Source organism: Varanus komodoensis, unplaced genomic scaffold (assembly GCF_004798865.1).
Source record: "Varanus komodoensis strain SLA01 unplaced genomic scaffold, ASM479886v1 scaffold13_1, whole genome shotgun sequence".
NCBI lineage: Eukaryota > Metazoa > Chordata > Lepidosauria > Squamata > Varanidae > Varanus > Varanus komodoensis.
Genome location: NW_025335408.1, coordinates 11,744,193 through 11,859,810, shown reverse-complemented (window position 1 = coordinate 11,859,810; position 115,618 = coordinate 11,744,193). Strand labels below are relative to the sequence as shown.

At 38.1% G+C, this 115,618-nt stretch overlaps 1 protein-coding gene across 1 annotated transcript; it reads right to left on the bottom strand.

Moving 5' to 3' along the window:
* Positions 1–8,833: 8,833 nt before the first annotated feature.
* PTPRZ1 (protein tyrosine phosphatase receptor type Z1) lies at positions 8,834–93,807 on the bottom strand. The gene is made up of 30 exons (XM_044422929.1): positions 93,732–93,807; positions 93,559–93,624; positions 74,448–74,627; positions 72,622–72,773; positions 69,780–69,875; positions 69,427–69,493; positions 65,763–65,920; positions 63,839–63,989; positions 59,251–59,435; positions 57,296–57,422; positions 50,163–50,209; positions 45,484–48,979; positions 38,566–38,695; positions 32,211–32,302; positions 28,966–29,051; positions 27,233–27,253; positions 26,996–27,092; positions 25,492–25,574; positions 23,411–23,545; positions 21,822–21,956; positions 20,258–20,421; positions 19,705–19,840; positions 18,126–18,272; positions 17,269–17,362; positions 16,364–16,437; positions 14,760–14,888; positions 14,123–14,269; positions 12,830–12,972; positions 11,651–11,786; positions 8,834–8,974 (listed from the first exon to the last, which is right to left on the bottom strand). The coding sequence occupies exons 1-30, from the start codon at positions 93,805–93,807 to the stop codon at positions 8,834–8,836; spliced, it is 6,891 nt and encodes a 2,296-aa protein (XP_044278864.1).
* Positions 93,808–115,618: the final 21,811 nt, after the last annotated feature.

The window sequence follows — 115,618 nt, the reverse complement described above, 5'->3', positions numbered from 1 at the left end:
GTTGGTGGTAATGGAAGGAGACCAAAAAGGCCTGGTTATTAGTTATTCTGAGCTTTCTTTCCCTCTCTAAAGCACCATTGCCAAATGGGCTAAAAAACCCATGTAAAACTATAGGTGATCAAGAACAGGGAAGCAAAGGTGATCTTTGTTGCTCCCCTTGTCCTACTGGCTTCATCCTGGCTTGCCACAAGGATCTCATAAGCCTCCAGGTGCAGAGACCTCTTAGCAACAAGGGCGCATTCATAAGATTGTGCCCTTAAATATATAAATGATTTCTACGTTTGCATCTGTGTGTGTGTGTGTGTGTTACGATATGCAAACTGTTTTTTCTGTAATATATTTCCTCTTTTGCCAGATCATATACAAGTGGCCATGTTGACAGTTTTATTTTTGCTGATCTGAAAACATTAATTTTATAACTTTTTAAAAGAACTCCAGACTTCCCTAGTCTGGTGCTCTTCAGATGTGCTAGATGACAACTGGCATGAGCATGACCTTTACGTCTGGAAGGTACCAGATTGGGAATAGTTGGTGTACATTTTTTGAAAGAAAGAAAATGGCTACTTATTTTGGGATAGTTCAGAAGCTATTTAAGAAACGTTGTAGGAAATGGGATAATTAGACAAGTTTTCTACCTGTGACAGTTGCTCCCACAGTGAATTGCAATCATAACCCCCTCCAAAACAATTAAGTAAAAACCAAAATGATCACTAAACATTAAATTTTAAACAATATTAAACACCCAGTATTAACTTAATGATGTGAGCAAGAGAGTTCAGATTAAATGCCTTCTGGAAGAGGGAGAGCTGAACTTGGTGTCTAAACATATGCAGTCAAGGAACCAGGTGACTAGCCCAAGTCCTGGTCCATTTCCTGGACCGAGGAGCCATTAGGAAAAAGGGTCTTTCCCTCATAGGCACCAATGGCATCATCATGAACATCAACACCCAGAGAGGAGGTTTGGAAGAGGCTTGGATACTGAGGCTAATTTCCAAGATAGCTTATCATGTGACAACAGCAATCTTGACCCTAGTGAGATTCTGGAGTCCACATCTTTTCATGGAATATTAAACATCTGTTTCTGCAGACAGGTGTTTAATCAGATGCTGTTACCACACTGCTATAACATTTTGATTCAGCTTTAGGTTTTATTGCTGGTATCATTTTAATGTAAAAATAGTCTCTTGACTTTTTAAAGTGAGCCAGTATGGATGAATAATGCTAGAGAGAGAAAATGAAATAATATTTGGTGCTTATAAGTTATAGACCTTCTGGATCCTGACTTATTTGTTGTTAAATTTAATTTTTGAGAGGGTCTTTTCTGTCTCACAGTTTTGGGTTGCAAGCATATTGGATTGTTATAAATGTATCTTGAACCTTTTGTAGAAAACTTAGTCATTTTGGTAAAAAGAAACCTGTGTTATTTCTATTTATGGAGCCTCAGGTTTTCTTTGCCATCACTGCAAGCAATTTTATTTTGTCTCTGAAAGACAAATGGCTTTTGTTTAAATGAGTTGACCCTGGAAATTTCAGGGTCAGGCCAGGATCCAGAGAGCCCATAACTTGTGGGCACCAAATATGATTTCATTTTTCTTTGAACAGTTCTAACTCTTCAGGCAGAAAGACAAGTGACATCTCTCAGTAAGTGTCACTGTAATTTTCCAAAGCATTGTCACAATACATATTGTCATCTACATAAATCAGGTTTGTGTGTTTGAGTTGTGCATATTAAGGTTAAATGTGCTACTGGAGTGCCTTGTTGAGCAGCAAGCAAAATGAAATGCAGTTGACAGATTAATTTTTTGATGAGGGTAGTTTTATTGTTGGAAAGAGGAAAAAAAGAAGGAAATCTGCTTTCAGGAATAGCTGTATCCACAGAGGCAGTCGTGAGATGGAATCTCAAGGTTCATAGGCAATTGCTCATCATATATAGTAATACTAATTTCAGCCTTCATGCTTATTGCCTCTAGACTGCACCACCCACACATCTCAGTAGATATGCGATTATCCTCATTCAAGCAGGCATTTGATATTTATGCCAGTCTGTTAGGTTGGGAACTGTTTTTCATTGTTATATTTACAATTACATTTTTATATGCTTGCTTTAACTATGTTTTAATTCACATTTAATCTCTTATTGTTAGCTGCCTTGAGTGCCATTTTCTTGGTAGAAAAATGGGGCATCAAATACATAGACACATACATAAATACATACATTTTGATAGCCTATTTGTTGGAGTGACGGGTAGTTACTGCAAAAAAGTTAAATGGTTGAAGGCATGGATATCTAAAGGAGCATCTTCTCCCATATACGACTACCTGGACCTTAGATGACCTATGGAGGTTCTTCTCAGAGCCACCCTTGAAAGAAGTGAAGAGGGTGGCTTCAAGGGAAAGGCCTTCTCAGCTATGGCACCCCGCTTATCAGCTCCCCAGGGAAGTACATCTGGCACTGATGCTCCAGACGTTCCAGTGCTAGATTAATTTTTTTTTATTTTCCTGCCATTTTAATTGTTGACTTTCTAGCATTATATCAGCTTTTAAATTGTCTGGTACATGTGGAATAGTTGTTCTTATTTATTGCACTGTGTAGTAGTTGTCATTTTTGTTGTATAGGTCCACAAAAATTTCATTGTACACAGATGTTTTTATTGCAGGCAAATCTGTTTTTTAAACATTCTGTTAGATTTTGTATTTTAATTATACTGTGTAAACTGTTTTGATTAGCATTATGCTAATCAAATACTATACAAATGCTTTAATAAACAAGCAAGTAAACACATAAAATCAATATAAGAACACCAGTGTTTTAGAAAATGCTTGGCAGAGAAAGCCTGTGCTCCCTAGGAGAGCATCCCAGAGATCATAGGACGTGTAAGGTTCCCTTCCCTGAGGCCTCAGCAAACCTCAGAGAGGCAAAAAGTGGATGAAAAGGTGGACAGTGAGAGGAGAGGGTGGATCTGCAGCAGTCTACTCCTTCTCTGTTGCAACCTGTGCCTGCTGTGGATGAATTGACTAGCTGGCCTGCCAGACTTTTCAAAGGTGGAGGTCTCCAGTCTCTTAACATAACAGCATGCTGTAGTAATCTGTAACACTCTGAACTCAGAGAATTCTGGGCATGTTGTTGAGGCTGGGAGGAACCTGGTGGTGAAGACTTAGAGAGCTGAACTGCAGAAGACTTGGCTGGAAAGATTGGGCTCAGTTTTTGGGAGGAGAGTACCCACCAAGCTACCGCATATTGTGGTGGAACTTCACTTCTCCCTTCCCTGCCCTCCTGCTTGTTCCTCGACAAACAGCCTGGAAAGACCCATGCAAGCTGCAAGGATTGAGGGAGGGTGCTCTGAATTCAAGGTTCCAGCTCTGGAGTCAGAGTGCATTTTTTCAGATGAGAAATTTTCCCATGGCCAGCCAGTCAGCATTGACTGAACATATAAATGTACCCTCACTCACATGACTTTTGCACAGAATTGCATCAAATAGCATCATTAAGTATTTTACAAAAGTGGTGATCTCATAATAGCGTGGACTGGGGAGAGCCAAGTTCCATCCCCTGCTCAGTGGTTGAATTTGTGCCAGTCATTCATTCTTAGCCTAACCCACCTCGCAGGGTTTGTTGCGAGGAAAAATGAAAAGGAGGAAAAGGACTATGTAAACTGCCTCAGGTTTCTTGCAAGAGGTCAAAAGAGAGGGTAGAATGCCATGTAACAAAACCAACGATCCATTGAAATGTATTGAGCAACAGGTCAAGCATACTGATGCAGAATGGATGGCGAAAGGTCAATGGGAGAATCAGTCATCACCACTTATATGTTCCAGGGTGGCAGGCAGGTCCATTACTCCCTGCCTGATTTTTCTTTTATTTTGATTGCCGTGGAAGTGGAAATAAGTATGCCAAGTCTAGAGATTAAGTTGTTTCCTCACTATGTGGGGGGGGGGGTGTTGTGTGAGTGTTATTCATGGGAAGAGAAGGCTTTGGGTTTGTTACATCCAAACACTCTCCAAAAATAACTGTACTGAGCATCACTGATGGTGCATCCATGGAGACAGAGCTTTCTGCCAGGCAAATCTCCACGGAGGATTTCCATCTTTGCTCCCACACAGGGCAAGGTCCACAGTAACCCATGACTCTAAGGTCTTTGGGTTTGCTAAATAAACCCTTTCTCACTGCCTATGTATGGTCCACCCCCTATTTTCGCTTTTAAAAATTGTGCTAGTGGTAATATTTTTGCCTATTTGAGGAAGAGAGGATGTTTTTCTCCATGCTGACTAGATAGCCATTGCCAAGTTTCATGATTAATTTTTGTATCCTGAAAAAAGGAACAATCTTAAATTGGCATTGCTAAAACATTATTAGAACACTTGCAGTAAGAATAAAAAATGCACTCTTGACCCAGTTAACAGAAGGAGGCTCTATAGCATTTGAGTCTGTAGCATGGATTACAGTAAAATTAATTAGAATACATCCCTTTTGTCTGTTACTGTTCTCTAGTTCTGCTTCGGAAATGATGCACATTTATTAAAATCCACAAGAAGTTGAAGATTATGAAAGATTTCTTATATTTCTTCATTTTCCTCCCAAATCAAACAGTATGTGTTGGTAAAGAGATTATCCCAAGGATTTATGTTGCCAGCATGCTAAGATGATGATTGTGATTATAGATGTTGATGGAAGGGAGCTTTGAACACAGCAGTTGCTTCCTTGGATTATCATTTTAAAAATGACTGCACAACTAAACTGAAGGACACTTACCTGCCTAGAAGTTATATTCTTTCTAGTGGAAAGTGTCACTGGGAATTAATTGTATGCAATGCTGTTCTAGTCATGTCTCCTCAGAAGTAAACTTCACTGTATTTAATGGAAAATGTTTCCTAGTAACTGCATTATTAATAAGGGTGTTTTCCTAGGTCAAATAAGTGGCACACAAGATCACTGTGTTTTCTTGTATTGATCCTTTGAATTGTTCTGTGTTCCAGCATTATGGGTACAAGAGAAAATACAAGGTAAGAGGATTAAGAAATGGGGTTATGAAAGCAGCCATAAGATCAAAATTAACCCTGTGGCACTTACATCCTAAGGGATATTGTGAAGAAAAATTATTTGAGCTGTTTGTGTTCAGTGCTTGTTTTGGAACAAAAAGCGGGGTGGAGGGGGAGGGGGAGAGAGGGAACTGCCTCACTGATTATCATCTGTCTTTTTAGCCCACATTCCTGGAAGAGTTGCCCATGCATTTGGATTAATGTCTTTTTGAGAAACCTGTGGTAGCAGATCCATGTGTAAATTGCACTGGATTGTCTTTAGAAAAATATTTGTTATATCCCATTTCATCCTTAGGTTTGTTATATGGAGCCTCCACTGCTAATTCCATCCAACACTGATCAGCTCCACATAGCTGCTTAACTACAGATAGGATTCTCTTTGATGACATTGATTTTTGGTATTGCATTTTAAAGTGCAAAATGCTTGGATGTACATACCTGTGGCAGCATGTAAATGATCAAACCTTTGGTAAACCATACTGACAGATGAGTCTTATGTGCCCCTGTACACGACCACTTCATTCATTTATTCACCAGAGTTGACAAACAAACTAGAAAGTCTACAGCCTATTATAGTCAACCCAAGAAACCATGGCTGATCAGCCAGGTTAGGAAGCAAGTTTAAGAACACAGCTTCAGAACTTGGTTTGTTCTGAAGACAGTTCAGCCATAATGAGAAAACATAACTAAGTGGGATACTTGCTGACTCACCTGAAGGGGAAGTGAAGTGGCTGGGGGTGGAGGCAAAAGGTTTGCTTGCATCTTTTTTATTTTAATTAATCTGAGATATTTGGTACATTCAAGAATAGCCACTGTCTTTTGCATCATTTGCTTGTTCCCCTACATTGTTCATATGAAAGGTTGTGGTGAAGAGGTTTTGCATAGTTTCCTAACCAAACAAAATCTGTATCACTCCTTTGCACAATAGAAGCTTACAGCACTCTGTCTGAATGAAGAAATCAGTTCAAGTAATCCAGCCCACCTGCTCCCAGAGAGAAGCTTTGACTGTGGTAACAGTATTATAATGACTGCCTACTACAGCTCAAAGGAAAAACCTATTTCATCCCATTGTACACTTTCCCTATTCCAACACTGAATAAACTTGAGAAGCATGTTATTTTGGGTGTGGTCTGGTGGAATGAACTTAGTGATATTGGTTCAATAGGAAAATTGAAGAAACAGTTTAAGATAAGGTGCTCAATTTTTATTGGGAGTTGAGTTTGGCTAACCTATCTGCTCATGGATAAATCTTACTGAGCTTACTGAGTTTTATTTCAAAGTAAATGTAAATCAGATTGCAGCCTCTATCTTGTTTAAGTAGCTTGTGCGGAAAACTGCTTGGGATAGCAATTTTGGAAGTGTTGGTTTTGGCCACCAAAGTCCATGGCTGGCCCAAAGGCACCCAGTGAGCTCGAGTAAGTGGGGAACTAGAACCCAAATTTCCCGAGTCCCAGCTTAGTAGTCTTAATCATTACACCACAGTGGCTCTCAAGTTGCCATGAGTATAAAAAGCCAAGGTGAAATAAACCTTACATGGATAAGCTTGTATGCCCATAGATCATGCCTGTGTTACAACCAATACAATGTTAGACAAGGGTCTGTACCCTTCATAAATAAAGACTGGATGTGGCAAAAGCAAAATATGTACACAACAGGATGAGGTTAGAAATTCAAAACTGAATGCTACTTGATAGAGCAGGTAGGGTGTGTGTGTGTGTGTGTGTGTGTGTGTGCGTGTGTGTCTTTTTATATAGCAATAGTCCAGTGCTGATCAGCTGTAGGGAGAATGGAATTATGTCTCAATTATTTTCCTTGCATCTCAACAGGTGACTGGAATTGTCAAAGTGGTCAGTGACTTGCGTAATGTACAGTGTATATTGTGCCAATCAGAAAAGAGCATATGAGAAGCAGGGGAAGATCTCGTTTTTCTCTCTACTAGTTACGATGTGGTATTTGTTAAGTAGTACCCATAAACCTGGTAATTTGGAACAGCATATGTTCCAAAAACACAATAGTACTTATTTGTCCTTGATTCTCGAATAGGGAATATGCTGTACATTTTGTTTTCCTTTGTCAATACAGAAATCCTTTTGCTCTCTGCTACTGAAGAAATTAAAGAGTGTCTGTAACAGAAAGTCATCAGGGATTCCCCAGTCCCCCAGGCACCTGGGCAAAATCCCACGCAGAATCTCCCTGGTTCCAGAACCCTGGACCAGCTACTGGATTTGGTACACAACAGACCCAAGCTTGGGTAACCAAACAAGTTTATTAAAAGGATAAAATATAGGGGTAGAGAGACTAAAACACAGTATCTAAAAGGATAAAACCAGCTAAAAACAGGGAAGGGAGAGGGGAAAGAGGAATTGGACAGCAGCAACAAGATGGGCTACAGCCATCCATGAAACCCCAGCTCCCAGGGCCTTGCTGGCCCACTCAGACAGGAAAATAAGAAACTGCTTCTAGCCTAACCTATACATAGCGAATCAACCTTCTACCGGCACAGGATGCCACATTACTCTTTGGCAGGGAGAATCGGCAGCCAATGGAACCTCCCAAGGCTGCTCTGTTCCTTGCACCTTATCCTGCCCTGCAACCTAGGTCAGCTGACCTGGGGGTTGATGGCCCATCTCCCACTCCAGGTCTCTAGAGAAGCATCACTGTTATATGTGGTGTCCTTGAGGCCATAATTCTGATAGTTCTCACCCACACAACACAAAAGGAGGACGATACCTTCCAAAGAACTTGGGGGCCAGACCGCAGCAAGGCTGGCACTGGGTTTTTCCAGCATTTTGTCAGTTCCCTGATTGACTCTTCCCCTGCCCTCTGGAGCCTCAAAAGCTGGTTCACGTTACAGTGCCCTGTGACTGAAACACCGACAAGCCAGTTTTTATTTAATGCACATATACTGAAGAATGTTAGACACAAACTGGAATACTGATATTTATTTTTCCAATCCCTTGGATAAAAACAGCTTAAACAATGAGGAGTACAGATGTTATCTTCATAGAAATTTCTTATTTCAAAACAAGTATATTTATTCATCCCACAAAAGTTAAAACGGCATGCAGATATATGGCTATTCACTTAGGATGCATGATAATGTATCAGAAGATGTTTGTTAAAAATAAAAGAACAGGTACTGAACTACATCATTTTAACAATGCAATTACACAGAACTAGAAAACTGACTTTGTAGTAAAATATAAAAATCTACAATTATAAATATAAATTTGGTCCATGGAATCCACTCTAGAAATATTTACAGTAAGTATCAGCTATTCTAAATGCCTACTAAAATCTTAAAATGTTGAATATTACAGATAAAATATATTTACATTCTACCATATTAAAATTTCTAACAAATGTAAGGAATGCTATAAATAACAGCAAGTAAGCTGGATACTAAAACATGACATGTTTGTTGCTGAGAACATTAGCATCTATAGTTATGATAAAATTTTAAGTTAAAATAAATCCAGAGAAATTAGAAACTAATACTGAAAAAGAGACCACAATTTCATTCTTAGAGACACAATAAAATTCAAACAAATTAGTTCAAACATAACAAAATGCATTACAAGAAATCTTTCAAAAGGCACACATTGTTAATGATATAAGTTCAACAATAAAGTTATTTGCAACAAATGTTTATTTGAACAAGTAAAATAAAAAGATTATCTAATAGCTGGACACTTCTTCCCCTGTCCCCAGCCCACATAATTTTTTAAAAAAGGAATACAACAATACTGAAATCGCCAGCTCTGAATAACCACTGTTTGTCATGTGCTGTTTGTAGTCAAACTAAAGACTCCAAGCTTTCAGCTGCATTGCCATCTGGTAAAGCTGAACCATTGCTATCTATGGATACTGAAGGATTTTCTTCTTGCCTTGAGCTAACAAGACTGAGAATAGTTTTGTAGAGAAACTGATAGTGGTCCTAAAGGGATTGTGGGGTGGAGGAGAGAAGAAACAAGGTTAAAAGGATAGAACTCAATAATTAATATCAGTCCCTCTGATAATAAACTCAGCTGAGTACAAACAGAATGGCAGTGAAAATGGGCTGTCTAACAAGAAGAAATATCAGCATATTTGGAGAACCTCAAAGTTTGAAGAAACATCAAAATAACATGCAGGAGAACATCTTAAGGTGAAAAACTTCATCAAAAGCAGCACAATAAAGACTGAGCATGCTCAGTGGCCAACAGAATGCTGAAGATTGGTTGGGTGGGGATAGAAAAAGGGAGATAATCGAATGGACAGTGCGCTTGGCTTGGCAGAGACTTTGTGCAAGAGTATGCAAAACATCATTTTGTTGCAAGTTCCGTGTATTAAATCAGAAAATAGGATGCACATTTTCAAACTCTGAATAGCTTATTTGGCAACTTCCAGCCTGCTTTCCTTGTGTTGGTTTCCCCTTCCTGTCAACCAGAAACCTTCAAGTTTTGGGGTGGCATAGAAATGGAACTGAATGAATGAACAAACGAATGAATAAGAGTGCTGGAGAAAGCTGGATAGGGGTGGACTTGAAAACTCAAGGAACCTGGTTTCCTACTTCTTCAGCCTCCTTGCTGCCACTGCTTCTTTGTCCTCCCTGCTAATTCCATCTCCATCTGCCTCCCTTCCCCATGGGAGGTGAACAGACAGTAGAAGATAGGAAAGTAAGTAAACCAGAAGAGGATTGGAGAGACCCTGTGTGTGATCACTTTCCACCAGATTATATGCTGTGCACAAAATTTCCAGAGAATGGCCACATGGAAATCTGACCCATATGATCTGACAGAAAATTAGGCACCCAGGATGCTTCTGGCACCCAGGCATGTGTCTTCCACTGCCTAGTCTCCCTCCCCATTTTTCTTGGATAAGGATAGACTCCAGGGAAGAGTGGGCAATGGTGCAGCTATGGCTGAATCTCAGGCGAAAATCCAAGGCCTCCAAATGGCCAGAAATTAATGAGTACCATTTGCCAGGGAACTCCCTGTTATATTCAAGGGCATCCCCATGTGAAATACATTCCAGTAAACCAAAATGGATATTACCAGAGCATGAATTGCTATGGCTGGACTATCCCTGTCTAGGAATGGTGGACCAAGTGACATTTCTAGAATTTACTCTAGTTGTAGGAATGGAACTGCTTGTGTATTGCTATTTCTTCTATACAAAATCCATAGAGCTGATCTGGCCTGATACCACTGAAGAATTAAATATAAAATTTTCCTGATGACCAAACAAGGGTCAGTTACTTAGTGTTCTGTCAGAGAGACACAAAGCATAAAATAAACCTCTGTCAAGAAGGTCAGAATTTGTATAGATAAGCCTGGAAGCAAATGTTTTGACACCAGATGTCCTCAAAAAACTTGTAGCTCATGATAACCACAAACAAAAGTAACTGAATGATTCCTGCTATGATGTTTTCTGTTAATAACCACTGCAAAATGCTAATGTACAAATTCACTGTGTATTATGACTGTAGAAGCTGGTCCTGGGCTCACTCTCTATTGTTAGTATGCATCTACAATAAAGAGTCCTTTTTATATAAAATTATGTGCTGGTATTGCCTGTCTCTCTCACAGTCAGAAAACAAAGAAGGAGGTTTGGTTTGTTTTTGGTTCTCAACAAATCTGGTGACCCAGATGAGTTAATGGTATCAAACATCACGGAGCCATCAAATCTCACCCATCCCAAATCTCTCTTGATAAAGATAGGCAGTTTGGGGTGACTGCAGCTGTTTCAGGGTCAACATAGCCTGCAAATGGTTTGCGTTAATGTTTCACCCAAAATAGATTCAATGTGCAGAAGTATGGTGATTGGCTTAAAGCTGTATAAGGAATGTTTCAAAGTAAAGATATCAGGTAGAATTCCAAGTTAGTCCTTTCTAGAGTAGATCCATTAATATAAGTAGGACTGAAGTTAGTAGTGTCTAACTTGCATCCATTCATTTCAATGGATGATCTACTCTAGATCAGACTAACATAAGATGCTACCCTTGAAGTAATTCAAAGAGGAAAAAAATGTTTAAAAAAACCTGATATCTATCTGTCCTAATAGCGACTTCTCAAGGTTGTGTGGGCCTATTTTTAAGGAATTTGCTGGCCATGTGCTTGGTTTAAGCATTCATGAAACACATTCCAGAGATATGCAAAACCTTGCCAGCTCCACCATCCAGAAGGAAGTACCAGGAGGTGAGTATAAATGTCATAGCCAGTGACTCGGAGATGTTTCAGTCTACAGTTAAAATGGGTAAGGAAGGGTTAATTCTCCCATCTGTGGTCCTGATGAAAATTACTTCTCCCTCCCAGCACCTATCATTAAATAAACAAACAAAAATCCATGTCATGCTTACTAATTATCCATTTAGTTTCACATGTACCATGGCCCTGGGTCAATCAGCACTACAGTGATAAGCAGGGCAGGTAAGTTAAAGTGGGGAATAGCTGCTCAAGTAGAAGTGACCTTCACCATCAATGTAGTCAATTCTTCAAATTAGTATTCTGGGATAAAACACTGCAACACTCTACAGTCTGAGCTTTCACCATTTAAAAAAAGAATATTCTGAGTCTTTTGTTGATAGAATTTCATAACACAAAGAAATTGTGCAGGATCCTTGCTTACTTACAATGTCTGTGAAGACTCCAGGCCTCATCAAATTGATCATCTTAGCTACGTGATAAACATCCACACAGTTTTCATTTTCTAGCTGATGCATGAGTGTTGTTAATGCACAGAAGGTACCCGCTGTCACTCCTCCATGCCTTTTTGAAGGTAAAAAAAATACACATGCAGAAATGGGTCATGTCCTACCCTCTGGGAAGATACAGAATATTTCTTAACAGGAATGCCATGTAGGAAGAGCAGCAAAGGTGGGGGATCATATCAAATGTGATTTAATTCTCATCAGTCCACTGGTCCTACACAAGAAGTGACACATTATAAACAATTGAATGGGCAAATCTATCAGTTATTCATGCCAACGGGCACGGTCTCCCTTGCTTAAGAGTACAGGCAACAGCTTGACCTGTGTGGTTAACAGTGCTATACTTATTGTGAAGTATCAAAAAGAAACCACATTAAATGCTCTTATATTGCTCTGTTTCTTTGCTTTTCACTCTTGAATATATTCAGTGAGACTTTAAACTCCACCAAGAGTCTTGCCCCCTGCCCCACAACCTCTTTGCCCTGCTTCTGAAGCAGTTCTCTTTCTTCATAGCTATTGTATAACATCAGTCCTCAGCATATTTTTCTTGGGTATTTTTTTAAAATCCTGTTCAGTTCAAGTAGAGGAATATTTCTGTGCTGTTTATTATCTATTAAGTGGCTTCTTGTGTATATGGTAAATTTAATGTGCTAATATACTACCCATGAACATAGCAATCATATCTAAACAGTGGAGAAAAGCTTGTTGAAATTGTACCTGAAATTCAAATTAGTTGTCCAACTGATTGATTTGTTTTAGACACAAAAGTTCTTTTACATGGTCTTATCCTTAGAATGCTTTCCGTATTAATTTCAACCCTTGCTCATCCTTTTGTGCATGCAATTTAAGCTGTTTTCCTCTATGAACAAGAGTCTACGGATGTGAAAGATCTATGTGTACACTGGAACATTGGGCGAGTGTGGATATGAGCCAGGAGGGTATAGTTAAAAGCATGATGCTTATATGTAGTTTTATGTCTAGGACAAATTTGGGATGCTGCTCTGTATCTGCTTCCCATAAATATGAATATAGTAAACTTTCAAATGCCTTGTGAAACACACACAGTTACTATGATTCAACAGCCAACACATTCATACTTACTCATCGTGCACAGTCATGGGCCCATCTCTGTTGGAAGTTTCTTCTTTGATGACATTTATAAGTTCAAATGTTTTACTTATAGGGCTATCAGGATTTGGCCATTTTGGACACTGAAAATGTCTCACTTCAAGAACATAATCATCCTAAAAATAGAAAAAAACCAGAATTATTATCCTCAACTAACTCTTATTCTTCAACAAAGAGATTGTTCTTATTTCTGTCTTGTTGCAGGCTCTTGATTTTACACACATGCACACACCCCTTTTATTAGTTTTAGAAAATAGGTGCCAAGGGCTACTTTATTTAAACTTGTATTTGATACTCCAGTAATTCAAATCAAGAAGTAGTAGTAGTAAAAATCTTTATTGGCATAGTTATAAATATTGCATGCAACATAAAACCTTAGTCCAAAACATAGAGGCTTCCCTGAAGAACAGGGACAGCAGAACTCTCTTCTCGGAACTTCACAATCCAGCTCAAATAAGTTGCTACTCTCTCCAGAACCTTGGACATCTCAGCAGATAAGATAGACCATTTTGTATCCATATTCAACTAGCCACACATCTTTCAAGAACTGGGCCTAGGCATTTCTTATGAAGGTCTCTCTGAAGGGGGCAGTAGAACAGCACACGAGTGAGTGTATCAATGCTGCCCATCTCACAGGAGCATCACCTTTTATCATAGGGCATGACATAAAACACACCAAGGGCATGACATTGCATCTAGCACAAAGTGAAAATGCTTTGTGCTCCTGCGGACATTTTATGTTATAAAAGAAGGTGCTCAATTGGTTGGATTTAATAGAAACATGCAAGCGTAGTGTGAGTATGTTTCCTTAGCTGCATTCCAAAGTTCCTGCCATTCTACGTCCAAAATACTAAGTCTTAAATCAATATGTATTTTGATAATGTTGTATTCTTGACACAGTGGCACAATGACCAGTGGTTGCTATGAACGGCCCCTCTGGAGTGGGATAATTCCAAACTAACAGTGTTGAATTGTGTCCATGGCCTCATTCTGTGCCCTAACATGACATAAATGGTAGAAGAACAGAATGCAATGTTAGGAGTATTCTAAGAAAACTGAGATAAAAGCCTACCTGACAGGCTACGACACATCATTTTGTTTGGTATATCCCATGAAAACTAAAAAGAAGCTGGTTTTAATTGATTTGGGGGTGTGGGTAGGGATTCTTGTTTGTTTTAGCTGAATACGAACAGTGTGATTTGATAGGGCAAATGGCTTTTAGAAATAAAAAGCATAGTAGTATCCAAATATAAGTGAGAACAGTACCTGTGTAGCTTCTAAAATGAAATCCTGGATTATTAACTTTTCTTCATTTGATAGACATTTGTGTTCCTCAGAAATCAGGCTGACTTTAAAGATCTCACAATTTATAGGATCTTCTTTGTTTGGCCAGTACACAAATTCATCTTCAGCCTGCTAGAAGGAAAGGAAACACTTGTAAGAAAGATTCCAAATTAGTCATAAAGTAAAGATGGCTGGGCCTTGAATGCCGTGCACGAATAATTGGCCGAAGGGGCTCCCAAGCACCAAGAACAACAAAGGGATATGTTTGGAATGGAGAGGTTTTAAAATATAACAACAGAGAAGTGGTTAAAAAGTGTTTTATCCCTGTCTCAGGGCATACATATGCAGACAGCATGAAGAAGCTTCCCCCATCAACTCCACCACTGGAGTTACTGAAGTAAACAATAAATCATCATCATCATCATCATCCTGACTGATATAATGTACACCAAAGATGTCTCTGTAGGCCAGATCTGTGCATTGAAGCTAGAGTGAACAAGGGACCCTCTACAAGGCGTGTGGAGAATGGGGGACAGTAATCTCTGAATTGAGGGATGCCTTAGCTGCTGGAGGGGCACCGACCCCTAAAATCCACCTATGTTTCTTAGTATAATCTTACCATATTCTGACTATCTGGAAGCATGACAATTATCTGAGCATTATGATCCCATATCATTCTCCAGAAGTCTTTTATAGTATGTAGCAGAGGGTGCTGGGTAACAATGAATTCATTACTTTGATAATAACCCTGCAAAACAAATACATTCATTTGAGAACCAATGCTAGTGATGCGCAATCCTATTAAAATAATAAAGACTCAACCTAGTTCTCACATGCAGCAGATGGGATGGCAAATGTATTTTCACTGTCCTTACTTCAGTCCTACACATTGAAAGTTAGCATGTCAGGCACAGTGTTAGGCTAGAATGTTTCCATTCGCTTATTTATTTAGGAGTAAAATAAGTAAATTCCTGAAGGTAGAAAATTAGATGTGAGACAAACAGGAGCAGTCACTTTTATTTCCTTGATTCAGGAATTGCTGGATCAAATACCTGAACCAAAATGGTCCAGCTGGTTTCACAAATGTTTTCTGAACATTTCGTCTAAAAGCTAGGTACAACTTAAAAGAAAAAAAAAATCTCATTTCAGTTCTATCACCAAGTTCCTAAAGACTGCAAATATTATAGGATAATTAAATGGAACATGGTCCACCAGTATCATCAGTATTTACTTTGTTATTTGTTCCTTGGAATAATAATAGCATTTTTCCTAATATTACGTTCCCATTTTTTTGTCGTATAATCTTATAAATCTGCTTGTTCGTGGCAGATTTTGGAGTAGGGAGTACTAATGTAGCATTGGATGATACATGCATCATAGTGTGGTTATTGTTTCACTCGGTTTGAAGGTGTTGTTTCTAATGTGATAAATATTGATTTGCAAATAATGATAGCTCTTGATAAATACACCTGCCTATACATTGCCTGTTCTGCAACATCATTTTTCTGATATGGAGCTCTGGGTTTGAAGCTTTGGTAAGCTTAGAACAGTTCCAAGATAAAACTGATATCAGGAAGAAAAGTTGTTCAAGGAGTAGTGCAAACTTTATTGAAAATTTATTGTTTTTGTCAATTTCACGTCATTTTACATTGAAATGGTCAGGCGGAAAGTCAGATGAATTTCATTTTAAAACATTTCAATATTTAAATCTGTACTGCCTACTCTTTCCTGCAGTGTCCTTGCCTATGCATGGCTGTTTGGAAAAGAGAACTCAGAATGGTTTTCTTATTTGGAGTAACAGTGACAAAAGCAAAAAAACAAAAACAAAAAACAGCCAGTTTCTATTCAAGGATCTGGCTAGTACAGTGCTCCTACCCACATCCATAAGGCACAGTACATCAGAACTAGATAGATGGGTAGTACTGAACACTGCTAGACCTAATTTTACCTTCTCTTCAAAGCATGCGTGGAATGGATCCAGACTTAGTAATACTTAGAGATGGAGCAAATTAGTCATGTCTATCATGTATCATTTATTTCAGCAGGTCTATTTTAAGCATGACTAGGTCTAGAACCTTGTGTGTACACACACACACACACACACCACACACATGTACTTGTGTGCAAACAAAGAGTTGATGCATGTGTGATACACAAACAATTTCTCCAGGAAGCTATCAAAAATATTGAGAATAATTCAGACTGCAATGTGAGAAAACTTACCATAATATAGGAGGCATTGATGTAATCTGTACCTTCACCAGACAATGATGAAATGCCAACTCGAGATCTTTCCACTGTAAAAGAAAGATGGGAGGCTTTGGGGAGGTTGGTCCAGCAAACATTGTTGCCTACTCCAGAGTTTATGTTTTCTTCAAATCAAGAAAATTAGCCTTGCTGTTACTGTAGTGCCATAGGAACCACATTTTTTGCAACTTTAGCCAGCAAATCTGTTGTTTCATTTGATGAACTGGTATTATGTGGGTAGGGAAAATTGCCTGGGCCTTCCCTCCCACCCAGGCAATAACAAAATGCAAGGAACACATGAAATTAAATCCATGAAGCTGTGGAAGAGTGACCACTACACCACGCCAGTAATATACTAAGGAAGCCTCCATTTCAGGGGAAAGGTCTGTTTCTGCCTGTAAGGTCTGCCTGCCTGCCTGTCCAAACATGCCAAACCCCATGCCAAGCCATTCTTGTGGAATTCCTTTCTAATATAGTTGGTTCTCTCCCCACCCAATTACACAATCAGAATTAGATGTCAGAAACAGAGGCTTTTCAAGTGAATTACATTGCTTTTACTATGGGGGGGAGCCTGTTTTCACAAGCAGGTGGCCACATAGACTTGCATCAACTCAAATTCTTTTTAATCAACCACAAACACATTCATGACATGTTGAATTGATTATATGTGACTTTAAATTCATGGACATTAATGTGAGCCACCAAGCTACACGGATTTTGGTATGCCAACCATCTAACTTCAGAAATGATCATAGATTATTAAAAGGTGGATATTCCTAATAACTGGATTATTCTTCTGACCTTCCCTTGTCAGTCCTGTGCATCTAGTCATAATTCTGTAGCCCTACTTAACGAATTTAAGATTTTCGCAAGGAACCTACCAGGAATTATGGATGAAGTTCTGTTTTTTTCTCTGTTACACTGTTTTAGTGCAGTAGAATAATCACATTGCTGTATATTAGACTGGTTCAGAAGCTGAAGACAAAAGAAATAAAAAGAACAGAGTTTGTTTTGTGTGTGACAAATGCAAAGCAAACATGGAAGTGTGGTTCAGGCCTAATCACCCCAACTCTCCTAACAGTGTGTTAAATTAATCAGACTATAGGTGGAGAAAAGGCTGAAAGAACTTGGTAAGTGCAAGATGAGATCTGAACTGGGGAAGTTTCATTTACAGCTGAGTTTATCAGTTACAGCATTTTGTATTATTCCATTCTTTAAAAGGCGGTGCTTGGATGATAATGTGCTCTAACCTCTGTAACCTGATATTCTGTTCCACTTTTAGAGGAATATCTTAGTGGACCAGATAATGACCTAGTTCAGCCTTCCCTGAAAGCTGGAGCCTGGTGTCTTCCAACTTGCAGCACTGATGCTGCTGGCTGATAGGTGTTGGAGGCCATGTCAACTGGACTGCATCTATTGGGCTTGTATTCTGATCATTTCCCAGTATGACCATAACAAATTGTGGCCCTCATTAAATGTGAGCTCCAATGCTTCTGTGTAATGTGTATGAATGGGTACACATGTATAGCCATATCTAAGGCTGCTTGCAGTAACCTATAGATTTTCAAGTTTCAAGAGATGAATATTTCTACATCATTAAATCTGTTGGAACATAAGCCTCTTATTTTACTGCATGTTCTACCATGAGAAATTTGGATGAGGCCCAATTTTCTATGCAGTAACTATTTAGACAATAACCATGCATGATGTATGGTTTTTGAAGTCCAAGAGAACTTACCTTGAATTGTTTCTCTAATCTTGTCTTTCCCATTGGACCAGGTATTAAGAGTGAATTAACATAGGCATGAATGTGACTTTCAGGTACTTCTGTTTCTTTGCTAAGTATGGCCTCTACAAGGGCATCGTGAATAAAGACATATTGCTCCTGATAGAAAGAAAGAAAGAAAGAAAGAAAGAAAGAAAGAAAGAAAGAAAGAAAGAAAGAAAGAAAGCGGGAGTGAGGGAGAAAATGTTTTGGCTTCAGTGTTAGTTTTTACTAAAAGCCACTGCTACAAGTTAAACAGCATAAACAGGACAGATCTGGCTAATGATTTATAAATAATATCCAGAAGCAAGAATATTTTGTCCAATATTAATATTATTACAATTATACACATTACTAAAATATTTTCCAGCAAGTATTAATAGGTATACGGCTTGATTACTATTTGCTTGGAAGATGCTGGTCGTTTGAACCAATTCTAGAATGGATCTGCATGGCAGCTTTTTACACCTCATTTCTACCATTTTAGCACCATCTGTAGGAAGTCTGTAGGAAGTTCCTTTGAAAAGAAATATGATGTGACACAAGAACACAACAATGGCAACACAGCACTTTCATTTTTGCAGAGAGAGCCGTCTGAACTGTCTCTCACATTGCCACCATGTCCTGTGCAAATACATCCATTTTCCATGATGCACAGTGACTTCCCATTACAGAGAACAGGGCAAAAGACAAGTGCTGGTAGCTTCTAAACACTGTTTAAGAGAGCCTAAACAGGTAATTGTAGAGGGCCTTTATCTTTGGTGAGTTCCACATGTGCATAGCAGGGCCTGCAAGGCCCCTCTTTCTAAGGGAAATCTCAATGGCACCCAGCATGCCAATGGCACCCAGCATGCCAATTGGATTTTCTTCAAAGGCAGCCTCAGATGTGGTACATGGAGCCAGGGCTGATGTTCCCATTAGGCAAAAGGGACAGCTGTCTCAGACTGCAGATGCTGTGGGACAAGGAGCAGCAATGAGGAAAGGGGAGCTGGAGGACTGAGCTAAATGTCATGCACCCTGCTTGTACATCTAAGCTAGCCTGCTTGAATTCCAGTGTAGTAGAGAACAATGGGCTGCTAGCTCTACAGTAAAATTCAACTACGGGTCAATTGTTCTGCATGGAATGCAAGGGCGGGCACTATCTTGTCCTTTGCCTTAGGCAGCAAAATATCTTGGACCAGCCCCACATGGATCTGATCTATGTATTTGTGGTCTGAGGGAAGCAAGAAACCTGGGGCATACACATGCAGATCTACCATCTATCCATGCATCCCTTTGCACAATATCAATCCATGAAGATGTGACATCCCTGTTTACAAACCATAGCTGGGAACCCCTCTAGATTTATACTAACTTTCAAATATATACGTACAACTTCCAAGAGATGTGTAAGATGAAAGTCCTACGTTATTTTTACAGCCAACTTTGTTGTGACTGGGATTTAATGTGTTCCTAGGATCTTTAAGTATTTTTGCTTACGTTGCATGTCTGTCTATTTTTGTGAGCTTTCTGATTAGGGCATGAGAAAGAACGGAAACAAATTATTTCTTACTTCTGTCTGGACCAAGTAGTTCCTTTGTGTTCGTATGTGCTTCAGGAATCCAAATACGTTGACTGTCCCTTCAAGCTGAATTTGCTGTAGCATGCTGTCTAATACTATGTATGTACCTGTCCTTCCAACACCGGCACTGTTAGACATGGAAACAAGGGAATATATTTGAATCTGTGAAACATCAAAAGTGTAGCAGTCCAGACCTATACCTTCATGGAAATGCACTCACCCATAAAAGGAATTTTGACTTTACAGAGGTGCATGTGAGTTTCATACTAGAAAGCAGATCTAACACTATGACTCAAAGAATGAGCTGCTTAAAGTGGCAAGAAAAGAGCACTTGACTCTTGGGAAAGCAATCTTACGTGGTTAATAAATGTGTGCCATGGCATTCACATGAAGCTTTGGATTTGAGACACTGATAGCAGTCATTGGGACATTATGACAGTAGTCATTCTGATACCTTAAATATATGTGGAAGTGTTCATTATATTTTGCAAATAATGTAGAGAGAGTACAATGTTGTAGAATTTCAGTAAGGACAACAACAGACCTGCAATGAACCACAACTGGTCCCACGGCATGTCGTTTGGCATAGGATGCCTTTCGAACAAATGTGAGCACTGGCAAAGTGTATTCAGGAACACCCATATCAGGCCACTGGGTATAGTGATACTGAGAAACTACACGGCCACAGGGCCTTCCTTTTTGGGAACCCTGAAACAGAGAAAAATAGTTAACAATGCAGAGAAAGAACAGAAATATGCTTATTCTTGCTGTCTAACTAGATAAGCTACAAATTTCAAATTCTGTGTTGGAGAAAAACTGAAAACAGTTCATATATTTTAAATTATGTCTGATATGTGAGTACCAGCTTGTATAAACTTCATCATGACAACCGAGTGATTAAACAAAAAAATGAGGGAAATTTGCTCATTGAGATGCAACAGCTTCTTTTAGCACATTTTTATAGCATTAATCTATTTTTATATTTACCTCATTTTTCATGAGATACCTTCTCTGATGATACCCTGATTACATGAACAGACCACTAATATGAATATATTTTCTTTTAGACACCCAAAAGAAATCAGATTTGTATTGATCCAAAATGCAAGTACAGCTTTAGTGGATTAATTCACTAATTACAATAAGGTTCTGGGTTTAGATACAAAGTGACCCTTTGGCAAACAGAAAACATATTTTCAAAATGGGGCTGAGATTCAGTGGAGGTTCCTACCAAAGGAAAGAGTAAGGAGAGATCTTTGCCAGTTTTTCTATCCACCTGCAGTACCTCTAAACAAACTTCTAACACTTTTGAATGCTCCCGAACCCTTCCAGGTAAGCTTTACCAGACCACAGAACCTCTAGGAGGATAGAGGAATTGGCTCATGGGAATTCTGGATCCAAGCCCCTAATATTTAATAAAAATTACATTTCAAGTTGAGGAAAACTGGAAACACCCAAAAATCTACAGAAAAGTTTAAAGCTGTGATTTATCCATTTCACATGTGAAATTGAGAAAATGTGTTATTTGACTTTTCTTTCATTTGTGTGAGCAGCTGTAGTATATAATACTTACTGCAGTTTTATAAGAATTACTGCAGTTGGGTATTGTATGTATTTACAAACCCATGTAATTTACTGTAATGACTACAATCGTCCCTATACTAACATACTTCACTGAGTACTTGGATTCCTGGTTTTCAAGGATAAACATGTTGACATAGCATAACTGCTTCTTCCTTGGACATTACTAAATGATTAGCATTTTATGATTTTCAAAACTCATAGCTCAGTAGATGATTTTACTTTATTTATGAGTTTATTAGTCCACAATTGCAGTTATGTGTGAATTGGCTCTAAATCAGCTCTGAAGCAAGCTGTCAACTGAATACAGCAGTGGTAATTTCCCCGTAAGGGCCATCATAACCAAAATGTAAAGTATGCTCTTCCTTTCACAAATTATTCTCACAGGCCAACAAGTTTTTACTGTTGAGAGGACTGCTTTGGAATAAGAAAGACAAAGATGCTGCACAATTGTATATACATCTTTTTGATTTTTGGTTTTTTTTTTTTTTACTGTACCAAGACTATGCATTTAGATAATCACCTACCTTTTTAACTTTGGTGTTCCTAATAGTAAAATTCCTCACAGTGTAATAGGCAAGCACATGAATACTTTTTTGAGTGACTAAAAAGTTTCCATATTCTTCACTTCCATCAGCAGGCCAGTACTGATCACATTTTCTCTGACAGCAAAAGGAAAATATTGTGTTAAAATAATATTTTATAATTTCCTTTGTATAGTAACTAGCAGCCTTCCTTCCTGTTATGTATCTGGCAAATGTGATTTTAATTGAAGAGACTTAATTTCCTTTTATGAAATATCTGTGCAAATTGGTTATTTTCAGGCATTTCAGTATAGTTCATTTAATTTCCTTCCAAAAAAATAAACAAAGGCATATACTCCTGGAGGGCTGGGCAATATACTACATGTTTAAATAAAAGAACATTTAGCAAGATTACTTGCTACCAAGGACTAAACAATGGGCAAAATTTCATAAAATCATAGTAGAGTTGGAAGGGGCCAAGAAGGCCATCGGATCCAAACAACTGCTGTTGCAGGTCATCAATTTTCACCATCCCACTCAGATCACTGTCCAATTCCCTTTGAGATTTACCTATTCTTTTCATTAGTTTTGTGAAAATGAGATGATGAATATTAGAGACAAAAAGAATTAGGTCAGCACCCAAAGTATCCATTATACTTCTTTACTGGTGCAACCCCATGGTCTCCCAACATCACCTGTGAGCCCACAGAACTTTTCAGAGTCCAAGGTTGGAGGGCCTCCAACCTTGGAACTGGGATTCTGAAGGTCAAGCTCCTACCCCAACCCCTTACTGTCTATGTAGAAAAAAAAACTATGTCAGCTTCCCTTTCCCAAGGTCACATCTAGGCCTTGCAAGGAGGAAAAGGGGGTGTACTGAGGGAGGGAGACAGCTGGGCTTGCATAGTTGCACTAATTTGAACCAGCACCTCAGTATTTTCCCTCCCCTTTATTGCTTGTATCATATTTAATTCCATCAAAGCTTGCTTTGTATAGTTCCCTAACATTCAGGAGTGGCTTTGTGAAAGGAGAGTGCAAATTTCCAGCACCTTTAGAGAACACAATATGAGGCCATTTGGATCCTGATTGCTGGAAAAAAGGTGCTCCCACAGAAAAAGTGGTTCTTTTTAAGCTCTTTTCTATGGTCAGAAATGTTAGAGGTTATATTGAAAGAAATGTACAAGGATACACACTGAAGATTCTAAAGGCCAAAATAGATATCTGCTTCCTACTGAGAGGTTGTCCTTGAAATGTAACTACCAGCTTGAAACAGGTGTTATTTGTCCCAACAGCTGGAATTTCCCTTCTTATCCACCAACTTTGGTCCTGACTCTTACTCATGACTGCTCTTTATAAGATCCAAAAAGTGAACTGTAATGGCATGCTGCATCTACTTTGACCCTTAGTCTCACTATACGTACATTGTCTTAAATAGAGTCTTGCAGTACAGTTCTACGTTTATTCATTTAGAACGAAGTGTCACTCTGTTCAATGAGTGTTATTTTCAGGAAAATGTGCATAATTTGTAACCCTGTGCTGTTACTTTTTAGATAAAGAAATGTAATATATAAAAAGAAAATAATTTCAACACATACCCTTCCTTTTTCAACAAGGTTAGTTATCATTACAATGACTTCCACATTATGTTCCCAAATCATTCGCCAGAAATCTTCTGCTGTTGATTTTAAAGGCCCTTGCGCTGCAATATAAGCTTTTGGTCTGTTGTAGCCCTACATTAAAAGAGTGAGGGTGGGGGGACAAATAACAAAGGAAAAGTGACAATTAATACATGAAAAAAGGAAAGAGTCACGAAATATGGTTCATCTGTACTCACTGAGATCCTCAAAATACTTCTTTAGCAAAAATACATTCATTTTTGAGGGGATAATTCTAGTGAAGCCATTTTCAGGAGGCAATAGCCTCAACAACAAAAGGGTCTGAATAAAATAAAATCTAGTGTTCCACATATTCTGTAAACAGGTACAATTATAGAACCTTCCACTGTAAAAATGTATGACATGTGTCCAGGCTCTATAGAAGCGTATGTTTCGCAGTTTTCCTGGGAACAGGAATGGGAGAGGAACCACTTGCCTGAAAGGTCATGTAATGTTTTCCTCTTCCTTTCCCATTACATTTCCCCTTATATGTCATATCATTTTAGATTGCAAGCCTACAAGTATAGAATGTCATTTTTATTGAAATACCTGACAAAATAAAAATACTATAAATAAGTAAATAAAGAAATATATACAGAATATTTTTATGGTGAGTTCCATGAGGTATTTTTTGAAAAGCAAACAGATATATTTAGCACGTAGAAAACATCCCCAAGAAGGAGCTGGTGGCAATGAGAAGATATTTAAGCTCAAACTTGTCACTATTAGTGCTCTGTGAATCATTTTTCAAGGTGTAAAATAGTTCCCTTCAATTCTTGGATCCAGTTTGAAACATTTTTAGACTGGATTTAGTCATCCTCTCAGAGTCAAAAGAGGGCAGAAATCCATGATTGAATGTTGTGGACCAGAACCACAGCATTATTTCTTTCCCCTGAATAATTTTTCCAGGAAAAATGTCTCTCAGCCAAGCTTCTGTTTGCCCACTTAGGGAAATCTTACAAATACACTTTGCTTTCCCTAACGGGACAGATAGCTGTTGTGTGCATGTGCACAACGATTTTTATTGGGAAATATGGAGGGAAAGGGTTCAACCTTCCCTCCCTCTCCATTTCCATGGTCCTGAAACCAATTGGGTCCTTTACCATTGGTTTTTGCAAAAGCTGGAAGATATTACCATCGGCCTCTTTTTTTGAATTGATCCTTAAGAGAGCTTTAAGAAGAACTCCTAAACTATGTTATACACAGATGTTAAAGAAATTTGATCTGTTGATCCAGACATAAAATCTATATTTACTATTAAACAGAACTGGTATTCCGATGCCTTATGAAACATTTCAATGATGCATATTGTATCAAGGGTTCTCTCCTCAAACAAGTTTAGAAAGGCTACACTTAACCTACTTCAAAGTTGTTTTGAAGATAAAATGAGATAACTTCATAAAGTTTTAGTTCAAAAGGCACAGCAGGGTTAAGTCACAGTGAACCAAGGTGCCTGCAAGCACCATTTATCCAAACTTCACTTGGGAGTTGTGCATGTGAACTCAGCAATCATGGTTTATGAGAGGGTTAAACAATTGCATTACCCATGCTCATCAGGACTGCAGGATGCAACAACCCCACTCCCTTGTAGGATTTTGATATGCAAATAGAAGCTGCACACACCACAGCCTCGCCATAGGTTACATAAGCCACAGTAGGTTGTTGTGTTGTGTGAACTGGTCCATTACCTTTCTGTGCTTCTTGAGGGATGTGTGTACAACAAATAGGTAATAAGAAGCCTAAAGCAGCCTCTTAATAAATACACATCAGATTCTAGAACTATTCTGTTCTTAATCCATTCCACCTAGCCTAATTTCTCAGACCCTGACTGCCTTTTCTTTCCTCCTATCCGCACAAGCTGGCATTGCTCTCTTCAGTGAATCACAATTTGCAGGTTGAGAAATCTAACTCTACTGCTCCTGCTGAAACAAAACTCCTGCTCTAGAGACTAATGCCAACCTTAGCATGTACTGATAGATAAAAGAATGCAGAAAAAGAGTGCAATAGGAAAGTGCACTTACATCAACATAGTTGGCATTAATGTAGTCAGTAAGTTTCCCATCCTTGTCTGAAAGTTGTGCAAGTTTAACCCTGCTGTGATCATCTAGATTGGGGGGAGATTACAATAAACACAACATTTTAGCAACAATCTTGACTTTTAATTCTTTGAAAGTCAAAGTTCAAAATTAAACATTAGATCAATATATGAAATTAAATGCTCTATTCTGTCCCTGAACTGTGTATTTAGACCTATTCAGATGCAAATGTACATCTTGCTACATATTGGCAGCATAATGGTTACCTGGGCTCCATTGAACCTGTTGGCACAAATGGAGCTGTGCAACCTTACTTAGTTATTCTACATAAATAGTTGTCCATAACTTCAGCTTTATTGGACCATTACCTTTTCCATATAGTGCTAAGTACATTACGCAATGAATCCCATTTATGCAGTGGACTAGCTATTGCCTGCTATTTGAGGCCTCTGCGTAGGTCCAACTAGTCCACTTCTTATTTATTGATTTGACTGGATTTCTACCCTGCCTTCCTGCCAAAAAAGGCACTCAAAGAAGCTTACAGACAAAATTAAAATCAAGTAAAACAACAACATAGATTAAAATACAATAAAATTTAACAATTAGAAAATTAAAACAGCACTACTCCCCAGAGTCATGCATGCAGATACACTTGATCTGAGCACAAGAAATCAGGGCATTTGTGCAGGTGGAAAGGTGGAGCCACTTGATACAAGAGTGGGATGGGATGGATTGTTGCATACAGTGACAGCCAGTACACTGCAGTGCACCCATGTGACTTTTAATTTTGGTGCAGCTCTTCAGCTTTTGTACCTTTTCACCTGGCTCTTAAAGCATGGTGTCTGCAGAAAATTAACCTGGAAAAATCAAGGTCCTGTCACTTTTACCATAGACTGCCCCTGTCTCTGCTTCTGTGATTCAGCTGCACTTTTCCTTTAAAAAAAAGCATTAAAACCTATTATTTTTCTTTGTGGTTTCACATTGTTCTTGTTAAAAATCATAAAGTTAATCATAAAGTGTTTCAGCTGAACACTGTATTGCTATAGTCATCCCCATGTATTTTATTCCTGTGATTTCTGTCTACATTGAAGCTTTAGAAAGGACCTCACATCTGCATCCTGACTGAACCTTGGAGAGTCTGTTCTAGGCATATAAAAAGATACCTGAAACTGTATAATTCTCTGTGCATCTGAATAAATATGCTATAGTCCATGAAATCTTGTAACAGAATTCATATGCTAGGCCACAAGACTCTGCTCTTTTTCCTGCAATATACCAACAACATGACTATCTTCTGGAAATGCTTATAGTTGTCTCTTCTATAGAAATGAACCGGAAAACCTTCGCAGAAGGAGTTCCATGGATACTTCTTCATGGATATACTGGGGTCTACAAGAAATCAGTTTCACTGGAGTGCCCAAATGGGTCTTCTCAGGGTGATTATGTACATGCCTAACATACATGTCAACATATCTATATGATTACTCACAGGCAACAATGTTTATATATCTATTCTTATTCTTGTTGTCTGGATGGTTAGAACTGTCAGATGTAATACCTAGGTCTACTGTGCAGTTCTGGATTTCCTGAAAAAATAAAATAAGCACACACTTATATGAATATATTTTATATTTGCATAGATTACCCTCCCCCACCCTACAAAATCTCTATGATAGCTTGCTACTATTTCTTTACTAAAATAAGATATGTTGAAATAATTCCTTACCTTGTAAAACTCTTTCAGTGTCTAATGAAGGAATGAATGCAAAAAAGTAAAAATAAATCAAATTCCACAGCACACAACAAATGAGTAAATGTTTATATATTACAGATACAATGGAAAGCTATTATGGTTATGAGATAAATATACACATATATACACACTGATAAGAGAATAGCTGTGTATTTCTAATCTAGGACATGCAAGTAAAATAAATTCAGTTTGAATTATAATTTTGGTGATGGGAAGTGTAATTCTATTTCCAGTGAAGTCAATGTCAAGACACCCATTGATTATAATGAATCAGAATGGCTGATTCAATGAACAAGCCAACAACTATCTGTTGATTTCAACAGTATTCTAGTCCAGAGAAAGTGGTTTGTGGATACAAACAACTTATGCTTTACAAATAAAAATATTAATAATGATAAAATCTCCCATGAAAAACATGCACATATCCAATCATGCACAGAAAAGCTAAAATACATGAATTGCAAATGAAGTTAAATTTTATTTCAGTGGTACAAGACAGAGAAATTAGGTGTTTAATGAGATTTTTAAAAATGTTTTCAACATCTTTTATCAATACTATGCATTTATCACTTTAATTATATGAGTTATTAAATGTCATTATTTTTTGTGCCCATGATATTGTCAAAGAACTAAAAACATAACTGAGGCCTTACAAAAATCAGTGTTGAAAGTTTTTCATCTGCTATTCTAAATTCGGCAAATTATACTGCAATGCTTCAAAGATTGTTTAGCAGAAGTCCTGTATGCTTGTGTAAGGTCAGATTATACACTGAATTTTAATCCACTGTATTTTTTTTTCCTCAGGGGTGGAGAGAAAAAAAGGATTGACTTACATTTTCAACTTTCATAGTTTCTGTATAGCATGTAAAGCTGGAACTCAGGGACTGGATTAAAGCAACATAATAATGCACACTGAGGGAATGAATATGGGTTGTTGTTGAAATGTGGGTTGTCGTGTTTTCTGAACCCAGCAGCAATTATCAAGCCATCGTTTGTTAAACACAAGCAACCCATGAAGAAAAGGCATGGTTTCTTACTAGTTTGTGGATTATGGGTTGTTCCTGGTTAACAAACTATGGTTTGATAACTCAGTTGCATTCAGGAAACATGACAACTCACAATTCAACAACCTACACTCAACCCATACTCAGTCATTGAATATATATTATCATGTTGCATGAATTTAACCAATATCTTCTTTAGTGAAATGCATACACTTAGGATGCATACAATGGAGCCTTTAAATCTCACTGTACAGAGCGTCAGTTCAAATAAAGTGCAAAAAGGAATCACATTCATGTTTCTTTCACTTTCCTTAGTTCTTCTGTGATTCTGAAGATATCAAATATATAGATTCTCCACAGTCAGCTATGCAAATAGAAAGTGCTGTTTATACCCATTGCAAGTCTGGATCTTTCACTTTTATAGTCAGATATGGGAAACTCATGGTCCTCAAGATCACAGACTCCTCTCATATTGAATGGATCACATTGTGCTGTTGATACATTTTATGATTATAAAAATATGACTGGGGGAATGATAAATTTTCTATACATGTTTGTATATGGATATTTTCCCTACAAATCACATGCAACTCATATTAGTTTAGTCACATGAACTTCTAGGATTTTAAAACCTAAGAATGTTTTACCAGTCCTTTCAAAATGTGTTCCAGTCTTTCATGTTCATGGGACAATATTCCATACCTCAAATTCTTCAGCAAACCCATTACTGGCATGCAAATCTGCAACATGTTTCGGAAAATGCTTTGCTGGGATTGCACCAACATCATCTTGAAGGTCAATTTTTATTGAGAGAAAGAGAGGGAGACAGAAAGGGAGGGAGGAAATAACGTTTATTTTTAAATAATATTAACAATTACCATCCTTGACATTATGATACCAAGGTAGCAAATAAAACATAAAAACCTAATACAACTTACAGGAAAACAGGAAATAAATAATTAACGCACTATACTAAAAGCAGGAAATGCAGTTTCTTCCCACAGCTAGTTTTACATGAACGAGTTAAAATGACTCAGCAAATAGATTTTGACTTGCTACTGAAATGAACATGTTTATGCCAATCATAGCGCCAAAAATGTTCTGCATTTAGAGTATCACAACAAAAAGATCATTCCTGTTTCATGTAACATACCACCTCCACCTGTACTCAAAGAGCTACTTCTCCTAACAATTTTAAAGGATATGTAATATGTACAATATATTTTGTTACCATCCCAGGTATGCTATGACAGAATAAAATACGCATTATGTTCACTTCCAGTGTTTTTACAGCACAAGTCAGGAATATATCTTAAAATCACAGTTTCCTAAAACCAAAACTTAATCCTATTAGACCAATTGGAATAAATCTGCCAATCCCAAATTCCCCTGAAATCAATAGGATTTCTAAGCAATGCACTTTTCTCTTGCTGTAATAGAACTTAAAAATGAATTGTAATTCGTTAGAAACTTCACTGAGTGGGTTCACACAACATGACAATCCATCATGGGTTGCTGTGAACCCAAACCAAAAAGGAGGAAATGGGAAAAAGCTGAAAGTGGCGTGCTATTGTGGCAGAGATCAAGAAGACAAATCAGTTCTGTCATGGTGTCCCTTGGCTATCTATGGGAGGGAGGAGAGAGAAGGAGGGCAGGAAGACAGTGAACAACCTATGGTGAGCACCATTATCTTCTAGTTTCACCATGGATTGTTTGCTAGAACAACCAACCCATCATGGCTTATTGTCAGGTTGGGTTGGTGTGATGTGCTCAGTTCATTTTTTATCCAAGTTTTTAGTATGTCCCTTATATTTCAGTATATAATAATTTTAGGTACACAAAACATTAATTAAGCAAGACATTCCCACTACACAGATCCTGAACATTCCTCTCAAAATTGTTTAACAAAGTTAATGTTTGGTGTTATTAACTGGTTAAAAGTTAATGAGCTTTGCCTGTAAAGGGCAAGACATTTCTTCATGAAATGTTTAAAGGATGCAGTTGATACCCAGTTTGGGGGTTCTCCAGAGTCATCTGGCTTGTAGTCATTATTTGAAATAGGATGCGGGACCAAATGGACCTCCCATATGATCCAGCAAGCCTCTGCTTATTTTCTTTTTACTATTTCACATTGGGCAATTTTAAAAGTGCTTCATAATGTTTAGGAAACATCAAACAAGCAGCATAAGGAATTGCTGTTTACATCAACAAATGTTCCATCCTTTAAGACAATTTTTCAGCTTCAGTTATTAATAATTTGTTGATGTGTATTGCGATCCATCTGTTCTACTTTTATACTTGAATGGATTTGAATAAACAGATTGAATTAGTTTTCTAAGCCTCCAGAAAATTGCACAAATGTGTCATGCTACCTTCACACTTTGCTGTACAAACTTGGCACACAATGTGTTTGAGAATCAAATAGGGTTACAATATTTTGCATACATTTGTATGAATAAGCCCCATTGTGTGGCACAGAATTTGTTTGCACAGCAAGAGATGGAGAAGCAAGTTCTACATTAGGAAAACTTGTACAAGCTTGCATAATGGATTCAATGAAACCAGTACATTGATGATAGATTTAATCCATGAACATGATCTAGGACCAACATGACTATTTCAAATCCTGCTGAAAAATGAATAGAAAGATCAAGTAAAGAGGTGCAAAGATGAATTTAAGATTGACAGGCTTCCTATCCAAATTGATTAAGGAAATTTCACTTGAACGAGTATAAAAACATACCTCTTGTAATTTATTAAAATCCATGCTCTTTCAATTTGAGAAAAAACAGCATGGAAAGGGTTCTGCAGCAAAAGAATGTGGGAATGAATGGATTTATAGATATATTAAGGAAAGTACTAAGTTTTAGTCTCCAGGGTACACACTGATTGACTGTCCTGAGCTATAGGATAGCTTGGTGGAATGTCAGAAACCAACTGTTCATAAATTCTCCACAAAACCTGTTGAAGTGGATTCTTCTAATTTATTCTGCTTGTCATGCCAGATCCCCTTTGCTGGGTGATAATCCATCCTAGAAATAAAGTAAAGCCTTCCTACTTCTATTTATTTGCAAACTTCAGAGATGTAACTATCTCAAAAGTGAACTTTCAGATTTTTGGAAGTAGCAAGTTTTGGTTACCCCTCCCCTGCAAAACCTTGACAGAATTTAAAAGCTGACACAATGTGAAAATTCTTTTTGATTTAAAGCATTCGTTCCTTTGCTCGTCTATGTAGCTGTTTGGGTAGCCTTAATAAAATAGCAAACTTATCTCACTGAGTTGCTGATGGAATAGGACCTGAAAAGTGCTATAGAAATAATTAGATGTTTGTTTCCATTTTAATTAAGTGTAACTAAAATTGTTCAAATGTTAGCTATTTCAGTTTCAGTAAGTTATAACTCTAAATGTCTGAATATTGTAGACCATTTTAACCTGATAGAGTTTAACTGAAGTATTGAAGCAAAGCTGTTAAGTCTCACTGAAATAGCAATAAATTAACCTCCAAGTTCTTATTCTATCCCATTTCAAGTTTACTGTTAACTACTTCTGTGTTGTGTCCTTGTATATATACTGTACAAAATGACCAGGGCTATGACCAACAGTAATGGTAGGAGAAATTGCTTTTGAAGAAGTATACATAAAATGGAAATGAATGATGTACCATTCTGCAGAAAGGCATTTCAGAGGACAGCTCATCAGCTCAAAGGGACATGAAAACAACAAGCATCTGAGTACAGAAGCTTGGTGGTTTATACAGATGGTTGGCTCAGAGCACTGTCTGTCTACATCCAGCCAGGTAAATCCAGCTTTCCTCTGAATTTAAGTTAGGTTCTATTTCTTCATTTAAGTGGATGATCCCATGTTAATTACAGAAACAATAATTAATTTACCATTATCAAGAAAAGAAAAAGGAAACACCCCCCCCCAATTTCATAAATTAAAACTACCTGACACAGGAAAGACTGGTGCTGGAGGGGTAGATATAACTCGAGGTGAAGTGTTATCTTCTAAATAGAAGTGTGCAGTTTGGAAGCATTTCCTAAAAGGAAGAAATAATATTTCACATGAAGGCATATTGACCATTCTGAAACATCTTCTGATAACAATTTAATTTAAAACAAAGAAAATAATTTTATAATTAGGACATTTAAAAAATTCCCTACACAACTTTCTAAGCCAGATGTAAATAATCATTTTCAACATTACTACTTTCAAAATAAAGACACGTGAGGAATGCTACAGCCAAACTAAACCTCATTGATTGCAATGGGTGAGAAGTTTCCCACATGCTTAAATTAATTAACTCCAGTGAGCCCTAAAACTGAACTCAGTCACCCCATGCCCTTAGAATTCATGGCATTGTATTACTAGATGCTAAATAATTGCTATATTGAATGCTTAGATTTATTTTACCTGAAGAAGAAACAGAAGATATAGCAGATATCTGTCATAGTGAAAATTTAAGGACACCAGTATGAACCAGATAGTACTGGATTTTTTGTTCTTTATTTCAGTGGTACTGAAATGATCACTCTGATGAGATTTCAGCTGTTAGCTACTTAACATTTTCCACATTCCAGTTACCCTACTCCTGGACTTGTGTTTCAAACCACCTTTTTATACCACAATGATAGACCTCTTTCCCCAGAGACATTGAAGAAGAATGAAAAGGCAATTCATTATGAAGATAATCCAGAAGCTCACAGTATAACAGTTAAAATTTAAGAGGAAAGGTTGATGAATCACCAAGCTATCACACCAGGACCAATATCATTCAATGAAGATGTTTCGATACAAAGAAGGTAGCGCATAATTTTGGTCAATGCTGGAAGTTAGGGTTTGGAATCAAAACATTTAATGTGTTGCACAAAGATATTGGATCTTATTTTATACACCAGATGTGAAGATAATAGGAATGACATCTGGTAAAGACCACTGTAAGTAAATCAAAAGACTGTAATAATAAACTGCAGCTTTAAACAATGTAGCATTTCCTTAATTAAAAAAACCAATCTTCAGATAATTAAGCCGCTTGGTAACACTTCATATGGGTCATTTACTTTGTTTGAAGCAATATTCACAATTGTTTCAGTTTAAAATGAGGTAGTTGCATCAGAAAAAACCCACTAGTGTAATTTAAATGTATCAAATTCTACATCAACAATGCCTACATTTTCTTTTTCCTTCTTCTGTAATTCTGTGGAACTTTCTGGATGATCCACAAATGAATTAAGCCAAAATACTTTGGTTTTAAATTCTACCATACTATCATTATTTGCATAGCTTTTGTTCTCGCTTTCACAATTTGGATCAGATGGAAAATTATATCTTAGTTATTTGACTTTCTTTCAATAGAGTTTACTTTAATACAGGCTATGCCAGGGCATAAAGAAAATAATATGATAAAATTACTGGCCTCGTTATAAGAGAAAGAAAGCAATAAAGGTTAAACCAACTGCCTGTATAGCTCATGTTGTGTCAGCTTTGCAAATTATATGTGGGTCAGATGGGTGAGCAGATCTAGAAGTGGACTGGGGATTAGACTTGATAGCCCTTTCAGTTCTACTACCCTTCTATTCACTTTTTCATACATAGGAGCTGAAATGGCTTGTAACTATCATTCAATAATCAAGGAAGGTGTCTGAAAACTTCCAGCCTAATGTTTTAGCCAACATGTTTGACTATATAATAAACCCTGAGTTATTCCAAGAAAGGTAAGCGGAACTGGTCATTTCTTCTTTGCTAGCTATCCAAATATCCAGTTTGGCCTTACTGAAGACCTACACAACTGGGTTCTCACCAAGCAAAACACAGCTTACTAGTCATGCCAAATGCTTGATACGTGTTGTTTTTACAAACAGGGAGGTTTGTAATTACCATAGCAGTCTTGTGGTCCCAGATTGTGAAGGTCTGTTTTAAGGGACTCATGGTGATATTGTCCTCAATGGCTGTGGTAGAAGCAGCTCTGAGCAATCCAGAAGTATGGATGCTGCTTTACTGCCAATGAATGCTGTGCTAATTCATTGGCAGTAAAATTCATGTGTGTTATAATTTTTAAAATAAGCAAAACTCAAAGGATGGTAATTAGCATTCTGGCTATGAGCTGCATGCTGAGTTCTACAAAGATTCTATGTTTTGTTTTTTATTTTTCCATTGCCTAGGATCCAAAGTGCATACATGTTTCTCAGCTTACACATGGGGTTTTATTATTTTCTCCATCAGAGATAACTTTCAAAAGCCCTACAATACAGAAACAGCTTGTGGGATAGTTGCAGTTAAAAGGGAGAAATATTTACAGAAGCCTCAGTGTATCGTATTGTAGCATATCGTAGCATATCCTATCCTATCCTATCCTCCAGTGTATACTTACTCAAACACACACACACACACACCTCTTCTTAGCACACTTTCTGCATCTTATCCTGATTTTATGCCTGCTACAATACACTGTTTTAGTGCAAATGTTGGCAGGGATCTCTTTCTTCCATGTTACAGTTATAGTTATTGTTTTGTCTTCCTACTAGAATCTTTTGTATGACTGTTGCTATATATTTTATACATCTGTTGCATTTTAAAATTTTGTGGCATTCTAGCAATGAAGGTTAGAAGAACTTCAGCCTCCCCAATTTTTTTCCACTTAAGCTTAATTTATAAATTCAATTTACTGGTAAGTTAAGAATACATTCAATGCATGAATGTTAGGAATGAAGCTAACTGGGATATAAGTAGAGAATTCCCTCTGGCTATGCTAGCTGGAGCTGGAAGTTTGACAATATCTGGAAGATCAACACATGTCTACACTGACTTGTGGCAATTCTCCAGGGTTCCATCCAGGAATCTTTCCTAGTTCTAACCACAGATGCTGGAACTGAACCTGAGAGCTTTTACATACAAAACATGTGTTTTATCACTTATGGTCATGACTGTAGGCAACCCACACTCCATCAGTCTCAGTCTGAAGCACTCTGGGCATCTGAATAAGCTAGGCAATTATTAAGTGACAAGTGACATTTCCCCAGGATATGATCAACAGGAATCATACTAGGAAAGGGCAAAACCTCCTCCAAATAGAAGTGCACGAATTTATATGAATAACCTTGGGATTCTTTTCATCTCAAAAATGGTGGCATGATTGCAGTCCTGACTTGGTTGTAAAGGCAGCATTTAAAAGTGTTATGTACCAACGCTATTAGGTCCGTGTTTCATTAAACTAATATAATATTCTTGCCATATTTCATAAAGTTCATTTTAAAAGGCAGGATTAGTGAACATCCTGGAATGCCTGGGAACATGGAGTATTTTGTATGGGTTCTGGTATGGGTTTTCCTTTTCATATATTATATGCATCAAGGGAAAGGCTGGATCAAAAGGCTTTTTCTCGTTTTACAGAATATTATTGAAGCCCAGTGTTTCTTAAATAGACATTAGTCCAGCTTATTTCAATGGAGCATCTTCCCAAGGAAGACTGCAATCCTGTACCCACTGAGTTGGCAATGAGTTCCATTGAAGTCAATGGGCCTTACTTCTGAGTAGGCATGTTAGAGGATTGAACTTTTTGTGAGACTTTGCAATTTCACCCACTTATAATTAGTGCAATAAATATATCTGAGAGATAATATAACACTATATGTTGGTTTTGGGAAGATGAAAAGACAGAAGATGAATACAAAACATATTATGGAAATGTAACTGTACATGAAATATATGGAATACATTTCATAGTCTTGTATGAAAGATCTAGTATGTGAACCTGCTCAGAGGACTACAAAAAAAATATGGAAGTTAAAAAACAGAGAACAAATTTATCATAAGACTTAGTTCACTGTATTTTACATTCCATAAATTTGTATACAAAACTTCCAGAGACATGGACTAATGACACATTATTTTATAAAGGGCCTAAAGTCCTCAAATATAAATTTCACTTGGGTACAACTTATTGAAAACTTAAGCAATTTCCTGGAACTATATTCTATTGTTATAGTACAGAAATATAACAAAAAATATTAGTGACCTCTTGTGGTCAATACAATTTTTCTTTCAGATTAACAAAAAGAGAGCTAAAAATTCTATTTTGTAGTACACTGAAAATGCATGAGGGATTAAATGTAACATCTAAGAAATATTACCATTAATTGGATATTTGTTTTGTTTTGAATAATCAGGGCTAGCAAACCTTATACATATATTTTTCAGGAAAACAATACAAAATGAACACAATGTCATCTGAAAAGAACAAGGATAAAACATGTAGGATTACTAACATCACCATGCAATCCTGGTATATGGCAGCATTTTCTTTGTAAACAGGAAAAGATTTCAAAAACCATTTAGTCTTAAAGATAAAACCCTTGGAAGATGAATATGAACAGTCATGTAGAATATCGCAAAGCTACAGAGAATCTTGTCAACAAAATTGTGGTTAGCTATAAATCCCCACAGTAAATATATAGCCAAACATATAGCAAATGCAAACTAAAAATAAGATGTGAAGCTCTTGGAATGCTTCTCTTTCATGGACTGCTTTACACACACAGATATTTGCACAGTTTCATTAGTCAAATCAATGTGTGAAATGACTAATGAAAATAGCAAATTTGAATGAAATCAGATTATATGTAAGCTCAGGCTGTGGTGCTAAATCTGTAATAGATCATCCATACATACATTGTATGTATGGCATTGAATTGAATACTTGACCACTGAATATTGCAACAGTAAAATGAAGAACATGTGTGTGAAATGGCCACAACCCATTATTCTGACATGTCACACTTCTGTAGTATGTAGTACAACCTAATTATTTCCAAAGCTGGTAGGAACTAAAAACTATGGCAGAGAATACACATTATTCAATACAAGTGCTCATGCTATAGGACACTACATTAGCAAGCAAGAGGTGAAAAAGGTTATGGTGACTGTGGGAAGCAACGCCACTATCTTAATTAATTGATTGTTACATTTATATTTTTGTTCCAAGGAACCCATAGTAGCTTGCTTAATTTTCCTTTCTAGCGTATTCTCACAACAATCCTTTACTCATTGGTCACAGATTGCTTATTTGCTTAGTCTGGGAAGCCATATTTATTTAATTTCTATACTGCCCAACAGTTGGAGCTCTCTGGGTGGTTAAACCATACACAGATTAAATATCCCTGGAGCAGGTTGCATTTAGTAACTGTTAAGTATGGCAGTAGCTTCCCAGATCCAGCAGCTGCCTTTGGTTAGAAGAATGGAAAAGGAAGGAGAGACTGGAATCAGAGCCTTTGAAACCTACCAGGGAGCTTGAGCACTGGCAGCTGCCCAAGGGTGTTAGGAGCTGGCACTGTCTCTAATAACTTAAGTTACTGCACCAGAATACAATGGCACTTCCTTATTTGTAATTGTTACTATAGCCACATACGTACATCTATGCAGAATGATGCAGAAATGAGCAACTGATTCAAATGCATTTTAATTTCTATGAATCAGATTCTGCAACAAGATTGGCTTTTTCTGAGTTGCACAGATTTTAAAGACTTACGAACTGGCTTAGAAGAAAACTTCCTGGGGGTACTTGCACTCATTGCATTGGCATGGATGTGCACTGGCATTAATGGGCACTTACACTGATGCACGTCTGTGCAAGTGGAAGATAATTCTCATACATTCTTGCAATTATGCTGATGAATGGATGATGCAATGAAAGGCACATGAAAACCATGGAATGCAAACGGAATAGTTTTAACAAAATGTGCACACCCCTACATATGGATTTTTGTACGTGTATTGGTCAAATGTCCCCTAATCCAGATATTTGCTAGTCAAGGATATAAAATGTGCACATTTTGATTCTCTATGTGCACGCCCTGTGGACTCTTACGTTAAACAATGGGATGTGGTAGAGATAGGACTGGGAATTGTCACCAAAATGAATTGCAGCTGCCACAGAGTCACCTCAACTGGCGTCAAAATAGAAACCTGATGTATGGAGCAAAGGAAGGCAGCACAAGCAACTCAGTACAAAGTCTTGCCCACTTATCTTCTAGAGTGTGCAGCTTTAAAAACAACAGCACAAACCTTGTGTGTTCTGTTGGAGAACTCTGTGATATTTCAGTGCCCCTTAACAGTGGCTTCACATTGTTCTTTATTTGAAGCTGCCTTGACAGATGGCACTGAATGCCATCTCTTTTTTAGGGGTTTATAAATCGGTGAGATGACACAATGAAACAGAATTATGAGAAAACAGAATGCTATATCAAGAAATCAGCCACTGAGGACAGCGTGTAATAATAAGTAATCAAGATAAAGGTATCATCTTACCTCCAATATATGAGAATACCAACAAGAATCACTAGACAGGTGAAAGTCAGGGCTGATACGACCACAAGAGGTATAACTGTCTTCGGTTCAGGGAGACCAATACGCGACTGAAGGCTACTATTACTGGCCTCTGCAGTCAGAGAAAATTGAAACCTATATTTAAACTTTGGTAAAATGCACAGCATAATTGGCCATGATTTTAGTGCCGTATGTCACTTACCGTTCTAATTTTTGTATGAATACTTCAAGGGATATATATTTGCAAACCAGTTTAAAGAAATTAAGCAGGCAGATGGCAAAGCAGAGAACCACAGCTTAAGCAATTCAAGCACCCTACCAGTGCAGAAATTCATTTTGCAGTGGCTTCCAATGAAAAATGAATAAAACAAAGGAATTATTTGTTTGTGTTTTGTATTAGTAAATAACAAAATGATCCAAGATATTGAAATTGTGTATAGTGAAGTATATAAATACCGTCTCAATATTAACTTAGGAATTCTATTAGCTACAAATGCAAATACATTCAAAAGAGAATAAATGCACTTTATAATTGGAATTTCCACCAATATGTCAATATCATAAGATGTGATAAAGTTACAAGTTCCCTATCTGTCTCATGTTCACATAAAGCTAAACTATACAATTCACTTTCTAGTCATGACATATTATTAAGTGTCTTTAATATGAACTTCACTGAGAATGAACATTTATATTAAAATGTTCTTCTAATAAAATCTGTGTCAAGGAGAAGGATTCAGAACCTTTTATTAAGATTGGAGCTTAAGCTTTAACTTAACAGTACTTGGTAGACATTCTAGACTATTTGTGTTAAAATGCCTGTTTTTCTTCATTAAAGTATTGAAATAAAATGGAAGGTCTATGGAGTCTGTATTCTTACAAATGTAACCGAGAACACATTAATTATTATTCCATATATTCTCCTTAGCTTTCCAAGAAAATAGGAGTTGGAAAATGAAATAACTACTGGGCTAAGTTCAAAGACAATAATGAGTATTGGCCCAGTCCAAACCATATACTATATATAACAATATACTTTTGGATATAAGTTTCCCAAAAAGTGAAAAAAGTGCAGGGAAATGCACAAGCAGAATCCATACATGAAATTCCCCCTTAACTGAATCCAAAGAGAAAGCAGTTTTGGCTGCAGTCTCCATTTGGCTTCTCAAAGCCTTTTGCTCTAAGTACATGACTAAAATACTGTGCAACTGAATATAGAGTGCATTGCAGCCAAAGTTTTAATTCCTACTTTAGTTAAACCCAATTGCGTGGAAAAGACTATAGGAATAAGTCCTACTGAAAAGAATGAATACAGAATTTGATGAACAAACCTGTTATAAGCAATCATCGTTTTCAATGCTACAACACAAAATCTGTTAATTTTCAATGCAGCAACACAAATTATTATTGTTATACATTACATTTCTATGCCGCCTGTAGCTGAAACTAAGTCACTCATCCAGATTTCAATCAGGCCTGATCTTGCTTAGTTTCAAAGATTAGGCAGGATCAGGCACTTCACATGTACAAAGATATTAGCTATAAGTGCCTCAAATGTTTGCATTTTAAAATTTCACAGAATAACGGAGCCTGCATATTTAATAAATAAGCAGCTGATTACATATCCAATATGCACAGCTAAAAACCTAGGTCCTTTTTAAATGATATGTGTAATTCTAGGTGGCACACTTCATGCTCAAAATGTGATATGATTGACTGAAGCCACTGCTTTATTGTTGGCAGGATCAACACAGATATTCCTTCCCCGTTAAATGACAGTTCAAAATGCACAAATGATAGGCATAATGAGTTTTCTCTGCCCAAACAGTAGTATTTATACAGAGCAGTTCATGGTTAACATACAATGTTTAAGGATTCCATTTTTCTTCATAAAATGTATGAATGCTCGTATGGCCACTGTGGCTTTTAGACTGGAGATGATAAACAACCTATACAATTCTTTACTCTGCAAGTGGTTACTGAGGATAGAAAAAGTTTCACCCACTTAATTTTTTTGTTAGGCTCCTTTTAAAGATTATTAATCACAGCAACCAGGAGTGAGTTATTTGGCTAGTATGCTATGTATAAACTAGCCTGGAATAACAATGTTCCTTTTTCTAAGTCAAGCAATCTTTATGCAAGTTGACTTCCAAATAATACCAAATAATTTTGATCTTTGCTTTATTGTAAACTGAAGAAGAAAATCAAGAAAAATCTGGGTATACCTCAGCTATCTTTTGTCACTAACCATAGTTAAAACTGCAGTTAACTTTTGAACCCATTAGTTCAGAATCAGAAATATATATTTTGAACCCATTAGTTCAGAATCAGAAATATATGTTAAGTGCTGGATTCTCTCTTGTGCATTTGAAGAGCACTCCAAAAGCATTTATTCCACTTGAGGCTTCCTCAAGCCTCCTACTTTCTGTACTTTGCTTTTAACCTGATCTTCTCTTCCTCAGCTTATGCACATGAAAACATGAACATGGCTGAATGCCTTCAAGGCGTGTGGTGGGGGTGGGGTCACCAGCAAGGCATTCCTGCATCAGAACAGAAATATAGACTACAATTCATGCAAAAAGTTTATATGTACATTTCAGCATGATTACATGATTTGGGAAGCTGATACATTTACAAACTTTCCCAAATATATTTTTCCTTCAAGAATTATCAGAAATAATGTGCATGAACTAAAACATTCTTACTGCACACATCCACTGAATGGAAAGAAAAAAAATAGTTTAGGATTAAGTTTAGCCAAAGTATAAATTAACAAATATCAACACAATAAAATGTTTAATTCCTGCCCTTATAATAGATTTTTAAATTTTTGCATATAAACTTCAATTCAACTTTTATTGCTGTGATTTAAAGATTGCATATGCATCTTTGATTGATTAGCAAAATCCTTCTGATGGTAAGCATTAATTTTTAATTGCTTTTATGTTAATATCAAATTAAGACACAGGTCAAAAGGAAATCATTCTAAAAAAAGCACACTAATGAGAATCTAAGAGGTGAAATTGCTAGCGAGTGCTATTCCCAACCAATACGATATACAACTCTTTAAAGTATTCTTTTAAATCTGATTGCAGATGGAGCATTTTACTATTAATAACATTGAACTAGAAATTAAGTTTTTCATATAATTAACAATTTGAACATTTTTTTAAAACACAGACCACCATTTTCCACACTCTATAACCAAGGCACAAAGTTTCATTAAAGTATATAATCAAACAAATGATTTGGTATTGAAAGCAGATCAGTATGTCACATTGATATGCCTATCACTTCAGTGACGCAAACAATCAAACAAAGCAGCAATAGCAGGAAATGAATCCTTTGGTCGCGTACCTACTGTACTCCTAAAATCGCTCAAATTAATCAATATAAGACAGAACCAAAGGAATCTGCATACTTTCCAGGTACCAATTATTTCCTGAATGTGGACAATAAAAATATTTAGCTTGATCATACTGCCCTCTACAGGCAATGTAAACATGTTTTTAAAATAGTATCAGGGTCAAGTTTATATTGGATTTGGCATATTTAATTTTGAACTCACACAAATATAATGGTAATATTATCAACTGATGTCACAGTTGTCAATGCAATTTGTGGTTTAATCAGCAGATGTCTGTTTTAAATTAGGGAATATCTATAATCTAATTATAGATTCCAGAAGGTGGTGCTGGGGGACTTTGTCTCTGTGCCATGGCAACTCTGCCATGGAGTACTGCAAGGCTCCATTTTGTCCCCCTTGCTATTCAACATCTACATGAAAGCGCTGGGAGAGGTCATCAGGAGGTTTGGGCTGTGGAGTCATCAGCATGCTGATGACACCCAGCTCTAACTTTCTTTTTCAAATAATCCAGGTGAGGCAGTGGCTGTCCTGAACCGGTGCCTGCCTGAGGTAATGGGCTGGATGAGGGCTAATAAACTGAAGCTCAATCCAGATAAGATAGAGGTCCTGTTGGTTGGTGATTTGAGCTTCTGGGTAAGTGACTTGGGCCCTGCCCTGCATGGGGTTGCACTCCCTCTAAAGGACAGGGTCTCCAACTTAGGAGTGCTCAACCTGGAGCTGTCCTTGGAAACCCAGGTGACAGCGGTGGCAAGGAGCGCTTTCCTACAGCTTCGGCTAATATATCAGCTGTGTCCTTACCTGGAGGAAAACTGCCTAGCAACAGTGACACACGCATTGGTTATTTTCCATTTGGATTACTGTAATGTGCTCTACGTGGGGCTGCCCTTGAAGACAGTCCAGATACTTCAGATGGTTCAAAATAGAGCTGCCAGGATGCTGTCGGGGACTGGTTGTTATTCTCATATAACCCCAGTCCTCTATCAGCTCCATTGGCTTCCCATTGAAGTTCAGACTCAATTCAAGGTGCTGGTTATTACCTATAAAGCCCTAAATAGCTTGGGACAGGAATGCCTAAAGGAATGCCTTTTTCCCTATATGCCCTCCTGCTCCTTAAGATTGGCAGCATAGACCCTCCTCTGGGAACCCTCTTTGAAAGAGGTCAGGAGACAGAGTACTTGGAGGAGGGCCTTCTCTGCAGTGGCACCCCGACTATGGAATGCACACCCTAGAGAGGTCTGCCTGGAGCCGTCATTATATGTTTTTCAGCACGTTTTTATTTGGCCAATATTTGAACACATAGTAATTTTAATTGTGAAATGACTTATTTATTTTAAATGATGTTCAGTGTGGAATAGTTAATTTATCTTATTTTATTGAAGTCTGAAATAATGCTGTAAGCCATCCAGAGATGACAGTAATGGATGGCCTACAAATTTTTAAATAAATAAAAAAAGTAAAAAACATGAATTTATTATAATAGCAGGCTTATTATACCAATTTTTTTATCTACCTGGCTGCATCAGAGGCGAGGATAGGCAGCAAAATTCATTCTACAAGCACAGCTGGGACCAACTATGAATTCGGCATCCTCTGCAGAACTGTTTCCTGAATGGCAATTGCAAAGGGTCTCTACAACATCAACTTTGTAACTTTAAGAATTGGTACTAGGATGTGCTCGCTTTCCTTTTCCTTCCTCATTTCCTTCCTCCTATCTATTAGAATTAGATTGTGAGCCTGCAGCCTTGCTTTTTAATCTTCAGTCATTGTTGTTGTTGTTGTCGTCGTCGTTGTCATCATCATCATCATCTTGCTTAATGACCTTTTCTCAAGAGAATCCTGGGATCTAGTTCTATGCAGGAGTTAAGGCTTAGCAAGACATTTTACAAATTATCATTCTGGGGTTCTTCTAAACCGGTATACCACAGTTATGCAAGATATACCATTAGATTTCCTTAGAAAAACTTTCAAGTGGGGTTTTTAATTCTTGAAAACTCACTTTCACTTTTTAGCATCTGACAGCACAAATAAAACTTTTGTTTTCTGCAGGACAGCTCATGCAATAAGGTGAGTTGACCTGGTAGAACTTGGAAAATTCATGAACTGTTGCATGTTGTATCAAATGAGTATTTTGCGAGCTGAGTTTGACCAAGTATTATGATGAAATGTTTTTCATCATATTACCTTACTTGGTATCACTTTAAAAATATCCATCAGAACATAATTAAAAACCATGATAAGTCATAACTAAACCATGCCTTCAAGCCATACATAACTTCTAATTCTTACAGTAAGTGCAAATATTATTAGGTATTAACAATAAAAAACGGCCTGTAAATGAATACCTATCCATACTGCGGGTTTAGCTGTCATGGGGGTTCTGAAAAGGAAGTCACACAGACTTAATGGAATAAATGAATCTGTAAATTTCAAGGTTCTCATAGTTCCTAATTTTTCTAATTTTAAGTCTGATTCAGTCAAACTTTTGAATTTTTTTTTCAAGGTTAAGATTGGTGTGTTCCAAAGTTTTTTTTAAAGGTTTGCATTAACATTTGTATGAATTTTTGCACATTTTCCATAATACATGGATTTTGTATGCAAGTTGATACACTTTTTTTGCAAACATATCTTTGAACATTATTCTCACGAATATACACATTTTAGGTATGCATTTCTGCTTAGAGAATATTATTGTGAAATTTAGAGAAATGTGAATGTCAGATCAGTTTGCACATTGATTTGAAAGAGGAATATTGTGCAAGTTTACATTAAAAGTTAGTTAACTTAGCAAAATAAATATATGCAGGCCTAATTATGATTGACAGTCACTTCCCTTAGAAAAGAGAGTTCCAAATCAAAGTACCTTGAAAAAAATTATTCAGGTGCAATGCCTGAACTGGATACACTAATACACATAAAAGGAACAAGACTGTAACCTTGTGGCTTAATATATGCTAACCCAGTCCTCTAAGTACCAAACTTCACAATGTTGAGTGGGGATGCCTCCTGGGAGCTTCTTCTCATGTTTGCTTGTATGTGAGTAAATGCCTCAATGAAATCAGGGACCCTGTTTCATCAGCGTTTTTGATCATATAAAGGGCTCTATCTGCATTCAGGCAAACACAAGAGGACCTGAGGACCTCCTGGCCCAACCTGGCAAATCTGGAGACTTAAGAGAACAGGGTTGGCATGTGTAAAGATGTTGCGGCATGACCTGCATCTCTTATGCATATTATTATGCCTTATTTAGATATAACAATTTAATATGGCTTAATTTATGACATAAACATATCCTTACATTGGGACATTGTCCATTCATTGTTTCATACTTGTTAAAACTAGTTGTCAGATTTGAATACATTGCCACATATAAAAGAGACTTACTTCAGACCCCTTCTTACATCATGACTGTTACTGAAATGCACATGCTAATTCCTACAATACATAGATGCTTATGCTGAGATTTTCCATTCACAGCCAATGGCCAATGAATGCTACAGCTATGCAAGTTATGCAATAGACCGGCCATAACTAACCTGCCTCAGAAACGTTGAATACTGATGAGTGACCACTAGGTATTGATGCTACTGATGACTGTTGTGATCCAGATGTTATTTCTGAGTTATCTTTTCCAACTACTCCCTCAGAGTCATGGTCATTAACATCAGAAAAACTGAAATCTGTTGAAGTCTCATTTTCATTAATACTATCTGAAGTACCTTGACCAGAACCACTCTCTTCATCACTTGTAAAAACTACCCATGATTTAGGTTCTGTTGCCTTTGGACCACTAACAGTCTGTATGTGGTTATCCAAAATAGGTGGATCACTGTGCTTCTTGTTCTTCATGTTTGAAGCCACTGCTTGGACTGGTCTATATTTCAGTTGGTCCATCTCATGAGTTATCATATGGTCTGATAAAGCAGTTTTAGTTTTCTTCTCCTCTTTTTCTTCAGAAGTCTCAGTATGTGAATGTGTAATTAGATTGTGCTGTTCATTCACACTGTTTACCTGTGTATCTGGCTCATCTACCTCCTCCTGAGTTTCTTTATGGGAGATGCATGTATGACAACCATTTATAGACAAGACATTATCATATTCATAATATTCATCATCGACAACAGAGGACCACAAATCAGTATCAGAACTGGCTGTGGTGGATAAATCAGTGGTTACTTTACGAGGAACTAATAAAGTGTTTAAAGTTTTAGCGCCTTCAGTGGAGGAATAATGAGCTGTAACAGTAGCATGCACATCTGGTACAACTGTAAAACTGGGCTGAATTGAATCAGAAATGATTTCAGGTACAGAAACTGTGACATCAGCAATATTAGTACTGGACGAAAAAGTAAGGAACTCATCCTTTTTAGAAACACTTGAAAGCCTATGGCTGTGAGCAGATGTAGTTGTATTTGGTAACATATCAGTTGGCAAGATAGGGATAGTCAATGCGCTCCCTGCTTTCAGAGAAACGGCACCTTTATTTTCTAAACTGTTGGACTGATCATTACTGTACAGTGAAGGATCAACCTGGGATATGTCTTCTTTGTTAAGCAACCTGGGTGAAACGTATTCAGCACTCATATATGGAACAGTTAAACCTTCTGGCAAATCTGTGGGGTTACTGGTAGTGTGTGGAATATTTACAGCAGATAGTGCCGATGTAGAATGCAACATTGTTTTATTTGCAGCAGAATCTACTGCCATTTGGTGCAATATTTGGTCAAATATAGAACTACCATTATCTGCCTGTTTGCCTTGTTCAATCAATACTGGATCATTAGGCGCAATTACAGAAGTTCTAAGCAGTGCATCATCATCAGAAGACTGAAAGGACATTTGCAGCAATGCATTATTATTTAAGGTAGCTGAAGCCTCATTAAAAACATGTTGGGTGGAGAGAGACAATATTTTGCTAGAAGCAGGGGTAGAGAAAGCTTGCTGTGAGATTGCACTAAGCACAGGCTTAAGCAAAGTGTCATCAAAGGCTGGAGTTGAAATATGCAAAGCCTGAATAGGAACATGATTTTCTGCAAATTTACTAACATCATAACCAAACACTTTAGTAACAGATACTGGAAGGATTCCCTTTGCGCTAGAAACAGTAATGAGGATATCTTGTAAAGCTGCATCCTGTTTAGTAATCTGCTCATTAGAAACTGTTGTTGAAAGTTCAGTCATTTCACTTTCAGCAGGAGAAGCCATTTCACTGAAAGAAGAAGAAATTTGCAGTTCTTTGACATATCCATATATTACACCATTTTTGTGGGGCATCTCAACATCACCACTAAGCCCAGGTGTGCTGCTTATTAATTCACCTGAAGGATCATGTGAGGAAACTTTAAGTCTGGACAAAATATCTGTGTCAGGCAAAAGGGACTCACTACCAGAATATGCTTCAGACAAATCCATTTCACTAGTAAGAGAGTGTGTAGGCTGCAGTAAAGTGTCAGCTTGCGAGACTGAAGAAGGCGGCTTATGCATGAGCACATTGCTAGAGCTGCTAAATAACGGACCCTGATGAAACGTGCCAACAGACTCATGCAGAAATTCTGAAGCAGCAACAGTTTTGAGAGAGCCCACATTACTAGATAAAGCAAGTTCAGACATTGTAGACAGTGCATGCATATTTAAATCACTGCTGGATGGTTGAACCGGAGACAAGTGAGTTCTATTATGACCAAATATCAATGTCTCTGATGCAGCACGGACCATCTGATGTGATGTCACATCAGAAAATTGAGCAAGGCTTGATTGCATTAATATGCCACCCTCCACCAATGTCAAAGAAGCATGCAGGGACAACTTAGCACTCTCAACAGCTGGAGTAGCTTGTGGAAATGTTTGAGAAACCATATACAGATGGTGAAACATTTTACTACTGGAGGAAGCAGAGGAAAATGGAAGCAAAGGCACATCGTCATAGGAAGACAGGGTGGATTCGAATGATACATCAACACTGGGAAATACAGGTGTAGCATGCAAGGTCACATCACTACTTGATGCAGCAAGGAAAGTGTTGAGCATCTGAGCATCAGACAATAAAGGGGTGACTAGAGGAAACACTTCACTACTGTACGAAGGTTGAAGTGGTATCTCACCATTATACACTGGTTGAGTGGTCTGAGACAGTACCTCACTGGCAGCAGAAGCAAAGCCACGATCTTCAGAATTTGAAGAGACAGAGTAAGACGACAACTCAGTTGGAGAAAAAGCAAAGGTAGAAGAATGTGGCAATTCTATATCCGCAACAGAAGCAGCTTGTGACACCACTTGACCGTTTGGATAAGGTACTGTTGTAGGATTTGGGGAACTTGTGTGCAAAAATGGCTTACTGTGTAAGGGAACAGCAGTAATAGCTGTACCATTATGATACCACACATTATCACTGACTGCAGGTATTTCTTCTGCAGAATCTTCAGCTCTTGGAGGTGCTATATCTTCTGAAAGAATTATGTCTTGAGAGAGATCATCATGCATGCCTATTTCTGGGCTTCCTGAACTAAAGATGTTTTCCTGGGATGTCTCCATGGTAGCTAACCATGTAGCAGAGGTGGTAGGAATGGAAACCCAAGAGTCAGCAGTGTCGGAATCAGGCTTAAAAGCAGACATCTCTATATCATCTTCATTACTATCGGCAGCTGATGCTCTTGTCTCACTGTCAGAAAAAGTATGTGCAAACTCTTCCCCATTACCTTTGGTAGTGCTGCTTTCTGGAGAAACAACTGTGGTAGCTGCTTGAGATTCTATAGAAACATCCTCTTCTTCCTTTGGTACTTCAGTGATAGGCTGAGATGTCGGGAAAAACATTGCTTTGGAATGACCATTTTTTCCATGTGAGTCTTCCTCTCTTGCTAAGTATCTGTGTGTTCTTGCTTCATTGAATTTTGTTCCCATTCTCTCCTGATTGTAGCTAGATGTAGTAAACTGGAACTCTTTTTTCCTTATTTGGTTTGTCACACTATCTGTGGTGGCAATAACAGCTGCTTCTTCACCCACCCCTGCCCTTGCCTGCTCCAATTCATCTTCCTCCTTTAAAGACAATAACACAGAGACATAATCAGTGGCTTCTGAGATAATACCTGAATTTTCAAAAAATACTGCAACCATGAATTGGCCTTTCCATGAATTATGTCAGGAAAACTGAAAGTATTTCAGAATTCTTTATTTTGCAGACTAGATGGATAACAAGTGTAAACTGCCACTATCTTTTGGATGAGTTTGGAAATCATGACAAATCTTATGGAGACGGCTGCAGCCTGGGGTCAGACTACATGGTCTGGGAGGCCCCTTCTGACTTGCTGTTTTTATGTCTCTATGATACTTTAGACAGTTTGAGGGTCCTTTGTGGATCAGCCATACTTTTTTGTTTATAAAGGTGTTTGTTTGTTTGTTTGTTTGTTTATTTGCTTTATAATGGGAGCAAAGACTTACATTGTAAAACAAAATGTGGACTTTTTACTGTACCTCATTTAACTGTCTAGATCCTATTTTTAAACGAAGCAATTTAAAAATGGAAATATTTTTAAAAATTTACTGTAAGACAGGAATTGCTATTGATTTGAAATTTTAAATAGTATATTATATGCCCCTTTATTTAAACCTTGTAAATGATCTAATTCAACTGTTGGCATCAGAACAACAATTGTAGGCATTTAAATACACACACACACACGATTCCAGTTTAGGAACTTTGGCTTATTTCAATGAAAATATGAATTCTCATGGATTTTCAGAATTCCACAAAACTCATCATCATCTAATTCCACACATTTCCTCCCTTCTTCCCTTGGTAATGGCTATAAATAAACCATATGATCTAGCATGATGGCACTTAAGGTTCCTTTGCCCTTGGACATGGCAGCCAATGAAGTAGAGAGGGTGCGGAAACATGGACCCATGGACACATGTAGGCCACTGCTGTTTTTTGAAGCAGATATGTGACCTTTGTAATGTTTAGCTCATTACATAAATATGAATGCTACTGTGATAGATAGGAGGCTATATTTGCTTAAATGTTGTTTTTAAAGCCTCACTGTAATCTGATTTTTTAAAAAGATTACTGCAGGCTAAGCTGACCCCTTGGCATCTAGAAAAAGAAAAAAAATAATGTAATATTTCAATTTAAAACTCAGTATGTTCACATGGAATAATTGATTGGATTCAATAATGTTTGCCAGCAATGGAGCAAGTGAAATATATGGTGATACAATACCTCATAATCGTCAGTTTCAGTCAATTCAGGAGGAAACAAGTCGATTTCTATAAAACAAAAAATGCACTATATATAGTAATATTTTAATTTTAATTTCACAGATATATCATTATTATAAGAATTACTATAATACCTTCTGAGATTGTTAAATAGATTATATGCCAAGCATTTGAAAAACAAACAAAGACATATCATTAGATTAAAAGTATTTTTTACAGGTTGTAATGGATTTAATAAATGATGTTCTTCTGCCCTTGTTTCAGGCACAATTAGTTCTGAGATACTAATTTTGAGGCTTTGGAAAGGCATTTGGTAGGAAAATAGTGAATAAAACAGTGTTGGTAAAGCAATTATTGATGGAACAGAAGGAACTCATTTAATGGCAAGGATTTTCTAGTGTTTTTGAATCCTTTCCATATAATAGGAAATGGTTCTGCGGATAGATGTTCAAAAGGTGGTTTAGTGTTGACATTGCCATGCTTAAGGATCAAACTGTATGTGATCTTGGAGACCTATGATCAAACTTCCAGACACCATTTTTTTCTTTTCTTGTATGGAGCTCCTAGAGCAATGGTGGCTTAAATTGTGGCCACAGCATTGACAGAAGGAATATTTAACCCTTTCTCCAAGCAGTTTCCTTCATTAATTCCCCAGCCAGCTGTTATTAATGGCTATGGAAGTCAAATGCAATATTGCTACCTCTTTCACCCTAATGCAAAATGGCTCTTTCACCAGTGGAAGCCAAATGCAATATGGCTACCTCTTTCACCCTACTCCCTCATTGTGTCTAATAGTAGACTAACATTTCTTAAGAGAGCCAGCATAGCAGAGTAGTTAGAGTGTTAGACTGAGCCTGGGAAACTCTGGGTTAAAGTCTCCACTGGACCATTAATTTCACTGCATGCCTTCAGGCCTTCCCAGCCTAACCTAGGTTGTGGGATTCTTGTGAGCATTACAGTGGAAAGGGGAAGTATCATTTACTGCCATTGGCTCCATAGAGAAAAGGCAGTATAGAAATTAAGTAATAAGCATGAGGTACAGTATACCCCTGTGAAGTCGCAGTTCAGCATTTGCGACTTCAGTCTTTCACGGGATTTTTCTCTGAGCGAGTCCAAGCCGATCTCCTTGAGAGTAAGCCAGCACCTTGCCATGCGGCAGCTTACTCGCAAGGTCATTATTTCCTGAGTTTAGATTTACTTCAAGAAAATTACCGCATTTTTCACTGTATAAGACACACCTTTTCCCCCCTCAAAAGGGGAAATGTCTGTGCGTCTTATAGAGCGAATGTGTGTGTGCCCGACGCCCAGGACGCTGCCAGCCGCCTGCACCACGTGGCACCACCTGGCCTGCATGCGCTCGGCGTGCCCTGCTCCGCCCCCCCCTCAGGTGCAGGTGAGAGCTGTGCCGCTCAGGGGGAGGCGTGCGGAGGAGCCGCGGCCTTTAACCCGCAGGCCACACGGAGAGCATGAAGAAATGGACTGCTCACCCCCACCGCCCGGGAAGACCTGCAGCCGCCGCCGCACCGCCTGGAAGACCATTGCCGGCACTCTGGCAGCCGCCTGCACCATGTGGCACCACCTGGCTGGCACGCGCTCGGTGCGCCCTGTTCCGCCCTCCCCTCCGGCGCAGGTGAGAGCTGTGCTGCTCAGGGGGAGAGGTGCGGAGGAGGAGGAGCCGTGGCCTTTAACCCGCAGGCCGCACAGAGAGCATGGAGAGATGGACTGCTCACCCCCACCGCTTGGGAAGACCTGCCGCCTCCACCGCCGCGCCGCCCGGAAGACCACCGCCGGCAAGCTGCCGGCCCCACGTGGCACCACCTGGCCAGCACGTGCTCGGCACGCCCTGCTCCGCCCCCTCCTCCAGCGCAGATGAGAGCTGTTAATCACAGGTCGGTGTGTGTTTTCAAATGGCAACCCATCTTTTAATGAAGCCCATGGGGAAGTGATGGGGAATGTGCCTGTGATTATCAGGAAGCTTTCCATGGATCAGTTATCTGTTAGTTGATCAGACACATTTTTTTTAGGATCAGTGCATATTTGAACAGCATTACCTTCGTGTATGAAGTTTATTCTTCAAAGGCTACTTAGACTGCTGGATGTTTGATTTACTGTACAATATCTCATTTTTTGTCAGAAGTTTTTTTCTATTATTTACTAGTAGGGCAGCATGGACATTACTGGCTTTTTCAGATTTGTTACTGAATTGTCTGCAGCAGCTCTTGTATAACTGGTGTAGATTGTGGATTCCTTCAATAATTCCACTACTGACTAAGAAAGTGATGTCAGTGATTGTGAGCAACAGCGCTTCATAAATTCTGACTCTAGTGATGATGAGTTCTATGGGTTCAACGAAAACTAGAAGAGTACTCTAACTTTAAAGTCTCTCTTTTGTTAATGACAGTGATGATGGTTCTTAATGCCACTGTTGACTGCTGTTCACTTTACAAGGTTGAAATACGGTATTACTGTATTCTGTTATAGTTTATTAAATAGTTTAGTAAAGCATTTGATTCAGAATATTTTTTTCTTGTTTTCCTCCTCTAAAAACTAGGTGTGTCTTATGGTCAGGTGCGTCTTATAGAGCGAAAAATATGGTATCTCTGCACACGCTCGCCCCTGCCCCGCCACATGCACGCGCCCGCTCACTCCCTGGCCCAGCCTGCTTCTCCTGTCCGCACTGCCTTGGCAGCCGGCGCCCATTGCTGGCACCAAATTCGTGGTTTTTCACAATTCACAGATAGTTTAGGAACATAACCCCCACGAATTTTGGAGGACTACTGTATAACTATGCCTACATTCTGGATGTTCCTGTTTAGGAAGGATCCTCTCATCTCAAGCCTGTGATGGCCTTTTATCATATTCAGAGATCTTCCATTTCTAGCAGGCAGTTGACCTGCAAAACCAAGTTTAATTCACCCAGTCTCTACCGTGAATCTATTAATGTTAAAAAAAGAAAAGAATACAAAGGTATTCTCTGAATTTTTGTGTTTTATTTATTTATTTTGCTATTGATCTTGTTGCTTGTTTTCAATGCTTCTTGCTAGCTGCCTTGGTTTTTAAAAGGGACAGGCAGGACAGACACCGACACAGACACACACACACACACAGAGAGAGAGAATAGCAAGCAATGATGCAGGGGAATCGGCCATCAAAGAAAAGATGTTGGTAGTTCTGGTCAAGAATCTCCCACACTGCAACCTATTCATATAACTAGAAAAAATACAACTGCATATCTGTGTGTTGTCTCCCACATTGTAGATCACAGACTGGCTAGGAAGGCTGCGGTTTGCAAGCCTTCAGACTCAGTGAAATTTCATCAAAATAATACCACATAGGCCTATTCCAGAACACGTAGTTAAAGGATTAAAGACATGGTGGAAAAACAGGCATAGAATATGCTACATGTTTTCTGACCAGTGATAAAAGGGAAAACTACTGTTTTACAAATCAATTAGACATGTGTAAAGAAACAATTTAGATGTAGAAGTAGCTATACAACATTATTACATGTTAAAAATGTTCTTACCTGTTATCTGATGGTTAGGAGGCTAGAGATAAAATGATGATGATATTCCCTGGCTTCTCATGTGTAATGAAAATTTTAGCTATTCATTGAAAAAACTGACTTACAGCAGGTCTCCAACAGTATTACAATATTTCAGTAGAATATTTTAATTAAAAAGAATCATTGTTGTCATTACTGAAAAATGTAGCTTTGCCTTCAAATTATTTTGTTTTGGATTCTTTCAGTTTCACTCTCTGTTTCACATTCTGTTTTTACAGTGCTTAAATAATTTATTTTTAAACTTCAGACAGTAGAAGCCCTTCATCCAGACTGTTAGAAAAATACAGATAGATTTAAAAACAAACCAACCAAACAAAAAACAATCCTGAGAGATGAAATCTAATGGGATAAAAGCAACAAGCTTCCATTTATATTTAAGAATAAAAAACTTCAAAAATACCATTCATTTAAGAAAAAGTGTTGTCAAGTATTACTTGATTCTACTGCAGTCACAATTAATTGATCTCTAGCTAAATCATCTATCAACTTTTCAAAATATCTGTTAAATAAGTACCACTGGTATTGCCTTTTTCATGTCCACCCGTGCCCTTAATTAAATATAAACCATTCTAAGCTCTTTGTGCACATTGTCACCAGAACTCCCTTGCTGGGTTGGTATCCCATCTGAGCAAACTTTTGTCTCTGCCTGCCCTATTGGACATTAAGGCGCCCCTTCTTTGTCTTTTCTAACTGTTGATCTAGAGCTATGTGATCTACAGCCAACCTTATGGCTCAAGCAAACATTATGGTTGTAGCAAGCAGCTGTCTCTTTTTTCTTTTACTCTATTACAAGAGCAATGCACTTGACCCAGACCAAGATCATAACACAGGGAAGTGGAGGGACTTTAATAATTTCCCCCACTATGGTCTCAATCCAGATGGTCTCTCCCACTGCTGAAATTTGCACTGGACTCAATGGGATTCATTTCTAAATAGACAAAGAGGGTTGCACTGTTAAGGAAGTGATACAGTTTCCATTGCCTGCAAGTCCGTAATCAGAGAAATCACTTTGCAAGTCTGAACGCAATATTGTTATGGGGCCAGTGTCTTGCATGTTGAGAAGAGTGTAGGAAATGAATAGCAGTAATACTGATTAGTATAAGGAATTATGGATGGTGGCTACTATCTGCCCTTCCTTCCTTTCTTCCCTCCTTTCTTCCCTCCCTCCTTCCCTTTCTGAGTTAAAAAAAGAAAAAAGAGAGAGAGAGAGATGAATCCATATTAGGATATATGGATGAACAGGAGGTGGTAAGACCAACTGAAGGACTGACAATTATACAGAAAATTAGGAAAGGGAAAATAAATAGGAGACAGATAATTAACACATGATGCAACTTTATTTGGATTAGATTAAAACATGGAATAATTTCAACTATCATTTACCACAAGTACCATGGAATTGTAAGATTCAATCATGATATGTGAGGCTGGACAAAAAAGGAATGACCAAAGGGTATTGGTTGGCTTCTAATAAGTCCATGTCATAGAATGAGAACACATATGTACATGACATACACATAAAAATATTCCCACAGGAGAAAGTGAGGAAAAATCTTCCTGTGCTATCATTCCTTTGATCGTTCTCTAAGAGTAGAATAGCAGCTTCAAAAACTGTGTGAGAAGCCACAAGCCTGTAACCTATGGTTAAACAGAGGTACTCTTTGGAGTACAGGATATAGTAAAGCTCAGCTAGAGACGACCAAATCTGTTCCCATTCCGTCATAGTAATTTAAGAACCTGGCCCATGTGGTCAGAATCTTTAATCAGCTTCCCACTTGTTTGGTGTAACTATTTTAAAGTAGTAACCAAGCAGTAAAAAGTCATCTTAGATGTGACATGTGTAGCAACAGAGTTGCAAAAGTGGGTAGATAGCTTTAAAAATATCCTCTGTTGTTTATTTTTTATATGTTTTTAAAAAATCCAATATCACATTTTTTTCTGGGATGGAAAGAATTTTTAAAGGTAACCATGCCTGCAAATTTCCTGGATTTCGGTTCATTTTCAAGTAATAACACCTTAAACTATAGTATTTTTTTAGAACTATGTTTATTGTAATACATGGTGACAGCCAGTGGGATGTAGTAGTTAGCACGTTGGACTGGGATGCAGGAGATCTGGGTTCTAGTCTTCAGCCAAGAAGCTCATAGAGTGTCTTTGAATCAGTCATGGACTCTTAGCTTAACCTACCTCAGAGGGGAGGTAAAGGAAAAAAATCAGAGGAAGAAATATATGTAAACTTCCTTGGGTTCCTCAGAAGGTGGAAAAGGGCAGGAAATAAATGTAATGAATAATATACATAAATTACTCCTTCAAGGGTCCCAGTTCAGCGCAAATTAAAGTTCCATTGAAAACTACAGAACTTCAATGATATGTGTTTAACTTACTCTGTTGTTTTCATTCAGTGAAATGCACAGCAGAGATAAGTTGCAATTACTGGGAAAAATTCTTTTCCATCCTGGTTATAAATAAGCACATCTACATACATATTCACATACATTCAAACTCACTTGCGGTATCTCAAGTAGGTATGCATATGATCATATGTTAAGTCATTACTAACTTTAGCTGGACTGGAACCATAGTGTATAACATGGAATGTCAAAATATTCTAGTGTATTTTTCAGCTTATGCTGTTCTTGAGGATGAAAATCTATTGATTTAAATCTAAGGCAGGCTACTGTGACCTTCCACATACTTTAGCCTACGACTCTCATAATCCTTCATAATTCAAAATTACTATGTAATGTACTGTATTATAACTGTATGACTTACAATATAATCCTATGTATGTTTACTCCAATTCAATGGTGCTTACTATCAAGTGAATTTGAATAGGATGGTTTCTGCAAGAAAAATAATGATACCTATACAAGCAAGATTTATATTCCAATTAAGTGTTTTACATGAAAGTAGAAACAATATTAAGAAGTTACAACAGCCATTAACTGCAAAATTAAGCCATTGTTGATTTCAGTAGAAACAGATCAAGCAACTAATAGTATGTCTTTCACAATGAAAAGAGAGCTTAAAATTAAACAAAATATAATGGTTAGTTTGTTTGAATTTTGCAGCCCTACATTAAGAAGCAAGGGAATTCCATCACCACATAAGCATTGAAATCACATGTCAAAGAAGCAACATGCAATGAGATTTCAAAATCAATGGAATCATATTTGCAAATTACTTTGGTGATTACTTGTTCTTAATTAACTGTTCATTCTTTAACAGAAAAACAATTCAATATTTATTCATCTCACAAATACTATATTCAATCCAGCTAGCTTGTGTTTAAACAGGAACAGCTAAGAATTTTAATTCAAGCCTCATTTGTTAAGTTGATAAATGAATGTGGATATAATTTATGAAGCTGCTGAATGGTAAAAGCATAATGAAGATGGTTCACTTGGAGATCCACAATCTAGTGCACACAGTTTTCAAAAGTTGCTGGTAAGTTCCATACTTTCAAATGAAGAACATTGATAATGAAATCCTTTGCACTACATTTTCAACTGGTTTGCAAATAAAAGACTGTTGTGGATTTTCTACCAAAATGCTCTTTTTGGACTTACCTGGATCATCTAAAGGCATGTCAACTATCACTTGATCACTGTACTTCCCATAGAGACCATTAGCACAAACAGCAACTATTTGAAGGACGTAACTTGTGTTAGGTAGCAGATTATTCAGAATGGCACCCTGAGAGAAGAAAAACCAATCAACTGTATTAATATGAGAAATATCATGATGATATTCCATGCGTGCTTAATCAAATATTCCTTTGGCAGCATCAGATTAGGGATGATTCCCTTTTCCTCTTCCAGCAATTTTTTGGGCCCCTTCTCATACTCATCAGGAGGGTCCATGACCTTAAGGGGGGGCACAAGAGGTGGCAGCAACAGATGAAAACTTTCCTTCTGTTAACTTCTTTAAGTTAGCTTAGTTTAGGAGTATTGAAGCCAATATCTTCACCTGAGTACCAGTGACCCTCTAGAAATCTAAGATGCTGGCACAGAATGATGAATGGAGTAAGTGTTTTAAATATTATGCCAATTCCTTAGAAGTATTTAGGACACATCCACAGGACCTTTAACATTTATATTGGACTAAGCAAGGATGCCTGTTTACTTTTCAGGGAACTGTGTAAATCATCTGCTGTTAAATTAGTTTTTGGAATTACTATGTTTAGAGCATAATTTCCCTATTATTAAAAAAGGGAGGTTGTGAATCATTTTTTGCCAGAATGAATACAAGTAACCTCCCTGCTCCTAGGCAAGATGAAAAACAGCAATGTGAATTATTCATCTTCAATACACCTGCTTCTCCCTTTTTTGCCTCTAGGCTCTGCATGTTCAGATTAGCACTATCTTCAGATCTTTGCTTGTGTCAAGTAGCAAAAAGTTTTAGGATGTCATTATACACAAATAACCATCACTGGAAAAAATGCCTCTGACAACACTTGCGATATCACTACTATTTTAAATATGGTCAAGCAATTGCTTGACTAAAAAATTGATATACACAGTCAAACAGCAAAGCCAGCAGTAGCAATGGAAAGGCTTTTAATGGTGCACTGAACATTAATATACCAGCTGTAGTAAAGCCGTAGTACTGCCATGTATTTCTACACAATGTATTTATTATTTTTCAAGACATTCTTATTCCACATCGTTGTCCTATGTCTATGAGAACCATAGCTATGGACATAATTGCTCCTTAACAGCATGAGTACTCTGTGACAGGAATCCCAATTACGGTACTCCAACCAGCATGGTGGGGGACAATCTTCATATGTACAAGACAGGAGATCCTGGACCTTAGAATAACATAATTCTAATATAATATAAGGTACACTTGTTAATAAATAAGCCTGAGACTCAAATGGAGTGGAGCAGTTTTCCTTTAACAGCAAAAGGAGCATGTACAGAGGAAAACTGAATCCTAAACTCTTGCACTCTTACTCCACTGCAGTCAATTTATCCAGTTGTCATCCCCTCCCCGCTGCCCCCCATGGCTTGCTTCCAAAATCAAGGATGGAAACAGAAAAGTGTCCAAAGCAAGCAAGGGTAGAGAAAAATAGCACTGGAAGGAGGGGTTCAGTGCTCCTCTCTTAGGTGTTCCCATTCTTGTGAAAGACTACCCATCACAATGGTGGACACCTGAAAGGTTGTGCTTTCATAACTAGTTTGATCCAAAGTTTGGCACAAGAGCAGTGCACTGTGCCAGTTCTATTACCATGGTTTGCCATAGGCATTAAATGCTCACCATTCTTGCGATCCCTTCATTTTATTACATGGTTATCTTTAGGTCTTGGAAATATGTTGCAAAATACAACTGCAATGATTTCTAATGTTAATAATTACTACTTTAAAAGCACACGTAAATAGTTCAGAGAGAACAATCATAAGTTGCTTGGCAGTGGTCTCAATTTTAAAGCTGACTGAGAAACTTCAGTGCCTGACAAAAAATAGTTGTAAGTGATTTAATATTTCTACTTTTGTAGGAAACCTTTAAAGTGCTCAGTTACCAAGTCCTGATACCCATCTGTTAGAAATTCATGCTTGGTCTGGTCTTCTCCTTCTAATGGTTGGTAAAAAACAGCAAATCTCTCAATCATGGTGTCATATACAATTCGTGGCCTTTCCCAAGTAACTAGAAGGCTGGTATAGTTCTTTGGATCAGCTTGAACGTTTTCTGGTTCTAAGCTGCAAACTTTAAAAAACAAAAACAGTAATAGTAATTATTATTGGTTAAAGAAAATCAAGGTAGCATGAGCCCAACTTTCCTCCTGCCCACATAACTGAAAAGACAGACTACCACTAAAGCATAATCCTGGCTCAGATATCTTGTCCCTCACCCAAAACTTCAGGTTGTTTATTTGCATATTGTATTAATATCTATATGCTTGTCTGTTCCTTTGTTGCCTTGCTGATTAAAATAAAAAGTACATGTTGTTGGTTTATCTGTTCAAAATGTCCCTAAAGGGGAAGAGTTGTGAGGATGTCACACAATGGCAAGCAAAACATCACTGAAGTCAGAGCTCTGCTTCAAATGTGCAGAAACTTTCCCTCACCAGAGTTTGTATCTGGAAAAGTAACTGGCCTCATCTCATTATTTTTCTCCTTTTTAACATTTGTCTTCAGTTGAAGATATTGAATGACAAGCTGTGGGGCAATTCACATATTTCAAGGAACCATGCAGTGAGCATTCCAAATCCAACTGCATTGTTCAGAATGGTACAGCTGCTTGCATGACATTGTTCACCATGCATTTCAGTATATCAGCTCAAAGCAAAAGCAAATGAATATGATTGTTGATGGCATGTTGAAAATCAGTGATTTTCTACAGAGAAAAGGTGCTGCACGTAAGTATATGGAGAGCACTCTGCATGACTGAATTTAGCATATGTATTTATACAAAATATAAATATATAAGTATAACTTAGTCAAGAATTTTAAGCTCTCAACTAGTGTGACAGATTTTCGTGAAAATGATTTCATTACTGGGAGTGGATGTTTCATCTCCATTTCTTAGCATTTGAGAATCTGCCTCATGACCACAAGGGGGCATTCAAGGCTCAATATTGTTTCCAATTTTAAGTCTAGAAGCCTATACATGCTTACCTGGGAGTAGGTCCTTCTGAATTCTGTGGGAGTTACTTCTGAGTAGAATTGCCTAGGACCATATTGTAAACTTGTGCACAATACACAAATAAGGACTTAGTCCTCTGTTATATCACAATGACAGTAGATTTGTCTGAATCTATAACCAAACTGGATTTAGGAGATGTCCAAATTGAATTAAATGTATGAGGAATACAGAAATATAGATTTTCTCCAAAAAATCTTAATTTTTTAAAGACACGAATGGACAGAAGAGGAAGCATAGTTCTGTGATGCTAGCTTCTAAGCACTGTGAATGATTTTACCATTGCTCACTGTTCCCAATGCTCTAGGGGACAGATGTTGAAAATATACACTGTAGCACTGAACAAGTGTTCTTTACTGGTTCTCTTAGCAGCACAAATGTTAAAACATGTTTGGTGGAGTATGTGGAACATGGAAAGGCATACTCAGGTGCTTGCTTAAAGAATGTTGCATATTCAAGTTCTTTCACTTATTCCACAGTACACGCCACATGTATTGCCCAAGCCCAGCCCTACTGTACTTTCTGTGTACAACTTGAGCAACAAATACAGGAAGCTGAAGTTGTGTTTCATTCAGCCTTACTCCCTAGCCCCTGCACTCATCTTTCTGAAATATTGAGTATTTCTTGCTAGGGATTCCTTCATGACATATTCCATTTTCATATAAATAAGCAACCCCTTGAGAGTCAAACAAACAAACAAAAAAAAAAAAAAAAAGGCAAAACAACCCCCCAAAACCCCACAGGATTAACTGCACCCTAAATCCAAAGAGCCCACTTTCACACAAAAGCACTGTATTTATGCTTCTGAAATTTTGCAAGTTTCTTCACTAGACCACCATTATGATACATTTCATTTAGCAATAGGATTGATTATCAATACAATCGTAGACATATTCACTTAGAAAACGTTCTCATTGTGATCAATGGAACTTTCTAGTAAGAACGTTTAGAATTACAACCTGAGTAACATCAGATTATGATGCGGTATGGGCTGGTTTAGCTGTAAACTGAAGCTCAATCCAGACAAGACGGAGGTCCTGTTGGTTGACGGATCGGGCTTCAGTGAGGGTGAACTGAACCTAGTCCTGAATGGGGTTGCACTCCCTCTTAGGGACAAGGTCCACAGCTTGGGAGTGCTCCTCGACCCAGAGCTTTCACTGGAAGCTCAGGTGACAGGGGTGGCGAGGAGCGCTTTCTTTCAGCTTCGGCTGATCCATAAGCTGTGCCCCTACCTGGAGTACGACTGCCTGGCGAGAGTGACACACGCGTTGGTGACTTCCTGCCTTGACTTCTGTAACACGCTCTACGTGGGGCTACCCTTGAAGACGGTCCAGATACTTCAATTGGTTCAAAATAGAGCTGCCAGGCTGCTGACGGGGACTGGGCGTTATGTTCACATGACTCCAGTCCTCCGTCAGCTTCACTGGCTTCCCATTGAAGTCCGGGCCCAATTCAAGGTGTTGGTGATGACCTATAAAGCCCTAAACGGCTTGGGTCCTGGTTACCTGAAGGAATGCTTATGTCCATATATGCCCGCCCGCCCCCTGAGATCAGCGGGAACCCTCCGTGAAGGAAATTAGGAGGGTAAGTACTCGGAGGAGGGCTTTCTCTGTGGTGGCGCCCAATCTATGGAATGTGCTCCCCAGAGAGGTCCGCCTGGCGCCGTCGTTATTTGTTTTTTGGCGCTAGGCGAAGACCTTTTTATTCAAACGTCATTTTAACTGTTAATAGTATTTATTTATTTTATTCTTTGGCCAGGGTGACTTATTTTATATTGTTAACTTGTTTTATATTGTTAATTTATAGTATTTTAATTGATTCATTTGTAAGCCGCCCCGAGGCTTCGGCGAATGGGGCGGCATAGAAATTTTCTAAATAAATAAAACAAATAAATCAAAATATGGTTTTAAAAGTATTTTATGTAATGTTATGATGTTCTTTTTATTCTATATTGTATTTTATCATATTTATTATTGTTGTTTATCACTTAGACAGCTTTGGCTATTGGGCAGTACAAAAATTAAATCCATCCATCCATCAATCCATCCATTTGTGTTTATCCCAGTAATCAATCTACATATGAGGTTCCATGTAACCAGAATTCTCTTGTTGTTGTTATCAGAGAGAGGTCTCTCCATGGCCACAATGGGTGGAAGCTGTGTCTCAGGATGATGATATATGCATATGGAATAGGAAATGAGCATGACTGATACTTTCTATTGCCCTTGATTCTTTGAACTCTGTGAAACAGAATTCAAGGATATGCCATCTGAGCAGAGAGGATGCAAGCAATCCCGTCACTGGGAGAGATGAAAGAATGCCACTTTGGAGATAATAAAGAAGGAGGGTAATGAGAAGAACAAGGCAGACACACAGTAATGAAACACATGTAGTTTGAAGCTGCTCTATGGCATGAAAAAGTAATGGTTTAGTTGAAAGCAAATACTGCAGCTCCTGCATGGAGAAGGTATTTTCATGAACTGAAGCTCATTTCTATAAGCATCATGATCCTAAAGTATGTCAGTGCTCAACTCTGTATGGCTCTCTGTTGGGTGCCAGATGTAAAAAAAAACACATGCTGTGCTGGACAGAAATTCATATTTATTTAGACTTAAACCAGATAGATATGAATCTGCAGGTACTCAAAATTTGTATGCAACTCAAGCCACATTTCTCTATATATATATTTTTAGCTTAATGGATACCACCTGGCAAAGGAGAACAATCTGAACCGCTTCTGAAAGAAAGGCCAGAAACAGTACAGGCAATAACAGCAACCTTAAATAGATATTTACTAACCATGGAACAAAACTAAGAAAGGAAGCCAAACAGCTGTAATGATCATCTTTAGACAAGGTGCTATGCCTGAAGTGATGACAACTTCAGGGAAAAGAAACATGAGATAGCAAGATCTCCAATATAAAAGGTAAGGAAAATGCTACATAATTTTAAAGAAGGTTTTAAAGAACATTTCTTTAATTTTACTTTTTTGGTTCTCGTTGCAAGTAAAAATACGATGCCTGATTGAACCAGGAAGAGTGTCTGTGTGTGTGTGTGTGTGCATGCACGCGCACATGTGCATGCAGAGGCTATTTACATCAGCATTCCTATCTGGATAAATAAACACACACAGGACTTCCGGTTCTTTTCTTGACCAGACTATGTAGTCGTAGTCCCAAATCCAAAAAAAAAAAAAAAGGCTATAAGATTTGCAGAATTTCTCAGGACTGGATTTGGTATGCTACTAAGTATTTCTGTTTTGCCAAACAACTGATTAGCACAGTTATAGATTTTCTGACAGTTCTGCATAGATGTCAGTTGAATTAGAACCAGTGTACCTTTCTTCTGAATACAATGCATTGTGGTTAAAATGTTACTTGATTCAGTCAAACAAGCAATACTAAGAAAGAAAGAAAGAAAGAAAGAAAGAAAGAAAGAAAGAAAGAAAGAAAGAAAGAAAGAAATACCTGCTTCTTGAATTTTTTCCTGTCCAGTATATGAGGAAAATACTTGACCAGAAAATTTATGCTGCTGCTCTCTAAAATTATTTTGCAAGTAGTCCATGAGCATCACATAGCCAGACTGTTGCATGGTGAGGACATCACAAAATACTGTCAGCTGGAAAAAATACAATAAATGCTGTTAAATATATTAACGTTGCTTGCATGGCTCTAACTGCTAACCAGAATGGGAGGAAGGGGTTAATGTCATAGAAAAAAATGAAACTGACCTCTATGTTCTTTCTGCAAGCTAAGGGGCTTTTGCTTGTACCTGGATCTATTAGAATCCACACTGAGAGGTTTTTTCACAAAAATAAAAAGGTGCATTTACTTACAAACCATCCATACATGACTGCATGGAGAGTTGGTTTAATTAATTAATTAATTTCTATACTGCCCAACAGGTGGCGCACTCTGGGCATTTCACAACAGCCGGTTGGTATTTTCATGCAGTGTCTCTTGCTTTACTGTTGGCTTGTTAGCTTAAAGAGGAGAGAGAAACATGCTTCTCCAGTAGAAGGGGAGCAAATAGTCACGTGACCTTTTGTCTATCCAAGGTGAAATGGAAGGAGTGAAGCAACAGGAAACCCCTTAACTAAATCTGCAGTTTAATGCTTATCTTTGCTGAACCTGGGTAAAACCAAATATGCGACAGGTTCCCAAGAAATACAGCCACACAGTAAGTACTATTTAGAAATAAATTCACTAATGAAATTTGCTTTCAGGTTAAAGATGGCATCTGTACTGAATTCAACATATCTCTCTTACTCCATCACAACTTACATGCAACACATGTTAACAAGGTAGACTTTTCCTGCAGCTAGATTCTCCCAACATCATATTCAGCTGAACAGTCATGAGCAGCTTATTCTTTTCTATACCTCTATGCAGTGCTTTTTTTGTAAAAAAAAAAAAAAAAAAGGGTGCCAGAACTCACGTCGCCGCCGGCAGTAAGCACTCAGCGTGTGACCACACACACCAATCCCAAGCTGAGCAGCATCCCAAGCCGGGCAGCGCGGACACAAAAGCAGCCAGTACTATGTTAATGATGTTTGCTGCTGACCTGCTACGCCGACAGGCGATTCAAAATCACTTGGTAAAATCCATTGGAAAAAGAAGGTGCCGGAACGCTGTTCCGGTGCGTTCTATGACAAAAAAAGCCCTGCGTCTATGAAAGAATGCCCAGGATTACCTACCTGTTCTTACACTCATCACTTGAGGGCAATTGCTTTAGAAACACTGTGCGATGTACCTGCCCAGCTCTTCGCCACTGCTTCCCCATCCTACTTTGCTCTTTTAAATATACAAAACTTGGTTGTAAGATGAAATTAAGCCTTAGTTTCCTACTTCAAAGATAATAGGAAATGATTTAAACCACAATGGAAGCACCAAGGCCAGCACACAATGTGAAGAAGAGGCACACGATCATGATGCTCATTCTCAGCTTAGCAGACTGTGGTTTATTAGATCAATAATGTCTGAACCAGTGCACAAAACATTCATACTACGCTCTGGAAAATTACCATGTACCTGAAGAATGGCTGAGGATAAACTACAAAATGATTTTTCTGAGTCAGAGAACATCCTAGCCAGTATCTTGTGTGCGTGTGCAGTAAGAGGTGCAGAACTGTGTGCTTTTCTTGAAGTAATAGTGAATAAAAGCATAATATGACTACCTACTTTTTAAGTATGAGTAATACAGTGCCTCTTTCCTTTCTAATGTACTTCAATATACCATCTGATATTTTATTAATTTGTAATTTAAGCCATTGCCCAAAAACCAGAAAGCTGTGTAGTTCATATACTTAAATATTCTTCACCTCTGCTATGATGAAATGGTTGTACATTGTCTGTCTGTGCAATTAGGAACAATGCATTTCATAGAAATTACCTGGTTTTCTGAAATGTTAACACTGTCTTTGAAAACAATCCATTCAACTGTCTCTGTGCAAGGAGGAGTTGACAAAGATCCATTGTAAGTATAATATTTGTCTGTTGAATTTGGCAAAAGATTCAACAAGATGAAAGGCTCCAGTTCAGTTTTTTTCCCTGCAAAATATAGTTTTTAAGTTGAAGAGATATTTCTAAAACCAGAGTGGATAAAATAAAAGAGCCCAGGTTACAGAATCTGTACGCTGCCTTTTGAGGAAAGACCACCTTAGCTGGATAACAGTAAAAAATTACTGCACAATTCACCATACATATTGATTATATAAAAATAAAAGCACAATCTAAACTAAAAGCATTAAAACAGCAGCAGTTGAAGCTATGTAGAGTATCACACATATTAACTGGAAGCAGCCTGAAAAGACAAGGGCTTCAAGGTTTATTTAAAAGCCAGTAAAACGTAGGACAAATGTACTTCCCCAGAGTGGGAATTTCACAGATATGGGACCACCACTAAAGCCTGCTAATCTGGTAGAACTTGATGACACACCTTTGAGCAGTTCCTGTCCATAAACTGTTGTTTGGAGATAGTAACAATCTGGATGTGGACAAAAAGTATTCAACACTGAATCTGGACACAAAACATACTCTTGACCAGTAGCCTCCTTGTGTTGGATTGGATAGTTCTCAACCTGAAAAGTAGGCTCCTTATCATTTCAGGGTTTCTCTGGACTCAGTTTTGATCTTAAATATCCAGGTTTGCCTGTGGCCAGGAACACCTTTGCCCAGCTGAGGATGTGTGCCTACTACACCCATTTCTGGAGAATGCAGACCTGTCCAGAATAACACATACCTTAGCTATATCATGCTGGATTGTTGCTGTGTGCTTTACACTGGGTTTCCTTTGAAGATTACTGGTCCAGAATACGGTAGCCTATTTGTCAGTAAGGGCTGGGTATGGCTCCCATGTAAAAGAGCTGCATTGAGTTCCTATTTATTTTCGGATATAACTTAAAGAAGGGGACGGCAGAGAATGAGGTGGTTATATGGAGTCACTGAAGCAGTAGGTGTGAGCTTAAGTGGACTCCGGGGGATGGTGGAGGACAGGAAGGCCTGGAGGAATATTGTCCATGGGGTTGCAATGGGCCGGACACAACTTCGCAACTAACAACAACAACAAATAACTTAAAAGTGCTGGTGATTGCCTGTAAAACTCTCAATGGTCTAGAAACAGGTTCTGATGAAGCAGAGCTCTTCCTATGATGGATTTGCATATTTTGTGAAATGAAATTATGAGGTTCTGGCAATGACTATAAAATCATATAGCTCATTGAAACTGCCAAACTGGTTAGGATGTTACTCATCATCCCATCATTAATAACAGTTCATATAACAAAGGGGAAACATCATGTGAACCTTAAATCTGTAATGGTACCAAATTCTTATAAACTCAGGTAGTATGGTCAGAAAATTCACTGTTTCCAGGAAAGAGAACTTGCCCACTGTTCTCTTCAGCAGAACATGACTTCTCCATGCACAGAGAATAAAAACCCAGTCTCTACTTTCCCCTCTTCCCAACTGCTGACAAAAAGTGCTACTGTCAAAGAGAATAACAGCATGAGCAATACTCTTCTTGTTCTCTCTGCCATGGAAATGTGAGGTGGCAGTGCTTTAACATGGAGCATGCAAAGGCTGCAAGGGATCTATCCCTGCTAGGACTGCAAGGCAAGGCAATGGCTTAAAGCAGGTTTCCCTGACATGGTACCATCTAGCTTCTTGGACCTGCTCTCATCAGCCCAAACCAGCATGGCCAGTGGTCAGCACTGCTGGGAACTGTAGCCTAAAGACATCTGGAGAACACCATCATGAGGAAGGCTGGTTTAAAGGGAACTATTCAGCTGGGCTGCCTTTACTGGTGGTTGGAACAGAAGACAATTGCAGGCACAGAAGATATTTATTACAGGTATCCTTTCATTACGATCCAGCCATCTGTTGCATTTCAGAGCTGCACCCCTTCCAAATAAAACTTGTTACCACAGCAATTATTTTAATACATTTTTATTTCTCAATATTCCTATTTATATTCTTTGTGTTGGTGATGTTTGCAATAATTCCACTTGCAAAATGCATTAAGTTAGTGTTATTGACTGCTCAGCTCTTTCCCACAAAATTATAGCAGCTGTGTTTGTTCATCATCGACTTATGAATCGACTTATTAAACCATAAAGCTCACATGTAAGCAAGTAAACAATCCAAAAAGACACAAGTAAGAGTAATTTCCATTATATTCAAACCTTGGACTATGGGTGACTGCTTCCAAAAAGACAGGATTTTCTCAGCTTACTTTAAACCATGGTTTAAAGCTTGATTACAATCCTGGTTTGTTTCCCCACATAGTTCCAGCTTTGGATTTACTAGGCAACTATATTCCCTCCTAGTTTGTTTCCTGCTTGTGACATGGGAAACACAAAGTGGTAGTGAATAATTTATGTTCCTTGTGCACATTATGATTTAATAAGCTAGGTTTCATGGTTTCCCATGCTAGACAAACACAATCAGATTTTTTAAAAGCTCTCTTCAGAATAGCTCCTCTTTTATTCGTACCTGATAAGTGAAAAATGTCTTCTGTTTTGTCATGTTAAACACTTCCAGAGAACTATCAGATTTATACACTAACATGTGCATTCAGACCAATAATGTTCATTTCACAAAAAAGTAATGGCAGTACCTAATATATATAACTGAAAAAACCAAACATATTTTTAAAATTACAGTAGAGCAAAAGAGGGAAAACAAGTACCTAGTTTTACAGTCTAGACTGTAAAGCTGAATGCAGTATTGGTGCCAAGAAATCAGTCTTGCACAATTTTTTCACTCGTTTTCAATGCATAAGCAGATTGGCAATGGAATGAATATAACTTACCTGAATCTTTGTTTTCTAAAAGGGTTCAAAAATTACATTTTGAACTAAAAATACCACGCATCTGATTTTAGAGATGGAAATTTATTGTATAAACTCCTGTGAATCTCCATTAAATTTAGAGGACAATCATTCCTAAATTGTTCCTTCTCTGCAGTGATTAAATAGATAATTACAGGTATACGTAGGTAGCCATTCACTTCAATATTGTAAGGAAATGAATGGATATGCAAAGGAAACTAATGTTTATGCAAACACTCCTTGTGCTGAAGTAAGAGAATTCTTTTGTGGGGCAGTTTGCATTAATGACATGTACATCACCCACTCTCCAAATATTTATGAAACAAAGGCTTGGAGCACATTGTTGTGTTGCGTGTGCTTACTTTTTGAAATGGACACCAAGCCTTCATAAATTAATGTAAAGCAGTAATCCTATTGTGTTGGTGCAGTGGTGGGAGTGGCCACTAGCACAATGGGAGAATTAGTGCATCATGAAGCCAGCAAACCTAATGGACATGCTAGTTTTTGGAATGGAGCAGTTCAGGAAACCTCTCACGAGGGAGGTCCACCTGGAAAGGAGCACTGAGTGTTGCTTTCAAGGCTTGCTTTGGAAATCACTAAATCTTCACTACACAAGCAGTCACTTCCGCTCACAGAACTTAGGTGGATGCTGTCCATAATCACTAGGTTTAATGTTATCAAACTGATAATTATGCAAATAGTATCTCATGTTACACTAGAAACTTACCAAAGCGACTAACACTGGCCACTCCATCAATAATTGAATTGTAATCGATATTATCTTCTGGACCAACCTGTTGAAGAAATATTACATGGTTTATTCTTAGAGTTCAATGTTGTATTCATTTGTTTATTCCCAAATGCTAAAGACATACATTTGTATTAGTACTTTGCACATCCACACAAGTGCCATCATACACCCCCATGCCAAAACACTGAAGTTAATAAAAGATATTGTCAATGTCGAATTAATTAGCCATAATGCATGCACACACACACACATGCTTCACATTTTACCTTTCAGTTAGGAAAAATTATATTGCAAATTAAGATGACTCAGTCTGCATAAACAATAATTACCTCAAATAAAATTGATAAAGCTCTTAATTTCCCATTTCCTTCAATTGCCTTATCTATATCCTCAAACTGATTTGAATCATAACAGTAGATTTGCATCTGTAAATACAATAATAAAGGCGGATTTTACCCTTAAAATATCAACAGTACTGTTTAAAAAGAATTCACCAAATGCATACACAAGTATAGATAAGTACATTTACTTAAGATTTTATTTCTAAAAGCTAAAGCACTACCATGTTCTTAATCTAAATACTGCTTGGAAACATACTGCTTATCTCCCAGACTCAGCAAAGTGGTATTATCAAACTCCACAAATAGGACTGGCAGTCAATGGGGCTTCTTTCATCTAACGGAAATGGTGTTCAGGCACAGCCATGTTGTGTTCAAAGGGCATATAATTCTGCACTACAGCAGAGGCACAATTTATCTTGGTTGTGTTCTGTGTAAGCATCATACACATCTTGTTTAAACTTTGGTGCAAAATGAATCCAACTAAGAAGTAAGACACCCAATAGATTATATGCAATGTTAGTCTGACTAAAGAATCATTCATATAACTGGGTCTATTCCAAATAGGACAAAATCTGGATCTAGCCCAAAGTGTTCTTAATGATGACCAATGAATACTTATCAAAGTTACGGGGTTTGGTTGCAGGAATCATATATGCATATGCCAGTAATGCTGGACTTCAGAGTTATATAAAATACTTACAGAGCCAAGCAAAATGAGCTCCCATTCTCTTTCCCAGCTCAGAGGGGGGAAAGACATTAAGGGCCATTTCTACAGTCCTGGTGGTCTTTGGTGGAGCCCCAAATGTCTCCAAAGTTCAGCATGGTGTCACTGTTAGGTCATTAGTTATAGAGTCAGTTGCAAGTACAAGCTCAGGTTGGCTACAAGGCCAGTGAAAATGTATGCTTCCTTCACTAAATATGGAAATAGTTAATGGAAAAGGAGCACAGTTGCTTCTGTGCTTATTGGGCAAAAACTTGGCAATTTAATATTTTGCACTGTATATTCAAAAACAAAGTATGTCAAATTTTAATTGACCCCTAAATAATTAACGTGAGTAAAAACAGTGGGACAAATGGCATTTGAGGAACTCTTGTTATATGAACGATGCAGCTAGCCAATCTGTTTTCCTCTCCTGGTGAGAATTGATGCTTCTCTTCTCTGGCTTACCATTAGAAGAATTTCCATTTAAAATGTCATGGAAGAAAGGAATATGACTGGACAGAAAGACAGGGCAGGGAAGGATAAATAGTGAAAATTAACTTTGGAAGCACACAGTTGCTTTGAGGGCAAACATTTCTTCTAAAGCATGTTCTATCCTCAGAGGGAGGAAGCAGTGCTGCATCTAGGGTTGGACCTCCAGATTGATATACAAATACAAGTTCTTCTCAGATGATTAACCAGACAGCAGCAGGTGATGCTTGTTCCAGTGGACAACCTCAGCATCAACACACGGCTATGCTGGGGCCACGAAGATGGCCATTGGCTGCATCCTTTAATTATCCTTTCCTATCCAGTAAAGATTCAGGGATGGACAGCCAAGCATGGCTACATGTTATTATTATCATATGTGTACATATGATCTCTTTCTGAAAAAATGATGATGATGATGATGATTATGATGATGATGGGCTTATTCTCAAGTTAGAGTGTTCCGTCTCAAGGCAGCAGAAGCAAACACCATTTTATTTTTGTAGTTGTGATGATGTCATCTAAATTTCAGCATTACTTCTTATCATGTGTGAAACTGGTTCAAATAATACTTTTTTTGTTTAAAATCAGGGGCGGTTCTTTGCTCTTATGTTACCACTGTAGAATTGGTTGGAAAGTGTGGAATGGTGTGTGATGAGGAGAGAAAATAAATGCCAGTTGGGTGTTCACATGGCAGGCTAAAGGGGATCCTCATAAGACCATTTTATCCAAGGTCTAGCTGTACCATTATGATGGAGCCACTTCATGCACCCTCTTGAAAGAATGGAAGTTCCTGTGTGTATTGTTCAACTTCTGCCTACAAGAATTAGGTTTGTGGTTTATTTAAAGACTGAAGTGCATACCACTTTTGCGCTTACTCTACAATAAACAAGACATTGCTGCTAGTTACATCTTTAAAGCAATATGTGCTTTGGCCCTGACATAGGTTTAAGGAGTTTAATGTGACACCCAATAATTTTATTCTTTTGGAATGAGAAATCAATCACAAAACTTTCTTAAATTATATCACACCAAAGTGCTAATCCTGAATTCTAAAAAAATGAAAATCATGAAAATTTCATTTCATTTATTTTAGGAACTGAAAAAATAAAATAAGTAAGCTTGTACACCTAAGAATACACATACAAGCAGTTCCCAGGTTATGAACGAGTTCCATTCCTGAGCAAATGGAAATTCCACTTTAAGTCAAATTTATATGTAAGCACAATCACATATAGTCATTCACATTCAAGAGGGTTGGGGGTGCAGGACCCCCATGAAAGTGGACTGCCAATATCTCTAACCGCTGCCCCCAAACTCACCAGCACCTCTTTTTTGAAGAAAGGAAATGCTGTAGAGATTTCCCTCTCTGGATGGATAGGGCAGGATTGCCCCCTGTACCCTGTCGCTTCCTCTCTCTATAGTGATGATAATTTCCTGCAGCATTTCATGACAGTTTGTTTGGAAGAACAGTTTGTTCATAACTCAGATGTTTGCAACCTGGGTACTGCCTGTATTACAAGTACGAGTAACTTCCATCATGACAGTCTACAGCTATTGCTTGTTTTAATTGCATCTATATCCCTGAATGTGCATAAATATTCTGTTATTTCTGTTTATTGATAGTACTATGTGCATTACCTCAAGAGGATATTTTTGTCCATTTATACTATGTTCAGAGCCATCTTGAGAAATATTGCATTTTCCCCAGTGAAATGTTATCCTGCTTGCTTTAAATACAGTTTCTAAGCCTCCTCCAACTATAAAGAATTCATCTGAGAGCTTGATTTCCACTAAAGAGAAAAATAACTGTTAGCGATCATATTTAAGAAGGACAATCTTGCAATTCAGACACATTAACGTTAAGGTGAAAAAAGCCCAACATTTTAAAATGTTAAGTGTAAATGATTTTTAAACTTTATGGATGGGATCAGACTTTAACTTTGTTCCAATTAAAATCAATGAGACAAGTCATTACTAACTTGTCCTAGTGATTTCAAAGGGATCTGAGTTAAACTGACATGGTCTGGTTCAAACCCAATGAAAATTTCAGGTTACATCTATCATGGACTGGAGTAATTATTGTATCTTTACGAAACAGGCAGAGTACAAAATAAAAACACCTTGTTACAATTACACAATTATTCCGATATTGCTAACTGCTTGATGGTCAGGTAAAGATTTTCAGTGCCCCTAGTACTGAAGGTCAAGGAGTGAGGAATGGTTTTTACCTCCACCCATCTACTCCCTACCAAAAACGGGATCATTCAGGATGCACCATATTGGGATTTCTTCTGTGTACCATGCCAGCACCATTTTGAGCCAGGACTAGCTTTATCAGTCTGAATGCCATCCTACCTTTACTGGCCACAGTCAACATAGTATACTCATCTGTCTATGAAGGATCTCTCCTAAGCTTTACAAAGAATACTAATTAATAACTTTATTATTAACATTTTGCTTTAATAAATAAGAAAAGGAAACTCAAATTGCAACATTTTGTAGTTATATAGCTTCACAACACATGAGATAGATCATTGTTAGGGAAAAAACAATTTGAAAATAAATTGAACTGTTAGGAGCAAAATTAAAGGAAATTGAAGAAATTCTATGGCTAGGATCCAAAGAGATATCTTTTAGCAAACCCAAGAGCATGTTCAGTGGGATTTCTGAATTTTATTTAATCAATAGATCTCAATGCCAAACTCTCTTCAGTTTCCAAAGTGATGTGTTATCACGTAACTCAGCACAGGAAATTACTATCTGAGAAAGAGTTTAAAACCCCCTTGAATATGCAGATCACATTGTACAGTTCTTTGGACTGAGAATTATATGAAATGCCACAGTCTAGAAGACAGGCAGTCTACACTGTCAGGAGGCCAATCAAACTGAAGTAGTATGTATGCCAAGCTCCACGCATATCTCCATTTCTCTGACTTACCATCACCCTTCCATATGTTTATTTGTGGCTGGAAGCAACTGAATAGAGTGAAACCTCCTCTTGAATTCCAGTCCTACATACAAGTGAGGGGTTCTTCTATAACTCTTTCACAGACATAATTGTGGAATGCATTGATAAATTGCTCTTTGGAAACACTAGCTGTGTATTTGTGAAAAAATTAGCATGACTTCATGTCAAATGTAGGTACTATTAATAGTCATAATTATCATAAGGAAAATAGTTAAGCCTTTATTTTCAGTAAGTATGCATTACTGAATTACAGTAATTATGTGATTTCTGGGACTATTTTTGTTAATTTATTTCATTTTGCTTTAAGTCCTCTTGACTTGATGCTTGACTGCTGTTTCCAGCTGCCATCTGACTAATTGCAAAAATCTTAACTGAAGAGGATAAAAAGCAAGAAAATTAAGCGAGAGGTTTTAAATCCATAAGCATTCATTTCTTATGAAAAACAAATTTACTTTTATGAACAAATACATCAAAACATGAGATATTAATCTTGTACCTGTTTTTCCTGTATTGTAGATTAAAGTATCTTCTGATGTTTCTTTTTCCCAGCCTTGAAATTTCAGTTCCTTAAGATTCACATTCACTTGAGCTAGATCTTCATCAATATTAATAGGTGATTGTTTGGCACCATTGCATGCTGCATATTTTTTCCCCCAATTCGTTTGATTTAAGGCTCCTACACACCAAAACAATGCAAGTAAGCAAGCTAAATGAAGCTTAGTAATGTAAATAGATTTAGGTAAATAAATTTAAATAAGCAAAGTTATGCAATTTACTATATAAAAACCTGACTTTTTCCATGAAGATACCTTTGAGTTATCGCCTTTCCCCAAAATATCAACCATGTTGTAAATCTGATAGTTAAAGAAGATTTAACTTAAAAGGTAAATGAAAACTTGTAACTCCAGAAAGTGTCAGTCCAAACAGGATTCACACCTACTCCTGGATCTTCAGATCCTTTAACCAGCAGTAGTTCTATCTTGCCCATTTGATTGCTCATATACAGAGTACTACTGATCTGAGATATTGAGAGGAATATCATCAACGTACTGATGATATTTAAATAGAAATCTTTGGCCAGTCTTCCTCATCAAGCTACATGGAAGATAAGATGGACTTTTTGCAGAATTTCCTAAGCTGTCAGTCATGGAGTGTTCTACAACCATGTTCTGAGACCAGCCATCTAGGAACAAATATGTAGGATATCACATTCTGGAGAGTCATCCCAAAGGATACTGTGCTCAATAGAATCAAAAGCTGATGAGGGTTAGGGTTAGGTAACCCAGAATTAACTGGATTATACTTTCCCCTGACCATCTATCAGGATTGGTTAAGTCACAAAGATAATTTTAGTCATAGAGACAGAGTTGTATCCTATGTTACTCTGATTTAAGTTTCATTCCTTTCAATGGGACCACTCTAAGTATGGCTTTCTTTGAACACAAAACCCAAAGGATTAACTTTGAACTCAAAACTCAAAACCCAAAACCAACAAGAGAAAATGGTATTGCACATTAACTTTTGGGAGGATTACACATCTTAAATTCCATCCACAATGAAATGAATTAACTCAACCAGTTTGCCAGGTGTTGCAGACCAGAGCTAACACAACAGCTTCCTAGAAAATAAAGGACCCTGGAAACTCTCTTTTTCTCCCAATTTATATCAAACGCAAGCAAGCAAGCAAGCAAACACACAGTAGATTTCTGCTGATACAATTAATAGCGAGAGAAGGCCTAACTACTATTAATAAAAGGCATCATGTGACCTTACTTTCACATTCCTAAGAAAAACATTTAGAGTTTCGACATCCTCCAACTGCATAAGCCTTACTTCAAGTTCATCTCCTTTTTAAAAATTCCAGAGGATATATCTACATAATTGTTCACAATGGCAGATAAACAGATATGTGAAAGTACCCAGTTATCATGTCTTTGAGACAGCTCTTCAATAAATTTCAAATTTCCAAATGTGTTCAAGGATTTTATCATCATGACCCAGAACAAAGTCATTAACCTTGAATTCAGTGCTCTGCTTTATGGAATTGTTGTAGTGTGCATATCTTAATTCCATGACATATTCCCTGTTGCAAACTTTATGGTCTAAATCAGAATTTGTTGATACTTCTACCTCTTTGAAAGTCTGTCTTGATAGACAATTGTAAGACTGCAATTCGTATTTTGCTAAAAAGTGGGTAATTAATCTCTGCCTAACAAGACAATTAGAAGGGCTAATTTTGCAACATTTTATTTAATTTTGGTTCAACCCCCGTTTTTCTTTAGTTCTGTTGGGCTTTGTTTTGGGGTCTGAATTTCACAACAAAAATAAATTAAAAAGAACTTGTTTAAGAGCTGAGGCCAGCAGTGATACTTCTTAAACAAAGGTTACCAGTTCAGAGTTCAGTACTTCTTCTACTTCAGGTTTTCAAGCTGTCCAGCTATGGTTTGTATCTATAAAGCAAGTCTTGACAAATTTAACCTTTCCCAAAATCCTCCCCAGTAGGTACCTTGCTCAAAAATAAACTTCTAAGCAGCCCCTCATTCTCCAAAGAATTCTAAAATTTTTTGCATATCTCTCAACTGCCAAAGTTTCCTTAAATCTTGATCAGCTCATTTGAAAGTGTTGGTATTATCAGAATACACAGTCTTACAAAGTCCACATCCAGCAACAATTATTAGAGCTAATGGAAATCTTCCTGTACTTTGGTTTCTCATATATATATGGCTCTCATATATATATATCCGCATATACTTCCTGGATATATGCTGAAAAAATACTCAGTCCTGGGGAAAAATGAAAAAGTTAATGTTTCTCTGGAGGTATGGGTACTGCAATCCAATTGCAGCTTAAATGTTGGCTCTTGCATTCTGTTTTACAGTTTATAAATTAAGGAAAGCAAAGAATTGAAGTTATGTATCTAGAGACTAAGTTTGCTTTTTGCATTGAGATCTTGCTCAAAAGTACAGTGATAGAAGTCACCTGTTTCAAAACCCCAGGGAAAAGTGAGTTATGGATGCTCCTTAATTTAAATAAGTTGCACTATTTTCTGAATATTAGGTTGTTAGAGTTAAATGGGAGATAAATATTTGGGAGAGTGCTGGAATATGTCCAAGGAGATGACCACTTAGTGCCAGCTTTGCAGCTGACCCAACCAATGAAGGAATTCTTCAGAGAAGCAGGGATCTGAATCCCCAGCACCATCCACAGCTGCAGCAACCTGAGGGCTGCTGTGCTACGGATGAGCCAACTGAGATCTTAAAAATCCCTTTAAACCTGTCCCAAGCTCTAGACTTTTTCCCCCTGCCCATGGGTCATCAGATCTTAGACACTAACAAACCATGCGAGATGTTGAGAGTCATTGCTAGGCTGTCAACCTGGCTTCAACCAGACCCTTTCACCCATGAGGAAGGGTCTACTCAGGAGGAAGGGTCTACTCAGGAAAGGGAAGATTTAGCTGTGGTTATGGATGTGGCAGACTCTGCTGATAACTGGTGAATTAGAATTGTCAGCATAGAGGCATTCCTCTCGGTTGTCCTTCGCTCACAGTCTTTCCTTGTTGGGTTAACAAATCCCAAATAGCTATTGTGACTCCATCTCCTTGGGCTGGTCCATGACTGTTCCCATAACAGGGTATTGGGTGGGATAGCTAATACGTTGGAAGACAGCAACAAAATTCAAACTATTCTTGATACGTTGGACTACTGGACTGAAAATAACAGAACAAAATTTAATAGGGACAGATGCCAAGTCCTGCACCCAGGAAAAAGAAACCAAATGCACAGCTAAAAGAGAGCAGAGTGGTGGGGGAGGGGGGCAGAAGCAGATACTTGGCTCAACAATACTACAAGTGAGAAATCTTGGAATTGTTGTAGATCACAAGCTGGATATGAGTCAACAGAGAGCTTTGGCCATGGGGCAGTATAGAAATCCAATCAATCCATCAATGTTATTTAGCTGTCAAAAAAATTAAAAAAATTAAAAGCTATTTTGGGCTCCATTAATAGAAGTATCACTTCCAAATCACATGAAGGACTAGTTCCCCTCTGCTCAGCACTGATTAGGCTTTGTCTTGATTACTGTATCTAGTTCTGGTCACCACAGTTTAAGAAAGATGCAGACAGACTGGAAAAGGGTCAGAGGAGGGCAACAAAGGGACTGGAAACAAAGCCCTATGAGGAGAGAATGGAAGGATTGGGCATGTTTAGACTTAAGAAGAGTGAGTAGAGAAATGACAGTATTCAAAAAGTTGTCATGCAAAGGCGGGTCAGAATCTCTTCTCCATCAACCCAGAGTGTAGGACATGGAATAACAAGCTCACATTACAGGAAGCTACAACAATGGAACCAATTACCTAAGATTCTTCCACACTGGAGGCACTCAGGATACAGCTAGTCAGCCAAGTCCTGCACTGAACAGGGGATTGGACCTGATGGCCTTATTGGCACCTTCCAACTCTACTATTCTATGATTCAATGCCACAACAAGCAGCAAACATGGTTGTTTGTCATGATGCCTGAACTCAGTCATGGTGATCAACCATTATGAGTTATAGTGGTTGTTAACCCTGATAAGATCCGTTCTACGGTTTCTGTCTTTCATGATTGCTCATTGCATCATCTGAACTCAAACATCATGGAAGAAACTCCAGAACAAGACAGCCACAGGGAATGAATGGTAGTTGCTGTTCTTGCCAAATGGCTAGAGAGCACAGCTGACAGCTACCTTGGCTTGGGGCAGCTATCAGAGGTTTCCAGGATCACCCATATCCATTCCCAGGTTATGAGCTTATCAGCTGGGCGGAGGTATCAAAATGGAGCAGCCTTGCCCAGATGATTGCCCTCTACACACAGTTGCATAAGAGAGAAAACCTCATGCATGAAAGGGAGGTGGGAGAATCAGCTAAGAAGTGCCGCGTTGGGAAGAAGGAAGCAAGCATTGTCCACTTCCTTGTACTAGCTTGGGAGAAAGGCTCTCTGGGGGGCACTGGCTTCCCCAAGCTGGTACCCAGAAAAACAGCAAACGAACAATAGAGGGATGGGCTTGCTGCCTTCTTCTCTTCTGCATGCGAGAAAGCCACTAAGCAAGAGTGGGAAAGGAAGAACCTGGGCTATGCAGGGATGTTCTGTTCTTAGCACATCTCAGCCTAGTCCAAGCTTCTCACTCCCATGCCCGCTTGATCAGCTCTATCTCCAGCAGACCTGGGTTAAGTGGGGATGCATTGAGAGGGGAGTAATGACCCTTTCCTTGATCCTGCTCGAAAGAAAGCCTCTGAGGCTTAGGAAACACAAGATCCTTCCTGTGGGTGACTAATGGGAAAGCACAGATTCTTTCAGCTGTCCTGCAGCATAAGAAAAACTGCTGATCTTTGCATGCTGTCGCCAACATCCAGGAAGGATAAAAGAAGAGTTTCAAAAGGTGCTGCTCATGAAAGAGCTAAGACTTCTGGCTATGATGAATTAATCAAATGGTTCATATGCCAGGAAACATTAACAACAATTGGAAAGCTTTCAGGAAGACCCTATTTCTGCTGATCACAACAGTTGGTGGAAATGAGCATCTAGATAAGTAGAGTGCAAGTTACAAGTTGCAAAAACACAAGGAATAAAGGCAGCATATTTATGTACAATAAAGAAGTGAAATGCAAGTCCCTTTGCTGAAATGTAATGCAAACTCTTCCATGAAGTTTACTAATCATAGTAATGAGCAGTATGCAATATGTACATTTGGATAATTAAAAGCAGAAATCAGATACAACTAAGCTGGGTTAAAATATAATGACCTAGATAAAATTACATATAATTGAAGTAAATATACTTAAATACTAGGTACAGGTACCAAATTAAAAAATAAGTTTGAACATATAAATTCAATTTCTATATTACAGCACAAGTCAAACTGATTTTGCTAGGGTTTATGCCCATATAAGTGAAGATGAGTTTGAAGGTTGAATTGCTGTTAGTCACTCTAAGCCCAGGATAATGATGATAGATTCAAAAAGTGCCCAATTACATAAATATTTAGTATGTAAATATTGGTTATATGGTACTTTATAGAAATAATCAAGTACCATTATTTCTGTCAAGTAAAATATGAAGCAGAGAGATTAATAACACAATCCTAACCGTGTTCATATTGAACAGGGGTCTCAAACTGCGGCCCGCGGGCCAATTGCCGGGATGGGGGGGCACAGGGGAGGGGCCCTGCGGCCTTCAAAGTGCTGGCGGCGCCCGGGCCAGCAGCGGGATGAGCGGCCCACCACCACCACGGTGGTGGAATCCTTGATGCAGCCCAGCCTCACCCAGACTCTACTTCCAGCGGCCCCCAGGTAAGTTGAGTTTGAGACCCCTGAAATAGAAGTAAGACCTACTGAGTTAAAGGGATCTTAGTCTTCGATAAGTATGTATAGGATTTCAGCCTAATTGACTAAGAGGTGCTGCATGGACAATTAACCATGACATCATAAAAAGCATTCTGTTACTGTCAAGGGTTTTGCATATGTACCACATGAAATGTCCTTTTAAAGAACAATACCATGACATAAGTGAAAATTACAACTAAAATAGCCCAGGAAAGAGAGATTTTACAAATTATCATTAGTATAGGAGATAATTGGACAAATAATTTCCACAGAGGAATTTAGAAAGGTGAATCAGTGGAGAAATAAAACTGCAAATTCACACTTTAACTTTTGCAGCTGGTGTACAGTGCCTCATATAAACCCAATATGACTGAATGAAAGACTAGTAATCTGCAGCCAAATATGTGTTGGTGAGCTGAAATAAATGTGATATGGTGGTACCTTGGTAACTTAATCCATTCCAGGACTCTGGTCATGACCCAAATTGGTCATTGACCCCCCCCAGCACAACCATGATCGCGCCCATTATCCCTGCTCGTGCCTGTCATCCTGGAGTGCTGGGGCAGGGGGAGAGATGGGCGTGATCGCAGGTGCACTGGGGGAGGGAGAGATGGGTGTGAAAGCGGGTGTGCTGTGGGGGAGACAGGCCCGAATGCGGGCACACTGGGGGGAAGACAAGTGCGATTGTGCTGGGGGGATGAGATGGCTGAGATTGCAGTTGTGCTCCTGCAGGAAAGATGGGCGCAATCATGGGCGCGCTCCTGCAGGAAAGATGGGTGCGATCGGGGCCATCTCCCCACCACCCTCAGCATGATCCTGGCCATCTCCCCCCTCAGGGGTGGGGGGAGATGGCCTTGATGGTGGCCACCACCCAATGCGGACCTCATGACCTAAGTCAAAAATTTTATGAAATTTTTGCTCGCGACCCAATTTGGTCGTGAACTGAGGCGTCCATGAGCTGAGGTACCTGGCATCTCTCTATAACCTTTTGGTCTTCATTGGCCTGGTGGCTAGCTCCCTTACCTAAAGCCCTCAATATCAGTTCAGTTGCCTGAGAAACTAGTACAACTACACTCAAATATGCATTCTGATATGCATTAGCCTGTTATTTTTACCCTCATACAGCCAGCAATAATTTCATTGCTGAAAAGTCATTCAGATGGAATCACACCTAAAGAAGGTTCAGAATAGTGGCCTCTGCTAACAGAATGGCATCCATGGCACTCTGCAATATAACTTCTTCAAATTGTCTAGTCAGTGGTGTCTAGTGACATAGTGAAAGGGGAGGTTCATAAGCTACATGGATTCCTCCAATACATAGAGTTCTTTTGCCTGCTCTTAAGATCCACTGTTAACTTACCTGGAGATAAGCCCTACTGAACCCAATTTCCATGTAAATATGCAAAACAATATATTACATGTTGATTGCATAGTGCATCGCTTGTAGTATCATTTAATATTACAGCTAGAGTTCTGAATAACACATAACTATTAAATATCTATCTAAAGTTGAAAGGAGATATCAGTGGAATTGTCTTACGACAGGATCTGGTAACATGTATCCTTCTAAATGTTCTAAATGTACCTGTCTACAATTCCTACTGCTCTTTGCCATTGGTTATGTGGGTTACGACTGAAAAGAGTTACATGCTAGATATGTGGACTTCAACAAGCAAATAAGATCCATCTTATTCTGATAAAATATTTGAGAATACAGGTGATGATTGACAATTCCTAAGTTAAGAATAAAATACTTGTCTTGAAGTAATTACTTGTTTCTTGAAATACATTATAATTATTTAGGTCATTAAGTTTAACCACAGTAGTATAAGGATTCTTCTTTGCTCTTTGGAACTGTTTGGTATTCTGAATTTCTGGGCATTTGGACTAGCATTGTTAGAGGCAGGCAACTAAACTGGATGAAGGAGAGCTGTGACTACATTTCCAGGTTCAGAAATTGTAATATGCTTTGTTAATCTGACAGTTTCTCTCCTCAGTTTACAATATGTTTAATATAACTTACTGCTACATGTATTGTGCAAACATTCAGCTTCAAAATAGTTTACCAGGCCAAAGAGAGAGAAAGGGGGAAAAAAGCCAGTTTTACAGCAAGATGAAAGATCTTGCTGCACAATAACAGATATTAGTCAATTAAATAGCTTGAAGCCACTGCACAATCAGGGATGATAAAGAATCAAAGCAATATAATCAATACTGCCTGTCAGAATTGTGAGAGAGCAGATGCACTGATACAAAGTTTTCTTCTTGTAAAGCTTAGTGAAACAGTAAAGACCAACGAAACATAAATATATACACTGTGGTTGGAAATCCTTGTTTTCCATGATGAGAACTATCTATCCTACTGAAGAAATACAGGTTAGGGGCTGCCACAATGTCCATCCCCCCCTCCTTTAGCTAAAATGCATCTAACAAACACATGTTTATGCATGTTTGCATATCAGATGAGTGGAGGAAAGCCAAGTCAGTTAACTTTCCTTAGTGTGGGAGAAGAGCGGTAGGTGATGTTGGTAACTAGATAGCATGTCATTTCCTATAAACAATGTTTAACAACAGAGAACAGAGAAAGCTGAAGTTATTATATTACTATGAAAACACATTCTATTCCTCAGTATATCTGAAATTTCATGATGAGGATACAGTCCTTATTATAGGGCCATTATGCTTTCTACATGTAGGCTTTAAATTCAGTCCCAACACAATGCCCTGAGAATTAAAATCTCATTTTCTGTTTTCACTTTTACTCAAAAGACAGATGATACATATGGACCTCATTTTTTCATGTTTTGCAATTTCCATAATAAACAGAAAATTTTTCACATTTTCCATCATAGCGATAATTATATTGATCCCTCAGGATAAAAGATAAAGTAGACAGAGATGTTAGTTTTTATTGGACATCTCCCTCAGCCAGCCACAGCAATCTACATTATCTTGATGTCTACAGAGCATGAAATTAATTCCATTTCTCTGCTTCCTTTTTCTACATAATGAAATCTCAGATTTTAGGTCAAATATAGCATTCCAGCATATAGTGTTATACCAGAATTCCTATCAAGATTCTGTAATGCATGCACAAAAGTGCTTTAAATTAATTGAAAATGCTAATATTCTATACTTCCTATTACAGGAAGCATGTTTCTCTAAAATATTATCTTACACATAAATAAAATTGTATACATATCAATGTATACTTTTCTAGGCAAGAAAATGCATTCAAATTTCTCATGCTAATTCTTTTAGCAGGTTCACTTATTATTGCAAACATGATGCACAGAGACCATGACAAAGAACTACTGTTAATTTTATTCATTTGTACTATGTCCAAATACAGGACAAAATGAAATATGATATAAAAAACTAAAGATATGCTAAGTGAACAATTTCTTTTTGGAACAATGTTAGTTTTTCATATCTACTCTAATACATTTTGTTAAAATAGCTGAGTTGTCATTGAGAACTAGATTGCTAGTAACTGTTCAAAGGCAGTATATAAGATTTATTTAACTGAAACTGTTTTTTTCATATTTCTGTAGTGCTATTATGGAAACATTTTTTCCTCTAGGAGTAACATGACTACAAAAGCTATTCTTTTAATCTTTCACTGTATGGGATTTTACTCTGTTTTGACTTGATAACATAGCTTTTGTTATAGATGCTGCCTTATAAAACCAACATTCTTCAAACTTAATCATTTTGTTTGAAGTTTACTTCCATGAAATATATCAATAAGGGTTTTTCTTTAAACCTTCTTCTGGAATGAGAAATGCTACAGAAATTTCTTCTAGAGTGAGTGGGTAGGTAGACTAGATAATAAATAGATTCTTGCAAGCTCCCAGATTCTTAGATGACATGACTATGCATGAACAATTTTGGTACAATTGGTCTCATTCAGATCACTCCCAAACACATCAGCATGTGAACCAATCATGATTGGATCTGTCTTTTATGGGCTGATGCTTTCTTCATCCACACCTGCATTGCTCATTGGCTTCAGAGGCTATCTGTAAAATAAGTGTTGGTCCAGTAAAATAAAACATTTTACCAATTCAATCTCTTTCATTTTAAATTATTTTTTAAAAAATAACTATTTCTGATCTTCTGTCTGCTTTTTAAAAATAAATGTTCCAGTTTGAACTGGAAACTGGGATTGCTTTGATTCTATAGTAAGGGTGGTCTTATCCATGCACTGGATTATCTTTTAAATACAGTAACCTGGTTGCTAAGGAAATTAAAGGAAAGTCTGAAATAGGCTTATCCTTCTTCTTCTCATCTTGTCAGGAAAAGGGATATTTAAAAATACACTTGAGAATTCTCATGGAAAGGGAGTTTTTCCATTGATTTTTTTCATGAAGGAAAATGAACAGTCATCAAAGCCCTACCACTTTTCAGTATTGTCCCTGCCTGGGGCAAGGTGGCTTGTCTTGTGGTCTGCAGCACAAGCTGTTTGAAAAATACAGTAATGATAGAGGACATCTCCTGCGGCAGACTGTATAAAGCAGCTTCCCATGCTGTTTGGGTGATTTGTTGACTCAATTATATCTAAAGCCAAAAGCAAATGAGGACACTGTCCAGCACTGCCGTTCTGCTTATGCTATTGGCATACCATCAGCATAAGCAACCTCTAACAACACAACCATGGCATAAGCTGGCTCAACAGGATCCCCCTGCAAAAACTCATCATGCCAGCTTACACTCCTGGCATAGAGGCCACTAGCAGTACATCAATAGAGCCACAATGATGGATATTTCTCAAAATTTTGTCAGCACTAGTGTGGATGAATATTCGGAACCAAATTTGAACCAGGATACACCAGGGCTGACATTAGCATTAAAAAAAAATCCCAGGGTTCTGTCCCTGTACCTATGAAGAAGGATATTTACATACTTAACACACGTCCACCAAAATTTCCCTTTGATGTCCACCTTATTGATGCCAAGCACTGCAGAAGTCCTCTTGTTGCTAGGTGGTGTTGGATATTTTTCTTCAGATTCACTTTCTGATTTGCTATCAACTACTATGGAAGACAGAAGCTTGCAATAAGAAAGATGTTTTCTTTCTTTCTTCCCAGATCTGTATACTCTGTCTCATATTCCCTCCCATTTTTCTACCATGAGGACAAGATGCTATGAAGTGATCAAGGAGAACCAGCAGGATCGCCTTCCTCCATCCTTCTCCTGACATGAGCCATTATATAGGACAACCAAGTCTGTTTCAAGGTCAAAACCCCACCCTGCAATGGATACAGATAATTGGTCTCATTAAAAATCATATAGAGATGGCCACCACTCAAGATCTTTGCCCAGGAAAGGTATAGTTGCTGTTAGACTGAAGTTGTTCAGATTTTCTAGGTCTGGGGAGGATTTCTTCAGGAGTGCTTTCAACACACCTCTTTCCGACAGCTCAGGCCATCCCCTTTTACAAAGAGTCAGCAATCATTGCCCTGGTTCAGCAGGCTGTTTCCTTCCTGGACAATTTATATAAACTGAGAGTGGCAAAGATCCAATACAAAAGTGGCTGTATAAACCTGTCCAAGCACCTTGTCAACATCCGTTAGCTTTATCAGTTGAAAACTTTCCAATAAAATTGGCCAAGACTATGTTCTGGCTAGCTCCTCTGATTCACACTGGAGTCTAAGTCCCAGCAGATGCAAAATATTTTATCTTAGAAGTTCCTTAAAAACATATCACAGGAGTTTTCTGATGGATAGCCAGCATGTAATGAGCCCCGAAAAACCCTGAAAAGCTCCACTTCAACAGAATTCAAGAGAAACTACAGAATATTGTTTCTTTGTCTAGGCACACACCAGCATTTGGTTTTATCTGCAAGGAGTCTTTCCTTCTGCACTCAGGCCATCTCCTACGTATTCTGTTTCACCATTCTCATCTGTGAGGTGTACCAGGAATCCATATGAGCTCTACTCTTAAGAGGGCACTCAAAAGCAGTTATGACAACCTTCTAAGTCATTCCACAGATTAGCAAGGGAATCAACAGGAGTGTCAGCCATATCAGCCTGGAAATTCTCCAGAGCTCTCTGGAAACTAATCAAATCCATTTCATTTATTTATTTAAAACTTTACTATACCATTCTGTCAGCACACTGCTCTTGGAACAGTTCACAAATAACCTAACGTTAAAACAGTGTAAGAGGTAAACAAAAAACCTATATAAGAATACAATCCAAGATGAACAAGTATAACTCAGAATAAATAATAACATACTGAACCACTGGAACCAATCATTATAATAAAAAATATAAAATGCATCTCTAATCAACAGTTAAAATAATGGGACAATAAAAAGGTTTTGACATTTCACTGAAATGTATAAAGTTTTGGTCCCAACAGCACCTCCCTAGAAGTTGGTTCCATAAATGGGGCACCACTACTGAAGGCCCTTCCCCTTGTAGCCAACTTCCTTGCTTCCTTTCAAGGCGGCTCTTGGAGAAGGACCTCCATTGGAGATCTTAGAGTTTGGGTAGGTTTATAATGGAAGAGGCATTTTTTTTTTTTTTAAATCTATTTATATCCTGCCTTTTTCCTACAAAGGGCTCAAGGCAGCTTACATCATTGTTCTCCTCCATCTTATCCCCACAACAACAACCCTGTGAGGTAGGTTGGGCTGAGAGGCTGTGACTGGCCCAAAGTCACCCAGTTGGCTCCATGGCTGAGCGGGGACTAGAACCCAGATCGTCTGAGTCCCAGTCCCATGCTCTTAACCACTACACCACACTGGCTCTCCTACTTCTTAACCTATTCAGGTCCTAACCCATTTAGAGCTTTATATGTTAATCTGAGCACTTTGGAGCAGGTCTGGACTTCATTGGTCATTACCTTGCCAGTCTAGAATCTACTTACATTGCATTTAATTCTTACAAAGCTTCTGTTAGAATAACGGGGAGTGACATGTACTTCCTAATTTGTTTCATATTTTAACATTTGTGGACAACCAACAACAAGAAAACATGTTTTGACTGCTATTGCATGGGCATGGGTAGAGGAATCTTCACTAATCTGATATTCACAACACAATCCTATCCATGTGAAAATCCCTCTGTGTTCATTGGGCCTTATTCCCATGTAGATCTGCACAGGGCTGTTCCCATAATTCTATCTAATGAATGTAATAAGATAAAAGATTTACAGAAGCATATATTATTAGCTTTTTTAAAAAAAATCTTATGGCAAAATTTAATATAATATTAGTGAGTGTTTTGCTTTAATACATAGCAGGTGTGGAGATAGAGTGCATGAACTAGATCAGAACCCTAGTATAGGAGAGAAAGCTTTAATCCTTCTGAAACTTTGCAGTTGTATTGTGTAGGGTACTCCTATGCTGTCTCTCCTTTTCAGAACAATGGACCAAAAGGAACATAGGAAGATTGTATATTTATTTTATTTATATCCCACTTTTTTTACTTTCAAGGCAGTTTACATGATTCTCTTCCTGTTCTCAGTCTTAGCTTCACAACAACAGCACTGTGAGGTAGGGCTGAGAGTCTAGGACTGGGCCAAAGTCACCCAGTTATCTCCATGGCTGAGTAGGGACTAGAATCCAGATTGCTTCCTCTTTTGGATATTATTAAACTCTAAAGGCTTCTCTTGCACAAATACACCCTCATCTGAAACATGGCAGCCTTGATCCCCTCAGAAGGTGCAACTGTGTCTGGAAACTTGATCCAATATATTTTTCTGCCAAGCAATTCCCCTTTTCCCTCTTTTAAAAATAGCAAATCTAAGGACAAGTAGAACAAGCATCACTACATATATTTTTCTGATCTTTGGCAGGCATAATCCCCTCTTTAGGATTATTTAATCCACTTGTGATGAATAACAATATGAAAGGATATCGCCATAAAAGAAAGAAAGAAATGAAAATTCATGATTATCCACAGAGGCAGAAAACCTCAGATTTCTGAACCTTGATTCAAATTTTGTACCTGAGTCAATGTGGATGGCCTCCAGGTTAGCCCAAACAGAATCAGACCATTTTCCAAAGTGACAAACAGGGATTTGAATCTTATGTCAGTGCACATCTCTGCTAAAAACCAAGAGTAATTAAAATATAACTCACAGTGAAGTGGGGAAGGGTTAAATTAATACCAAAGTTCAGTGAAAATAAAGTCTTAACAGAAGATTAAAAAAAAAAAAAAACAGGTGAAGAGAGGCAATCCAACTTCTCTAGAGATGGAGCTTATTCATTTAAATATACCTAAAATAGTCATGTGAAAGTTTAAAGTTATAATCTAAATGTCTGACTCAAGAAGCCAGTTGGACTTTGGATGCCAGTGAAAATTGAAGTAAGGCCCCAGATGAAGAATGTACAGAACAGGCAGGCCTTCTTTAAAAATCCTGGTCCCAAACAATTTAAGGCTTTGTAACCAATGCTTTGAATTGTGCTTGGTAATGAACCTCTAGTAAATTGAGATTGAACACAACAAAGATTATATTGTCCAAAAAGCATACCCTGGACAACATGCTGATTGTTGAATTTTGCACCAGCTTAAGTTTCTGAACACTTTTCAGTAGTTACAATCTAACTGAACAGATCTGCTTTTTCCAGGAAAGTGTAAGCACCTTTTCTTGGAAAAGGCAAGTCTCCTTTCCATGGTCAAATGCTGGCTGTTCAGGAGCATAGCCAGGATCTGAAGCATGCCTAGATTGTTAACCTGGTCTTTCAAAGACAATGCAACCCCCTAAATCTCCAGATGACTTTTCTCAGTGGCTTGATGCATATGTTGATGCACAGGTATTATAAAGACATTTAGCCATGAGGGCTTCTGTACACATATAGTTTGTGTCCCTCAGAAATTATTTTCTTTTGGGGGAGACAGCAACAGTGAGAGGCTTGAGGGCTGTGAAAAAGAATGAACCTGGGACTGGTTGTATAGGGACTGGCATCTACTCGTGTCTGTGTTCTTCACTGAATCTATTACAAGGAGCTGTTCCCATGGAACTCCAAAACATGCAAATGCCTGTCTTTCAAGTAACCACTGCAGCCAGACAACCCCTATGGGGACAATTAAATTTGTCAGTTGAGAGCCTTGGTTGGAAACATGACCCAACCCTGAAGCATCTCCTCTCCAAGTTAGATGCATCTGAAACATTTCATAATGCCTTCTGTTCTGTAAATCTCCACCTAAGTGTTTCCCAGATGCAGGGCTTTTGCAATATTCAGTCAGTTAGCTTTAATAAATTGAAGGAGCTGAGAAACTGCTTGGGATATCTATCCAGAATGAAACCATTTTTTCCCACTCTGAGTTTCAGAGCTCTTTGTATTCTTTCTCTTGGAAATCCTGCTCTGGGGTTCAGGCATCCACTGCTTTTTCTTGTGATTTGGGACTCAGCCTGCAACACAGTATCCAGAATCAGTCCTGAGTTCATGTGGTCCTGCATTCTTTATGAAACTTTCCTAGCACTCTCCTTGCTTTATCCAAGATTTCCAGGACCAAAGCCATTCTGTAGCTGTATTTGTCTAGGTTTAATTCCCTTGTCATGTGTATGTCATCTTATACCAATATGCACAATAGTTTCACATAAGCTAGTGGAAGCTTTTTCTCGCTCTGTTTAAGAGCACCCATGGGGATGAAGTTTAGAGGAAAGGTTTAATACCTCTCTCCCAGAATACTGGGTGCTTACACAAAGTAAATAAAATGAAAAAGCTGCACTATGCATGATTAGCCAGACATTTAGTTCGTCCAGCAAACAGCAAAATTCACCTGGGAAACGGGAAAAGTTTCAGCTTGTGCAGATGGGAGTCAAGAGAGATTAAGGTCACATCAAAGACCATGCTGAGGCTATGTAGTTAATGTTGCAAATGCCTAAGCTGGAGGACTTGACAATAGCTACTGGGGTGGGCACAAATCTATGAATTTGTGAAGAAATAATTTAAATACATTGGGGAAAATTGAAGTAGCACTGTACTAAGCATTGTATTAAGTACTGCATTGAGACTGAAGTAGGCCATCCAAAGAGGCTGGCTAGATCAATGTCACAGCTAATCACACATACTACAAGCCAACACAAGTTTTATTTTCTTTCAGGCAATTATAATGATACATAATGAAGCCATATCATACCCATAAGCTATATTATTTGGAAAACTTTGATGCTGAATAAGTCTTTCTCAGTGCCCAGAAATAAGTGGCAAATTGTGCACTCGGCATGGAAAATTTACTTTTTGTTTACTGAATTCTATGACAACAGAATGATTGGCCAGATTGTTCAATGAAATATGAACAAGCAAATAAATGATGTATAAACAACAGGTATGCTCTTTCAGGTCTATGTTAATTGGTTAATTATTGTTCCATCTGCAATATTATCCTTTTCTGGCACTGAGAATGAAGGATTCCTCAAGGTTCAGAAATTCTGGTGTTGATTGATGAGGTCAGACGTATAATGCATTATTATGTAGCTATATTATCCATCAGTAATTTATATTTCTAGAAAAGGTAGATATATTATAAGGTGCCAGTTTGGTATTCTGTAGCAGAGTACAAGATTTCACATCCCTTCTCAGCCATGAAACTTTCTTATTTTCAATTTTTGATTGAACAACAATCCAGTATTGTCCTTCCATCCCCCATGTGTAAATACTTCCCAGAATAGAGAAAAATAAAAAGTTCATATTCCAAACTGTACACAAACTTAGTTTCCAAGCAATTTTTTTCTAACAACTGCACAAAATGTGTCCGCCTGTAATATGAGAATAAACCCTCTGGTCAAAAATAGTATATAAAGTGTCCCACATTTTACAAAAAGGTTTCCAGTGTTCCAAATAAACAAAAAACATGATTTTGAGGCTGCTGGTCAACAATTATCTTCTGGAGTGGAGACTTAGCAGGAACACAGGTCAACTGGATACACTCTTTCTCACTATGACAAAATGTATTAGATTTCTATTTAAATGATGATAATTATTTCTCTACATGCAAATCATTTTGGAGTACCTGTATAGAGTGACAAATGCCTGACCTTCAAGGGGGTCTCTGAAAAGGAATAGGCACTCGAAGCAGATGGGCAGGTGCTACTGAAGCCCTGAGGATACATGGGCTACTACAAAGCATGCCTGCCAGTGCTAGTGACCTAATGAAGGAACTTTGCCTTTTCCAGAAGAAAGGCATGTCTATAAGAACTCTTTATCAGGCTTTCCATCTTCCTTGTCTTTATGGAGGGCAAAGTAAAGGCAGGAAGGCAGAGAAACATACAGGTAATAGATTCTGTATCCTCCCCACCCACCCCATAATATATTTGACCTCAAAACGGCATGAGATTAAATTAATTAATTTAGTTACTTCTTCTGAGGCTAATTTTTAATGACTGTCTCCACAGTAAGCGCTGAAATAAAAGCTTCAGTCTAATGAGATGATGGCTTGAACCATTAATGAAGCACTTATGGAACAATTATAGGTAGTTTGATGATAATTGACTCTCACTGAAGCAACCCTCTGCTTGATTCATACTGATCATGGAGAAATAACAGGGGAAATAAACAGATTAGCTGTTTGGGAAGGCAGTGGAGTGGATTTGAAAGAATACAGTCTGGTGACTGTGTGAAGGAGAAACTTCTCAAAACTAGAACCTTTGGGAATATGTGGTTATTCATTTTAATTTCCTCCACTGGTGACTTAAAGGAGTTTATTCTACACATACTGTGGGCAGCATCTGCCTAGAATAGCAGGGATGCTTTATTTGGCATAATAAAATGTTTTAAAAACAATCTTTGCTTCTATAAACAGCATAGGTAGTCAAACTAATTATTGAGATGGCGTGAAACTTCAGAAGAAATGGTGTGAAATACCAATAATACTTTACTGGGGGAGAGTTTATGTATTTTTCACTCTTCATGAATTCCATTTGAAATGACTCAGTCTATCCCCACCCAAATAGATCTCACAGTTCTTTGTGAACACAGAAACACAGTTCTTAGCATTTTACCCATGCAAAATATTTTTTGGTTAAAAAAACATACATTTTGCTGTTCCAGTTTTGCAAACTCATAAAACTGGAGGGGGGATTACACATGTAAACTATCAATTTTACTATGTATATTGAGAAATACATACACCTTCATGTAAAATTCTTACTATTTGTCATACTAGGCCATAAAAGAAGCACTTCAGAAAATGTTGATTATTTTAGAAAATATGATTAACAAAAGAAAACAGGTTGGAACAATGAATAAACAGGGGCAAAACTGAATGGAAGTGCAAAGAGACAGTTTCATCCAACTATCTGAAATTTAATGTAATTCTTCATATACTTTCAAAGTAGAAACAGGCTTGAAAATTATGGATACAATTTTGAAAATAGTATCCTAACTCTCATTTTTTCATTTTATTATTGTAACATTTTTGAGAAAGTAAACCAATCAATTCAGAAATAGTATGATTTTTCCCTTTCTTTTTTACATTGCCTCTCTTGCAGCTAAGGGCTGACTATGCATGATCATTTTTTCATGGTTATGTAACAACATGAATTGTCTTTGATTACCTGGGAAGTAAATACTACCTACCTCAAACATATAGTACTTAATTCAAATCAGTTCTGCTAGTTTATAAATATTTGTCCTTCCTCATTAGACCTTCAATTTGTCAATGTGTATTGACTTGCAAAGAAATAATCTAATTGGAAATTTCAGTTCTAACTGAAAACTAAAGTTTGTGTATGTTGTGTGTGAATGGCAGTGGGGAGAAAGAGAGAGTTAGTAAATATTTTTTGCTAAGTGTCTCTGGTAGAAAATGAGAATGGCTATGTTGCCTGACCACTTTTTTGCCTGAATGTGAGCTGGGTGAGCTTTTAAAGACCATAATGATGTAAATACTTTTCATAAAGCTGTTCATGAATACTGCAAACTGGGAATTGAGATGGGAAGTAGTCTCAGCTTCATTTCCAATAAAGAAATCTATTTCCAATAATGCAATTATCATTTTACCTTCCTGATAAAGGTAATGGGACATACTCTTCAGGACCTTTTCTTTTTTGAAGTCAGGGTATCTATGAGAGCATCTATCCAACCACAGAATGAAGAGTAATATAGTCTTTGTAATGACTGCATAAATCTATTTATGAATGTTCCCTTCATTCCCTTCCCTTCTTCCTTTTAATATCTAAAATATTTGAGAATGCATTTAAACCAACTGGTTCAATTTGCTTTGCCTAGCAAAAGAAAAATTAATGGCAAATTTATAATAATGGAGCATCACAACATATCAAATGATGCACTTACCTGAGTAGGACCAGTCAACCTCTTCAATATATTTTCGTGGCTGTCTATAGTATCCAGAAACAAGTTCTAAAAAAAAGAAAAGAAAAAGGCTATTAATAGAAATGCAAGCACCTAGTAGTACAGGGGAGTCTAAAAACATTATCCATGTCAGTGTAGTAACTTTATTTCTGTACTTGCAATCTGAAAATTCCTCTCTTTAACATCTTCAGGAACAAGTGTGGGGCTGCAAGGAACAGGTGAACTGGTCATACTATAGGAGAATTAATTAAGTGGGGCACTTAAGAAGATGACACAGAAAAAATGTATTTTGTAGGTGAATATGCTTTACCATGGAGAGTTCTGATTAAAATAGAAAAGCAGTTCAGGTGGAACCCATACAAATTTATTTTATTATTTATTTATTTAGCAGACTTATATGCCGCCCCATTTGCCTAAGCCTCCGGGTGGCTTACAAATAAATAAATATCATTGGTACAATAAAATACAGTTGGAGACATCCTGGCCAAGGTTGTTAAAATCAATAAATAAAATCAACAATCAAAATGACGTTTAAATAAAAAGGTCTTGGCCTGGTGCCAAATGGCTCAGGCTTGTCTAACCCCCTCCTGTAAATGGACTTGTTTGCTTGTTTGTATGTATATCGCACCTTTCTTCCTTTCAAGGAACCCAAAGTGGTTCACAGATTCCTCCTCCTCTCACTTTTATCCTCGCAACAACCCTGTGAGGCAGGTTAGACTGAAAGTTAGTGACTGGTCCAAAGTTACCCAGTGAGCTTTGGAGCCGAGTGGGAACTAGAACCTGGAAACTGGTATATCCATGAAGTTGACATGGGCTGGCACTCATTAAGTGAGTGAAAATGCTAAAACACTGTGGCAGACCATATCAATGTCCGGGATTTGTGCATGCCATGAATCCATCTAAACAAGAAATAAGAGAAAATTATTTCTATTGACCAGTGATTCCTAACTAAAACAAGGCAAAAACTTTACCTGCCAACACATAATATCAAGCTCAGACTCTGTACAGATTTAAGTAGTTCAGTACTCCTGCCATATTTACAGAACAAAAGCATTATCAGGATCAGTTTTACAAAAGTAAGTTTCACGAGACTAGCAGAGGACCAAATCCTAGGTAATTGTATGCTATTAGCAATCACAGTTGACCACTGGCTAAAGCATAAGAAACCATGGCTTAAGAGGCTTCCCTTGTCCTTGCCTTCATTTTATCATTCCTTCTGTGCCAGTTAAGGTATGAAGTTTCTGGTTTGTATTAGGGCAGGGCAGAACAGGGCAGGGCAGGGCAATCAGTATGGATTTGCAGTAAGGATGAGCACTCATCTGTGAAGCTTCTGGCGACAATTCAAACAAGGTTAATCAGTTGTGAAAGGCAAATGTCAGAAAGAGCAGTGAGGTGGGCCTCTAAGCAGATAGAAGGCAGGGCTTAATGCCATGGATAAGGGGGGCATAAGAGAAGCAGATAGAGTCAAGGAAATAACAGTGAACAGAGACCAGTGGACTAAGAACTAAGGAAACATAACAGAGTACACTGAATGGAGGGGATAGGGCAGAGAAAAAACTAGTGGAAGAAAGATCCTTCTGATATGTTATAGCTGGATGGTCTGGAGGGAAATTCCCAAATAATACTTTGCCCACAGCAGGAGTATGCAACTTGTAGCTTTCCAGTTGTTTTGACTTAAAATTCTCATCTGCGCACATCATTGGTCAGGTAGCTAGGACTGATGGGAGCTGTAAGCCAGAACGTCTGGAATATCATAAATTTTCCACCTCTGATCTCTGGGGACAGAGTGGTAGGGACTTAAGGGTCTCCAGATCACCTGCTGTTGGCTGGCATCATTAGGGGAGTTCTGTTTGGCAGCATATCTCAACATATAGATATATAGTTGGTGGGAAGAACTCTAGAGAGATAAAGACTGCTGTGTTTAGAATGAACCTTTCCATGAGTGCTTGTGAGCTTTCACTTGTCTCTAATAAACATGTTTCAACAATGAATATGCTTGGCATCGATTGGCACACACCCCAGTCCTAGAAGTGTGCATAGCTGTGGCTTGTGCTGGCATAATTGCTATGGCATCTTCTGCTTGGCAATTCAGCAGACTCATTCTGCTAAACGCCTGTCAGTTATAATTCCATTACAAACAGCTACTACCAAAGACTCAATTAATTGGGTCATTAATCTAATTAATTAATATCTCCAGGAGAAAGTCAAGAACTCGAAAAGAGCAAATTATCTGTATACCTATGTGATCATTTATGAAATGTGTTTCTTGGGTACTCATGTAAGCCACTGTATTCCATTTGCATGAATACGATGACAAAGGGATTATAAACTGAAATGTTTTGCCCTTAAAGGCACCCTAAACATATGCTAAAAAAAAGAGAAAAGTTTCATATCTTATATTTTGAAGTTGGCTGAAATGTGGCATGTGTGGGTGCATATTTGGTGCTGCCAACAAATAAAAGTGCACATTTTTAAAAATCTCTGTTACACAGCAACTAAGAGAAACTCTGATTTCCCGTGTTTTCCTTGATGCATTGTTCTCCTAATTGTTGACTCATATTAATGCATTAAGCAGTCATGTACAAAACTAAGTTGAGTTTGGGCATGAGTGACTTGCCTCCATCTTAAATACAAGGAGCTCTAATGGACAAGGGATGGTAACTCATTAAAATAACACACTAAAAGTTTGAAGCATTGCACGTCTTCAGCTAATATACATTCTGTACAAAGATTTCCAATTATCAAGCCAAATAAGGTTATTTATTTATAATGTATTAAAGTATTTCTTCCTAGTCCTTATTATGTTAAATAAATCAGTATCAATGGAGGAAAAAAAAGCATGATCTTTGCAGAATGAAAATGAAGAAGCGATACTAAATATATCAACTACAGGGAAGCATAAAGGGTAGCACACATCTGTGGTATTGCCAGAAAAGCTGTCAATTTAGGGGGTGTATTTTTGCCATTTTATTAGGCCAATGGATAATTAGAAGAATATACTGTAATCTTTTAGAGCTCAATCATTTATTAGCATGTGCATGAGACTACACAGTGGGGTGAAGCACTCTCTGAATACTATTTTAGAATCAACAACATGGGAAGAACTGAGATTTGGATCAGATCAAAGGGCTATCTGGTACAGCCTTCTGTTCCCAGCGTACCTGACCCAATGTCCCAACCGGAACCCACAGGCAGAACATGAATACAAACACACTTCTACTTGTGTTCCCCAGCAATTCATATTCACAGGCATCCTGCAGACTGGAAGCAACAAAGAGCCATCATGACAGTCATTTGATAGCCTCCTGCACATAAGATCCACGTACGTATTCTAATTCATTCCCACGGGTATTCAGACTGGTCTTAAATGCAGTAGACAGGTATCAGATTGATTTTAAATTATCGAAGTCAGATGAATAAAACAATGAGAAAATATTCATTCATTTCAGTATAAATTATAATCTATTCTTCAATATAAAAAAGATTCACAAATAATAGAACTCAAATAAAATACTGGTTGATACAAGTCAATAAAATTCAGAAGAATAGAATACTATCTAAAACCACCTAGAAAACATAATTTAGTGAGAGTCAGATAAAGAAGTCATCTTTGTTGGCAATGAAACACTTTTAATATTGGTGCCAAGAAAACTTCTTTAAAGAGGGTGTTCCATGTATGAGATACAGCAATAAAGAAAGAATTCTTCCCAATCATCATTATGTGTGGAATTAGAGAATGGACTCTTATGAAGACCATAAGGTCCATACACAGGTTCATGTAACTTTACAAAGATAACCACCAGCTTGTTTGAATTGCAACCAGAAATGGACTCACAGAAAGTATAATTGTGTAACTATTGGCAAGAGATTTTCTCACTTGCCAGTACCAGTACCTTGTAGCTTTATTTTATATTAGCTGTCATTTCCAAGAAGTCTTCAAAGACAGCACATGTTAATCTAGCTGGACAGAGGTTGTGGGTGTGTGCTTGGTGTAATGAGTTTCTGACTCAGAAGGAACAAGTTTGCTCCTTTGAAGCTAAGGTTGCTGACCTGGAGAAGCTAAGAGAGACAGAAAAAATGGCCAAAGAGCAGTGTCCCAAACCCTGGGTAGCAGTTTCTCTGCTGACATGGAAAATGGGGTCTTGGGGAAGCAAGGAATTATTCTGAGAAAGAACAGAGATGATCCCTTACCAGGAGCCCATTCCTTAGAAGATAAGCAAATATTCTATCTCACTGTGAATGTGCCTCTGCAGGTCTAAATCAATTAATAAGCCCATAAATAGCTGAGTTTGTGATGGCAAGTTGTCTGCATGGGAAACCACCTGTGTGGTGCAAAGGTGATATTATGCACTGCCTAAATATCTTTGTAGATAATGCTGGGCTACAGTCATAGTTGTCCACATTGGTATGAATGGCTTGTATGAAATGTACCTGTAAGATCCTAGAAGCCAAATTTAGACTGCTAGCCTGAAATCCATGTGCAGGGACAAAGGGGAGGTTGGCTTTATGTGTGGATGAAATGGTGTTGCAAGGAGGAGAGGTTCCCATTTGTTAGGCACTGGGGACTGACTCCAAAATGGAACTAGATTGGTAGCACTCAACATAAAAATGGTGAGGGAGCAGCTTTTAAATTGAAGCCTGCAGAAAAGCTGACAAGACCTCAGAAGCATCCAGGTCAAGTTAGATCGTAGAGGGCGGAGATGAACATTTCTCACTGTAAATGTAGAAAGGGAAGAAATAAGCCATGAACACATGGTGAAACATTTCAGACAAAAAGGCCATGAAACAAAGTTGCACACACCTGGGACATCTAGAGAGGCATGTCTTTTAATAATGCAATTGTTGAAAGCCTCTGAGCCAGAACAGGAAAGTTGGAGTGCCTGGTTTTAATGAATGACTTGGTTATAATGGGCATTGTGGAAATGTGGAGAAATGGAGAAAACCAGTGGGATGCATTCCTTCTAGTCAAATGAATTCTTTTAATTGGACTTTTCTGCAGAGGAAAAAGATTCAGAACTGACATTTCCAGAAACAGAGCCTAAAGAAATCATGGTGACAAAAGTGTAATTTTCAGCCTTACTGACAAATGGTAAGTTAATAAATGAGCAGTTCTGGATGAGATGCATAAGAAAAGCCTTGCTGGATCAGACCCAAGGTCCATCTAGTCCAGCATTCCATATACACAGTAGCAAACCAACTGCCCACAGGATCCCTGAAGCAGGATGGGTGCAAGACCTCTTCTTGCCCAAGCACCTCAACAACTAGTGTATGTAGGCATGGCACCTCTGTAAAGGAGGTAGCATATACCCAGTGAGGCTAGTAGCCACTGAGAGCTTCCTGACTCATGAATCTGTCCAATCCCTTTTAAAGCCATCCAGACCGGCAGCCATCACCACTTCCATTGGCAGTGAATTCCACAGTTTATTATACTCTGTCTAAAGAAGTGCTTCCTTTCATCTTTCCTAAATCTCCCACCAATCAGCTTCATAGAATGACCCTGGGTTCAAGTGTTGTGGGAGAGGGACAAAAATGTCTCCCTTTCCACTTTCTCCACACCACACTTCCTCCATTATTTTAAGTACCTCTATACTGTCTCCCACTCGCCTTTTTTCCCCTGAGCTGAACAGCTCCCATTATTATAGCTGATCCTCACAGGGAAGCTGCAGTAGCCTCCTGATCATTTTAAACACTGACAATAGAAATGCAGGCAGAGGTAATCCACAAAACTTTTACTGGGCTTACTCAACACACTAAGCCATGGAGCTTTACATGCTGTCTGAACCTAGCACTCTTTCCTCAGGATGGTCATAATCCTCCCTGGGATGATTTAGAAACCACCTTGACTAGCTGTGGCTTGTAGTAGGGTTTCATAAACTCGTCAAGGTTTATTGTGGTATTCAGATTCAGACAATGAAATAAGCTATTGCTGAATCAAAAAACCAGAAAGCTGCTTGGCAAGAGAGGCAGAAAGATCTTCCCTCTAGCCAAGGTGCTAGCGGCTTTCCTAATCACCCCAAAGTGCCAAAGCAGGTCATACAGACAAGTGAACTTCTACCTCCTCTTTAGCACTGTGTGATGCAAGTGGAGAAGCAAAGAAAGAGGTTGTAGCAGTGATGATGAGGAGAAATTTCATGCTCTGTGGGGGAGCGGGTCTCCAGAAGGTATTCCATCATGCTTCTGCCAAGTAGTGCATCTTTCTTTCCATTCACATTTTAACAAGTTAGTTTCTTTACATAATACTTTACTCATATATGAATTATTTTCAGCGGTCACAGCACAAGTCCTGTTTCAATAGGAATTATATTTAGCTGCATAGCCTTGCTACAACCAATGTTTTCTGCAATTATTCATGAAAAATCTTATATTCATATAATTATCCTAAACACAGTTGTTCTGCCAAAGGCAGGGGTTCTTTTGGATTTGGAGGCAGTGAACACGCCAGTAGGTGAAGGAAAAGCAATGCTTTATTTAAGCAATGATAGTATCTGCAGGCAAACAAAACAGAATTTATACCTTGCAAGAGTATCTTTTCCCCTTCAGTTCCCAGGAGCCCCGGTTGGGCAGCGAGAGAGACCCCAGGCCATCAGTCACATAGCATCCGGTACATGATCTGTGTAGAAGCTCCCCGACTCAAGCTCTCAACCACCTGGTTCTCTAATGGAGTAATTGAGTGTATCTGGATCACAAACCTCCATTCTATGCATGCCCAGCACCTGACCCCTGAGCCAACACTGGGGTAAACAACTCCAGATAGCTAATCTAGGATCCTCCTGAATGCTCTACACCTGGGACACAGCACTCCCTTCTGGCAAGGGGAATGTAAAACAAGATATGAAAAACAAAACACATTCCGTTGTTTAACTGAAGACTTCATCATAAATCAACATACTTGATAAGGGCAATATGAGGGGAAATGAGACATGTCAAACCTAACTCCTCACCATACAATAATCTTCCGCATGTTTCCAATACAACAGTGTCCTTAGTATAACAATTATTTCTCAGTTTTCAACGTCCAAGCATGAATTGCATTGTTTGTAGTCACAACACCACCATCCAGGCACAAGAGGCGGGCAGTGGAAACATTTGCAAAAGTGAAAAAATGTCTAGGGAAAAGCTCGAAACACAGATCTACAGGGATTGCCTGTGTTCAGTTATCACAGAATATTCACAAACTGGTGAGTGGGGAAAAACGGCCAGGTGCCCAATTACAAATACAAGGCTGACGGTGAAATGGAGTATACAGGTGTTGTCATGGCTACCCAGGAGCACTCTATGCCCCAATGTGTTCTTATGAGGCTTCTGTGTAACTACTGATCTCAAATGAAACTAATTTATAAGTATGCAGGTATCATGGGAGGTGGTGTCTGTTATTCCCCCAGGACACAATAAGGATTATTGGTGTGGTGCTTGAGAAACAGTAAATACTACTAGATCAAATAGCAGCTTTTAACCAAATGTATGAAATCCCAGCCATCTTAAGCAGCTGTATCTGTACAAAATGAAAGTTTAAAGGTCTAATCCATCTCATCACAGCAAGTATACTACTGTCATGGGTTCTTTCCATCATGATTTTTCATATGGTACAGCATGTGAAATACTAAATATGAATCTATTCTCTCTTTTTAAAAGTGTGCCTAGACTCATTTTCAAATAGTTATACAAAGCACAGGGATTTGGAACACTTTGCTTCTTTAATCAACACAAAATTTCAAAATGATCATCATAAATAAACAAACATGAAACCATCAGCTATGGAACAGGATGACAGCCTAGGGCCCCAGTACACAACGTTGCAGTCTATTTGTTTTTAATTTTAATAACTAACTCCCAAATACATATGAGAAGCAGATACAGGGCTAGAAGGAAACATATAGACCTTGTAGCTAACCAGAAAACCATGCTATACATCATGAGTAATAAGGATAATATGTTGCTCACTCTTGCTGCAGAATTTGTATCCTTGGCTAGGAGCTAAGTTTATTGGATGGTCATCTTCTGAAGGGAAGAAATGGCAACCTCAGTCCTCACCAATGCTTCGTAACTTAAATGCTGAAGCAGCACTTTGGCTATTTAGCAGTACACAAATGTAATAGATGCTGTCTTGCTGCCATGCCAGTTGCATATTTTTGAGGCCCTTGGGCAAGACACCTTCAATAGACCCCCTTCTTCAGTGAGTCTACCTTCTCATTGTCATCCCCACTAGCTGCTTTTGCTTCTCATCTTCTTTCTTATCATTGCCACCACATGCTTGCTTGACAGAGGACCACTAAGCAAGTGGCCAGTGGCATCTATTGCTTGTCCTTCTCAGCATGCTGTCTGGGCCAGGGGAACAAGAAGGTGAAAATGGGGAAGAGGAGGAACAACTCCAGGGGATTCTTGCCCATGGGCCCCTGCTGGGCTGTGGGCCACGGGCAAGTACCCAAACATGCTTACCCTCAAAGCTGGTCCTGTCCCATTGCTCCAGCACCTGTTGCTTCTACATAACTACTCTACATCTTGCCTCTCCAAAAGGTAGCAGGGACTGCCAAATGCTTGTTCAAACCTTCTACTTCATTGAGGTGATCTTTAGTTCCTTTGGAAAGGGCATATTTTGAGCATGTAAAAGTAGATGGGCTTAGTGTCTGAGTTACTAAATCTGTCTACAAGCCCAGGATGGGTTATAATGCACCCACCCCCAGGAAGCAGAGGGAGTTCAGATGACAAGCTAAGCTATCTCTGCCAGTTGTAAGAACACAGTCTATGATTTCTATTTATGGTTTGTAGTTGGTCACAAACCATAGTTCAGATAAAAGACAGATTTCAGCATTATGTATGAACCAGGCCACTATTAGTATGCATGCTTTAGTAGGGGCCTGAATCTGGCCCTGCTTATTAGTTTATAATTGCTATATTTCCTAATTTATCCAAAACTCATGTTATCACATTACTATTCTCTGCTTGTCATTTTGTCTGAAGTAAAGCCTTCAGAATTATTAAACTCAGTGCATTCTTCACCATTTTCTAGGTCAGCTGGTTTTAAAGAAAGCAATTATTTAGCCTGTAGTAATTGGATATGAACATGAGTCAAGATAAAAGGACTTCTCCCACCATACCCAAACACTGAGCTATGCAAAAATTACAGTAAGATGTGTGTGCTGAAAGCAGTAAAATCCCCTATGACAGGTATCTTGTTCTCATTCATGCAAATATGAAACAATGTGGATGCTCTAGGATATTTAAAGAATGTAATTTTAAAAGCATAAGTGCAGTATTTTAGGAAAAGCATCTGAACAAAGCATTTTAATTTTCAGCAATTCTTTCAACATGTTCATAGTTTATGTCTGAGTTACAACTAGAAAATGTTACTTGTGCATTATATCAACTTTTTAAAAAGGAAAATATGAATCTAGATACCCCAAAAAGATAACAGCTGGGTTGACACAACATGATAAGCCACGGAGGCATATATGCCAGGGTAGATTTCCATGTGGTCTGAACCCATCTGGAGTGGATTGTGCATGGTTCACCATGCTGCTGGGTTCAGACAATAGTGGAAGTGAACCTTTGCGGGCACCGCACATGCTCTTTTCAGCTAAACTGATGTTCAGCCTAGTGGCCCCAAAGGACCAGCCGCAGCAGCAGCTGCTGGGACAGTGGTTAAAAAGATAGGTGTTAGCCTCTGGGCTGGCATGGGTCATGAGACTCATAGAAATTGATGCTGCTTTCATTTTTTTAATTTTTAAGGAATACTTCAGAGGTAAACCTATAGGCAAACCTTTAGACAGATATACCGATTGAGCCTTGAGTAAAATTTGAATCTAATAAATGACACCAATAACAATAATTTATTCCCTAATAAGCTTGGAAGAATGCAATCTAAATCTAAAAAATACTTTAAAAGCCAGAATATACAAATCTTATAGCAAGAACCTTGGTGGAACCCAATTAACACTCCATCAAAACTCAGATCATTCTTCTCCTCTACAAAGGTAAAATTGCAGAAATGGCCATCATAGACATAAAGGTTCACCTTTCCGCACTATCTAACCTTTCAGCTAACACAACTACAGAGATCCTTTTATGACTTCTCTTAACGGTACTAACACAGCATGAACCAGATAATAGATGCCATGACCTTTTTTGAGTTGTCATCTTGTACTCTATTTATCCGCCTGTTTAAATAGAAAGCCCTTCAGCACAGACACTCTTACAGGCTTCAGATTAGCTAACTGTATACAGAAAGGTCAGATCAGGCAATACTAAACTATCAATGTTACATAGCCAAGTGAAAATACTTGTTGGATCTTTACAAGATCTTCAGTAATTGGAAAATGAAACTTTATTATGAAATGTGTGGCTACTTACAAATACATTTTTGTGCATGGCATCTATACAGGTCTGTTGCAAGCTACAGTAAATTCCCATGAAAACACAGGATTTTTTAGGATCAGAATAATATCATGGGTGTTATATAAGCCAGCAGAACTATATGGTTTCTATTTACATATGATACCTCTACAGTAAAGCACTCCACTGAATGGCATTAGTTTTTCACCAGTGCAGTTACAACGCCTGAAGTTGGGCAAAATTTCAGTAGTTTCTACTAGATATGGTCTATGAGACTTTAAACCAATAAGAAACAAATGGAAAATGATGTTTGCATAGTCTTTTTCTAGAAAACTCTCAAATTATTCAGCCTGACAATAGAAAGAAACTTTTCTGTGAGGTTTAAATATTTGTGTTGGTGAAGGTCTGTGGAAATTTTTTCACCGAATGAGCTGGCCACTATTGCCATCTCTTTAAAAGAAATCCTTAGAGAATGTTGCTTAGCTCTGATTAACTCGATTATATGAATGCAAAGCATGTCTTGACTGCTGTCCTTGAAAACAACCAATCCTTTTCATGGGTTAATGCCATTGTAACTTCCTTGACAAACTGAACAGATTGCCATGGACACAAACTCAGAACCCCGCCATTCATATCCAGTCTCTAGAAGTTTGCTTAAGTCTGCAGAGTGAACAGAAGCAATACTACACGAATGCAGCATTTACGGTGTAACTTCTGCAACTTCAGTCTGTGAAGACAATGTTAAAGTATCCATATGATCCTATATGAAAGATATATATTTTTCTCTTTATTTCTAATAAAGCCAGAATATATTTCTAAAATTAAAATGTAAGTTATGAAACTGTATGTCTCCAAATTAGTAGAGATTGTACTTTTAAAAGGCATATGATTAGCTAAAGCTCCATACTTATAACTGAATGGGAATACCCAGGGCTGGTAAACCAAATAAATAAATAAATAAGCAAGCAAGCAAGCAAGCAAAATTATATTTAAAAATTTAATTCAGGTTAAATAATAAATTAGAACCTGTCTGAAGCATAGTTGTTATGGGGAAAGCCAGGATAGACTGCAGTGGATACAAGGACTGCCTGTCAATCATTACATGAGTAAAGATTGGGTTTAGAGTTCATTCTATAGAAGAATATGCACACACTTCCACCTGAAGGTTTGTCTATATGCAGTTCAAGATTTCCTTTAGGTTGCTTTCCATACAACCATGTTATATTGCTTCCAACCTCCTATCTGACTCCTTTCATATGCAAGATTAATCTCACTTCTCCTCTTCAGCAAACAGTTTGTTGGTTTTTTACCTTTCTCACTGCTTGGGACAGCAAGAAACAATATAATGCTATCCCACAGCCACAGAATGCAGAAATGGTACCAGTATGTACATTATCATAAAACAGACATTTTGCATATTCCTTAACAAAGCAATGGGTTTTTTTTTCCACTGAAGTCATTTTACCTTTAACTAAGCTTATAAAAGCATCCTTTTCTCATCTGCAATGTACTTTTGTAGCTTATAAAACTAATTAAGGAGCTAAATGTATTTGCCTTTGATCCCAAAGACTGGAAATTTACTAGGTTCAGGGTTAATAACTACCTTCAGTTGCAAGCTTTAAGAACAAAACAAAAAACAAAAAGCCCTTCATAAGTCAAGGGCAGATCATGTAACAAGTCTAATAGTATATCTCCATAGGTATAGAATTTACTGCACAATACCTCCACCATTAATAAGAGGAGCAAAACAGACTTGAAACACAAATCAAGACATTTATTCAGCAAGCATGTGCCTTTAAAATGGGTTTACTCTTGACATAACACTAGGTCACCCTTGAGTTAGTCCATTTAAATTATGAATCAATTAGAACTTCTTGTCCTTTATTCGTTTTAGCAACTCTACCTTTCTTTTATGGGCCTGAAGGTGGTCTATATCATTCATGCATGACCAGCAAATTTTATCCTGATTATCAGTCAGTCCTGTTAGGCTGGGAGAGACTGATTGGTCCCAGATCATTCAGTCTGTTTTGTGATCACGTGAAGATTTAAACCTGGTTCTCCTTAGTCCTAGTCCTTGGCTCTTGCTCATAAAAATTGTACAGCTATAGTCTTATTCTAAAATATACCAGTTTCACAGACAGCCAGAATAAAATTATTTGTAACAGTTCAGAAGAATGCTTACTTCTGTGTCAGAGGTGCCGCCCAGCCACAGTCTTTCTGGCTGATTTTTCTCCATCATTTACACTTCATACCCCTTCCCAGCAATGCCTTTCTTTAGCTCTTTCCCTTTCTTCTTTCATCTCATTTGCAGCCCACAGAGAATAAGCTCTGCCTGTGAAATTATCTTTCTTGGTTGATTCTTTCTAACTGTGAGTTACCCTTTTTGTAAAAGTCACATGGAGGTAAAGCAGATTCTAAACATGTGCCAGAATTTCAATAAATATTAATCAGAAGTTGTACAGATGCTAAATCTTTTAGGCTAAGGAAAGATGCCAAGCCAATCTTGATTATTGCTTTAACTTCTTTTGTAGCACTTTTGCTAGCAGCCTTTTGTCCCTCATCTCTCTTCTTCACTAATGGAAAAATACCATTTTCCATGCATTAGGAATGCCTTTCTTGTTTAATTTACCTAGATATGGCTGCCCTAGGCCATATGTTCATATATTTGCAAGGTTTAGAATGCTGTTTCTCAAAGTTTCTGATGCCAGGGCCAGAAATCACTAAATTATTTGTCATGGCTATTTACTTATAGTATGGAATTCTATAATTCAGCTTTCCTCAAATTATATATAGAGTTCAGACTTTACCTGTTCTGAAATTTCTTTACCTTCTTCCTAGTTTGTTTGAGCAACTTACTTTTCTGTTAATCTCGCTACTTTTTCTTGAAACTGTCTTGATGACTGTCCAGTTTCACCTTGAATGTTTCTAGACTGGGAAAGCCTACAACCTCTCTTGGTAACTGGCTCCACTGTCAAATTGCTCTGACAGTGAGGAAACTGTTAACTAGCATGAATCTGGGTTGTCACCTCTTGAGTTGATTATTCCACTCTGGTATCAGTGAGAAGAGATCTTGACCTTCCTCTCTGACAGTCTCTGAAGTACTTATAGAGTGGTATCAACCCCACCCACCCCGTTTTCTCTTCTCAGTGCTGAACCTACCCAGTTCTCTCAGTCTCTCCTCATGGGGCAGTATTCTGAAACCCTGGATCATTTTTGTTCCCCTCCTCTAAACCTCTATGTGTCCATGGCACAGGGTGGGCAAGCAAAGAGGCACTGTGCCATCTGTAGCACTGTGTTCTGCTGAAAATTTGCTGAGATCGTTGATGGTTCCAACCCACAGATGATCATCCTTGGATCTGAATATATTCAACACAACAGCAAGCTTATATTCACTTGTTTAGGACCAAGTGTCATTGAACTCAGCAGGGCTTTCTTTGAAGTAGAAGATTGCATTGTAAATGTCAATGTACATAAATAAAGCAAAATAATTATTTTTGGACCTCAAGAGTGCAAACAAATGCAGGCTTATTTTTAAAACAAAATTATTTTCAACAGCATGTGTTTTTAGAGATAGAGAGTGGTTTCCTTCAGGGGATAGTTGGGGGGGAAACTCAGGTATGGAAGGGAAGTACCATAAAGCTTTTTATGTCTATTGAAGAAGTCTTAATAACGTAATAATGAGTATTCTGATATCAAAAACATCTTATTCACTCTCCTACTGTTATTATGCAGCACTACACAATTGCTGATGCTTTTAAAGAAAAAATAGGTATGACTATTAATGAAAATGAAAATATCTTCTCTGGTTCTTGAAAAGAAATGAAAGGAGTCAAGAACAATTGTAAAATGTTCCACTGGATTTGCCACTTATGAGATTGTCAAGATGTGACATATAATTCAGATCTATAATCCTCAGCTAGTGGATTCTCTTATTTAAGTTCTTTGGCTAAGGTTTCTATTGAAAAAAGCAAAAAAAGGTTGGCCGAAAGGAAAAATCGTAGAAGAAAAATCCCTACATTTCAAATCACCACAATCACTTTATTAAGTCAACTGTTACAAACTACTATGCAAACTTTCAAGTACTTGAGAATTCTACATCAGGCAAAATGCTAAACAAAGCAAGAAGAGAGAGGACAAAAAATGGCTGATAATCAAGAGTCTACATCTGGTCACAGTGTTAGGAAAGAAAGTGGGAAGACACTAAGATTCTACCTTGTACAATGATGGTCTCAATCCTCCCAGGCATGCTACATTAAATGTGAGCAAACCTGGAGCCTATCCTGTGACCATATTGCAATAGATAGCAGAGCTCCTGACTTTTAGTAGTTTGATACAACAGGAATTACAGGCAGGTGCAACTTGTCATGCCAGCTACCAAAATCCCCTATTCAAATGCATAGTAGGTCTGTCCTGTATGGTATCTGGTTACCTGAATTGTCTTAGTAACACTTCATCTTCTACAATACAATGTAAATGGCTGATGTACAGTGAAGCAGACTTGCTCTTGTCTGTGCTGCTGCAGCTGCTACACAGTGTGAATAGTGGGATTCATTGTTCTGGCCTGCAGCAAAGTTGCCTCTTGGACAGCCAGCTGGGACACAACAACGATGCGCAGCACCCAATGAAAGTGCAATGAATTAGTGTCATAGTTATATAAGCAAGACTTTCAAGAGGGCAACATATGCTCATTCCTGTGGATGATTAGCCCTTTTTTTTCTGACACACAGGAACACACTCCATTCCTCGTGCTACCTCCTGAGGCTTTTACTGAAAGCTGCACAATCTTCAGGAAACCATGTATCTTGAATAACAGCACATTTAACTTATTCAGAAATAATATCTGCATGCTACAGAAGATAGCAAAATTAGATCAGAACAGGATACCACAATAATGAAGGCAGCAGCAAGTACACCTTAACAATCCATGTAGATATTTAAAAGAGAACAATCATAACCAGCTTGGCAGTGGTCTCATTGGTGCCAAATATTAAAGCTTCCTGAGAAACTTTGGTGCCTGGCAATAAATAATTGTGATTTAATATCTCTACTTTTGTAGGTAACCTTTAAAGTGCTCAGTTACCAACTCCTGATACCCATCTGTTAGAAATCCATGCTTGGTCTGGTCTTCTCCTTCTAATGGTTGGTAAAAAAATCTCTCAGTCACGATGTCAGACACAACTCTTGCCCTTTCCCAGTAACTAGAAGGCTGATATACATTGATTCTCTTAGTTATTGAAAGCACTTGGCTATTTCCAAGTGTATATACTAGTGTATATGTGCACAAATTCCTAGGGAAAGGTAGAAGATATCTTTATAGGACTATCTTTCCCACATAACCACATTTCATCTGGGTCTTCTCTGGAGATGACACCTTCACCCAGAGAAAGAAATAGCAAATTGTGCGCTGCTGCCACATTGCCATGAAGGAAAAGACTGGAGCTTCCCGTGTGTAGATAATACAGAATGCTGGGCTCATGGAAGAATATTTCTCCGCCGGACTCGTACAATAGAAACTCCACAGCTGACAGTATGTTTCACAAAAGGCATGGAAACAATAAAAATTAAATAATAGCACCCTCAAAACCTTGTGCAGAGACTTACCGGTCAAGACCAACGAAAGAATGATTCCTAAACTAAACGTATTTGTGTGAATACTTAAATGAATGCTATTCAAGTGAACGCTATTGTATTAAAATGTTTGTTTTTTAGAAAGCTGAAGGTTGCTTTCTTGTTCTTGTTCTTGTTCGGCCATTGCCGTGAGGCAGAAAAACAAATGGAAGTTTCTATATAGAAACCTGCCATGGTCTTGTGTTAACACTATTGTTGCTGCTGTTGTTACATGTAATTAAGTCTTTTCCAACTTAAGCTGAACCTATGAATGAAAGCCCTTCAAAATGTCCTATCCATTGAAAGCCTTGCCCAGCTCTTTCAAATTCAAGACTGTGACTTTCTTTATGGAGATAATTTATCTTATATTTGGTATTCCTTTTCTTCTGCCTTTAATTTCCCTACTATTATTGTCTTCTCCAGTGAGTCTTGCTTTCTCACGATATAACCCCAGTTATTATTAATATTATTAGTGCATTGCATTTATAACCTTTCCCTTCCCCTCTTCTAAAGAACCCAGGGTGCCTTACATAGCTCTATTTTATCCTTACAACAACCACCCTATGAGTTGGTTAGACTAAGAGTGAGTGACAGGCCCAAAGTTTCCCAGTGAGCTTCATGGACAATGGAGACTATAACCCAGATCTTCCAGGTTCCCAGTTCAACAATCTATCCACCACACCATACCACACCCACTGCCTTTCACTAGCTAAAGTATATGGCTAGAAATTATGATGGAATGTACAGCCATCACATCTGCTTGGCATACAGACTACACGTCCATATTGAAACTCTTGTGCTGTGGTTTGTTTTTGGGTTTTTTTGACACAGGTTTTGCAAGCAGCTGAAAGACTGCCTCATCTCCTTAGGATGTAACTAAGATGACCCTTGAAACTAGAAATAGCCAGGCAAAATCAGGGAGGTCATCTTATATACCAGGTAAAAATAGTTCATTGTTTTGAAAAAGAGTAGATAATAAAGACAATTGTATTTGCAAGGTCTTTTTAAATTAATGATCATTTTTTAAAAATGTAGTGGTTCTGGAGGAGCTTGTCCTGCATTGTATTGCTGTCCGCACAGGTGTCCTCCCTCTTACCTACCCTCCCTGCCCCCTCCCCCCACGCCCATCCACAGCATTGCACTGGCCCTCTCTGCCAGACTCACTGAGCAACCCCAGCCAGTCATCTCCTTTGCAGGCTGCTGCTGGCATCCAAATTGGAGAGGGAATGCGACAATTAGCTAGAATACGGTAACTTGATGTCACAAGAGTCTAGAAGCTTCTGGCTGACAAATACCCATATATACTGGTGTATGAGAGCCCCTTGAAACAGTAAATATCAAAGCAAAAATTGGGGGTCATCTTATATGCCCGACATATAACAAACACCAGAAAAACAGCCCAGAATATCAACCTTGTCTTATACACGAGTTGCCTTATATGCCAGTATAGACCATAACAGAGATAAGAGATGCACAGGATAAAGGTGCATGTATTTAAACCTTAAAGGAAAATGGTCATGTAGGTCAGTACTAGAAGGCACTAAGCTTATACAAAACAGGGCCATCATTATTGACAGAACAAATTTATATATAAGAAAAACTTTAGAAAGGCCTCCAGATAAAATTAACTAGTTCACCTGTCTGCATGTATTTGTGTGTCAACAGAACTCAAGTGAAGAGTCTGCAGAAATTTGAAAAAGGAGGGCACTGTTACTAGCCTTGGGCAAGTAAGTTACTGTAGAACTGTGGCAAAACAAAATGCAGATGAGGAAGAGAACTGAGAAGCACTGACAGGAAGGATGGCTCAGTGCAGTGCTTCCTGGTGCAGCAAAATACAGTCTGCAAGAGAACAGGGAAGAATTTGTACCTGCTTCCCTTAGGAAATATCTGAATCCCCATAGGAAAACCTGCCTGACTGCCTGATGCCTTCCTCACATTGGTATTCAAAATAAGCTTTCAGGCTTTTTAATTTAAAATGATCCAGAGGTTGACTGGTTAGTCTGTACTAGATAATACCCCTCTTAAGACTTAATGGCTTAAAAAGAAACCATTCCTATTAAATTCAAATTAAGACTTTTCACTGACTGCTGGAATACACAAATTAGCTGATACAGCATCCAAAGCAACAGAAAGCCAGTCACATTAAAGGAAACTCCTAATGATCTGCCAAGAAAATTTACATATGCTAATAGCTGTGTGTGAAATTCTATCAACGTATGCACAGAAACAGGTCTTTTATTCATTAAGATACATCTGCATCCATTTATTTGTATACAACATTCATTACACATTGCATTTAAAAGGAAGAAACCAGAATTGCAATTGGATACAATTTTCAAAAAACAAACTTTTCGTCTTACTCTTCAAAACCTTTATAGGGCTTTCATCTCTCCATTTCTTAATGTATTACAAGAAATGTGTTTGTGCATCTCTCTGTGGATACATCAATCTTTCAGACCTATCTGACACCACTTAAACAGAAGTACTTGGATTTAAGTCAATTTTATTCTACTGATATCTTCAAAACAGAATTGACTTAACTGCTTGCCAGATTAATGCCTTTATACAGATTTCATTTTCTGGTCAGGTCCCCTCTCAACAGTGTTCCAGCTTTGAATGCCTGTCTGTACTTAAGGCTGGGATCCCAAGACTGATCTTGGTGCTGGTGTATTGACTACCTCACTACCTATTAGTCCCCCTGCATGAACAGATGGAAGCAGTCACAAGTGTGGTGTTGAAAACGGAAGGTCTCAGAGAGATAAACATTCATACCAATGCTACCTTGTCTAGAGCAGCTCAGGACTCAATGACCTCAGGACTATGGGTCCATTTCAAATTATACTGGCCTGTGACTTGTGGCAGGAAATATTTTTTACTTCGTTTCTATATAGAAATAGGGAGCAAGGATAGACAGTGATGAGGTCACCTATAATCTTCACTGGGCTGTTGGATCTTGTTGGCTTTCTGATTTTATATGGGGATTTTTCTGCAGGTTTAGCTAGCAGTCCCATAAAAGCTATGGTCTCCTCCTGGAATGAGGGCCATCAATATGAATTGTTTCATAGATATTGACCAACAGAACATATCTCTAATAAGGATATATCTAAACTAACTAATGGTAAGGGGTGCTAATGAAACTAATACTTATTTTTAACCATATATTACTATTACATATTATACTATTTTGGCAAAGCCTAATAGTTGTTTCCTTTGTGGGGACAGGTATAGTTTTTATATGGATAAAATGAAACACTTTAATATTGCTGATGTATATAATACTGTCTACTTATTTCCTGGAAGCAGGTAGACAGCACAGTCACAGTGCAAATGGATTCTCCACATCCCTCTGACAACTAAAAGACTGGCATTACGACACTGGAAAGATAAACGCCTTATAGAAGGGGATAGAAACAACATTTATCACCCTGGTGGATTACTTATATATCACAGAATGCATAAGGGCAGTGTCCCTCTTGGTCCTTATAGACCTCCCTGTTCACTGAGTCCTGGCCATTTGCTAAGCATATACAGGGACCTAGACAACAGAATGGTCAATTTATCAGGGAAACCATTGAGTAGTTTCACCAGGTCTGAAGTGCAGCCAAGGTCAAAAGGCAAGACATAAATCAAGTAAAAATACAGCCAAAAGGCAAGTCAGACAAAAGTCTGGGGGTCAGAAGCCCAGATATACTGGGGGAAGGGGGATACAAAGAGCAAAGCTGAAGATCAGATGTTTTTTCCTGTAGCTCTCAAGCTACAAGTGAGAACTAATATACATGTAGCTGGACCAGCAATGCCAGATTTCTTCTGGGGAAGTATTCTTAGCTGAGCACTTCTTCTTAAAAAAGGCCTGCTAGTCTGTCTCCTGAGGAGGAAGATCTGAAAGCATCAGCCCAGAAAGGTTAGGACTTTTTTTGGGTAGTCCCAGTTTCCTTTGAGGCAAACTGCTCCCTGGGATCATGTGCTTCTGAGGGTGCAAGCTATTCTATTATGGAGGAATCCCCTAAGAGAATCATGACACAGATCTCTCAAGTGGAGGGTGATACCAATAGCCCTAATTGTGTCCTTGGAGCACAACTGATAGGGCAAAGTAGGAAGAGTAGCAGAAGCAATTTGTCTTTTTATCTCCTGCTCTCAATTTTTGCTAAACAGTCATTTCTGAACGAGCTGAGGTGCTTCTGTTGGGAAGGAATATGACTAGCTGGTATCCTCCACTCTGCTCTCCTGGAATGATTCCCAGGTTTCTGAGAGGCAGCTGGTGTAGTTCTTTCTGTGCTAACTGCAAGGGATGGAGGTAATAGAGCAGATTATCATCTTTGAGACGGGAGTGTTGTCTCCAACTTCAGTTCTGAGAATCCTAACTATGCCATGGCTAGAAGACAAAAAGATCACTCTCTAAACCTGTTCATTAAATTAGCAATGCCAAGATGTCTGTAATTCTGCTTTGCAAATGGTCAATGCGCTTATCAAAACAATATTTAAGTTCTAATGCAATTGTCACAGTCTGGAGTTTTTGCATTTCATTTCTTTCTAATTTCAATTTACAGCTATGTATTCCTGTCCCCTTAGGATAATATTTCATACATGTGATGAAATTGATTCTATATAATTAAATATAAAGCAATAATTTTAATAATTATATTTATTTATTTAAAACATTTCTATGCCGTCCCCATCGCAACAAAGCCTCGGGGCGGCTCACAACCAAATAATATAAATATATTATTATTATTAACAGCTTATCACATAATACATCTACCAGTTCTTAAGGAGCCACCAGAGTGTAGATGTTTATTGTATTTTGATACCTTACATGACTATCCCTCTAGAAATTAATCTCAACTCTACAACAGTTTATCCATTTTTCTGCCACATTGTCACATACTTGGTGTTCCTACACAGAACATACTTATCTGAGCAGTAGTGCCAACTCATCTCATTGTACCACATAATATTGTATGGTGGGCTCAAAGCTGGCACATATCCACAAACTGTAACATTATACTGGTTCAATAATCAACACACTCTGTCCTGACTACCTCTTAGTCATCTTGTAAACTAGAGTATCACATCTTGCCTATGATTTATGTTTTCATTCTAGAAAACATTTTGAATGTTAGAGACTGTGAAAAACAGCAGACCAGCACATATCTTTGCCACCTACTTATCTACTTTTAAAATAGTAGACTGTAAAGCAGCTTCTAAAATAAGTGGGGCTACAATCCTATGGACAATTATGCTGGAGCAGACCCCACTTAACTCAATCAATATATGTCGGGTTGTGCAGTGAGATTTTCCACAGTAGGAGTTTGCTTTAAACTGTTACAAGCTTCAAATACGGCTAAAAAGAAAATGCCACTGAAATAAATATGTATTATTTAGATCCTACACATTATACACCTGAGCACAGGAGTAATAATTAGAAAAGATCTCTATGGTATTTTGGTACAGTGGCTGAAATATCTAAAGCAAGGTTAAGCAACCTTTTTGAGCCATGAACAAAGTCCTGGACACCATCAGGGAATAGCTTCCATGGAAGGCATGGCAAAGCAAGGGCAAGTAATCTTCCTAAATGAATGAGGACAAGGAAAATGTACTCGTGAGCTCCAGCACAGTAAACAGCTCCTTTGAAGCCACAGTTTCCACCAACAGAAAACTATTTTAAAGCAATCCCAGATGCAAATGGTTTGTTGTTTTCATCTTGTTTTAAGTAGGAAGGCTTGGGTATCACCAAGAAATGTGCCCTGTCCCAGTTTGGAGTAACTTAATACATGAATCATGCCTGTTACATGGACCATTGTCATGCTCTTGGAGTGGAACACTGAAACTCCCCAGCAATTTGCCAAGGGCAAGGTGTCTCAGTTCACCTTTTTGAAGAACTAAGATGTTTCCAGATCAGGAAATGCTTTGTTTCATTCCCAAAATGCTATTGGGCATGGAAGTCCAGACATCTACTTCCATTTGTATTCCATTCATATGTTTGCTCTGCTTCTTTAGCTCCTTTCTTATCCCAACAAAATAAACAAAAATCCTAATGAGGGAAAGGTGGAATAGCTGCATTTTACTGAGGATGCTAGGAACAAAGCACTCTAGAGAAGTCTTTGCT

Bases quoted from the DNA above. Each gene is read 5' to 3' on its own strand.
- PTPRZ1 (XM_044422929.1), bottom strand. From the start codon at position 93,807: ATGACCAGTTCACCTGTTCCTTGCAGCCCCACACTTGTTCCTGAAGAT. The intron at 21,957-23,410 runs GTATGTGTTGAA...TTTTGCTGTCAG, and splicing joins ACCTTGTTGAAAAAGGAAGG to AGAAAATGTGATCAGTACTG. The intron at 19,841-20,257 runs GTCTGTTGTTGT...CATGTCTAACAG, and splicing joins CCAGTTGTGGTTCATTGCAG to TGCCGGTGTTGGAAGGACAG.